Source organism: Herpailurus yagouaroundi, unplaced genomic scaffold (assembly GCF_014898765.1).
Source record: "Herpailurus yagouaroundi ecotype Mexico unplaced genomic scaffold, PumYag 67681, whole genome shotgun sequence".
NCBI lineage: Eukaryota > Metazoa > Chordata > Mammalia > Carnivora > Felidae > Herpailurus > Herpailurus yagouaroundi.
Window position 1 is genome coordinate 1554902 of NW_024420481.1, and position 144179 is coordinate 1699080.

Below are 144179 nucleotides of genomic sequence, written 5' to 3' on the forward strand. Positions count from 1 at the left end.
TTTCTTTTACTTCCATTTTGGTGGTGTTTTTTCAATTAGACACCTTAAGAACATTTTATTTATTAATTTTTTAAACTTTTATTTAAGTAATCTCTACACGTGGGGCTTGAACTCACGACCCCGAGATTGAGTTCATTAGTCGCATGGCCTTCCAACTGAGCAGCCAAGCACCCCAGGAACATTTTAAAATAACCAGAATGAAAAGTGTCTCTTAAGGGGCTCCTGGGTGACTTATTCTGTTAAGCATCTGCCTGCGGCCCAGGTCATGATCTCGCAGTCCGTGGGTTCGAGCCCTGCATCGGGCTCTGTGCTGGCAGCTCAGAGCCTAGAGCCTGCTTCAGATTCTGTGTCTCCCTCACTCTCTGCCCCTCCCCCACTCACACTCTCTCAAAAATAAATAAAATCATTAAAAATTTTTTAAATAAATAAATAAATAAATAAAGTAACCATAATGAAAATCACTCACTTGCTACCTGTGGGGTTTTCAGGTGGGGCCGGGGGCTGAAACCTTCCTTTGTGCAATTTGTTTTGGGGCCTGCCGCCCCTGGTTTCCCAGCCATGTGCTCAGCCTAGAAGGCACCCATTGGATAAGGAAGCGGGAAAGAGATCTTCTGTCACTGGTTCAACACTGTGTTTTAAGCTTCCCCACAAGGAAATCATTTGCCTGAAATGAAGGCAAGAGACCCTGGATGGAATTATCTTGCTCTCATCATTGGTTCCCATGTTTGGGAGAAACTTTAATTTTCCGGATCTCGTGGAACAGGCTCCTGATTGACTTAGAAGACGTCTCACTGAATGCTTCTGAAGTGAAAGAACAAGAGGCTAGAATATCGCTTTTTATTTATTTTTTTATTTTTAAAAAAAAATTTTTTTTAACGTTTATTTATTTTTAAGACAGAGAGAGACAGAGCATGAACGGGGGAGGGACAGAGAGAGAGAGAGGGAGACACAGAATCTGAAGCAGGCTCCAGGCTCTGAGCTGTCAGCACAGAGCCCGATGCAGGGCTCGAACTCACGGACCGCGAGATCATGACCTGAGCCGAAGTCGGACGCTTAACCGATCAAACCACCCAGGCGCCCCTAGAATATCACTTTTTAGACTCTACTCTTTCTTCGCCCTTTAGAGTTATTTCCCCTCCAGCCCCACAGCTACTGCCTTGGCCTCAAGGCTGGGCTAGGATGAGGCCAGTGAGGTGCTTGCATCTGCTAGAAAATTTAAGGGGATGCCAAACTCACATTTTTTTAAGATTTATTTTTTAAGTAATCTCTACACCCAACATGGCGCTCGAACCTACAACCCCAAAATGCAGAGTCGCATGCTCCATTGACTGAGCCAGCCAGGCGCCCCAAACCCTCACGTTTTAATGCAGTATTTTAAATATCCAAACTAATGCAAAACAATCTAGAGTAAACAAAATATCAATAAATTTAAGGACAGATTCTGACAGTGCTGTTCCAAGCCAAGTGGGAGCCTCAGGCAAAAGAAAAAAAAAATGTGTGTCCCCTATATACATGGTTTTATGTTTTTAAATATGTTTTTCCCCAGAAGTAGATTTTGAAAAGATCATTGATGTGTTTGTTTTAAATCCAGAAGGTTAAATTAAAGTTAATTCAGGGACACCTGGCTGGCTTACTCAGTAGAGCATGTGCCTCTTGATCTCGGCGTCGCACGTTAGAGCCTCATGTTGGGCACAGAGATTACTTCAAAAGAATAAATAATAGATCAATAGATAAATAAAGTAAAATCCAAAAAAGTAAAACTATAATAAATCCTGTTTGGGGTACAAATAAAATATTAAAGCCTAAAATAATGTTGTGAGCTTGGATTTACCTACCTCTAAATTTTTCAGTGTTTTTTTTTTGTTTTGTTTTGTTTTCCAACTACTTTAGTTTCCATTTAGTGAGATGATTTTTCTGTTTCCCTTGTCTTGACAAATTCATCCCAGCAAAGCAGCAAGCATTTATTCATTACTGTCTGTCCAGCGCTGGGCTGGATCATGGGGCTGATAGAAGTACAAATAAGGTGGATGGGCAGATCATGACCTGAGTCAAGATCAAGAGTAGGAAGCTTAACCCACTGAGCCACCCAGGCATCCCCTCCCTGAGCACTTATTTTTCCTCATTTTGCTGACTCGTCAGAAGTGGGTGTGCTGGATATTCTCTGCATGCCCCTTCAAATCCATTCTCCCCCCTTCTGTCTCCTGCTCTGTTACCGGGACGCAGATCTTAATGGACTGCTCGGTGGGTTCCTATGCCCCTGGCTTCTGGTTGGATTGGGCCCATTGGAGGCATTAGGAGGAGACTAGAAATCAGGAGGGTGGGTCGGTGTATTTTCTTACCTGGCTTCCTCCTTGTTTCATGGCTGCAGGCTGACCGCATCCCTCTCCCCACGGCCAGCCACAGCTTCCTTTGGGCACCGCTGACTCGTTCCCCCAGCCTGGGGTGGTGAGGACACCCGGCTAATGCTAGCACTGGGGTGCTTCCTCGTCCTTTGTTTGTTTCCCTAGCTCTGCTCATACGTTCGAAAATAGCCCGTTCTCCGTATTTACCTGTTTTGAAGGTGCCGTCTCTTTTCTGCCGGCACTTGGCACATAGTAAGTGCTCATTAAACATTCACCCGTATACTACACCGCCTAGATGAACGCTTTGATGGTGTGATGTCTCCTGCTGGAAGTCTCCATCCTTTGCAAAGATTTGCCTCAGGGCCCCGCGCTAGCCTCTGTGTCAGCAAAACAGAACAAAGGATTCTCAATTTGAAGTCAGCAGCTGTGCCAGGGTAAATGTCAGGATTGGCTTCCCTGACAGCTTGGCTCTCTGATGCCAGCCAGATAATTCTTCCAGGCAATTTCGCCTGCCATTGTTCCCTTGGACTTGGTCCATCACTTTGTCACCTGTTTCAGAGGCTTCAATGAGCAGTGTATCAACATTCATTACAAGTGGCCGTGTTTCCGTTTCCGTTTTTGTTTCTGTCTTTGGATTAGTGCAGGTCAACCCCTCACTGAACTCACAGTCTATAAAATAAAGACCTTGGCTGAGGCCCTCTCCCTCCCTCGCATTCACTGAACCTGTGATTGTGGCAACACTGGGATCTCAAGTGTGGCACCGTGGGGCACTTCATTGGGGACCTCCCTGGACAGACTTGTATGCTGCGTTGATCAGTCAGAGGAGAGGAGAGGAGTTTTATTTTGAAGAACAGTGTTGCATAAAGCCATAATACATAGCCTTGGCAGAGACGTTACATTGGTCCCTCTGATTGATCTTGTAAGTTTACGAAGCTACGAACACTGCTCGGAGATGATGCACGTCAATTCCTGCGGTGATTTTATAGTTACATATGAGGCATTGTGCTGAACACCTGCTGCACATCGATGCTGAGCGGCCCCTTGTTTATGACCGGTGTGTCTGTTTTAGTCGCTTCTTGTTAAAGCAGAGCACGGCACCCTCGGCATATTAGGAAACGTGGGAAGAATATGACGGTACAGGTGATCCAAGCCACACACGAGGGGAAGGGTATGCAAATTTGACACGAACTAACGTACATCTCTCTGAAATTCTCCAAAATGCTTAGAGAACCTGGCGAGTCCTGCCCCTGGAGAAACCGCACAAACCTTACTTACTGCTACACCAACTTACACAAACAGGCTAGAGTTCCATGTGGTGCTGTCACTAATGTGGAATTAGGGGAGGCTACAGCTACAAGCCAGGCTAGGGAACTGCATTTCCTCTCCTTCCCCCCTTCTGACTAAGGCGCAAAGGTGGGGAGAACAGTAGCAAAAACAGTTGAGCAAGTGCTGCGTGGCTTCCACGCAAGCAAGGCCACATGACTGACCGAGGTGTCTGCGGAGAGGCCAGACGCGTGGCGATGGTGTGAGTAGCGACCCCGTAGCCTCCTAGCCCCTGCCCCTGCCCCAGCCCGGGGAGGGAGTCTGGGTAGGCTGCCTTCCCATCGTTGCTGCTTGTGCTGCAGCATCTGACCCTCCAGGTTGCTCCGGAGTCCTGGATCTCTGGTAGGGCCTCCGTTTCCCTCTCCAGAGAAAAAGTCAAGGCCTTGGGATTGGGCCTGACGCTTCGGTAACAATTACAATTCCTCCTTGGGTCTATTTGAAAAAATTGGTATTTGCCACACGCGATTGGAAGGACGGGCATATGAAAAGTAAACAGTATCCCCTCATTCTAGGGGAGGGAGTCGTGTTCAAACAGAATGCACACAGCTTGAAAGCGTCCAGCTAATCTACAGGATCGTTAACATTCCGCTCGAGGCCATCGCTGTGTCAGTATTTCAGTGTTTCTAGGCAAGTTCCTCTGTTTGCCGTGTCACTGTGTCATCCTTCTACTGTTTGCTCCCTTTCTGGAGTTGATTGACTTGGATTTCAATCTGTGGCTCACTACTGCACAGGTTTGGAACCACAGCATTATTGGTTGTTTTTTTTTTTTTTTTTTTTACCCCTTTCATTATTTTTATTGTGAGCTTAAACAGCTCTACGAAAAGACAAATAAAAAGACTCAGAACCTAAGGCACATTCAATTCTATTTGTGTCACTCCAGGCTCACTTATGATCGTGGCTGATGCACAGACTGGGTTCCTGCAGCGCCGTAATCAATGTGTATACACTGTTTCACTTGACGTTATTGTGCATACATATCTCCGTACATCAACAGAGTCCACAGGCTTGTCATCTTTAATGACCGTAGAGAATTCCACCACGGAACCTCAGCACTTTAGAAGGCATCGGATTTGCATCTTTTTCTATTTGTGGGTGGCACTTCAGAACGTGCTAGCTGTAAAGAGAGCTTTGCTTAACTCTGGCCACAAATCAATAACAAGACACAATATGAATTAAGTCACACTGGAAATAAAACTCAGCAAGTTGAATTTAATTAGTATATATTGTTACAGGGTAGCCCAGTCTCTCCTGGGTTAGGCACTGATGTTTCCAGGTTCCAGTTATTATTTACTCAGCCGAGTATAGAAGATGTGATTTGAAACAAATCTGAGCTCTTTTGAACTGTGGTTCTAAGTGAGCTTGACGTTCATTTATCTTTGAAACGCCCACATTCTTCTGGGTGCCTCTGCTTCGATCCTTTTCATTTATACCACAGGGAACTGGATCTATGTCATATTCCTCTCCAAGCATTCATGTCATTCTAATTTCCTGGCCCTTGTGGCCTGACCAAGCTTCACTGACCTCAAGTGCCGTGAGACGGATGTGTTACAAGCTGGCAAACTACCACAGCGTTTTATTTATTCATGCTGCCGCTGGTTAGTCTAAAGCTTATCGGGCATATTCTGCTACTGGCATCACGGTACTCTTTAAGAGGGAGCGCTTTTCATTTTTGATATCTATTTGTTTTGTGTCCCTTGCCAGTTGGAATGGGTACTGGGTTCATTTCCCTCCCAGTAAGGTGTAGGTAGATACTCTCTTGCTGAAGGTAGACTAGTCCCCTGGATATGATCACTTAAGGCTATTCAGTGCCTTTTGACTTATCTACCTGTTTCAGCCAAATTCAACCTTGGGATAGTACACTTCATATCTGTCACGGATTCCAGTGCGGCACGAACATCTCTACCATCTTGAAATAGCCAGGGGAAAGACTATCATTTGCATGGCAGGTCAAGTGAATGGGAGAAGCCACTGATGGGTTTGTTCAAAAGAAACTGCTCAGTGGCCAGGGACTACACGATGTCCACAGTGATTGAGCATTTCACTTCGGAGCAGTGGAAGTCACTGAGCCCCCTGTGCTGAGGGTGGCTCCAAAGATGCTCGGTCCCACGGTCATCCAAAGCAACTTTTTTTTTTTTTAAGTAAGCTCTGTGCCTAATGTGGGGCTTGAACTCATGACTCCAAGATCAAGAGTCACATTCTCCACCGACTGAGCCACCCAGGCACCCTGAAGCAACTTTTTTTTTTTAAACACTTAGTACCTACAGGGATCCAGGAGACCTGATGAGTAGGGTCTGGTGTCCAGTTCCAGGGTGAAAGTCCCAACAGACTGTTAGCAGGACAGATAATTTTATGTACAGGCTTCACCAAGTTTTCCAGGTTTGTACGTGATGGCCTTTTTTTTTTTTTAAGATTTTATTTTTAAGTAACCTCTATACTCAACATGGGGCTCAAACTCACAACCCCAAGATCAAGAGTCCCAGGTTCTACCTACTGAGCCAGCCAGGCGCCCCATGATGGCCTTTTATAACAACTGGTTCACACTTACAAGTTCCCTAGCTAAAGTTAGAAATGCATTCTATGGGCAGACTACAGAATTAAGTGAAGTAGCTTAATGTGAAAACCAAGCCATGACTTTGGCCTCCTTTTAAACTATGGTCTAAGCAGCTGAACTTACCAGTTACTGCTTATAAGCCATCCCTGATACTGGAGAAACAATCCATGCACGCTTCTGACTGATAACAGGATGTAATAAACTAATACAGCGGGTGGCCCAGGAACTTGGTCTTTGCAAGTCTGAAGAGGCAGTAACGAATGTGGTATATAGTCCTTTGCATTTTTAGGAAGCTCAGTTTAGCATGCATAAGAACCTTGCACTAACAAGGTTTCACCTTTTATTTGCTTACTGATTCATGAGTTCATTTATTCAATGATTCATTCATTCATTCATTCATTTACCAAATATTTATTAAGCACCTCATGTGTGCCAAGCATTGCACTAGACCTAGAGGCTACAGAGATAAATAAGGCAGTTTCTTTGTTGTTTTTTTAAGGAATTCATTGATAATTTTTTTTAATTTAAGGTTATTTATTTATTTATTGAGAGAGAGAGAGAGAGAGAGAGAGAGAGAGATTGAGAGAGGGCATGAGCAGAGTAGGGGCAGAGAGATAGAGGGAGAGAGAGAATCCCAAGCAGGCTCTGCACTGTCAGCCCAGAGCCCAATGCGGGGTTTGAACCCACGAACCGTGATATCATGACCTGAGCCAAAATCAAGAGTCAAATGCTCAACTGAGCCACTCAGGTGCCCCAATAAGGCAGTTTCCATTCTGGAGAGTTACACATGTAAATCACTACTACTACTACTGATTACATTAGAATTGTATTATTATTATTATTGTTTTTATTGGATTACAGTGTGATGAATGCTAAACCAAGGCATATACACGTACTATAGGATCACAGATAAAATAACTGATCTTGGAACAGTAGGTGGTAAGGAAGGATGCCACAGATTCGGTGTTGAAGATTGTATAGGAGTTCACTAAACAAAGAATGGCAAGGATTCATTGGGTTACTGAGATCAGATCATTTTTCATGTCAGTGCAACCAGAGAGGAAAATTGTTCTTATACAAAGAAAATAGGTTTGTATTTTTCCTGACTTCATTTGTATCCATGTTCATTTACTCCTTCATTCATTCAATATATTTAATTTTTTTCCAGTTTTATTGAGATATAATTGACTATAACATGGTATTAGTTTAAGGTGTACAACATAATAATTTGATACATGTATATATGTATATATTTGATATATTGGATATATTGCAAAATGATTACCACAATAAGTATAGTTACCATCCATCACCTTATATAGTTAACAATTTTTCCCTTATGACAAGAACTTTTAAGATCTACTCTCTTAGCAACTTTCAAATATATAATACGGTTTTGTTAACTACAGTCATCATGTTGTATGTTACATCTCTAGAACTTATTTATTTTATAATTGGAAGTCTGTACCTATTGACCATCTACATCTAATTCTTCCACTCCCCACCCCCGGCCTTTGGCAATCAATCTGATCTTTGTTTCTACAAGTTTTTTTTTTTTTTTCAGATTTCACATTTAAGTGAAATCATACAGTATTTGTCTTTCTCTGACTTATTTTACTTAGCATAATGCCCTCAAGTCTATGTTATCACAAATGGAAGAATTCCTTCATTTCCATGGCTGAATAGTATTCCATTGTGTGTGTGTGTGTGTGTGTGTGTGTGTGTATACATGCATGCTACATTTTCTTTATCCATTCATCCAGTGATGCTCACTTAGGTTGTTTCCACGTCTTGGCTATTGTGAATGGTACTGCAATGAACGTGGGGCACTCATTCAATATTTATTGAGTAGGTAGTATGTGCTATGCCCTATTCTAGGCACTGAGGATACAATTCTAACAAACCGGACAAAAATTCCTGCCCTCCTAGGTCTTACCTTTTATTAGGTAAGGAGACAGCCAATGGAGAAATGAGCAAAAAATTATATATGAAGAAGAACATAAATAATAATACTTATTATTAAGTATTAAGTTCTCTGGAGAAAATGTAGGAAAGGGATATGGGGGTGGGGCACTCATGCCTGAATAAGGTGGTAAGGGAAGGCCTTGCTGAGAAGGTAACATTTGAGGAAAGGGGCAAGTCATGAGGCTACGAGGGAAGAATGTTCCAGGTAGGCCAGTCAGTGTGACTGGAGCAGACTGGGAGGGGTGGTAACAGGAAATGAGAGCAGAGAGGTAACAGGAGGTCAGGGCGCGTAGAACCTTGTAAAATCTGGTAACATATCTGGCTTTTACGCTGAGACAAGAAGCCATTGGAAGCAATAAAATTATGGATGCTGGTTGTAAATCTGGCTCTCAGATTTTTAGGAAACTCCTGCAATAAAACAAGGATTAATATTTTCCAATGTAAACAATAAAGTGTATTTCCTTTTTTTTTTTGCAATGAGTTAAAAACTTACTTTAAAAAACTCTAAATGAAGTTAAAAAATAAAGAAGTTTTCTTTAAATTCATGATTTTAAAATATTTCAAGCTGTAATTCAGTGTTTCTCTTGATTATGTCTCCTGATTCTAATGCTCTGTCTGCCTCCTTCACCCCACATTTAGAAAATACCAAGATTACAGATGGGCTGATAGAGTGGGAGACATGACATGGAAACATTCCTCCAAGGAAAGGGCACAGAGGACACAAGTGGAATGACTTCAGAGGGAATGGGTGCTTGGGGCCTTTGATGGAGAAAACGTTTGCAGAAGAATCCTTGAAGCCCCTTCTGAACTTCTGGAAAAATACCCATGACGAAACTTTGAAATACATAGGTCAATGAGTCGGACAGTGACAAGATCCTATCCTTGAAGACTGTTACTGTTCAACAGTGAGTACCACTATCATGGATTCCCGCATGCTTTTTCTTTAAACGAACAAACAAACAAAATAAAATGCAGTTCAAACATTCACATTTGACCCTCTCTAAAGACACTAGAGAATTTCCAGAACAGGCAGCTCCCTTCTGGGTATTTCTCCAAGCGGCCACTGAGTGGCAGTCCAGGGAAAATTATTATAAAGTGCAACACATACATATTTATTAAATGGAAATGAACATGATACTGAGGGTGGAAATGTTTTCCGCCCCTGGACTTTTCAGCTCTCTGAGTCCTGCCGTGGACCCACTGGAGACAAAAGCAGGGTCATTTGTCGGTGGCCTGCCATTAGTGAAGGCCGCACATCTTTCATGGCTCCTCTGGTGACGGTGTGAGGGTATTGTAAGCAGGTATGTGTTTACGTATATACGTGTAGGTCATGAACATTAATCTGCCAGTGCTGTTCAAATGGCACCTAGAGAGTTTCTCGTTTAGCTGCAGAATGTGCTCTTTCAATAGAACTAAACCCATTTGGGAACGCAGCCCTATTCAGCAATTTGCTAGGGTGGTAGTGGGGGAGAGAAGAAAGAAACAGTGCTGCCAGCATTAATAGTTAAGAGGAAAATAGCAGGGGCTGGGAGATGGCGGGGAAGGGGCCAAAATGGAAGTTATTGAAATGTCCTGTTGCTTACTTCTAGAAGTCAAAGCTACTTCTTGTTCCATTAGCTGGTCCCTGGGAGCCTATTAAAAGTTCTATGTCTTAGTGTTTTATCTCTGAATGTCACTTAAATGCAAGCATTACCAGAGGTTCGATCCTTGGCTCTTTGCATTTCTTCTACAATCTTTCTCTGGGAGCTCTTGCTCACTGTTATAAGGAAGACTCATTTCCAGCCCTAGTCGACCACTAGAAGATATCTCAACCAAATGCCCCACAAACACTTCAACTACTACCAGCTCTGTTACAGGTGGATTTGTGTCCTCCCCAAATTCATATGTTGAAGTCCTAAGTCCCAGTATCCCATAATGTGCCTATATTTGGAGATAGGGTCTTTACAGAGGTAATTGGGTAACTTGAGGTCATTAGGGTGGGCCCTAATCCAAGGCCCTAGTCCTTATAGGAAAAAGAGATTAGGACATGCACAGAGGAAAAACCATGAGAAGACATAGAGAGAAGGTGGCCATTGACAGGCCAAGGAGAGAGGCCTCAGAAGAAACCAACTCTGGTGACATCTCTATCTCAGACTTCCAGTTTCCAGAACTGTGAGGAAATTAGTTTTTGTTGTTTAAACTCCCCAGTCTGTGGTACTTTATTATGTACCCCCAGAAAACAAATACAAGCCCCAAACACAACTCAATTTCCCTATTTCTTAGTTGATGACACTGCTATTTTTACTTGGCCCAGAAGAGTCATCTTAGTATCCTCCCTCTTTTTTTCCTCTCCCTCCAAATCCCTTGCTATCCCCATATAATGGAGCCCAAAGCTCTATTTATTCAGTCACTGAAATGTCTCCTGAATCCATCTTCTCTGTTCAGATCTCCCTTCTATTGTCTTAATTCAACCCACATCATCTTCTATGTGAATTGTGCAGTGGCCTCTTAAAGTATATTTTGGCTTCTCATCTCTCCCCTCCTCCATATACCCTTCACTCGATCATCATTTGGCACTTTAGATGGGAGAAACAATAGCACGATTGTCTACTGATGGCAATAATGCAGTGGAGAAGGAGAGATGATGAGTCAGGTAGTAGAATTTCTGGCGTACTGACATGGTATAGGGGAAATGGGAAGGGATCTAGTATACCAGTATGCTGGCACACAGGAGCAGGCTTCCATAAGAACACAGACCGCTCATCTACAGTAACAGAAGAGAAAGTAGGAACCACGGTACAGGTATAGGCAATGTTGCAGATTTGGTGGTGGTAGCGTAGAAGTTCTCTTCTGACTGCTGTTATTTTCTCAGTGGAGGGGGAAGTGTGATCGTCAATCACCTGGCAGTGAAAACAGTAAGGATGAATAGTAGGTTTGAGAACAGAGAAGTTATGAAATCATCATTGAGGTATGTGGGAGAGAACTGCCCTGGGGAAAGATAGCCCGATGCTAGGCAGCACTGGGGTTTTGTGGTCTTGGAGGTAAAGTGGGAGCAGTCAGCAGAAGTTGGTGCTTTTCTCTAGCTATAAAGGGCCACACAGATGCAGGGCCAGTGCTGTTGGAAAGTTATATTGGATCAGGTTGGGGTTCTGCCAGGTGAGAATAAAAGAGGAAAACGGAGGCAAGAAAGTTGAAGATGTATAGAAGAGCATGACTATAATGATGGACTGCAGAATTGAATGCCAGGAAGGAAGTAAAATTTGAGGGGCTGAGGATCAGTGAAAAGATGGTAAGATCATCAGACTTAAGCGCACTGTGTAGTTGATGGAGTTAGGGTTCTAACACAAGGGAGCTGGCTGGTTAGGAGGTGGTTTCCAGAGTGGGAGGCTTGAAAGTGAGTTTGGGGTGGGGGCAGTAATGGCAGTGAGATTATGGGGTGAGAGGCCAAGGCAGCATGGAGACAAGATCATTGATGGAGAGGAGTTCAAGGAGCAAGAGGCCAGAGTGTAGGATGGATCATCTCTGTGTATATTAAAACCACTAAGAATGATGGGTAGCATAGAGTTTTAGAGAGGCTGTGATCCCAGAGCTAAAACTTAAATCAGAAATTTCTAGTTTGGGCCCTTTGGAAAAGATGAGACTCAACCAATACGAAGCAAAACCATCTATAATTTCTGACAAGGTTGCTTTCGATATCTGTTACGTCCCTCATCTTCACATCACCTCTTGACTAAAGCTGAGACCTATTGGCTTTATTGCTCTGATACACAAAGCCGTGGCTAACGTGTCTCTAATTCTCAAAGCAACTACCTTCATCAGAACAGGGTTTTTTTTTTCTTCTAAAATTTCCCAAAGCATCAATCTAACTTACTAAAATCATTTAAATATTTTCAAATGTAATGTGCCTTGCGCATTCACAGACCAAACATCCAAGATCTCTATCTTAAAGGGAAATCCAAGATGTCCCCACCACGTAAAATAAATGCCCTGAAAAGGAAGACAACTGCTAGCGTCGGCAATGAAAGTGAGCAAGAATGAAGGGAATCTAAGAAGGCAATGATTCTTTTGCAGAACACAGTTGGTGAGGGAAATTGCATATCACAGTGATATTTTCGAATTTCAAGGACCTCCTGTACTGTTGTACAGAAGAAAGACAAGTCTGCATCTTCTTTCTCAAATACTTCCACTTTGGAATAGACAAAACATGCCCTCATGGGTATACCACCCCACCAACACCCCTACACACTGTACATTTTGCAAATAAAGTAAAATAACAAGCATTTGCCCCGTGTGAGAAACATTAAAACCACAACCAGTTGGCTCTTTCCCTATGTGCAATAGTAGGTTTCCTTCTTATGAGATTAGGATAAAACCAGTGATCTTGGTGTCTCATCAAGCTTGTTAAAATAGGATTCTACCTGTAAAGGCAAATCTCACAAAGGCCAGAGAAAGATTTACATCAAGTGGACGAGGACTTTAATTATCAGCTGTGCACGTTTTCAGCTCCTAAAGCCTTCTATGAAACCCCAGGTTGCTTGCCCCAGGTAACTACTCTATTATTGAAGTGAGTTGGAGGGGACTCCTCTGGGAGAAATTATAATTGGAAGTGTCATTTATCCTAAACTTCTATCCTAAAAGACAAGATCCTGGGCACAAAGCCAAGAACCCCATATATTTAGAATATTTTTAAAACCCTTGAACAAGGAAGCATGCTTCAGTGCAAGTTTAATGTTCAGGGTTCTCTGGAGACAACATTTTAAAAAGGAGGGCAAATAATAGACACTTAAGTTGATTTTAATGACATCTTTGTGGAAGTCCCGAAGGTCCTTTCCAGCCCTGAGATCCTGTGATTCTAAGTCTTATGAAACAATTTTAAAGGACTCAATGAAGGGACAACTACAAATGACCCACCTTGGGGGGATTTTTAATGATCAGTTGATCTGCATTGCACAAAGTGCAAGACCACATCTTGAGCTGCGTTGGTATCCGCCACAGGGTCTATGAGGAACTTAGACCAATAGAATTGTATCCATGAAATTTCCTTGTTGACAGATTAATTAAGAATAATGAAGTTGGAGAGGGTATTGCATTATTTTTTGTGAGAGGTCATAATGATGAATTATAGAGTCATAGATCTTCAGAGCTTGATGAGACCACTGAGATCATGTAATTCATGTAATTCAGTGCTTTCAATTTTTACAGCCATGGAAACTTTTCTTGAAACAGAATGTTAGTTTGTTTGCAGTAGGGATGGGGAACCTGGAGACCTACACCACTACAAAACACAGTTAAAAAAATACTGATCGAGTCCAACACCCTCATTCAAGAGATTAGGTCACCAAGGCTATGGAGGGAAAGATAGTGGACAAGCATAGTAAATCAGTGCTGCAGTCCTTGACTCTCCTTTGACTCGTGGTTTTTCCTGGGTTATATCATAAATACTTTCATTCTTAAAAAAAAAAATTTATTTCCTTTTTTAAAAGTTTTTGATTTTTTGAGAGAGAGTGCATGAGCAGGGAGGGGCAGAGAGAGAGGGAGACAGAGGATGTGAAGGAGGCTCCACGCTGACAGCAGAGAGCTCCATGTGAGGCTCGAACACACGAACCACGAGATCATGACCTGAGCCGAATTTGGACACTTAATTGACTGAGTGACCCAGGTGCCCCAATACTTTGGTTCTTAATAATCAGGTCCTATACCTGTGGTTATTTGATCATCATACTCCTAACTGAACTGAAATATTTCCATTCAACTCAATTCAACTCAACTTTGTTTCATTTCGCAAAGAGAAAAAATAAATCTGAATTTCATGGAATATCTGGCCTGGGATTTAGATTTATTTTTGTAGGTTAAGTAGGCTCCATGCCCAATGTGGGACTCAGACTCACAACCCTGAGATCAAGAGTTGCATACTCTACTGACTGAGTCCGCCAGGCGCCCCTGGAATTCATAATTAAAAAAAAAAATGTTTATTTATTTTTGAGAGAGAAAGTACAAGGAGGGGAGGGGCAGAGAGAGTGGAGGGACAGAGGATCCAGAGTGGGTTCTGCACTGACAGCAGCAAGCCCAATGCGGGGCTCAAACTCACAAACAAGATCATGACCTGAGCCGAAGTCAGACACTCAACTGACTGAGCCACCCAGGCACCTTTGGAATTCAGATTTTTAAGGCCCTCTCCAAACCATGTGAAATCTAAATCCAATACTGAAGGATGATGTCAGGAAGCAGTATTAATAGGTTCAGCATTCCTTTTTCTGAAGTTCATAATTACTGAAATTAAAGGAAGAGAGGTTTCAATGTGTACGTAATTAAAAGCAATTAGGACAAAAAAGACTGAGGTTTGTGAGGGCAAGGATATTGCCTATTAGATCACTACCATACTCTCAGTACTTAGTATAATGCCTGACAGATAGTGTGATGGTTAATTGTATGTGTCAACTTGACTGGGCTAAGGGGTGCCCACATAACTGGTAGAATGATATTTTTGGATGTGTCTGTGAGGCTACCGCTGGAAGAGATTAGTATTTAAGTCAGTAGACTAAGTAAAGATTACCCTCACCAGTGTGGGTGGGCGTCATCCAATCCACTGAGGGCATGAATAGAATAAAAAGGCTGAGGAAAGGTGAATTCACTCTCTTTATTTGAGCAGAAACATCCATCTTCTCCTGCCCTCAAGCATCAACACTCCTGATTCTCAGGCTTTTGAACTCAGGCTGAGACTTAGACCATTGGTCCCCCAATTCTCAAGCCTTTGGACTTGGACTAAACTACACCAATGGTTTTCCTGGTTCTCCACATGCAGACACCAGATCAGGGCACTTCTCAGCCTCTATAACCACATGAGTCAATTCCTATAATAAGTATCTATCTATCTATCTATCTATCTATCTATCTTCTATTGGTTTCTGTTTCTCTGAAGAACCCTGAATTAATACAAATAGTAAGTGGTCAATGGATATTTATTGAATGAGTGATGACAAATGGTCCTTACCTTGATGAATTCTGAAAAAGGCAGGGACCATTTGTTCTCCAAGATTATATAAACACTGGTTGTGTGCCTGGCCCTTTGTTAAGTGCTGGCTTGATTAGAAGAGGTAGAGCTCCAGATGCAAAAAACATGATTATGATCTTCAAGGAACTTACCATAGGAATTGAAATAAATTTTACAAACCACTAGCATGCACCCAAGAAACAAGTACACACTGTGTAGTATAGAATTTGGCCTTGAGCGACTTCAGCAAAATGATGGAATGGGAAGCTCCAAGGTCTTGTTCCCTGTGGAAACCCCAAAACCAAAAAATCTGGCTAGATAATCTTATAGTAGCTGTGGGAAACAGTCAAAGGTCTACAGCAACCAAGTAAATGCCCAATCAAGAAAAATCTACATTCAAAGCAGTAGGAAAACTTCTGGCAGTCCCCTCCCTGGTGCAGCATGGTTTTGTGGGGGAGAAAATGGCATCCCCGTTCCCAATTCCTTCCCCAGAACCCGAAGGAGCAGAGCAGACTTTGTTTGCAACATTCAAACCTGTCTGGGGGATACCTGATGGACTAGTCTCTGCTTCACTCAACTCAGATCTCAGGTGAGGAGAAGCAGTGGGTGGGGCTTAGGAAAGCTGCAGGGAGACTAAGACCCTTTGACAAGATATTATGGGTGCAGACATACAATAGACCAGCTAAGGATCCAGAAAGAACCTGGGGTGAGACTATTTAAGAAATTAACACATTTAAAAAAGCAGCACTAGGGGCGTCAGTTGAGTGTCTGACTTCAGCTCAGGTCATGATCTTACAGTTCATGAGTTCAAGACCCACATAGGGCTTGCTGCTGTCAGCACAGAGCTTGCTTTGGATCCTCTATCCACCCCCCCACCCCTCCCCTGCTCCTTTCTCACCCCCCCTTCTCTCAAAAAGAAATAAAACATTAAAAAAGCATCTGTATATACAGAATAAAAAAAAAAAACGGACACAAGCCCACATAAGATGCATGCTTAGAAAAGATCTGAGAAGGGACGCCTGGGTAGCTCAGTCAGTTAAGTGTCTGACTTTGGCTCAGGTCATGATCTCATGGTTTGTGGGTTTGAGCCCTGCATCAGGCTCTGAGCTGACAGCTCAGAGCCTGGAGCCTGCTTTGGATTCCGTGTCCCCCACTCTGCTGCTTCCCCACCTGTGCTCTGTCTCTGTCTCTCTGTTTCTCTGTCAAAAATAATAAACACAGGAAAAAAAAAAAACTAAAAAAAAAGAAGAAAAGAAAAGACCTGAGAAGACCTTAAGCTTTCTCCTTGAGCTGATCCCAAGGCTCAGGGCACACCCAGCTAAATAGCAAAAGACTTCAGCACAGAGCCAATGTGCAAAGACTGGGAGGTGGCTGTTTCCCCAAATGCCCAATTAAAAAAAAATCATAAAGGATACAACAAACAAACAAACAAACAAACAAGAAAATGCCATCCATTCAAGGGAAGAAAATAAAGTGGCAGAAACTGGCACTGAAAAAACAGTCCTCAGACTTAATAGAAAGAAGTCAAATCAACTGACTTAAACATGGTCAAAGGGCTAGAAGAAAATATGGACAAAAAACTAAAGTAAATCAGGAAAATGATATATGAACAACAGAATAGCAACAAAGAGAAATTATTAAAAAGAGCCAAACAAATTCTGGAGCTGAAAATGAATGCATAGTTCAACATAATAAAATCCATATATGAAAAACACACAGCTAACATCATAGTCGATGGTCAAAGACTGAAAGCTTTTCCTCAAAGATCAGGAACAAGACAAGAATATTCCCTTTTGCCACTTCTTTCAATGTAGTATCAGAAGTTCTAACTGGTAGAATTAGACAAGAAAAATAAATAAAAGGCATCTAAATTGTAAAGGAACCTGGAAGTGGAACCAGTGGAACCTGGTTACAGATGACATGATCTTATATGTAGACCTTAAAGATACCACAAAATCTCTTAGAACCAATAAATGAATTCAGCAAAGCTGCAGGATACAGAAAAACAGTTGCATTTATATACAATGAACAATCTGAAAAGGAAATTAAGAAAACAATTCCATTTACAATAGCATTGAAAAGAATAAAATAGGAATAAATGTAACCAAAGAGGAAAAACACTTCTACACTGAAAACTAAAAAATATTACTGAAAAAATTATAGAAGACACAAGTAAATGGGAAGACATCCTATTCACGGGTTGGAAGGCTTAATGCTTTCAAAAGGTTCATACAACCTAAAATAATGTACAGATTCAATACAGTCTCTGTCAAAATCCCAACAACATATTTTGCAGGAACAGAAAAAAATCCATCCTAAAATTCATATGGAATCTCAAAGAACCCTGAGTAGCCAAAAAAAAAAAAATCTTAAAAAAAAAAAAAATCTTGAAAAAAAAAAAAGAAGGAATTTGGAGGACTCACTTTCTAAATTGAAAACTTACTATACAACTATGGTAATGAAAATGGTGTGGTGCTGGCATAACGACAAGCATATAGATCAATGGAATTGAATAGACAGCCCAGGGCAGTTGGCTGGCTCAGTTGGTAGACCATGCGACTATTGATCTTGAGTCATGAGTTTGAGCCCCACATCGGTGGTGTAGAGATTACTAAAACAAACAACACCCAGGAATAAGCCCTTTGGATAAGCCATTGGATATATGATCAAATTTTGTTTGACAACAATGCCAAGACCTTTCAATGGGTAAGATTGTGTTTTCAACAAATAGTGCTAAAAAACCCTGAAAACTGACACACAAATGAATGAAGTTGGACCCCTACCTTACACCATACACAAAAATTAACTCAAAATGGAGCACAGACCTATACTTAAGAGCTATTAGTTCTTGTCTGCAAATGCGTTCAGGCCTCTCAAGAGTATTGCCCCTTCCCCTAGAATGGCTTAAGCAGAGTCTGCAAGACCATGTGACATGGTGGGCATATAATATAGGCCAGCAACTCACAAATGCCAAATCAAAGAGTTAAATATCTGGCTGTACCAGCATCACCTGAAGAACTTTCAAAACCTATAGACATAGAAGCTTCAGTACAAGAGAATCTGATTCAGGTTTGGGGTAGAAATTAGCAGCCTGGGCTTGAAAGTTCTTCAGGTGATTCTGAGGCAAAGCCACATTTGGGAATTACTGGGTGGGGGATTTGAGCATCATATAGGGGTTGGACTGTAGTCTAACAACCCAAAGTGTGTTCTATACAGCAACAGCATTGGTGTCACCTGGAAGCTTTTAAGTAACCCAGAATCTCAGGCCTTATTCTCATCTGCTGAAACAGAATCTGAATTTTAAAAAGATTACCAGATGATTCGATGCACGTTAAAGTTCAAGAAGCAGTGCATGACATGATCTTTGAGTTCTCTTCTGACGCTGAGAAACTAAGATCCCATGATCTCTTGTTGATGCGTCTGGTAACTGTGTTACTCAGAGATAATTAACTAGAAACTGTCGATGTTGCTGGAAAAAGGTTTCCTAAGGCTATGGTTCAACTTTCAGACATAGGTACCAAATGAAGACTTTTCAGGGAAATGAGGAGAACCCTGCTCCCTCTAAGGAATGCTAGGCTTGCTATAACTGACCATTTAAGACTTAGAGCTCTACTCCAGGGATGGGGACAATCGCAACCACCTACAACAGAGGTTCTCAAACTTGACCTTGCATCAAAATCACCTGGAGGGCCTCTTAGACTACAGATGGCTGGGCCCCACTTGCAGTTTCCAATTTAGTATGTCTTGGAAAGGGTCCCCAAATTTGCATTTCTAACACTTTTTCCAGTTAATGCTCGTACTGCTGGTCTGGGGACCACACTTCCAGAACCACCTGCCCCGGGTAAAAATCTTCTAGAGAACTTTGGTTGGGTAACCTCCTGAGGGTTGAGAAAGGTCTGGCTGCAATTGAACTCTCTTGCCAGGAAATTTGCTGATGTTTCAGCCATAGTATTTAGCCTGGCCTTGCTTTACTACAATGGGCTAGGCAGGCCAGCTTGTTAGTGGTTGTGTTCCAGGGATGTGAAAGGCTTGTTGCGTTGGCCTGGGATTTGCTGAGGTCTGTTCAACAAATGGGACCTGCTCTGGCTTTCTGTTGTGGTTTTTAAGTATACAGTGTGCACAAAGGGAGTTATCAAATTGAATCCACTGATGATCACAGGTGAACGTGCCCTCTATTACATATTACCTTGCTGAAAGCCACATGGTCAAATGCCCCTCTTTTTTTAAGTCTGTAGTTTTGGATTTCCCTGGTTTTCTCTTACTATAGTTGTCTGAATTCTGAGAAATAAACTTATCTTTGGGAGGAAAAGATAACTCTTTTTGCAGAAACAAGCCCATCTCTGAGAGCATCTCTCTATAATGAGATTTTAAAGTTTTGAATTGTCTTGAGCACGTCCCCTTCCCAACGTGTTACTGAAGTGAGTCTTTTATCTGAGTTCTTTTCTGCCTTACTGCACTAGAAGCTTATGGTGATGCCACTCTGCTCCAGTTCATTCTAATCAAGCCCTTCAGTGTGAAACTGGGCGAACAACTTTGCCAGGTAGTCTTTGAAAGGGCCAGGTTTATAAATGATTGGTGTGTGTTCTTACAGACAAACTTGATCATCCTGTGAGTCTAAAAGCACAGAGTGTTTTGAAGTTTGGAGAAGGGTAAGTGAAGGTTTACTCTAGTAAGGATTCTGTTTTCATTAAAGGGTTTAGTGATTATCTTTTGCTGCGTAACTAAGTGACAAAACATTTTAGCTCAAAATTCCCTGGATTGGCCATTTGGGCAGAACTCAGTGCTTCACCTGGTCTTGGCTGGATTTTGTCTTTAGAACTGTGCTCACCTATGGGGTCAGCTGCAGGCTGCTTGCTTTAAGATGGCTTACCTCTGTTGGAATGTCATTTCTGTTCTATGGTCTCTCGTCCTCCAGCAATTTCATCTGGAATGGTCACATGGCAACTGGGTAGGTTCCAAGAGAAAGAGAAGGTGTGCAGTATCCCTTGAGGCCTGGGCTCTGAACTGACACACTCTCATTTCTGCCATATTCTATTGGCCAAAGCAAGGCACAAGTGCAGCCTAGATTCAAGGGGTAGAAAAACAGATTCTACCTCTTGGTGGGATGAGCTAAAGTCACATCGCAAAGGGTCTTGGCAGAGGGAGAAAAGAAAGATTGTGGCCATCTTTGCAACCAACTGCAAAGAGTCACCCCCAGGCCTGAGAGCATGCTGGTCTCTTTTTCTGGAACTCTCCTTTCTTCACCCTTCCCATGTTTGGGCCTTCTCATCTTTCAGTTATCAGCTTAATTATCATCTTTTCTGAGAGGTTTTCCTACCAGCCTGTCCTGTTATTCTCTATTTAAAATTCCTGCTTTTCTTCTTTCAAGTACTTATCTCACTTTGTAATTGTATTATTGGGGTTTATCAATTTCTCTCAATTGCATCAATAGAACAACAATTTTATAAGGTCAGGGAATAAGTTTGTCTTTTTTACCATTGTATGAATAGTATTTAGCCTTGTGCCTGACACACAGTAGGCCCTCCGTGACTATATGTCTAATGAATGAATTGAATGAAAGAAGGAAGTGATATAATCTATCTAATTGAGGAAGATAATTCAGCATTTCAGAAGAGGGTAGAAGGACTGGTTGGGCATCATGACAAACTGAGCATAGAAAGGAATCAAAGAAGATCAATAAAAAGGTCCTAGTGGGCACTCACCACCTGGATGATGTCCTTAAAGGGGTCCTGATAAGGTGCTCTCTCCCCAAGATGGTCTGTCATACCTGAGGTTAAAGCATCTTGGGGCTTAGAAAAGATATTGAAACCTAAGATGACTTATTTCCACACAAGAATCAGGGCCTGTGGTCTGCCAAGGGATCATTTTTCTTTTTAAAATTTTTTAAATTTTTTAAATTTAAAACCAAGTTAGTTAACATATAGTGTAATAATGATTTCAGGAATAAAATTTAGTGATTCATCATTTACATATAACACCCAGTGCTCATCCCAACAAGTGCCCTCCTTAATGCCCATTGCCCATTTTCCCCGCTCCCTCACCCCCCCACTCCCTTCAACCCTCAGTTTGTTCTTTGTATTTAAGAGTCTTATGGTTTGTCTCCCTCTCTGTTTTATCCTATTTTTGCTTCCCTTCCCTATGTTCATCTGTTTTGTATCTTAGATTCCATATATGAGTGAAATCACATGATATTTGTCTTTCTCTGACTGACTTATTTTGCTTAGCATAATACACTCTAGTTCCATCCATGTTGTTGCAAATGGCCAGATTTCATTGTTTTTTATCTCTGAGTAATATTCCATTTTATATGTATATAAATATATATATAAATATATATATGTACATCTATATATAAATATATAGATGTACATATATATACATATGTATATATAAATATATATGTACATATATATAATATATACATATATATAAATATAAATACATATATAAATATATGTATATATATACCTTCTTTATTCATTCATCAGTAGATGGACATTTGGGCTCTTTCCATACTTTGGCTATCGTTGATAGTGCTACTATAAACATTGGGGTGCATGTGCCCCTTCGAATCAGCACTCCAGTATTAAGGGATCATTTTTCTAACTCATGATTGTGTTAAAATAAGAGAACTAGACATACAATAGAAATAGAAATTTTTTATATGTTTAACACATCATTATCACCAGAGGAATAAAATGATGAGAAATGAGAACTTTGAGGGGAAAGGGAGCATATATAGTTGCTATGCTTCAAGGCCACCTGGAACCTGGAATTTCAGCTCAGAGTATCAGTCCTTTAAGTCTTGAGGCTTTTGGCATTCAAGCCACTGCAAATTACAATTTTCTTGAGGACCAGTCCTGTTTTCAGTCCTACTTTGCTAGACACTCGGGGAATGGTTGTTACCTAAGCTGAGTTTCCATTTCAGGGATTTTGACAATATTTTCACTGATGTTTGGTTATCACAATTGGGTCAATGCTACTAGCATATATCAGGGTATAGGCCAGAGGCACTGCCAGACATCCTACAATGCATAGGACAGCACCCACAACAAGAATTAGCCAGCCTCTTCACTGCAGCATTATTTACAATAGCCAAGACATGGAAATAACCTAAATGACCACTGACATATAGACAAAGAAGACATGGTATATATATGCAATGGAATATTACTCAGCCATAAGAAAGAAGGAAATCTTGCCATTTGTAGAAACATGGATCAACCTTGAGGGCATTATGCTAAGTGAAATAAGTCAAACAGAGAAAGACAAATGCTATGTGATCTTATTTATATGTGGAATCTAAAAAAAAAAAATAATAATCATAGACCCAGAGATCAGATTTGCGATTGCCAGAGGTGGGTATGGGGAGTCATAAGGGGGTGGGGGAACTTGAGTGAAAGTGGTCAAAAGGTACAGACTTTGAGGTATAAGATTAATAAGTTAGGGGTGGTTGGCTGGCTCGGTTGGTGGATTGTGTGACTCTTGATCTCAGGTTTGTGGGTTTGGGTCTCATGTTGGGTGTAGACATTACTTAAAAATAAAATCTTTACATAATAAGATTAATAAGTTCTTGGGGATGCAATGTATGGCATGTTGGCTAATACCATATTGTATTAATAATACTATATTGTATGTTTAAAAGTTGCTAAGAGAGTAGATCATAAAAGTTCTCATCACAAGGAAAAAATTGCAACTGTGTGAAACAATGGATTTTTTTTAAGTTTATTTATTTTGAGAGAGAGAGAGACAGCATGAGAGCAAGTGGGGGAGGGGCAGAGAAAGAGGGAGAGAGAATCCCAAGCAGGCTCCCAGAGCCCAGTGTAGGGCTTGGCACAGGTCTCAATGCAAGGCTTGATCCCACAACCGGAGACGGCAACCTGAGCCAATATCAAGAGTCGGACGCCTAATTGACTGAGCCACCCAGGTGCCCCAAGATGATGGATATTAACCAAACTTACTGTGGTGGTTATTTCATAATATGTATTAGATCAAGTCATTGTGTTGCCCACCTTAAACTTATACAATATTGTATGTTAATAAAACTGGAAAAACCTTCTGTACAGCAAAGGAAACAATCAACAAAACTAAAAGGCAACCTACTGAATTGGAGAAGATATTTGCAGATGATATTTGCAGATGACATATCTGATAAAAGGTTAGTATCAAAAATATATAAAGAAGTGATACAACTCAATACCAAAAAAACAAATAACTCAAATAAAAAATGGGCAGAAGACACGAACAGACATTTTTCCAAAGAAGACATTCAGATGGCCAACAGGCACAAGAAAAGATGCTCAATATCACTCATCATCAGGGAAATGCAAATCAAAACTACAAAATAGTATGGAATTTCTCAAAAAATTAAAAGTATATGATCTAGCAATCACACTATTGGGTGTTGACCCCCAAAATACAAAAACACTAATTCAAAGGGTGACATGCACCCCTATGTTTATTGTAAACATTATTTACAATAGCCAAATTGTGGAAGCAGCCCAAGTGTCCATCGATCGATAAACGGATAAAGAAGGTGTGGTATAGGGTTGCCTGGCTGGCTCAGTCAGTAGAGCATGCAACTCTTAATCACGGGGTCATGAGTTCAAGTCCCATTTGGGTATAGAGCTTACTTAAAATTTTTTTTAATTTAAAGAGAAGAAGTAAGATATATATAATGGCATACTATTCAGTCATAAAAAATAATGAAATCTTGGGGCGCCTGGGTGGCGCAGTCGGTTAAGCGTCCGACTTCAGTCAGGTCACGATCTCGCGGTCCATGAGTTCGAGCCCCGCGTCGGGCTCTGGGCTGATGGCTCACAGCCTGGAGCCTGTTTCCGATTCTGTGTCTCCCTCTCTCTCTGCCCCTCCCCCGTTCATGCTCTGTCTCTCTCTGTCCCAAAAATAAATAAAAACGTTGAAAAAAAATAAAAAAAAAATAATGAAATCTTAACATTTGCAATGACATGGATGGAGCTAGAAAGTATTATGCTAAGCAAATTAAGTCAGAGAAAGACAAATACCAATATGGTTTCACTCATACGTGGAATTTAAGAAACAAAGCAAATGAGCATGGGGAAAAAACAGAGAGAGGCAAACCAAGAAACAGACTTTTAACTCTAGGGAAAACACTGATGGTTACCAGAGGGGAGGTGAGTCGGGAGATGGATGAAATAGCTGATGAGGATTAAGGAGTGCACTTGTTGTGGTGAGCACTGGGTGAAGCATGGAGGGGTTGAATGACTATATTGTACACCTGAAACTAATACTGTATGTTAACTATATACTGTAATTAAAATAAAAAACTTAATAAAATATTATAAAATAAATAAAAATAAAAATATACGTATAACAAAAAAAACCCTAGAAAACAAAACAACAACAAAATAATCAGCCACCCCCAGATGTCAATGGCGCCAACGTTGAGAAACCCCTGCTGTCAAGGAAAAGGCCTGGAGTGAGGTGCATTAGTGGGTGCGAAGAAGGGTATCTGATACTTGTTGCCACATAGATGAACCTTGAAGACATCCTGCTAAATGAAATAAACCAGTCTCAAAAGGTCAAAAACTGTAAGACTCCACTTATATGAGATACCTAGAGTAGTCAAATCCATAGAGACAGAAATTATATGGAATTATAGTTGCCAAAAGTTGGGGGCATGGGAAATGAGTTATTGTTTGTTGAACACAGAGTTCCAGTTTGGAAGGATAAAAAAAAATGTTCTTGAGAAGGAAGGTGGTGATAGTTGCAATGTGAATATGCTCAACGCCACTGAATTGTATACTTAAAAGTGTTTTTAAAAACTGTATCTGAATAGACATTTCTCCAAGGAAGATATACAAGTGACCAACATGGGGCGCCTGGGTGGCTCAGTCGGTTAAGCGTCCGACTTTGGCTCAGGTCATGACCTCAAGGTTCCTGGGTTCGAGCCCCACGTCGGGCTCTGTGCTGACAGCTTAGAACCTGGAGGCTGCTTCAGATTCTGCGTCTCCCTCTCTCTCTGCCCCTCCCCTGTCTCTCTGTCTCTTAAAAATAAATAACAAACACAAAAAAACCGACTATACAAATGACCAACAAATCACATGAAAAGACAGTCAACATGATTAATCATTATGGAAATGCAAATCCAAGCCACAAGGAGATACCACTTCACACCCAGCAGGATGGTTAACATCAGAAACAGACAAAAACAAATGTCGACATGGATGTGGAGAAAGTAGAACCCTTCTACTTTGCTCCTGGGATTGTATAATTCTGCAGCCCCTTTAGAAAGTAGTCTGGCAGCTCCTCAAAAATGAAACATGTAGCTACCATATGACCTGGCAGCCCCTGCCCTCAGTATATGCACAAGAGAACTGCAAACATAAACACACAGCTTGTACACAAAGGTTTTACAACAGCATTACACCTAATAGCCAAAAGGAAAAAAAAAAAAATAGAAGCTATCTAAATGCCCATCAGCTGATAAATGGATCATCAAAATGTGGTACATGTACACTGTGGATTATTATTTGGCCATAAAAAGGAAGAGTACTGATCCATCTACAATATGGATGAACCTTGAAAACATTATGTTAAGTAAAAGAAGCCAGTCAGAAAAGACTGCATATTATATGATTCCGTTTATATGTAATTTCCAGCGCAGGCAAATATTAGAGTTACAAGAGTTACAATAGTTACAAAGTAACCTAGTGCTTGCCAGTTCCTGGGTGGAAAGTGAGATGGGGAATGACTGCTTATAGGTAAAAGGCTTGTTTTGAGGGTGACGGAAATGTCTTAAAATTAAATAGTGATGATTGTTTCACAATTTGGCAATATGCTAAAAAACACAGTAGACTTTAAATGGGTGAATTCTATGGCATGTCCACTAGGTCTCAATAAAGCTGTTATAAATCAGTGACAGGCAATATTGTTAAAAAAAAAAAAAACTAGAAAAAAAGTACAATTCAGTATCCAGAGTTAATAACGTTACATTCCCACTTTCTGTGGGAAGCAATGTCACATAGACTGCAGCACTGTTACAGAAAGTTCACCGCTGAGAGTTTGGGTCCAAACTCTAGCATAGGTTATGGAATGGGGAAAACAAAAGTGGACAGATTTACCTCGAAATTTTTTTAAAGTTCAGGTAACAGCGACAAAAAGTTCAATGTCAGAAGTGCAAGTGAACAGCTGATTTGCACAATCTTATTTCAAAGAGCCAATGATTGTGCGTGTGTACATGTAATAGATATGTGTAAAGGATATGTATACACTTTGCATCTAGTTGCAGTAAGCATAGTAAAACAAAATGTAATTGCCAGCACAGATGAAAGGAAATCATCTTTTGCCCAAATACCCATAGAAAGCACGTCTTCCAAATACAAAATCACGTGTGTGTCAGCTTATCCCAGTGTGGGCTGGACCAGGTTTCAAGATGGCCAGAATAAGATGTAAATGAAGGTCAGCCTTGCAAGGTCGGATCCTATATTCAGTTAGCATTTTGATATTTTGTTCACGATGTTCTTTTGCGTGAATATTGTTATTTCAGCAATATTGCATCCAAAGAGCACTTATCTTGACTCCTGGGGTTTTGTCGTCCCCTCGAATTATGTGCCCGAGGGGCGTGCCTCACTCACCCCAGTCTCATCTCCACTCTGTTTCAATCTTTTGTGTTACCAAGCTTTGGCCTCCTCTGGCTCGATGCCAGCATATCTTTAGCTTTGGTTCCGCTCCTTTTATCTTCTAGAGAAGTTACCCAACAAGGGAAAGTGGTGACAGGAGCTCTGTTGTTCTGCTGCCCTGGGCCACATGAGGAGGACGGGGGCCAGTGGTAAGATGGTGTCTGTGTCCAGAGCTCATGGATGCGGCAGGTTGTGCCATAATCGTGAATCGTGGAGATGGGTCTAAGACCAGTCGAGTCGTTTTTGGTTTCCTACCATTCAAGTAACCGTGAACTGTCTGCCTCAGAGAGCCAGAGGTCTTCCTAGAGATCGTCTCCAGCCCCTCATTTGACAGTCAAGGAAACCAAAGTCCAGAACGGAGTGGGCACTTAGTTTATAACACCGAGTGGGAACAACCACCTGGGTCTCACCTATACTGCGCTGCCTCTGCTCTGTTGAACAGCTTTCCAAAACCTTTCAGGCACCTTCTAATAAAAACGAGAAAGGGGGAGAAACAATCGCTGAAGTTATATTTGAGTGTTTAAGCAGCAGTAGCTCAAGTTGGCTGAAGTTGGATGAAGTAGCCAACATCTGCTAGTCTCAGAATGAACCAGGCTAGGGCCTTCTCCTGACTCCGGCTGGTATCAGCTGTGCATCCTCGGAAGACTTTATTTGACCTCTGAGCTTCTGTTTGTGCATTAAAAATTCTGGTTTAACGTTTATTCATTTTTGAGAGACACAGACAGAGCGCCAGCAGGGTAGGGGCAGAGGGAGAGAGGGAGACACAGAATCCGAAGCGGCCTCCGGGCTCCGAGCCGTCAGCACAGGGCCCGACACGGGGCTCGAACTCACGAACCGCGAGATCATGACCTGAACCGAAGTTGGACGCTCAACCGACTGAGCCACTCAGGCGCCCCTCTGCATTTTTTAATGAGGTAATAACAGGACTTACCTCATGGAGTAGTTGCGAGGATGGAATACGTTAGCACACACATTGTGCCACACGCGAGACAAAGCCATGATGATGTAGCTACAGCCCTCTGCCGGCCAGGGGGGCTATTTGGAGGACCTGGGCGGTGGCAGGGCACCCAGTAGTCTACGAAGGCAACTTCTCGATCCCCCTCAAAGCTCCCTGGCACGTCGAAACTGCCGACCCCAGGCTCTTCCTTCTCAAAGATGCCCACCTTGTTCATGGCCGGCACCACCACTGTAATTACAGCCCTTCACGGCCTGTTTTTGTAGAAAGAATCAAAACGTTTCTCTGTCAGATTTCTCTCTCACTGTCCCTTTCCTCGTGTCCTTACCCAAACGCCCCCCATATCCCACTGCCACCCCACCCCACAAATATATACTTCTCTGTGTCCTAGACACTCTCAGTGCCAGGCTTCTCCCTGTGGAAAGAATTAGGGAAGTGATTTTCACTCTTGAACCTTACATTTCACCCTTCTCCCTTTACCTCCAATAGTAAGGCTTCAGACATTGACAATCAGTTTCCCTCTCTGTCTCTTTCTCTCTCTCTCTTTTCTCCTTCTATGTGTGTCTTATTCTTTCATGAAAGAAACAGGAGTAGCAGAAGCCAACTATTTGAAATGCCCAAACCTGCCCTTCCTTCCTTCCCTTTTTTTTTTTTTTTTTTTACGTTTATTTATTTTGAGGGGGGTGACCGGCAGAGAGAGAGGGAGAGACAGAGAATCCCAGGCAGGCTCCACACTATCAGCAAAGAGCCCGATGCGGGGCTCAAACCCATGAACCGTGAGATCCTGACCTGAGCCGAAATCAAGAGGCAGACGCTTGACTGACCGAGCCACCCAGGTGCCACGTAAACCTGCCCTTTGTAAGTATCCTCACATAAAGGAAAAACCAAAACACTATATGGAGAAACACCCTTTTAAAGAACTTTTAAGATTCCCTGGGTGGGAATTCTCAAAGCAAGATTTCTAGACAGGAAAATCCCACAGCCATAGTAGAGAATTACCAGGTGGAAAAGGAGAGAAAACCAGAGTGGCCTTTGTCACCGCTGTCTGGGGTTATTGGAAACAAACAGCAAAGCTGCTGGAAACAATTAGTGACATCTATACTCATGAAACAAATAACTTGATAATATGGAGCACGCTTGCCCTTCAAATTTTTCATAGCACTCATTATTTCAATTTAGCAGGAGATAATGTCACTTGGTTCCCAGGAGGCCTTAATGAGATTCATTGTACCTAAGTAATACCTGTGCTGGGGAAGGAATAGAAACAGAATAGAAGCAAAATGCTAATTTTCCTGCTATCATTTATTCATAGAAACCAGGTAAGGGTAATGACTGTGACAGATGTCAAAGAAAAGAGGGACAATGGGGCATTGCACATCTGTCCCCAGACAGGACCAGCATCCCTTTCCCCGGCTTCCAAGGGTCTTTGGAGAATTGGATGGTTTTCTTCTCAAAAACTCTCCAAATTGGAGGCTGTTTCTCTCTACTCCTGTCTGTCTGTCTTCCCCTGCCACTGTCCCCTCCTTCCTTTTCTCCCTCCTTCTCTTCCCCTCCGGCCGACATTGTTGCCTGGGCCTGGATTTCCAGTGTGTATTTACCTTGCAGGCAGCCAGGCGATACTATCCACACCTACTTACTCTCCTTACCTTTGGGAGAGGGGAGTGAGTTGTGGCGGGAGAAGTGTTCAGACAAGTTTTCTTTGCGGTTTATCGCTACTGCCCATGTGGCTCCAGTAGCCTGCTGGAAACAATGAGTCCTCAGGCTGTGACACCCTGCAAAACAGCAGAGGGCTGGCTTCAGAGAGCCATTCGCCGTTCTCTGTGGGCTTTGGAAACGTGCAGAGAAAATACCAACACACAAGGCCAAATCCATGCCTGGGAATATTAAAGGGTCTGAAGTAGCAGCAGCTGCAGCAGAAGCAGCAGCAACATAGCTAGAGTACAAATTCTGTCTGGAATTCGTCTCTGCCATCAACAGGAGAGAAATACTGTAAACTACTTTTCTGGCTGGCAAGGAGTTTAGAAATGTATATTAGAATATACCAGGGGCGCCTGGGTGGCTCAGTCAGTTGGCCGTCCTGACTTTGGCTCAGGTCATGATCTCGTGGTTTGTGAGGACGAGCCCCGCATCGGGCTCTGTGCTGACAGCTCAGAGCCTGGAGCCTGCTTCAGATTCTGTGTCTCCCTCTGTCTCTCTCTGCCCCTCCCCCCCGCCCCCGCACTCTCTCTGTCTCTCATAAACATTAAAAGAATATGCCAGTGGTTTTAAAAGCAGATTTTGGGGGCGCCTGGGTGGCGCAGTCGGTTAAGCGTCCGACTTCAGCCAGGTCACGATCTCGCGGTCCGTGAGTTCGAGCCCCGCGTCGGGCTCTGGGCTGATGGCTCAGAGCCTGGAGCCTGTTTCTGATTCTGTGTCTCCCTCTCTCTCTGCCCCTCCCCCGTTCATGCTCTGTCTCTCTCTGTCCCAAAAATAAAAATAAAAACGTTGAAAAAAAAATTTTAAAAGCAGATTTTGATTTCTTCTTGTTCTCCGTAGAATATGGAACAATGCCAAAATGAGAACTTTTGTCCCCAGAAGCCCCCTTTAATGGGCTTTTATTAAAACGTCTTGTTTTATGTGGTTTCTTTAATTCCCAGGGTCTGTGCTTACGGAAAACGGATCAAAAGCACTAACGGTTGTGTAAATACCAGGTGAACTCCTCCTTGGGATTTTGTGTGTCCTTGGTTTGCTGACTGAGTGCTCCCTTGCTTAGCAATTGTTAACAAAGAAACTTTTTGGAGAACCCCGGCAAGCTCACTGTGACTACATTTATCCCTGACCACCTGCACACTTTCTTCCAGTGCTTGTTTTCATCTCATAGAGCTACACGGTGACTGTCATGGGCACATCAAATGGTATAGCCACCATTAAAAACAACGTGAAGACTCCTTAAAAACATTAAAAATAGAATTTCCGTATGATCCAGCAATCCCATTTCTGAGTATATATCGAATAGAATCGAAAGCAGGGTCTCAGAGACATTTGCACACCCATGTTCATTGTAGCACTATTCACAAGAGCCAAGAGGTGAAGCAACAACCCAAGTGTATTATTCAGCTTTTAAAAAAGGGAAATCCAGGGTGCCTGGGTGGCTCAGTCGGTTGAGTGTCCGACTTTGGCTCAGGACATGATCTCACAGGTTTGAGACCCGCCTCAGGCTCTGGTGCTGACAGCTCAGAGCCTGCAGCCTGCTTTGGATTCCGTGTCTCCCTGTCTCGCTCTCTGCCCCTCCTTATTTGTGCTCTCTGTTTCTCTCAAAGATAAATAAAGAAACGTTAAAAAAAGAGAAAAATCCTATTACGTGGGATAATGCTGCATGATTCCTTTTACAGGAGGTATCTAAAGTAGTCAAACTCATAGAGAATGGTGGTTTCCAGAGACCGAGGGGAAGGGGAAACAGGGAGGTGTTAAATGGGTATTGAGTTTCAGTTGGAAGATGAAAAATTCCGGAGATCTGTTGCGCAACAGTGTGAATATACTTAACATTACTCAGCTGAATACTTGAAATGGTTAAGATGGTAAATTCTATGCCATATGGTTTTTACTACAATTAAATTTTACAAAGTGCTAAAAATAAATAAAAACAAAGCTGTACTCTAAAGCCTATGTTTTTGTATGAGCCTTAGGGTTAGTTTTGTTTTAAAGACTCCTCCAGTGTGCTCTCATTGTGTTGGTAGGAATGTCAGGAGATGGGCTTCTTCCAATGTGCTAATTGTATTGATGGGGGTAGCTCCTTAAAGTATATGCACTCTGTCCAGCTCTGTGTCTGGGTCAGGAGTGGCCTGGCAGACAGCTCCCCCGCCTGCCTTCTGAAGACCTGGCTTTCAGAAAATTCAGGAAAGTGGGGCACCTGGGTGGCTCAGTCGGTTAAGCGTCCGACTTCGGCTCAGGTCACGATCTCGCGGTCTGTGAGTTCGAGCCCCGTGTTGGGCTCTGTGCTGACAGCTCAGAGCCCGGGGCCTGTTTCAGATTCTGTCTCCCTCTCTCTCTGCCCCTCCCCCGTTCATGCTCTGTCTCTCTCTGTCTCTCTCTGTCTCAAAAATAAATAAACGTTAAAAAAAATTTTTTTAAAAAGAAAGAAAATTCAGGAAAAAGGCGTGCATGGAAATTCCCCCAAATATGGCCAAAGTGTTCTGATTTCCAACAGTGGCATATGACACCACGAATAGCCTTTCCCCCTTCTCTCCTCGTGTGCACCTAAAGCGTCTCTCCACACCGTTCTCTTCTCCTTAATGTGTTTTGCTCTGGAGGAGGGAATGGAGGTTTCTTCTATTTCTGCTTTTCAATTATTTGCCTGAAAGAGGCGTAGGTCCACATCTAGGGGAAAATGTGGTAAATAATGTTGAATACGAGTCGAGTCTTTGTGTTTTTTCTCATCATGATATTGGTTCTTTTAAGTTTATTTATTTTTGAGGGAGACAGGGAGTGTGAGCAAGGGAGGGGCAGAGAGAGAGGGAGAATCTCAAACAGGCTCCACGCTGTCATGGGGTTTCGAGTCATGAAACTGTGAGATCATGACCTGAGCGAAAATCAAGAGTCTGAAGCTCAACTGACTGAGCCACCCAGGCTTTAAAATGATTTAAAATACTACTCTTTTCCTCCAGTGGATCTTGAACCCCAACCTGGGAATCCAGCAATCACTTCTGTCTCTCCTTTTCTTCAATTTACCCCCTTTTGCCTTTAATTTTTTTCCCCATTTTACTTATTTACTTTTGAGAGAGATAGAGCACGAGCAGGCAAGGGGCAGACAGAGAGGAAGAGAGAGAGAATCCCAAGCAAGCTCCGCACTTGCAGCACAGAGCCCGACACAGGGCTTGAACCCACGAACCGTGAGATCATGGCCTGAGCCGAAACCAAGAGTCAGACGCTTAACCGACTGAGCCCCCAGGTGCCCCTGATGCCTTTTTAAAAATTTGTTTTTCCCTTTCCTTTTTTGCTCCCCATATGATTTTTTCCTCCATTTTTGTGGTGTCGTTTTTGTTGTCGTTTGGTTTGTCTCATTTCATTCTCTTTCCTTTTTGTCTTGATTCTCTCTCCTTTTCCCTCCTTTCTCCTTCTGTCATTTCCATGGCCCTCTTGTTGCCCCCTCCAGTTCTCTTCTCTCCTTCCCCTTTTCCCCTCTGTTCCTGCCTTCTCCCACTGTACCCACTGGAGGGAGATGGGTTGCCCAGGTGTTGTGCTTCCTTCTTAGTGGCAGCAGGTACCCCCCCACCAAAAACTGTCCTTTACTTTGGAGGGGATACTCTGGCATGCCACAAACCACTGGGCATATAAAAAATTAATTGAAGTGGCATGTTCTCTGAATCTTCCTTGTGTTTTTCTCTTGCCCTCTGGATTCCCCTGTGTTTTACCAGGGCCTCTAATGTGCTTGCTACTTCTTGCTTATCTGGTCCAATTAACATGATGTCATCACTAGAGCAGACTGGTGTGATGTTCTGAGGGATGTTCAGATCTCTTTGGACTATAATGAGACCGAGGGCTGGAAAGTTAATAGAGCCTGGGGGCAAGATCATAAACACATTTTATTGTCTTGTTAGTTCCATGTGAAAGGGAACTGTCTCTGGTAATCTTTCCTGATAGGATGGAAAAGAGCTCCCTTTCCAGATCTCAGAGCCCACATATCATGAACCTGAGGCTGTGTCAACTTACTCTACAAAAGATACCATATCTGGCACAGCGGCTACAATTAAGACTACCACTTGGTTGAGTTTGCAGCCTCCTGGCACTCTTTAGGGTCTGCCTGGGTTTTGTAGTGTTGAGTCTGGTGAATTACATGGGGACATGATGGCAACAACTACCCCTACATCATTTGGGTGTCTAAGGGTGGCAGTGATCTCTGCCATTCACCCAGAGAATTGTAATTTACCATGCTTCTGGCGGGGAGGGGGCACTTCAGTAATGCATGTTGTCTTACAAGACAGAGCCCTTTTTATTGTCTGTAAGCCAGGGTTGGGGGGCATGAGCTTTTCACAGGGAGAAGTGGGGGTACTTCTGCAGGCCTAGAAGGGTCAGAGGACTCTGGAGAGTCAAGATGTTTTGAGTGCATCAACTCACATTCACCAGCCCAAGTCTTAGGGTCCCTTCCTAATCAGGATCCCAACATCTCCATACCAGACCTCCTGGGGATGAAGATTCAACCTTCCCTGGAGATCTGCTAGTCTTATCATTTAAGTCTTGGAACACTTAGCTGCTTTTTGCACTGGAAGGAGCAAAACACAAAGTCTTCGGCCCCTTAATGTGAGTTAATTTAGTTACAGCATTCCTCTCCCTAGTAGCGTGATTCTGAAGAACGTGGAAACGCTGAATTTAAGATCGATGGAAGTGGATACTCAAAGTAGAGGTGAAGATAAAGAAAGAGGAGGCAATAGAGAAGATGGTGGACAGAAAGTACACGAGAAAAGCTTGGCAAACTTGGCAACTTTTTGTTCTGTTGTGGTGTTAGACTCTATCAGCGCTGTGTGCTAATGAGCTGGGCTGTCACAAAGCTCTAGCCTTGATGGGTGAAGAAACACCAATCTGCAGCCCTGTCAGGGGCCCTGTGGGAGATGAGGTTTTGTTTACTGAGCAATCTGGTGGCAAGGAGATTCATACCCTCTGTACTAGGATTCTTGGCCTGAAAACCTGAGTGAGTTGTAAGTACAGCACGTTGTCCCTGACTCGAATGCCATCATAATGAGTCATTTACCTTGGGTTACGTTTGTTTGTATTTTCGTAAATGAATAATCACCCTACAACTCTGAAGAGAGCAATGTGAGTACTCTTGTGGACAAATGAGTGTCTTCATATGCTTTCTTGAAATTGCACATCAGAAGGAAAATAGCCAAGATGATAAGGTTCTCACTGGATTACAGAGAGGGCTGGGAGACCACCATGTGTTTTAATACCAAATGATCGAGTGGCCCTACTGCCTGTCCCCTGATGGGGGGTATGTACAGGTAGCAGAAAGGATATGTTTGTGCCTTGGTTAGTTGTCACCATTCCAATCAAGAACATAACATACCTACTTAGCCATTTATGATGCCCATCCTACCAGCTCAACGGTTTCTCAGCCTTCCCCTGGACCACTAGAATAGTCTCCGAATTGTTTTTCCTGTCATTGCTCTCATACCCTTTGAATCTTTTCTCACAGTAGCCCCAGATAAATGTTGCTATAGCACAAACTTGCTGACATCACTCCCATCCCTAAATCCCGATTGTCTACAGGATAAAGTTCCTTGATCTGTCTTACCAGGACGTCCGTGTTTTGACCTCTACCCACAGCTCACATTTGTATTGAGCACGTACTATGTGCTAGTAGCATACTAACTGCTTTATGAGCAGCATTTTGTTTTAACTTCATAACAAGCCTAAGAAGTGAATATGAGTATCACTGCTGTTTTGCAGATGATGAAACTAAGCCATAGAATCCTTAATCTCCTTGCCCGATGTCACAACACTAGGAAGTAACAGAGTTGAAATTTGAACCCAGATCTCCCCAATCCCAAAGCCTATTGTCATGACCCCCCCATATCTATCCTTCTTGTCTCCAGCTTCATTTCAGACTGTGTCCACCCTCATCTCACCAACTGCCTTGTTCTTGCCCATACCCTATGCTTCATTTCTTTATTCACATTGTCATATGAGATTTTTGTCTTCCCACTTGACTGTGACATTTTTGCAATCAGAAACCATTGTTTTATTCATCTTTAAATCTGTACTGGTTATCTATTGCCACATAACAGCATTAGCACAAACACAGCAGCTTAAAGGAACACACACACGTTACCTCACACTTTCTGTGAGCCAGGAGTCTGGCCACAGCTTAGCTTGGTCCTCTGCTAAACGTCTCACAAGACTGTAATCATGTTGTTAGCTGGGACTTCTGTTTTTTTACCTGAGGTTTTACTGAGAAAGGATTTACCTCTAAGCTCATGTGGTTGTTGACAGGATTCAGTTCCTTGTAGGCTGCCAGACTGAAGGCCTCAGTTTGTTGTTGGTTGTCAGCCAGAGGTGACCCTCGGCTCCTTCTCCATAGGGCAGCTAACAACACCACAGCTTTCTTCTTCAAAACCAGCAAGGGAGAGCACCTCTTTTAAAAACATGGGCATTATGGGGCGCCTGGGTGGCTTGGTTGGTTAAGCATCCGACTTCGGCTCAGGTCATGATCTCGCAGTCTGTGAGTTCGAGCCCCGCGTCGGGCTCTGTGCTGACAGCTCAGAGCCTGGAGCCTGTTTCCGATTCTGTGTCTCCCTCTCTCTCTGCCCCTCCCCTGTTCATGCTCTGTCTCTCTCTGTCTCAAAAATAAATAAACGTTAAAAAAATAATAAAAAAAATTAAAAAACAAAAACATGGGCATTAATAGCTCATATAATGTAATCCTGGGTACGTAATCACACACATTGTGTCACCTTTGCTGTATTCTATTGGTTAGAAGTAGTCACAGGTCCTGGCAACACTTGAGAGGAGGAGATCACACAATGGTGTGAACACCAGGAAGGGGGGTAATAAGGAGCACAATATCTCACCGTCTAGATTTCGGGCTACCATATTGCACAACTTCCCCGAGTTGTACACTAGGAAAACACTTTACTAATTGCTCGGTTTATTATTTGCTGGCTGAAGGGACAAATAAATGAGAGCTAGACCAGTTTAGTAACAAAATCAATTGAGGTAGAGCATTATAGAAAGAGTTTTAACACGGGAATCCAGAGTTTCATTTGCCTGGGTCTCAGTTTCTCTATCTGTCAAATGAGGGCATGAGCCAGCTGATCTCTTTACAGGTCTGAAATTCTAGATCATCCTATTTTTTCCACCTTCATCATCCCAAATTTCTTCATGACATAGTAATAGCGAATGCCTGCATAGTATTTACTTGTGCCAGATATGGTTCTAAATGATTTATACGTTTTAGATTCTCACAACAACATTATGGGGTGGGTCCTGTTATTTTCTCCATTATATGGATGAGGCAGCTGTTAACCTTAGAAATAAAAAGTACAGTTATTTCACCAGCAAAAATGGGTGTGTTTGGGAATAGCAGAGAATTGCAATTTGGGACAAGCAAGTTATTGCAAAAGCACAGGTAAGACTGGAGAACAAAGTACAGAGGAAGGCTTCTTTATAGAGGAAAGGTGGGAGGTGGGAGGGCTGTTGTAAGCAAGAAGTCCATTCGAGTAAACTGGAAGCTGGAAGTATAAATTGGCTTTTCATCAGCTGAGTTGTGATCATCTCTCATTGGCTGGACTGTTGCCAGGGAAGGAGGAAAATCTTTCTTCTAGCTGTGGTAGCAAAGCAGTAGCTAAGTGGTAAGACTTGCGGGGTACCTCTCTTCCTGTTGGGTCTGCAATTGATGACAAGTGGTAGGGTGTGAGAGTACCCCCTTCTGGTCTCCAGACTTTATTTTAATGTTTATTTTTGACAGAGAGAGAGAGAGAGACAGAGACAGAGACAGAAAGAGAGAGAGAGAGAGAGCACGCGAGTGAGTGAGCAAGGGAGGGACAGAGAGAGAGGGAGACACAGAATCCGAAGCAGGCTCCAGGCTCTGAGCTGTCAGCACTGAGCCCGACGCGGGGCTTGAACTCACAAACCGTGAGATCATGACCTGAGCCGAGGTCAGACGCTTAACTGACTGCGCCGCCCAGGCGCCCCTCCAGACTCCATTTTTAAATGGGGTTTCCTTCTGTCAATTTTCACACAGTACTGTGTTTCTAAAAGACACAGGCAGATGAGGGAGTGAGGAAGAGGAAGCATTTTCAAGGCATGGCAGGTCGTATTTAGAATTTCCTTTTCTCTCAAGGTTCCCATTTGAGGTTTAAGCAATAAAGGAGGGAAAGGGAGAGACCAGACAATAATTGCAGCTCTTTCTCAAACCCGCCATCTCCCCAGAGCATGAAAGGCACATTGGCAGAACCAAAGCTCCGCATAGCCAGCAAGGAGCATTGGGAGAGAGAATACTGAAAAGTTGTAACAGGGAATTAGAAGACTCAACGTGGAATCCCTCCTCCCTCCCTGCCCCAGGCAGTGACAGGCAGGCACCCGTCTCCCTGAGGTCCTTTCTTTATCCGCCTTGGCTGAACAATGCCCCTTCCATGTTTGGAATTCCCAAGTAGAAAGACAAGTAGGTAGGGGTCATGCTGGTGTGGATGGTGGGAGGGAGTTGGGTGAAAAAGGCAGTGGAGCTGAACATAGCCAAGAGTGACAGTTTCTTATTCATTAAATTATCAACTCCCTGACAGAACAGACCGAGTCGAAGTAAATCCTTATTAGGCCTGAGCTGGACTGGCTTAGTCCTGCCACTTTGCTCTATAAGTCATTCCTTTATTTCTCTACCAGGTATAATCCTATATCAAAGAGCAAGGTATATTCTGATTTTTTGTTGCTTTCCTGTGAAGTGGTGGTTTCTGGTGCAGGGAAAGATACAGGGCTAAATCACGCATTGTGATCTCTCAACCCCTTTCCATCTAAATTAAATGGAAAGTCAGAATCATGGCAAGCTGCCTACTTTGTTCCACACTTGGAGACTACATTTTAGCTTTTATGGAACAGAGTCAACAATTTAATGGGGAGAAATAAAAATTTATGTCCTTAATGATCACCTTGGAGAGAATGAAAACTCTGTCAACCTCCTTGACCCAGCCTGCAGACACAAAAAGGGACGTGTAGGCTGACGGTGCTTTCAGACCACACTCTGGGGTGTGGTGTGGGGGAGCAGAAAGTGGGCTCTGGGGCCCCATTTCCACTGAGTTAGCGATGGCGCCTGGGCACATTTTTCCTGGGAGTCCATGTAACTTGGTGCAGTGTCTACAAGCATGCCGTCTGCATTTTCTTTTCGCATCAAAATAACGTGCAAAGGTTTAAAATAAAGTGCAATGGGGCGCCTGGGTGGCGCAGTGGGTTAACTGTCCGACTTCAGCCAGGTCACGATCTCGCGGTCCATGAGTTCGAGCCCCGCGTCAGGCTTTGGGCTGATGGCTCAGAGCCTGGAGCCTGTTTCCGATTCTGTGTCTCCCTCTTTCTCTGCCCCTCCCCCGTTCGTGCTCTGTCTCTCTCTGTCCCAAAAATAAATACAAGTTGAAAAAAAAAATTAAAAAAAAAGTGCAATGGAAAGTCCTTCTTTTCAGATGAATCATTAGAAGATTTTAATGATAGACAATTCAGAAATTCCAACCTAGCAGGGTGGTTAAGTAACATAACGTTTAGGAATGTAGACTGCCAAGCTAGACTACCTGGGTTCAAGTCTGGATGCTCACATTCACTGGCTGTGTGACCATGGGCAAGTTACTCAACCTCTCTGTGCCTCAGTTTTCTCATCTGTACTGCAAAGGCAATTGTAATGTCTATACCCATGGGATTGTTATGAGGATTGAGTGAGTTAATATTTGTAAAGTGTTTAGAATAGTACCTGCATAGTAAGCATTATGTAAGTATAAAATGAATAAACTAATAATTTTCTATTCACTGCCTGCTAGGTCTTATGATGTAGATTTTTCTCTTTTGTTTTACTTGACTACACTGAAACGTAAGCATCGTTATTCTTCATTTATTGATATGGAAATTGAGCCTCAGACAGGTTACGGGACTTCACACAGGTCGTATGTTTCAGACCAAGGTTCAAAATCAAATGTGCCTCCTTGAAAAGTGAAGGCTCCTATCACACACGGATAACTTTCACTTTGTAGCTCCATGAGGTTTTGCTGCCCACCTTCTTGAAAGATGTGGACCTTGAATGAACTTCTGATACCAGCTTTTCTAGCTCCTCTGGAGCAGTGGCCGCAGGGGCCTCTGGCTGCCACATAGCTAAGTATGGGTTTTCTCTGGTTTTGTTACTTCTCATTTTAGGAGCACGCTTCTGGAAAGCTCTGAGTTCTCAGAGTAGGCACACATGAATGAATTGACTGTATCTTCTTTCATTCCCTAAAAGAATTTGGATAGTTGTGTCTGGCCTGACTTCTCAGAGAAACCACGCTGTCCTCCTCAATCAGGTTACATTTCATTACCAGCTCATTATAGCTTTTCTGAATTTTGCCCGTCGGCTTTGCGTTCCGCAACCTATATAATCCCAGCTGCTATTCCTCCCTTTCCTTGTAGACCTCTGAATCCATACTTCCCTTCCATATCTTAGCAACTAAGACCCCTACTCTAGGCCTCACACTTCAGGGAACCCTTTCCCTGACCACCCTCAGGTGCCATCTCTCCTAATGGGATAAGGGTTCTGCGGGGCCACTCTTTGCACAGCAAGAGTATAGTGGACATAGGGATTTTGGAGTCGGACATACCTGAACTTTAAGCCCCTGTCCACTGACTGAATAGCTGTGATCACTGGGCACGTTCACCTAATCTTTCTGGACCTATATTTCTCCAACTGAGGAATGAAGACAATAAGACAGACCTCAGGGTGTTGTGAAAATTAAAGAAGCTAATGAATGGAAAATATTCAGAATGGTACCTGATACTGAGACACTTCAGAAAACTTGAACTCCTTTTTGCATAATAACCTTCCAGAATCACAGACTATGCATTGTGACAAACATCACTCCAATTTCTCTCTTGATTTCCTTAAAATCCTCAGATGGCTATTGCCTGGTCCCGTTCCCCTTGATTGAACTACACTGGCATAGTTTATAAATTAAGATCAGAACATCCTGTGTATTTAGCACAGTCTAGTCTGGTACATCTATGTGATCTGATTCAAAATCCAATATGTGAGGAAAATGAGAAGGAAAGCAGCAAAGGGGGGAAAATGATACATTTCTTGACTGTGGTAGAATATGTTTCCAAAGCTGGCTGTAACATCATTTCCCATCCCACGTGCCCATTTGCACTGTGGTCTTACCATTCCTCCTCTTTTTTTTTTTTTTAAGTTTATTTATTTTTGAGAGAGACACACACACAGACAGATAGGGAGAGAGGGAGAGAGAGAGAGAGAGAGAGAGACAGAATGTGAGCAGGGGAGGGGCAGAGAGAGAGAGGAAGACACAGAATCCAAAGCAGTCTCCAGGCTTCGAAGTGTCAGCAAGCAGCCCAAGGCAGGACTTGAACCCATGAACTGTGAGATCATGACCTGAGCTGAAGTTGGACGCTTAAGTGACTGAGCCACCCAGGTGCCCCACCGTTCCTCCTCTTAACAGACAAATTTGGACAAGCCCCGTGACCTGTTTTGACCAACAGAATGTGGCAAGAGTAACAACTGAAACTTAAGAGATCTTTAGCTTCTGCCTTCTTTTAGCTTCTGGATTCTTCTTGTTGGAACCCAGCCATCATATTGTGAGATAGCCCAAGAAGGCTCACAGGGAGGCTTGCACAGAGGAACATCAAGGTCCCCAACCGACAGCTTCAGCTGAGCTCTTAGCTGGGATCCAGCACCGATTGCCAGCTTTGTGAATAAGTCCATTTTGGACCTTCCAGCCATCCCAGAGACCCAGCAAACACCCCCCAGGAAGTAGCAGAACCATCCAAACCATCCACATAAGAAATAATAAATTGATGTTGTTTTAAGCCATGAAATTTGTTGTTTGTTATACAGCAATAAGTAACTGAGGCTAGAACATTTTGTAATGATGGTGTATACTATTTACCTGAAAACATCTTTCAGTGATTAAAAACACAGGGAGAAGGAAACATATCATATTACCTTGTAACAGATTTGAGAAGAGAGCCTCCTACAAAAATTAATGGCACTTCTGTATTAGGAGTGCATAGACCTGTTCTTCACATCTATAGAAATGATTTTTTTTTTTTTACTATTTTACTGTAATGTTTTAAACAGATATGCATAGTGGTCAGTGTGAAGGACATATATCTGGTTCCTATTTGTGTTTCAAATTGTCAACCATCAAGAAAAAAGCCTGTTGCTGATATGAAGTGGCAATGATTGAGTTCCCATGTGACATTCATCTAGAGGCACAGAGACCTGCTGGGGGACAAGGTATGTTTTTTGCAATGACTTTGGATGCCGTGATTTATTTTCTTTATTTTTGCATCACAATGTTATTTCCTGTTTATGTATCGCCTTCAACTGGTGCCAGGCATTGCCTGCTAATGCCAGACAGGTTCTTCTTCTCTCAGGGCTCAACTACTTTTTTAGTGCGAAAACCCTGAAACTTTAATATACTGCAGTAAGACCAAATATGTCTTGCTTCCACCATTATGGAGCCATTAATGGCTCCACCATTATGGGAGTCCTCAGTCCAAGGTCTTATTGTCTTGAATCTACAATTGTGCAAATGCAAGCCAGTATCTTGAACAATTAAGGTAAAGATGTTCCACAGTATGGTGAAGCTGAGATCATCATTTGGCACTGAACTCCGTGATGACCTAGGTAAGGGGGCTTCTCCTTAGCTATAGCATCTAGCCACCTAAACCTTTAATTCTGCATCCAGCAACTAAGATGCACAAAAGGAAATGGAAATAGTATGTTGTAGATCTACCCTAAATAAGAACCTTCTCTTGGAAAACACAATCCTAATCATGCCTTATTGTTCAGTTCATTATATTTGTATCGGGAAGGTACCTGATCAGAGGTAGCCAGAGTTTTCAATTGCTGTTAACAAATTCTGAATAAGAGTAAATTTGTTTCAAGGCAAAGGAGCAAATGCTCACTTGATTCAATGTTGCAAATAAATAGAGTATTATACTGGAAAGTAAAGGATTCACAGTGAAAAGGCATTTAAATACTGACCGTGCTTGGTACAAGCCCTAGGCTGGACTGTTTCTTCACTTTGGCTTGTCTCTCTGGGCTACTTCTTTCTCTCTAAAGGACATTTTCCCCAAATGACAGTTCTCAAAGTGTAGATAAAGCAGGTCTGTGATGCAGGCCGTTGCATCCCAATTTCATTTAAACTACAATCCATTATTTTCTTCCTACACTTATTCAAGAACTCATTGTTCATTATTTTTCCACCACTGTGTGATTAGAACAATTTGTATGTGTCTCTTGTACATTGGCCAGATAATGAAATAATCATTTGTGCATCTACGCGGTATTTTATACTTATTGTTCAGTCTAATTCACTCTATAAAGCCATTTTATCATTCTCTAACAAGTATGGGAATCTCTGAGGCATCTGGTCAATGGGGACAGTTCATTTATTCATTCAACAAATACTTATTGGGTAGCTATTATGTGCTAGGCACCCTCTTCTTAGCACTGGAAAAACAGACCAGTATCCTTGTCTTCATGGAACTCACATGCTAAAGAGGAGAGGCAGGCAATAAACAAATAAAGAAGTAAAGTACATGGTGTGTAGGAGGGTAAAATGTGCTATATAAAGATAAATGAAAAAGGAGGAAAGGCGTATGGCCAGAGATGTGTGTAAGTTTCAACAGGGTTGTTGAGGAATGCCTAATAATAAGATGGCATTTGAACAAAGACCTGAAGGATGTGAGGGAGCCAATAAGCTTTGTGGCTACCCGGAAAGGAGCTCTCCTGGGAGGGAGAATAACAAATGTAAAGGCCCTCAGGCAGGAATATGCTTGGGTGTGTCTGTAATGGAGTGAGAGAGGGGAAGAATAGGAGGCAAGTTACAAAGATAATGGGTAAGGGTGCAGGCCTTTGTTTTTTAGATGAGTGAGGGAAAACCTTTAGATGATGAAAGCCTAGGGGTGATAGAATCTGACAATTTAGCTGTTTGCCTGTTGAGAATTGACTACAAGGTGGTAAAATCAGTAGCAGGGAGACTAATAAAGAAGTGACTGCAATAATCTAGGGACCAGTTGATGGTGTTTTGGACCAAGGTGGTGGCAGTGGGTGAGGTGAGAAGGGATGGCATTCTGCATGTATTTTGTACATAGGAACCACACGGTTTGCCAACAAATTGGGTGGAGGGCGTGAGAGAAAGAGCATTCGGGGATGACTCCAAAGTTTTGGTCTGAGCAACTGTAAGTATTGGGTGTACTAAGATGGGCAGACTGGTGAAGGAGTCAGTTTTGGTAAAAAGAGGAGGAGGTTCTTTTGGGACATATCAAGTATGAGGCACCTATCAGACTTTCAAGAAGAGATGTCTAGTAGGCGGTTGGGTATCTCTGACGCAGAGAGATCTGGCCTGGGGAGATCTACTATGGAGTCGTCATTGCACAGATGGCTTTTAAACTATGAAAACAGATGAGATCACTACAGGGGTAAAAGGTGGATGGAAAGACACAAGGTCTGAGCCCTGTGCCCTCCAAGCAAGAGAATTGGGAGCCAGCAAGGAGTCCTAAAAAGTATAGCTAGTTGCAGCTGTTTGGATGTTAACACTTATGAATGGACAAAAGTATTTATGACTAGAATCTCTTGGTACATCTAACTGATGCTCTAGCAAAGACCCTCTAACATAAGGGAAATGAAAGAAAGGAAGCGACTGATTCTTTGTATTGAATGCTTCAACTCAAAGGAAGCTTAGAAATGATCTAGTTCAACTCTTTAAATGTGTACATGGGGAAAATGAGGTCAAAGTCATAGGGCTGACAGGTGCACAGCTGGAACGCAAACCAAAGGCTCATGGCATCCTTGCACACACTCTTCAGTACATAGCTAGTCCTCTCCCCCCGCCCCCCAGAGCGAATGGGTGGGAATGTTCAAATAGATGCAAACTTGGGGGAAGCAACATATAAAAATTTCCTCTCAGTGTCAAGAGCTGAGGTAAATAAAAGAATGGTGACATCAGAGAGGAAGATTACCTGTTGGTGCTTCCGTTTCCTCTTTATAACAGAGGATTATAAAAGAGATTTCTAGTCAATTAATTAAAAAGACAAAAGTTTTGCTTTCCAGATACCACATATCAGTATGTAAAGGCCGGCTTAGTTCTTACTTAAAAAAAGGTCAGAGTCTGAATCTCAATGCTCTAGTCAGCTATGATTTCCCTCAGAAGCTTTGTAATCACTAATTCATTGAGATCTTATGATGTTAAGACGTTTCAAGGTCACAAGATGAGATGTCAGTGTCTGCTGAGAAATTGCCCACGAATGACAATCTCAATTTATACTTGTTCTTTTTTGAATTTAATTTTTGTTTTCTTTTTTCCTTCCTTCTTTCTTTTTGTTTGGTGTGAAAAATAAGATATGGATTTCATCCCTTTATTCAGCCAAATGGCTAGCCTGTCATCCCAAGAAATCTGTTTAATCAACCAGCTTCCTTCCTCACATTTCAAACTATCTAACAGTACATTTTGTTCAATGTACATTTGGGCCTACTTGGAGAATTTTTATCATGTTCCATTAATTTGTTAGTATATTCTTGGTAAGTAACACATAGTTTTTATTGCTATATTCTTTTTTTCCCAGAACTAATCACATTTAATAAGATGAATGTAAGATAAATATAGCTGTTGAGAATGCTCAAGTATTTCAGCATGCAAAACCTAAGATAATTTCTTCCGTACCTCATCTTTTAAAAAATGGGTACTAAACACAGTAGTTCTCATTATATGTGGTAGTTACATTCTCCAAGGTCACCATAAACACTGAATTGGTGAATACTGGAATCCTTGCTTCTTTTTTTTTTTTTTCTGCCCTCTTGAATTTCGCACTTTGCTTATTTGCACAGCTATTTGTAATGTCTTTTTTAAAATTTAGGGGCGCCTGGGTGGTTCAGTCGGTTGGGCGTCCGACTTTGGCTCAGGTCATGATCTCACAGTTCGTGAGTTCGAGCCCCACGTCGGGCTCTGTGCTGACAGCTCAGAGCCTGGAGCCTGCTTCAGAGTCTGTGTCTCCCTCTCTCTCTGCTCCTCTTCTGCACTCTCTCTCTCTCTCAAAAGTAAATAAACATTAAAAAATATTTAAAAAATAATAAATCAAATTTCAAGTTAGCATACAGTGTAGTATTGCTACATTCTTCTGATGCCTTTTAGTATCCAAAGGTGCTAGGATACTCTCATTTCTTTTTTCAAAATTGTTCTGGCAGTTTCCTCATGCTTATTTTCCAGGTAAATTTTGGAATAATATATTCAGGTTCCAAAGTGAAATATTATGTTAATATTTGTTGAGATTACATTGAATATTCTGATTAATATAATTGATTTTGTAAAACCATTTATATCTTCTCATAAAAAATGAAGTATGCCTTTTCACTTATTAGAATCCTCTTTTATGAATATCGGTAGAGTTTTACAATTTTGTTTCATTCATAAGGTCTTGTTCATATCTTGTTATTTCTAGGAAATTAATTTTTATTATTACTTTTACAAATGAGATATGTTTTTCCATTTAACTTATATTAATCACTACGTGGCAATAAGAAAGAATGAAATATGGCCTTTTGTAGCAACGTGGATGGAACTGGAGAGTGTGATGCTAAGTGAAATAAGTCATACAGAGAAAGACAGATAGCATATGGTTTCACTCTTATGTAGATCCTGAGAAACTTAACAGGATCCCATGGGGGAGGGGAAGGAAAAAAAAAAAAAGAGGTTAGAGTGGGAGAGAGCCAAAGCATAAGAGACTGTTGAGAACTGAGAACAAACTAAGGGTTGATGGGGGGTGGGAGGGAGGAGAGGGTGGGTGATGGGTATTGAGGAGGGCACCTTTTGGGATGAGCACTGGGTGTTGTATGGAAACCAATGTGACAATAAATTTCATATTAAAAACAAATAAATAAAATAAATAAATAAACATATTAATGTAGTATGAGTGTTATTGAATGTTTATTAACAATTCTAACCAATTACTTTATAAATTATCTTCTAACTTAAGTCACTTCTCTGAGATTTAATGGTATATAGCTATTTTCTGTGTTGATAATAAGTTTTCTTCTTTTCTCTTTTATATATCTTATTTTCTTCTCTCCTCTAAATGCTCATACTTCCAGAACAACATGAAACAATAGTCAACACACTGTTTGCCTTGTTCTTGATTTCAGTGGAAATCTATTGTTTCAAAATTAGAAATGTTCTGTTTGACAGGGGGTTAAGAAAGTATCCACCTCTTGGCTCACCTGGGTGGCTCAGTCGGTTAAGCTTCTGTCTTCGGCTCAGGTCATGATCTCGCGGTTCGTGGGAGCCCTGTGTGGGGCTCTGTGCTGACAGCTCCGAGCCTGGAGCCTGCTTTGGATTCTGTGTCTCCCTCTCTCTCTGCCTCTCCCCCACTTTCTCTGTCTCTCTCTCACTCTCTGTCTCTCTTAAAAAATAAACATTAAAAAAAGAAAGTATTAATCTCTTTCATATTTTAAATATTTATGTTTTATTTTCAAAGAAATCAGTATAGATAAACTTATTCATTCACCTATTTATTGAAATAACCACATGCTGAGTCTTTATTCTTTTGATTTATTAAGATATCAAACATTAATATAATATAAATTAACATAATATAATACAAACTAGCCAGTACAATGCAAATATTAATATAATATAAATATTAATTTAATATTGAATATTGAATAGTGTTTTACTTCCTAGGGAAAATTCCACTTGGTTACATTATGTCAATGTATTAATTCATGTGAAGACAGATTCTATTTGCTAAAGATTTAGGGTTTTTAAATCAATATTCAGAGATCGGCTCTATCTTCAGTTTTCTATTTCGTCCTTATTGTTTGGTTTGGGGAACAATATTGTCTTTTTCCAGTCACCTTCCCCACCTTCACTCAACACACACAAACACACATACACTTTTTTTTGAGTAGCTACTTAGTGGATAGTCTAACTACCCCCCCCCCCCCCGGCCAAACAACTACCTTTCCCTTTTTATCACTATAAAAATATTTGCTTCATCAACAAACAAATAGGAAAATTTATTTTTGCCCACTTGAGAAGCTCTGTGATGGATTGCTGGGGATCTTCACGTATGAGAAATGGTGTTCTTTTTTTTCCTCTTTATTGTTGACCCCCTTCACCCACTTCTCCCATGCCCCACCCAATGTACACTTGTTGTTTTGACAGTTGTTGAGGGAGATGGTTCAGGCCTTCTGCCTCCCAAGAAAATGGAACTTCTCTTGACAAGTCCAAGCTGGCGTCTTCTGGAACACACAGTGAAGTAAGCGGGGTGGAGCTCCCCCTGCCCACCTCCTCCTCCAGAGTAGCACGTGGTTTTAAATTGGGAAGAGAGCTTCGATGTTCAGAAATAGAAACAGCATAGATGGGTCCCAGTGTTCAGGTCTAGAAATGAACTGAGCTAAGAAAGGCAAACATATGTGGCCTGGGGGTTCCATATGATTTTTGCTTTCTTTCCACATAGTGCTGACCTAGCCATGAGTAGTCCTGAACAATTCTGAAACAGACATTTTGAAGTCACCGAATTTTCTCTTTTGGAGATATCAGATGGAGCTGGCCATGGCCTCTTTAGCCCTATCTCCCAGAGAAAGGGATGCGTTAGCCCGAATTCCCTGGGGAGTTATTGCTGTGAACTCCTTGTCAGAACTAGATCAGAGCTGAGTCTCTGCTGACCAGTGGTCATCTGTCAACTGTAACAGACACTGGAATAGGCCAGGTGAGGGCAGCAAAGGGCTGATCACGGACCATGATTTGTGCCCAGTGTCAAATAATTAACCTAGAAGGCTGATGCAGAGAAGTGCATGCTTGATCAAGTGAATTTATTAGGAAGGCCAAGGTTGCAAGGATTAGATGAGAGTGAGAGGGAACAGAGGGTGTTCCAGAGAAAAAGAAATTCGGGGGTACACGCTGGTAGAAGGAAACTATAAGTGCATGGGAACCAAATTAAGACCAGGAAACGAGGGAAGGAACTTTCTGGCACCTGTTTTGAGCCAGATGCTTTATATGTAATTATAACTATCATTTAGTTAAGAATGGATACAGGGGCACCTGGGTGGCTCAGTCAGTTAAGCTTCGGACTTCGGCTCAGGTCATGATCTCACCGTTTGTGAATTCAAGCCCTGTGTTGGGCTCTGTGCTGACAGCTCAGAGCCTGGAGCCTGCTTCAGATTCTGTGTCTCCCTCTCTTTGTTCCTTCCCCACTCGTGCTCTGTCTCTGTCTCTCAAAAATAAATAAACATTAAAAAATTTTGTAAAAAGAATGGATACAATTTTCAACTAGTCACTATGTGTTAGGTACTATGTTAGGTTGTTAAGTGTTTATATGCATGTATATGAATATATGTACACATATACATACACACATGTTATATATGTAAATATATTTTTATATATATAGTATTGAAGCCGTGATATCAATACCTGGATAAGAGTAGATAGAGAAGAGTCGCAAGGCTTGAGCCCTGGACAATACATTGTTTAGAAGTGAGAGAGAGAATGAGCAAGAAGCCCAAAAAAGCAATAGCCACTTGCTGAAGTGTTAAAAAAAATTATATATATATATATATAAAATGATATAATCTATATTATATTACATATAATATATAATGCTTCATTATATGTAATGTAATTTATAATTTAGCATTATACATAACATTTAATTTAACAGCTGAGGAAACTGAAATTCAGAGGCCATTTGCCCATGTTCATGGTATATAGTTCAGCTGACCCACCAACTCATAACTTACTGATACAAAACAACGCTCTTTCTCCAATATTATACTGTCTCTTATGATGGATATAATGAACAGACGCAACAAAATGCAGTGAGGTGAGTATTAATAAATTTGCATTTACAAATGAAGAAACCAGAAGACCTCATCGGTAATATAGAAGTAATGATATCCAAATCATTGGGCTTTTGTGTAGATTAAGTTATTTTATTTGATAGACACTTATTGTGTTCTTTTTGTGTGTGTGTGTCCCAGGGACTGTACAGATTAGAGGTATAGACACAGTTAAAAAGGACACTTACATTCTTTTTAAAATCACTGAAGACACAGACTGCTCTGAATGTGTCTCTTCCCTTCTGCCTTCAAAGAGTTAATCAACCCAAAGACACTAAGCTGGTTAGCAATAGGCTATGGCTCAAAACCCTGTCGAGATAGTACAAGAGGACATAGGTCAAGGCCACTAGGTTGACAGCAAAAATTAATGAATGTTCAGAAAGCACAGAATTGGTGAAGCATGGCCACTGAGATACCTGCTTCTGGGTTGAGCCAGAACTTGCAGATCAACTCTTACCTGCCTTCTATTAAAAGACAAGAACAAATAGGGATCTCTCATCTTGAGATCACTAAGCTTATTCTCAGGAAAATAATGGAAAGTGTGTGTGTGTGTGTGTGTGTGTGTGTGTGTGTGTGTGTGTGTATTATATTTATTCACTTATTAGGGCAAACTTCACAAAACATAAAATTTACCAATTCAGCTCTGCCATTTTACATTCCCACCAGCAATGTATAAGGTTTCTAATTTCTCCACAACCTCATTGAACACTAGTTTCCATGTCTTTTTAAATTTTTTAAAAATTTTTATTTAAATCCAAGTTACTTAACATAAAGTATAATGATGGTTTCAGGAGTAGAATTCAGTGACTCATCACTTACATACAATACCCAGTGCTCATCCCAACAAGTGCCCTCCTCAGTGCCCATCACCCATTTAGCCCATCCCCCTCACCCATCTCCCCTCCAGCAATCCTCAGTTTGTTCTCTGTTATTTAAGAGTTTCTTTTGGTTTGCCTCCCTCTCTGTTTTTATCTTAGTTTTGCTTTCCTTCCCCTATGTTCATCTGTTTTGTTTCTTAAATTCCATATATGAGTGAAATCATATGATACTTATCTTTCTCTGACTGAATTATTTCACTTAGCATAATAGACTCTAGTTCCATCCACATTGTTGCAAATGGCAAGATTTCATTCTTTTTGAATACCAAGTAATATTCCATTATATATATTATATAATATATCATAACATAATATATGTTATGTTATGTATATTAATATGTTATATATAATATATACACCTTTTTGATTCTAGGCATCTTAGTGAGTACGAAATGGTACCTCATTGTGGTTTTGATTTACATCCTCCTAATGACTAATGGTGTTGAGCATCTGTTTATGTGCTTTTTGGCCATTTGTATATATCCTTTGAGGAAATGTCTCCCTTGCGCATTTTTATTTGGTTATTTCTCTTTTTATCATTGAGTTGCAAGAGTTGTTCATATATTCTGGATCAATTTGTTTATCAAAAATATGATATGCAATGTCATGTTATATGATTTGCAAATGCTTTCTCCCACTCTCTGGGATATCTTTCCATTTTCTTGATAGTGTCTTTTGAAACAGAAAAGTTTTTAATTTTGATAAAGTCCAGTTTATCTGGTTCGTAGGCTTGTGCTTCAGGTTTCGTAACTCAGAAACCATTGTTAATCCAAGGTCATAAAGATTTACACCTATGTTTTCTTCTAAGAATTTTATCATTTTAGCTCTTACTTTCAGGTCATTGATCTATATTGATTTAATTTTTGTATATGATGTGAAATAAGAGTACAAATTTATTACTTTGAATGTGGGTATGCAGTTATTCCAGTATCATTTGTTGAAGAGACTACTCTTTCATCCTTGAATGGTCTTGGCTCTTTTACCAAAAATCAATTGACCATGGTTATACGGATTTATTTATGTACTCTCCATTCCATTCCATTACTCTATATGTCTATATTTATGTCAGTACCACATAGTCTAGGTTACTGTAGATTTTCATTAAGTTTTGAAATCAGGAAGTGTCAGTCCTCTAACTTTGTTGTTCTTTTTGAAGAATATATTGACTGTTTTGGGTACCTTGCATTTGCAAAGATATTTTGGAATCAGCTTGTCAATTTGTGAGGGAAAAAATAGCTTGGGAATTTGATAATAACTGGGAATTTGATAGTGATTGCATTGAATCTGTAGATCAATTTGGGGATTAAAAATATTAAGTTTTCCAATCCATGAACATGGAATGTGTTTCCGTTTATTTAGACCATCTTTAATTTCCTTCAAAAATATATTACAGGGGCACCTGGCTGGCTCAGTCAGTAGAGCATATGACTTTTGACCTTAAGGTCATGAGTTTGAGCCTCATGTTGGGTATAGAGATTACTTCAAAAATGTACTACAGTTTTCACTATACAAGTATCTCACTTTTTGTTAAATTTGTTCCTAGGTATTTTATTCTTTTTTTAAATTTATTAATGTTTATTTTTGAGAGAGACAGACAGACAGACAGAGTGAGGATGGGGCAGAGAGAGAGAGAGAGAGAGAGAGAGAGAGAGAGAGGGAGACACAGAATCCGAAGCAGGTTCCAGGCTCTCAGCTGTCAGCGCAGAGCCCAATGCGGGGCTTGAACTCATGAACCAAAAGATCATGACCGGAGCCGAAGTCAGACACTTAACTGACTGAGTCACCCAGGCGCCCCAGTATTTTATTCTTTTTAAATGCTACTTTCAATGGAATTTTCGTCTTTCATTTTTAGATTATTTTTTGCTAGCTTATAGAAATGCAGTTGATTTTTGTATCCTACAGACTTTTAAATTCATTTCTTGTAATAATTTTTTTCTTTTTCCTTTTTATTTTTAGAAGAACTCCTTATATTTTATCTTTTTAAACATGTTTATTTGGGGTGCCTGGGTGGCGCAGTCGGTTAAGCGTCCGACTTCAGCCAGGTCACGATCTCGCGGTCCGTGAGTTCGAGCCCCGCGTCAGGCTCTGGGCCGATGGCTCGGAGCCTGGAGCCTGTTTCCGATTCTGTGTCTCCCTCTCTCTCTGCCCCTCCCCTGTTCATGCTCTGTCTCTCTCTGTCCCAAAAATAAATAAATAAACGTTGAAAAAAAAAATTTTAAACATGTTTATTTATGAGAGACAAAGAGAGAGCGAGGGAGGGGCGGGGGAGGAGGGCAGAAGCTCTGAAGCGGGCTCAGTGCTGACAGCAGAAAGCCTATTGCAGGGCTTGAACTCACACACCGTGAGATCATGACCTAAGCCGAAGCTGGACGGTTAAGCAACTGAGCCCCCCAGGCGCCCCTAGTCAGGTCATTTTAAAATCTGTTTTGCCCATATTTGCCTTTTTATTGCAATGTTTAATCCACTTACAAATAACTTAATTATTTGTGAGTTAGGATATATATTTTTCATTTTGTATTTACTTTCTATATGCCTTTCCGCCTTTTTGTTCTTCTATTCCTCCATTGTGTTTTCTTTTGTATGTATGAAATAGATATCTTCTAGTATACATCATTTGAATCTTTTTCACTTCTTTTACCACATATTTTTTTTAGGTACTTTCTTAGTGGTTGCCCTGGAGATTACAATTAACCTCTTAGCTTATAACAATATAGTTCTGATTAATACCAACTAAATTTCAGTAACATACAATGGGGAGTGATTGCTTAATAGGTACCGAGTTTTTGTATGTGATGATAAAAAAAAAAGTTTGGAACTCAATAGTGGTGATGGTTGCACAACATTATGAATGTACTTAATGCCACTGAATTGTATGCTTTTAAATGGCTAAAGTGTTAAATTTAAGTTATGCTTCCTCCACTACAACAAAGAAGAACAAAAAACGGAGGAGAAGTTAAGACATTCCCAGATAAACAAAAACAAAGAATTTGTTGCTAGCAAACCTGCTCTACAAGAAATACAAAGGCAGTTCTTTGTGCTAAAATTAAAAGATATCAGGCAATAACTTGAATTCACATGAGAAATAAAAGCATCAGTGAAGAGATCAAAGAAAGTATACATGTATTCTTTTTGTTAGTAGCTTTATTTTTTTTCCTATCTGATTTAGAAGCATAAACCAATAATTAAGAGTATGTGCTAATGACTACAATGTAGATGAAGTTCAAAAACAGTAAGCTAAGTCAAAGGAGCCAGACATAAAAGGTCACATGTTGTGTGATCTCATTTATACAAAATGTCTAGAACAGGCAAATCCATGCACACAGAAAGCAGATTGGTGGTTGCCAGGGGCTGGGGGGAGGGGAATGGGGAGCCACTGCTTAACAGGTACTGGCTTTCCTTGGGGCTGATGAAGATGTTTTGGAACTACACAGAAATGGGGGTTGCGCAACATTGTGAGCGTACTAAATGCCACTGAACTGTTCACTTTAAAATGTCAATTTTATGTTATGTGAATCCCACTTCAATAACAACAAAAAAGCAGCTCCCCTACTGATACGGATTCTGGCAATTTAGGAACCACACTTTGGCCAACCACTTTTCATCACATAATTTGGGCCTCCAAGGGATGAGGATTTCACTTTTTCTAGGTTTTCTTCACTTGGAGGCCTCTGAAGACTCAGGTAGAAAGAACCAAAATTGCAAAGCATACCATCCCCTTCATACCCCCTAACCACAGGCGTGCACTTGCCTGGTTTCCTTGTCTCACTCGCTCCACCTTGCCAGTGTCCTCTCTTGGTAGTATTTTCCTGTTCAGCCTGAAATATGGTTACCATGTAGGTTGATTTCCTAGTTTTGACCAATCCCAGTAGCTGTTGCCTATTACTTTCTTCATCAAGTTTACTTTCAACTTGTAGTTTTCATTTAAACTGCTCTGTGCAATCAGGAGACAGCTACGGGTTGCTTTATTGCTTACCTTGAACTCTCCAGAATTTCTACAACCACAACACAAGTGCAGACTTCCAAGTACAAGCCTTGGGGCTGGCCCAGTGCTGACTGATTCCAGAGCCCCCAAAATTCCCCTGCACCCTGGCTCTGCAGTTTTCCCATATTCCCCACCCCACAAGAGCAGAAGAGAGCCTATTGCCTGTGGGAGTAGGATCAGGAAGGCTTCATGCAGGAGGCTGCATCTGAGCTGGCCCTGAGGGGTGGGCATTGGGGGGAAAGGACATTCCAGGAAGAGGCAACCGCACAAAAGGTGTGATTAGTCTCGTACAAGAGGCCTAAACTATGGACATTGGCGCTAGAGGGCTAGGAATTCAAAGTCTAGTCTGGCTATTTCCTAGTTCTTTTCACGATCCCATTCCTCAGGCCTCTCTCGCTCCTACACGCATCCTCCCTGTTCTGTGAATGCTCTCCTAACCACCCATGCACAGTTACAGAGTTGCCTATTCTGTGTATCTGCTGTTCAATGACTCGACAACTCCCCACTTAATACCCCTGATGCGTATCTGCATTTGTGAGCTGGGCAGCTGTTTGGGCTCACTTTTTTTTTTTTTAATTTTTTTTTTCAACGTTTATTTTATTTTTGGGACAGAGAGAGACAGAGCATGAACGGGGGAGGGGCAGAGAGAGAGGGAGACACAGAATCGGAAACAGGCTCCAGGCTCTGAGCCATCAGCCCAGAGCCTGACGCAGGGCTCGAACTCACGGACCGCGAGATCGTGACCTGGCTGAAGTCGGACGCTTAACCGACTGCGCCACCCAGGCGCCCCTGGGCTCACTTTTTACTCCACATAGATCCCTGGTATCACCCCTATGTCTCTTTCCCAATTTTAGTAAACAGTGATATCCAAGTGAGCACTCCCAAATATACTTGCTGTAGCGGTTGAATTCCCTGCCACGGCCAATCAAGTATCTGGTTCGAGTTCGATCCCAAGACCAAAGATGATGGAGAGAACTTTCCAGAAGGAAGCAGTGACACGAAAATCTGGAAAAAAAAATGGTTGAGGCATTGTTTGAATTCACACTGGGACCAATCAGGGAGTCTGGTTTGAATCTGAAGTGGCTACTTCATTCCGTACTTGGAATTCTCGCAACCCTGACTCAAACACATACAAAGCCAAGCGAGAATCCTTCCCACCAATAAGGAGCTGACATCTGGAACATAGAGGTTTTCCACAGAACGAGAAGAGTGAGTGGATAGCACCCCGTCAGTCATTCCCACACTAACCAATCAGGACCTTTGGGGGCGGAGCCATAGGCTGGCTATAAACGGGGCCCAACGGGTTGTTACGGTGCCCATTTTGCCTCGGGTCGTGTGGTGCGTCTGGCGTTGGTCCTTCTCCTCAGGGGCGAGGGAACGTGGCGACTGGTCCCACACAGAATCGGAAGAACGTAAGATTGATTTAATTGTGAATTGTCACGCTAGTGGCCTATTTGTAGTACACCTTTTATAGGTGGGGGTATGAAATGTGGTACTATGTTTTGCTAATTAAGAATTTATTTTAATACTCTAGCGGGCTTTAATGCCTGTGACACGGTGGGTCCCGTAGGTGAATTTGGGCACAGTATTGCGCCCTGTGATGTTTTTACCCGTTTAAATACTGGTCTTGGTCCCCTCTTCTATGTGGCGTCAAGGTTCTCTATGGTGTTTGAAACTTAAAAATGAGGAGATGGCGCTGCCGCCTGAGCGGGCGCGGGACAGCTTCGTACGTCGCTGCCTGGGAGCTGGTTTTGCCTCCTGTTTTGCATTTTGGGGTACTTATTGCCTGTGTGAATTTGTTTGGTTCGTGGCCCTAGTCCCTTTGTCTCGGTTGTTTTCCGCCTGACGAGAAATGTCACACGCTGAGGGATCGTGCGTGGGATTAGGGCAGTTGGGGGGGCGGCGGCTTCCTTCCAGGGTCATTTGGCGGGGGGGTGTTCCCCCCCTTAAATATCGTTCGTGTGGTGAAATTTCGGAATCGCTCGTGTCGTACGCTAACTTAATTTAAAAAGAAACAGAAAGTCCCGCGGTGTCGTCGACTTGAACATGAGCAAATTGACGACCCGATTCACCTCAGGACTTGTGCTTTGACGGCCTTAATGGCCTTAAACGCCAAGAGCTTTCAGGAACCTTAACGCCGGTTTGCATTTTGCTATGGTGATACTGAACCGAGAGCGGGCCTGGCCCTTCTCCCGTACCTCGCTTTCCAAGTTTGGTCTTGTTTGCGCCGGCTGTTTTCCAAACGCTGTGGGTGCTCGTGAGCCTCCGGTCAGCCCATACTGGGTGTCCTTCCACGTTTAATTTTGGAGAACAGTTGCTCGTTCAGCCTCGTTGCGTTCTGTTAAATTTCGGTATCGGGGGCTCCGCAGGTCTCTTATGGGAAGCGGGGGAATTAAGGGTCAGATCGAGTGCCTTTTAGTTGGTAATATACTTGCGGATTTGGTATAGATTTATTTGGTTTGGATCCGGGTTTTGTTCTCACTTCATGAATTCTTAAAAAAAAAAAATATATATATATAAATATGCATAAATATATATAAAATATATATTAAATATATATAAAATAAAAAAATATATTAAATATATAATAAAAATATATAAATATATATATTTATATATATTTATATATATATATATTTTGAGGTGCTCCGAATTTACAAGTGCAGAATTTAACCCTCTGGCTCAGTCCTGTAAGTTTCACGACAGTGAATGCAGTGGAGGGTCTTGTCCGGGCGGTCATTTAACACAGTTTGGCACTTGGTTTTACAGAGAAATTGTAGGTCTAGTATCATTTTATTACATTAAAAGCAGCTCTTGGTCTTTTTCGTAAGCTTTGTGTAAAAGAGTTGAGTGTTATCTTTAATTCGCAAATAGGGTAAAGAGTTTTCTAAGGGAAGGAAGGTATTGTGGTATTTTCGGTGTGAAAATGCACACCACTTTCACAATCTGCGTGGCCGAGAGTGTATTTTAGGACAACGGATGCCCCAGAGTGCCGGTCACTGGCCACCACGAAATGCTGTTTGCGATTTTGTTTTCTGTAAAAATTGGATGTTTAATAGCACGTTATTGAATTCATTTCTGCTAGTCTTTTGCATGCATTTCCCTTGACAAATGTGAGATATTTCAGTGTATAAATTTGGAAAGGAACGTCGAGACTGCTGTGTTTCTGGAAGTGAACAGCCATTGGAAATCATGTTGCGTAGTTCTGAATCTTACTTTACAGTACAATTGTGTATTTAACATAATGGGAATGTACAATTTTACCCCTAGCTCCTCTTTCCCGAGTGTTTTTCCACAGAAAAGCCAGATTTCTATGGTCTCCAGTTACGAACAAACAACATTGTTTGGTAGCAAGTTAGCACCGAAACTGGCGGGAATACAAGGCTCCGCCTCCTGCTGGCGCGTGCTGGCCACGCCTCTAGCCCACGCGTGCCTAACTCTGCAGTAAGCTGGGTTAAACCTTTAAATGGCAAGTGCAGGCTTTTGAAATGGACAGAGATGGCTTATTTATATCCATGCTTCTATTTTGTGAAATGTAATGTGTATTAACTAAATCAAAGGAAAACTCTGGTCTCTCTCAAAGATCTGAGAACCCTAACCGCCAAGAGGAACCTGATTCTTGCCTGAGGTAAAGTGGTGCTGGTTGAATTTGTCTGGTTCATCCTTAATTTTGACTTGAATTGTGCATATTGTTTACTATGTAAATGACTTATTGATACCTTTATTGGTGGAATGTTGTTATTCTCCAAATATTATCTTCCTGGACTATATTGAGAAACCAGGAAGATCGATTGTTGGTAGGATTGAAGGCTGCCTCTGCTTTTGTTGCTATGAGGAACCAAGGTTTGGGGAATGGGGACATTAACTAGCTTCACAAATACTACTGTTTGAAGCAGAGCCCTAACCCTTGAACAATTTCCAACTGTGGGATTTAGGTCCAGGTGTGGAGTTTGAAGGCATTTTATTGTATCCACCTTTCTCAAGAGAATCCCAGAGGGAGAGGGGACATTTTCTAAAGACCACATCCACAAAAGCCAATATTAGTAACTGTCAGATTTCTTCCATTGTTACTTGCTGTGCTCAGTGTCAGACGGTAACACTGCTGCTTAATGGTTGAAATTATTCGTGAAATTACTCTAAATGATACTAGCTTAATTCTGATGTCCATGATTTTCTAAGTTACTGCATCACCAACTACTGACACTAATACACCATGAAGTGCTGTTGTGTAACCTGGTGAACAGCCCTGCCAAGGGTTTTATTACCCAAGGTATTGAATAGAATAAACGGATTCATTTGAGACCCACCCCTAAAGGAATTAAGGGATGCTGTCTGTCAGTCTAACATTTCATAATGCCCCCGTGATGTTTGATTAAAGCAGAGTAACTGGATCATTTTGAAGGGACAGTCGAAAATCTGAAGCAGTAGTCTTATCCTGTAACCACAGGATGAGTGTAGGTGCTGTTTTACATTGTCTTTCATTCTTTATGATTGCGTATCCTAACCTCACCAACCGTTTTCAGAAGTTCCTCTGGATAAGTGAAAGAGTATAGGTGTCCCAGCCACCCACCCGAGTTTCCAAGTTAAGTAACTCTCTGCCCACAGGCAGATCTCCTTGCAGATTCATCACCTCCTTCAGGACCTGTGATAGAAAAGTCCAGTATTGATCAGTCTGTGGGCCTGTAATGTGAAGAAAGTGGAAATAGAACCCATAGTCAGAACCAGCCAGATGAATAAGTGCATCTCTGTGTAGCATGAGCTGAGGGGTATTGGGCAGAGAGTGGCCCCCCTCTGCTGTCCTCGTGTCATCATTAAAGATGGTGTTGAAATGTTATCCCCAGGTCTTTAAAAGGTAGGCATGGTGGCAGGGTCACTCCTGGGCACTGCCGCCTAACTCCACGGTAGAGACCACGACCCTTTATTAGGCAGGACCATCTTTTCTCCCACACATATTTGTGTTCTTCTCTACACTGTGGTTGCTACTGTTAGAGTTTGGCATAATTAGACTGTTGTGATTTTAAAGAAACTTCACTTTGACTTTTTAACACCAGAGTTTTAATCTTTCTTTTTATTCTTTTTTCAGATCCAATAACACACCAGAACGAAGGAACGAACTAGATTGTAGAAAACAAACTTCGGAAGTCAAAGCCAAGTGGGGTGCTTAGCTTTGTTTCAACAGGTATGAGAACATGGATCTGAATATAATTTTAAAGCCAACCTCTGTCTATGAGAAAGAGGGAAAGATGAGACCTATGGACCAAGTCGGGGGCAGGGAATGGTAGTCAGCCAGCCAACCCTCCCTGTGAGGTTTATTTGGTACGGATCCTGAAGGCATAGGCCAGCAATTAAAGTAATAGAGGTCAATTCTCGTCTAAATCTTTACTTTTCGATACACTGTTGGCCATTTTATTGGTTTGCAGACGTTGATGGAACCACATGCCCCACATGGCGTGTTTCATACACAGTAAGCCTGTTGTCTCTGAGTCTGAGAGACACTCTGCTCATTGTCACTCTGAGGCAATAGTCTGTCAGCTCAGCTGACTCCTAACATATTATTTCAACACGTTGTGTCACTGTTAAAAATTTTTCAATGAATTCAGGTACTGGAAGCTGTGGACGGACGAGGTTTGAGATTTGCATACTAAGGCTCCCTGACCCCTGTCTTTCCTGTCACATTACACAAAGATGTGCAGTGGGATGAATGGACTTGGGTGAACTGATCATGACAAAAAGTGCTAATGTTGATTGGGTTACATTTAATGCTCCTGTATAATCCTCTGTTTTGTTCCTGTCCAGGTCACAGTTTCTATCAATATAGTGGCCAAACCACAAGGCTTGATTGGTAAGTGTTCCCCTTATTTGGTGCTGTTTCCCCAAGATTGTTACCCACTGCGCTTCTTCAAAACATGTAGAGGTTCTGTGTCTGAACTTGATTTCACTTTTGCTAACTGTCAATTTTCTGGCAAGGTATGCAGTAAGTGGGTCAGGATTTTTTTTCTGGTGAGTGATGAGATTTCATATTCATTTGGGGTTGAAACTTCCAGAACGCGGGAACACCAAACCTCAGAGTGGGGACATCTTCTGACCACAGTTTACACTTTAAGAGGTGTTGCTCACTTTGGCATATGTTTTGGAATGTGACCTTCCCCTGCAGTCCTTTGGCATATGTTTTGGAATGTGACCTTCCCCTGCAGTCCTGGAACAGTAAGTCTTAGGAATGGTACTTATTCCTACCATCTGTAGAGTAAATGCCTGCATTATGCAGCTCTGAGGCTTGGTGCTTTCTAGCTTGCCTATTGGGGTCAGTCAGACCTCAGTTCAAACCTGCCTCCATCAGTAACTATTCTTAGTCCTAGCTAACTCTTTGAGCCTCAGTTTCCTTATCTGCAAAACAGCAGTCATACTTTGCCATCAGGGATGTTGTGAGAATTAAGTGTGACACTTTTTGTAATGCACCAACCACACAGGAGGTACTCAATGAATTAGTCCCCCATTTCCTAAATGTATATATCTGAACAGGACATTGTACTGCTTGGGGTTGCCCCCTTTCTGCCCCCTTCCTTTAATTATCGTCTTTGCTTTCTCAGCCACAGTGCATTCTTCATAGGTTACACTGGCTTGTCTCTGGAAATTATACCTCTGTGATCTCGCTTTGAAGCAAGAGGTGGCCCAGGGACCTGAGATTTTCCTTGTGCTGAGCCGGGTTCTTTTCTGGCCAATTTGAACACCTTACACCGAGGCTGACCTGGCTCAGCACCCGGAATGACATCCTAGAATTTGTCAAGCTGTGCAGGCTGGAGGGTACCTGTTAACTGAAAGTCCTAGAAAGTTCTCTTCTCATTCCTCCCCCATAACAAGTGTCTCCTGGGCTGCGATTAGTTCATTTAAGATTAGGTGAAAATCTTGACAGTGTGAAGGATGGGACAAAATGCTCAATATAAATATGCACTATCCTAAGATGATCTCAAAGAGACTGTTAACTTTTAGTCTCAAAAGATATCTCTGGTTCCGCTACTTTTATATTAGCACAAGTTATATTTTGGTAAGATTATGGAACCTAGAGTTCACCCATTCAAGATAAAAATCCACATTTCTGGGGCACCTGGGTGGCTCAGTCAGTTAAGCATCCAAATTTGGCTCAGATCACAATCTTATGGCCCGTGAGTTCGAGCCCCACTTTGGGCTCGCTGCTATCAGCTCAGAGCACACTTTGGATCCTCTGTCCCTATCACCCCTCTCCCACTCATGCTCTCTTTCTCAAATATGAATAAACATTTTTTTAATCCACATTTCTTTTTGATTGGAAACTAAAGTGTCTAGCTGTTGCATAGCTCGTTGACATTTCAAAGCCTTTTGATTTATCCCTGTAATTGATGAAATTTCTTTAAAGCCCTGGGCCCTGGGGTCATTATTATTTCCCACTAAGTGAAAAACTAAGGCCTGAAGTATTTAGAAAAAGCTTTACCCAAAACCACTTAGTGGCGCAGCACCAACCAAGTTCCCTCACTAAGCAACATGATGGTGACCTTAGCTTACATGGTTGTCCAAAAAAGGTATGAAACTTTATTATAACTCTGCCACCTCATCCCCATTCCATACACATTTGTACCCACTGCAGATTTCAGTCATCTTGAGTCTTTTCATTGGGGGCGGGGAGGTGTGGAGAAGGCCTAAATGAATGGTTTAGTGGGTAATTTCACTAAGCTTTGGCATTTAAAAAGTGGTTACAAGGCAGAGAAATCCAAAAAGGTTAATGTCCATTTGGATGGATTATCCCCAGAATTCAGGAACCTAGGAGAAGTGAAAGGGACTCTATTCAAAACTTAAGGTGGAGCCTGGCTTCTTGAATCCTAACAAGTTCAGTCTTTTGCCCTTCTACTCATCTGGGGCCTACTTGTGAATGGTTGCTAATTATTTTGAATTTTAATGGGCTATAAATTCTTGGTTTGATTTTTCTGCCTCAAACTCATGCTTAGGTTAAACGTGTTTTCATACTTATATGTATATTGGAGACAGACTGGAAATTTAATGGCAAGTCTATGTGGATTATGGGTCTTTTATGTAGGAAAAATCAATTTTCTTAGCACTTGATGAAAAAGCACCATGTACACAAAGGTTAATATACTCACATTTTATTTCCTTTAAAAATAACTTCAAATTGTAATTATAATGCAGAGAATGTCTAAAGACTACAAAAAGTGGTATGCTAGTAAATGTTTAACAACTGGCTCTCTAAAAGAAGAGAAAGCACTCTGATATATAGCACTTTCCAGTTTTGGAGGTGAAAAATATCCCATCATGGCCAATTTTAAGCTACAAATATGACATCACAGAATGCAGATTTAGGAAGAACTGTACACTCTCCACTCCTATGAGGCAGATCTTACACAGAACTGAAAGAATTTAAAAATCACTGATGATCCAATTACGTAGAGTTACAAGCACTGCCAACATTTTGGTGTTTGTGCCAACCAGTCTTTCTGTGAAAATACCCATACTAGTTATGATGGAGAGTCTTGTCATTGGATTTTGGTAAGAAATCTGTGTTTTCTCATTCAGATATTTGACTCCCATTTTGTTTCCAAATATCATGTACACACTTAGGAAGCGTGTGTACATGATTCAGTGAATTTTTTTTATTCTAGTTTTTGTTAAGCCTAATGTTCCACAAAGCATTGTACAGTGTGACATTTAAAAAGTTGTATGATTGCTGCAGGTGTATTGCTCCTCTACTTCAATAACAGCATATGTAGGGATGGTGAGAAGACCATGATCCTCATAGGGAGAGTTGTAGTTCATTTGCATGGCTTGATGCGGACTGATTATAGGTCCGGCCCATGGGACTATAAACACAAGTGAGCAAGAGGCTTTCTCTGTGTTGTTGATATTTACATTCTCAGTGGCTAGAATTGGTTCTAGGAACAAACTGCCTCCTAGTTAAGGACCTTAGGTCTTAGGGGAAGTGTCAAGAGGGACAGGAGGCATTGCTACATGTCTATGTGTAGGTACACAATTTAAGCAATCCTGTCCAAGGTCCAGAAGGAGCTGATGAGGTTACCACACTGTAGCTGGACCAAGCAGAATCTCCAGGTCAGTCTGGTAGAATACAGTAAAAGGACTCTGGATAATCATGGGTGCCTCGGGAGAGCCTCGTGACCGCTAGATCCCCAAAGAGCAGACCTGTGAGCTTCTGCCAGAGTCCAGAGTAGAGGTTCTGCCCTTCTTGCTCGCATCTTTGTTTAGCTGATGATGCAGTGATTAATGTCTGGGGAAGGACGTCACTAGAGGCAGGAGAGGCCAGCTGGAAGTGTGGTGGGAAGAGAACGAAGAAAAAAAAGGATTGTCCATGGTGTATAAAGAGGCATGTGCAGCCTGCTGCTCAGAGAGTAATTTCTCTAAATTTGATCTCAACAGATCTAGTTTCACGGTTTCCACCTGGGCTGATAAGGTGCTTATATCTCTGTCCGGATCCTTGTGGAAGTGAGAATATATAGGAGTCACAGAAGAGGAGCATTTTTAATAATATATTGTTTTGATTCACAAAACAAACAAAATGGCTGCAGGCGAAGATTTTCACAGCTGGCATTAAGTGTTAATTAGAACCAGTTAGAAGCCTTGGCTGTGAGAGGGCTTGTTTAATTTAAATATCTATGCAGCGAACTGGTTATCAGTGAAAGGCATGGCTGGCACCCAGCCATCAGGAAACCCCCACACCTATCTGTTTCCTTGGACTTTTGACCAAAACAAAGTCACCCTCCCCCCTCCCCCCCCCCACTGAGTACTTCAACCAGTGAAAATTTTCATTCTTTTATTAAGCAAAAACACTCTCCAGTTGCCTATTGTCAGCCTTTCTAATTTTTGGCTATTCTATAAATATGCCCTCCACTTGCACATGTAGTTAGGTTGAAATGTCAAGGGACCACAGGGGGATGTTTATGAAATTCCATAAAAAAATGTTTTCACAAAACTGAGGTTTATTGGTATTCCAGAGGAGCTAGTAATGACTTCTTTTCCATTTGAGTCTGCTCCTTGCCTTCTCCCCTTCACCTTGAACTTTTGCTTGAGTCTAGGAATCAATTTTGCCTAATTTCCAAATGCTGCTTGTCAGTGTTTTGCCTGGATTCGTTATATATATATACCCAGAGTGGAAGGTAACTTGGTGCATCTTAATAACATAAAGACTACCCTTCTCCTGAAAAGCATCTCTTCTCTTCCTGCTATTTTGTTCTGTCATTTCTTGGCAGAATTGAGAGATGATATTTCATTAAAATGAGGGGTTCTCTTAACAGTACATTGACTCTTCTATCTCGTTTCATGATAAACTCTACTCCTCACATGCAGGAATTTGCAGGAATTCATATTTTTCATGGTGTTCTCATGAATCAGAAAGGACTGTTCCTTGGTCACTGTCCAACTGTGGGGCCGACATGCATTCCTTACAGTGTCTCTGTGCAGGGTTCCTCCAAGTAGAGTTTAGCTAGCTACTCACTAAGTGCACAGACCAGTCAGGAAATAGAAGTTTGTGTTTTGTTTTTATTTCTATCAAACTTATACAAATATGACATCTTGTAGGATAAAATAACTCCATGAGGTTTACTCACAAAATCAGTAGTTCCCCCAACCTACCACCATTCCATTTCCTGTTCACCGTGTTTATCTCAAAGCAGCACCATGTGATCGTGCAATGGTAGAAATAACTGGTGCTAACAACTGCTCAGAAAAACATAAGAGCTCTAAAAAAAAATTGAAGATGGGGTGCAGGGGTCACTTTGTGGATGTCTTTGTGCTTGTCTATCTAAAGGGAGGAGAATTACAGAGGATAAATCCTCAGAAGGGGGACCAGGAGAGGGGATTAACAAATAGGAAATGGTCTCTCACATTCCAGGAGCCTACAGCATGGGCATCTGGGAGGGCTAGGAACAACAGCACCGGATAGAGCTGCTCCCGAGGATGAGGACAAAGCAGCAAGTTAGAAGGACAAGGGCTTTTGGTGTGAAAGGTATCACGGGAATTGTGTGTTCAGGGGAGTGTCTACTGCTCCCTTCCCCCCCCCCCCCCGCCATGCTTTAATATCTCCTCACTGGACAAGCAGCCAAAGGGATATCACAGAACTGGGAGTTACATTACCATGGCCCAAGATGTAGCCAGCAAGTATGGAAGGAGATAGACACGTACCCTGAGGGAAAACCACCATGGTCTGCAAACACCACTTATCCCTATAGGTTTCCATTTCAGAATATGGACATTCAAAAGAAATGCATAGCACTGTTGTCATCTGATGTTTTAAAAAACTTCCATGTGTCTTCCCACCTTTTGCCTTGTGGCTTGCTTCAATTGATAATGAGTAATACCCGAAGATGATTTTTATTGGGCAAAGATATTTGTAAAAGACACTTTAAATTTTAGTATCCTTGAAGGTGCTGAGTTTGAGAGGCATCAGTTGCTTTACATGCTTCATTTAAATACATAGTGCATCTATGGTCCCTTTTTTAAATATGTGGGCAATTAGCTGGTGGCTCCATGCTCTTAATATTATCCCCTTTCTTGGTCTGTTATTAAAGTGACAGAAAGACTGATTGCCCTTGATACATGAGGTAAGGATGGTAAGTAGTGTTCATCATCTTTTTATCATCTAGAGTCTGAGATTGATTCCTTTTAGTCCTGAAAATCTATTGTATTCACCAAAATGCTGACTGATATTTGGGCTCCGCTGTAGGTATTCTAAATACTAATTTCTTGGTGGTAGTTTCTCAACCTGGAAAAATGATAGCTGAAAGTCTTAGGTATATAAATATACTTCAGGAGTGCACTGAAGGCTGGAAGAAAACCGGCCACACGAGGCAGTGTGGAAAGGAGTGAGGGGAAAGTGTGTGAGCTGGGAAGTACTCAACAATTCACAATCAGCCCATTTCTCAGGAGACCATTACCTAAGAACCTTTCAATTTTCAGAATTAGTTTATATATTTGATTCATTTCTTTCCAAGCACCTTAAGCTCATTGGAAAATGAGTAGTTTGGAATTGGATTGTCTACTCAAATCTGCAGTAATGTGGGAAGAGTATCTAAGAATTACAGAGATTTAAGGGTCCTCAAGACAGTGCTCCAAATATGTGTAAAGAAGAAGCAGATACCAACGCACATTTTGAGTACAGGAGAGAGTACTGCCCTTTGGCAAAGCTGAGAAATTGGTGAAATTTATTTACCATTTTCCCTGTGAATTCTGTACTTCTAAGTTGCTGTAGGCTTCATGGTCTCTGCCTCTTGGGGATTTTTCTTGGGCCTGTGAAAAATGGCTCTGGGATGAAAAATGGCTCTGGGGATAGGTGGCCTCTCAACTTCTCATTTGTTTAGAGAGTTGGGTTATCTGGGACAGGCTTTTGCACATGAGCCACTTTTTGAGGGTGAGGTTGCTCCAATGTGTTTTCCTTCAGCTTTTCTATATTGCATATCTTTCCTGCTGTACTTTAAAGTGCAGTTGTGGTTGCTGCCTGCAGCAGTTCATTCCTCACTTGGGGTCCCGCGTTGTGATTTTCAGGAGGGTTCGGCTAAATTTCTAAGTTTTAACTCCTTACATTGGTCCATTTCTTTTTCTTTCTTATTTTGGGCAATTCTGTGTGCTGGGTTTCAGTGCCTCTTTTTTTTCCCTCCGACTCTCCTTGTTTTTTGGCTCAGACCTTTGTTTTCTTAACACATTCTCACTGTAATGACACTTCTGAAACTGATGTGTTTTGTGTCTGTCAAAAAGCATCCATTCTTCAACTAAACCCTGTCTCTTTTCCATGAACGCCATCAGGCTATCTGAAATCCACTCCAAAGTTTGGTTTTCTCAGTCCTTGTCTTGCTTGGCTATACTCTATCATGTTTCATCTTTGGTGTGCCTTTCCTAATTCCATAAATTTCTCTGCCATGTGCCTTTAGGGAAACTTGCAGTTCCTATATGCCAACTCACTTACAGTAACTGTCACTGGAAAATCATGCAGTAAGTCTGTTAGTATTTTATATTGATATTGCTGGATTTTTCTTCTAATCCATCCAGATTTTTTTTGTCTTGATCTTTAAGAGATAGTTTCCTAATTGCTATTATTACACACTTTGTGCTGCTTAATCATTTTCTGTCTCTTGGGTCCACTCTGACTACTGAGTTCTTGTCTTTCATCAGTTCTCAGGTTCTTGGATCCTGGTCACTCATGTGATCTTTTACAACTTAAACATCTTTCCTAATATAGAATACACTCTTGAAGAGAATGTAGACCTGGATGTATGTCCTTTTCTCATTTTGTTTGTCCTTCCTGGTCTTCAAGATCTAATATTCCCCTGTCTGCACAAGCTGACTTCTAAGATCTCGTACTTAATACTAAGATCTCTTACATTGAACTTACTCTGGTGTTTTAATTCTACTGCTCATGTTCTTTGATTTGTCAGATTAGTTAACTTCTATGAACTTAAATTTCCCTAAGTAAGTATAAGATGCAGATGATAAGATTTGCCCCAGCTTCTTAAAGGGGTTGTTAATGAGGGCAGAAGTTAAAAGCATTCTTGAAAGTTGGGTCCCCAGAAATACCACCAAGATAACTTGTTGCTAAGGCAAAGCTGAGTCTGTCCTTACTCTGGTAAGGAAGGGCGCTACCTTGGTAGAGCCTTAGTAGCATGTCAAGGGGGAAAGGCAAAATGGGGATAATTGTGAAGTTTGGGAATCTGAATGAAGGTGGCTGTTTGAGTATGAAAACTTGGTTAGGATTGGTTAAGTATCATGATATAATAGTGTAGGATTGGTGGGCCCAACAAGGGGAAGCTTTTGAGACAAGGGCTTTGGTTTTAATCCTATCTGCTTGAAAACCTGTTTGCTGTTCATCTGAATTTTTTTCTGGGAGCTTCTGGAATAAGCAACAGAGTTATTTGCTATGTTTTTCTTCATGAGCGAGAGTTACCTGGAATAGTAAAGTCATGTTGATGAATACAGAATAGTGAAACGATGTTTGATAAGACAGAGTAAAAAAAATCATGTTAATGTAGGCAGTTCAATGTGAGGGGGTAGATGCTTTTAGTTCTCAGTATACAAAAGCACTTTTTAAATGATAAGTACTACATAAATGATGGTGGTAGTATTGATAAAGTGAGTTTAACTTGCTTTTGATTCTTATACTTTTTAACCTAAATGCAATATTTTTTCTTTTTAAACTTGTAGGAAAGGGAATCTTTATTCAAAATACTAAGCTTCTGAAATGCCATTTAGTTCTACTTCCATGCCTGTCCCCAGCCTCATTTGAAAAAGTCAAGTGTGTAACCACTATATGATTTTCATCTACTCTTCTAGAAAACAACCAATTATGAATGATAATGAAGGGCAAATTTAGGAGGTTTTAATTCAGGTTAATCCTTCAAAACTAGATAAAATTATTGAAGGCAGATATACGCCAGCATGCTGGGTGAAACAAAAACTCTCCTGGCAAACTCAAGGCAGCCTTCTGCCTTCTTTATCTGAAAGCGAAATCTATCGTGGTAGGTCTTTTCTTTCTAGCTTCCATTATGGCCTTAACACTGGCTCACGAGTTAACTCCAGTTACATGGTATACATAATCTGTTTTTTAAAAACTCATTGGCCATAAACTGGAGAATAGGTTGCTTTACACATATACTGATATAGCTACAATATCATAAAAAGATTATGTTAACATTGGACCAAAAGGTAAAATTTGGAGGGCTCCTGGGTGGCTCAGTTGGTTAAGTGTTTGACTTTGGTTCAGGTCATGATCTTACGGTTCATGAGTTTGAGCCCTGCATCTGCCTCTCTGCACAGAGCCTGCTTCAGATCCTCTGTCTCCCTCTCTCTCTGCCCCTCCCCAGTTCACACACATGCTCCCCCGCCCTCTCTCTCAAAAATAGATAAACATTTAAAAAAAGTTAGAATTTGGTTCTCCCAAGATAGTTACTACAGAGTTTATTATCTTTAGGCTACATAAACATCAAATCAGTATTATTGGATTAATCTTTTAATTGTGTGATTTCTTACTAATAGTTCTGACAGGGACAGGTCTGACATTGTAGAAAATAAATGGACATAGAAGAAAGAGCTTTGTCCTTTGGCATATATTATAGTTTCTTAGTAACCTAGAGCTTGTATATTAGTTTATTAACTTTGACAAGTTCTTGAGTGTTTGGAGTGGAGGGGGAAATGGCTACAGGAAGCTGTTCCCAGTGTTTAGTATTGATTATTGTTCCAAATGGATGCCTGTCTATAGTAAATCTCTGTCTCTATCAATCTATCTATCTGGAGAGGGATGGATAAGAAATTATTTCAAACTCTAGTGGCTTAAAACAAAATGTTATTTAAAGTTTCTGTGGGTGAGCAGTATAGGTAAGGTTTATCTGGATGGATCTGGGTCAGGGTCTTTCACAAAGCTGTTATCAAGTTGTTGGCTAGAACTGTTTTGTCTCCAAGGCTCAACTGGAGGAAGATCCGTTTTCAGGATTACTCATGTTGTTGTTGGCTGGCTTCAGATCCTCAAAAACTTCTGGCTGGAGATGTCAATTTCTTGCCACTTGGGTCTATCCATAGGGCAGCTCACAAAATGGCAGCTGGTTTTCCTCAGAGTGAGTGACAGCCAAAGAACATGCCAAAGATGGAAGCCACGGTCTTTTGGTAACCCAGTGTCAGAAGTGGCATCCCATTACTTCTGCTGTGTCCTCCTTGCTAAAAGCTAGTCACTAAGTGACCACTCTCAAGTGGAGGGGATTACACAAGGTTGTGAATACCAGGCAGTGAGGATCCTTGAGGGCCATCTTTGAAACTGCTTACTACGAAGCCTGACTTAGTCCTGCAGTTACTTCAAAAACCCAGCAGTCATGAATACTGTCTTCATTATGAAACCTTGTGAACTTGAGGAGGTAGCCTTTGTATGAGACTGTCACCATTGTGTAAGAAGGAAATGAGTAGAATTATAAATTCACCCTATTTTCCTGCTAGAAGGACTACAAGTGTCCTCTTGTTTAATGCTCTCTTGTATATAGAGCACCAAAACACTGATTTTTGGAGGTTGTATGAACCAAATAAACTGCATTTAATAATATAGTAACACAAATAGTGTTAATTTGGTTCCTCAATGCATGGAAATTTTTGGCATTGGAAAAATTTTAAGCTAGTTTACTACTTTATTGTATATAAAAGGATAGAACTCAGGAACAGCCAGGTGGAAGCAATGCATAGGCCAAGGGTATATGGAAGGGTTAAAGAGTTTCCATGTTCTCTGAGTGCCCCACTCTCCTTGAATCTCCACCTAGAAGTTACTAATTAGGGCTTCTGATAGCCTATGTTAATCCACTGAGTTGATAAATTCCTGCCTTTCTGCCTTTCTGCCTTTCTGTGTGGCTGTATTTATGTTCTTGCACATGTTTATCTGAAACTCTCAGACCTGAGCAATGTAAATAGTCCTTGACTTAGTCTACCTTGGTTCTGATTTCACAGATAATTCAATAGATTAACACAACTCAAAAGAAAGGAATAATGTAAGTAAAGGTACTCAAATAGTCTTGATTGCCTATTATGATTTTTAAAAAAATTCCCTTCCACTATGGGATTTTCTCATTTTTCTCTCTCCTGTAGGTGTGAGGTGGTGGATAGAACAACTGTGCTTGAAAGGTAGCAACTGTTCATTGCAGGGCTGTTTTGTGCTGGTGAACTGTGACAACCTTTTGATATAATTTCTTTTCTGATTCCTACCCTTTCCCATGACTCTGGGCCTCTTTTTTTGTTTCATACACAAGACAAATGCTTTATTGTCTCATGGTTTTTGCTCTTGCTATTTCGTCTGAGTGGAATGCTGGTCTTAGCCATCCTGGTCTGCTGATCCCTGAGTCTCTCTAGTATCACTGCAGTGTGTAATTTGACCATTGGACTACCAGTGTGGACTATTATGAAATAGGAGAACTGGAAGGGTCCTCAGAGGCTTCATAGTAATTTTCCTATTTCATTTGGGAGATAAAAACAGTGAAGAAAATAGATTTGCTGAAGATTCAAAGAATACATCACATAGTTGAAATAAACTCAGGACCAAGCTAGACATTGAAGGGGATATAAAAACTCATGGCAATAGAAATGATCCTTTGCCTAGTTAGAGAGGCAAAACTAAATTAAATTCACTTAATCCATGTCGTAATTGAGGGGAAAGAAACATTGCACTTTAGATAGAGAAGTGTTAGAAAATATTTTTTTAAAACTTTTTTTGTTTGTTTGTTTTATTTTGAGAGAGAGAGGAGAGAGAGAATCCCAAGCAGGTTCCACACCATCAGCATGGAGCCTGACATGGAGCTTGAACCCATGAACCATGAGATCATGACCTGAGCTGAAGTCAAGAGTCAGACACTCAACCAACTGAGCCACCCAGGCACCCCGAGAAGTCTTAGAAAATCTTAATGGTGGGATGCAACTTGTTTTAGCTTTTCAATGATAGAACAAAAGTAAGAATCCACAGAGGAGGGGGAAAGAGTACTCAAAAGAAGAGAAGAAATGTGTGAAGTAAGGGGATAAAAGTAGGAGGGCACAGGTAGACCTTTGATCTTTAAAGCTGAATTGCTAATTGAAATCTGCTTCTGCCACCAGACTTACCTTTTCCCAGCGTTGGTGTTACTTGGCCCTGAGTACACAGGCTTTATTGGATTATTACATCTGTGACACTACAGCTGTTAGTCACACTCAGCTATAGGACCTGACAATATAATGATGTTCTGTTTTTATTTCTGTTCTGATAGTGTCCCAGAAGTACTGAAATTATGACCAGAAAATTAATTTCTTTGCATTTGGACAAGTAAAAGAAGAGGGAATAGTTCTGTATTCAGCCTATAAATCTCCAGAGTTGTTTAGAAACAACTCTTTGTGTTAAGAGTTCGGGCTGAATTTTGCATTAAACTTTGCACTCTTCCCCGGAGGAATTGGTCAGAAAGATGCCTGATCAGAGCATTTTAATGTTGCTCAAGTCTATAAAACAGATGCTTGTGCGTATATGCACACATAGTTGTAACATTGATTATTTTGCAAGGTCAGAAATGGAAAGGCTGTGGAACCCCTGGCCATCTTGGTCAGTGGAGCATGCAATCTTGATCTCAGGGTTGTGAGTTTGAGCCCTGCATTGGGTGTAGAGATTACTTTAAAAAATCTTCAAGAAAAAAGAAATGGAAAGGGTGTTCTATGCCACATATTAGTTACTTTCTTGAGTACGAAATCAGCTACTTTAAACAAGCTTCTTTCTCAAAGGAGATTTTCTCAGAGAAGTGTGTGTGTGTGTGTGTGTGTGTGTGTGTGTGTGTGCATGATCAATCCCTCAACAGAATGTTCAATCAACTTTTCCAGTGCACTCTAGAAATGAAAAAGGTACAGGGTGCCTAAAAGTTAAGGAGGTGTATTCATGTAAAGAAGAGGCATTGCATCCAATACTGGAAAGTGAACACACAGGACCATTTATGTTCTTATTCATATTGAACTCCTCCTAAGATCAGTTAGGGATCTTAGGGTCTACTCAATACTCTTCCCTAATGTTTAGTCCTTATTCTCACACTGTCAGAGACAGGTGGGCCCGTGGAGCTTACTCTCTACCGTATAAGTGAAGAAATGGCAACTTAGCCAGACAGTGACAACACAGATTGTAACTGAACTGACACTGCAGTCCTATCCCATGTTTTGTGTTATTTCCTTTTTCCTGTGTGCCTTATCTCTCTGAAGACCTCAAAACTCATGTTTCCAAGGAGTTTATAGTTAAAGGCAGTAGATTATCCTCTTTTCCACATGAAGGGATGGAATCGTAGTGAACTTAAATGATTTATCTGCAGTCACAAGAACAGAGAGAGGACAAGAATCTGTGTCACTATGCTGTGGCCACACCCTTGTTTGATAACTGCATCCGTATTTAGGAAGAAATGTCATGTAATTAGGTGGTTAGTTTTTTATTGTTTAGACCAACTGGTATGTAGTGCATGTGACATTCAGCCAGTAGGAAGGCTTTGCCATCCTTCCAGAATCCAAAGTTTTATAGCGATTCCTTATATGCCTGTGTCTACAGTTAGATTAGGCTTAGGTTTGAGGTATTAAGGATGGAAAGGGCATAGTGATGTAGTGTATATAGTTGAATCCCATAGGAATTTAGCCTTCCAGGAGTTCCTTAGCATGTAATAAGCATCCTTTATAATTTACATGCTTCTAATTCCTTCATAAGCATGTAATTAGAAGGTAGAAAGTAGTAAATGCTATGATTGAGGTCTGGATCTGGATCTAATGCTTTAAATCAGCACTCAAAATTGTTACTAGAAGGCATAGACACAAGGGAGTATCTTTCTTAGGCACATGTATTCTGTGAAGTTGGGGAAATCACTGGGCAAGATAGGAAATAAATAAATAGAACCATTAGATGCCCTGGGAGAAAAGTGTATTATTTATTTTTTTTTTTGGTTCCCACAAAACAAGATGGGACGGCCATCATTCCTTCCTTCATTAACTTGCAAACAAGTATTGAATTCTATTATATTAATAAACTGGGGACATTTAATAATTCACTATTTAGAGTATGTATTCAAATGAGCAATGATAGTGAAGTACAACGCCAGTGTTAACTCTGTGGCTGGACTACCAGTTTGCTATTTAGAAACCGTTTCCCATCTCAGCTTTCCCACTAAAACCTACAATTAGTTTGAATGTTGTTGTACACTGATTACCATACTGCTTACAGTAAAATACCACCCTCCCTTAACTGCACTTTCTTTGACAGTCTTTGCATTTGAATTACTCAGCCTGGTTTCAAAAGAAACTTATGCAAATCAACAATATAAGTGCTCGTAGTACATTTTTCAGAAAACTATATTCTGAATCATTTCATAAGATGGTGTGAAAATAGTCGCGACCAAGTTCGCTGTTTGTCATTCGGACTGATTTTCTAGTTCAAGCCAATCTGTGTTCACAGGCTGTCAAGAATGGTGTGAAACGGTCTTCTGAAGAGGGTGGGAGGTTAGCCCAGATGACCTATAAGGTCGCTCCCAGCTTATGAGTATATTATTCGGTGAAAGGCTAAATTGGTGGTAGATTGGATAGAAGCCGTCTGCAAATGACACTTAAAGGGTCTTGGATTTTTCTTAGAGCCAGTAAGGACCAAAATTCTTCTTGCCAAAGAGGAAAGCTTACATTCCTGTTTATGGTAGTCATTATTCATTTGTCACACAATTTGAAATAATAGAGTATTATGTTCAACTTCATGATGCTATTGCTTTAAATTGTAATAAGTTTTTCTTCATGTGCCATTTACACAATGCACTGTCATACCTAACCCTTGTGATATGGAAGGACAGAAGTAGACAAGGACTTCACAGAGGTTCTATATATGTGAAAGTATGTGTTTGTAATGGCTGTGTATGGGGGTACAATTTGCCACCCCAAAATGTGTCTCTTTGGCATGTGGGTTATTTTAGGCTGATTATTTTTAAGAAACAGAAGGCTCAAGAAGAACCTTTGCCTTTCCCCTTAACTGCATAAAAGAATTTAGTTAAAGGACCTGCTCCAGGAAGAGAGCTATCACCCTAGATAACTACAGTATAATATGAACTAGCCGTGTAGACAGAGGAGAACTTAGCAAAGTCTGTTAACATTCCTCTCTGAGTCCCATGGTTTTGGGATGGCCCAGAAAACATTTGTTTACCATTTACTCTTTTTCATCTTCTTGTGAATTATCCTTCCCTTCAAGACCCCTGTGCTCTTTTTTTTAATCTTTTTAAATGTTTATTTATTCTTGAGAGAGACAGAGACAGAGTGTGAGCAGGGGAGGGGCAGAGAGAGCGGGAGACACAGAATCCAAAGCAGGATCCAGGCTCTGAGCTGTCAGCACAGAGCCAGATGTGAGGCTCTAACCCACAAACTGTGAGATCATGACCTGAGATGAAGTCGGATGCCCAACCGACTGAGCCACCCAGGCACCCCTCCTGTGCTCTTTTTCTTAGCTCTGGATGGCATATAAGCCTCAGTTTCCTGACTGCCTACCTATGGGCTTCATATTCTTATGGAGACCTGTAGGTGTATAATTAAATATGATTTTTTCCTCTTAATCTGTTTCATGTCAATTAATTCTTAGATCAGCCAAAAGAATCTTAAAAGGTACCGAGAAATGTTTCCTCCTCTTTAGCTGCATGGCAAGTTAAAGGAGCTGTGATAGTGTGCTTGTTTGTGGAGAATGCTAATCCCCATCCAGTGTCTGAGAACCTGTGTGCATGCACATAGACAGCAGGGTGACCACGTGGTAGCCCATACCATCTGTAAGGCCAAGAATTCCATTTTTAGGAATGCCTTTTATTTCTTCAAAATAGTGGTTCTTAATTTTTTTGGTCACTGATCAGTTTGATAACCTGTTGATATCTTATACCATCTCTTCAAAGAAATAGGCTTTTGCACATGTCCACAGACTTTTATAATTTTTTTAGGGGTTCAAGGACTACCTCAGGAGTCCAACATATTACCCAGACTAAGAATTTCTGTTATTTTTATCTAAGCAATTATTTCCTTATTTGATTATAAGATATCCGGTTGCCTACCATGTACTCTGGGCCTTGCTGGATGCAAGAACGTATCTGGTATCAATTCCCTCCTGACCAGCCACGTGACCTTTGGACCATCCCTTTATCTCCCCAAGTCCAAGTTTTTTATTAAATAAAACTAGAACGTTCTAAGGGGTGATTCCTGAAGCCCCTTGTAGTGCCTTATTTACTCAGCCTTGCTCTACGCACATAAGGCAATGTGCAGTCCAGGCATCCAACAAAGTAAGCCAGTGACCAGAACCAGGCAAAAGCAAAAAACAAAGGTAACAAAGGCTCCTGTTAGGCCGTTTGAAGTCCAGACAGTTAGGTAAGGAAATTGTCTCACTTATATGAGGGACAACAGCACCATCTGTGTCTGCATATGTGGCGTTTGATATTTGAATAAATAATTCTCATGTCATTAATCTTTTTCGGCAACTGCATGGTTGTTTTATTGTTGGGTTGCTTTTAAACTTTTTTTTAAATTGAATCCTTTTCAGCTAAGTATTTAATGGGCAAGGTTACTGCTTTGGACTTGGAGGAGGTTGGGGAGATGATACCTCATGTGAGGAAGCAATGAGTGGTTTCACACAAACCTTTTCAAGTAAATTATACTTAAAATGTTTGTTATTACAGACCGTACTGAAAAACCTTTCAAAAGCTCTTAGTAAACTTGTCTCTAGGCTGCTTGTGTCTGTATTTATTCAGCCTTCAAATATTCATTTGAAGCCTTCAAATATTCATGTTGGGATGGGTGTTTGTTTTAGTTTTTATCCAATATGATTTAATTTTACATTCAAGGTTTGTATAACTGAGGCTTCAAGCATGTATCAGGATGTCCAAATAGGTTCATTAATTCTGGGAGATTTTTTCCAAACAAGTCGGAATTCATCAACATGGAAAAATGACATAGTCAACTTATTAAATTGAAAATATCTTTATACTCACCCTGGAGCTTCAGTTTGTCAGCCAATAATCATCAAATGACACCCAAACACTCATAATTTTCTGAGAAGAGAAAATTAGCTGGTTTTAATATGTCTGGAAGATAAATCAGACTATCCACATTGTACCATTCATAAGAGAAATTTATATAACTCACATTAAACACATAAAATCAAGTGGAAAATTAGAGTAATTAAATGTTATAAGGGGAAGAATTTTATTAGAAGAGCAACAGACACTCTTGACACACTGAGTGCTGCCAACCCCATGTCCTAAAGACCTTTGAGAAAGGCCAGCAGGTGTGATGAGTAAGATTCCTGGAGTCCTTAGGCATAAAGAGGGACAGCCCACGGTGTCCAGGTTCATAACAAGTAGGTGGCTAGGCATAGCACACTGGAGAAGAGGACAGCTACCAGAAAAGTTGACCTTACTCCTTTTTATTTGAATTAAAAACAGTTTGGGGAGTAAAATATAGAAATGCTTTCAGACATAGGGATGGGTTTGTGATGTAGATCTAGAGCCTTCAGTCCCATGTTTCTCTACCTGCCCTCCCTGTTTTTAGTTGTTTTTAGTCTGTTTTTAGTTGTTCTATTTCCCTATCTACATACACTATACTTAATAGCCATTATTTAGAATTCAATCTTAGGAAATTGTCTACTGTCTTCTGTTCTAATAGCTCAGTTGTCCTACCCTCATCTTCTTTCTTGTCTTGTTCCCTGGAATTTACAAGACTATTCATTTCTCTACTAGTTACCTCTGCAACTTTGGCCACTGTACTTCAGTGTCCATCTTTTGTTGCTTCAGGACTCCATAGTTGACTGGGACATTTATTTTGCACTTCTGTCCCTCCTTTCATTCCCCTCCCTTTTACATTCTGCATTTTGTCAGACATACTTTTGTTTTCCATTGTCAAGGTTGTTGAAAGCACTCTTTTGTATAATAACTTTATTTTGTTGGAGTAAATTATTAAGTAAGCTCCCAAGAAAGGTATGCATAAGGCAGAGTTTCTGAACTGTTAATTACTTGAAAATCTTTTGATTGATACTTGGTATACAATTCTAGGCTCAAAAGCATGGGCCCAGAATTGGTTATTTTCCATTTCTTCCACCTGTTTGGATCTTCCATTAGGTTGATATTGGGTCTTCTGGACCAATCTTCTGTGGCATTTATATTTCTTTTTATATCTGTCTCTTTGACTTTTTGCTGTATGTTCTGGGAATGCATTCTCAATATTGTGAAAATCATGATTCATTGGACACCCTTTGTGAGGCCACAGTAGACCTTGTACTGCTCATTCCCTTGGTCTTTTCTGGGTCCTGTTCTTACTTATGTATGTATGTATATATGTACGTATGTACGTATGTATGTATTTTTAGTTAAGTAGGCTCCATACCCAATGCGGGGCTTGAACTCATGACCTTGACATCAAGAACCGCATACTCTACTGACTGAGCCAGCCAGGTACCCCTTATGTCCTTTTCTTGATGGACCCTGTTAAGCTTCTTACTTATAATGGTGACTGCAACTCTGGTGATAGTAGACATAGATGTCATTATTTTTAATCTTCAGAAGTGTTCTCTAATAAGTAAAAAAAAAAACAATCTTCCTTTCCTTCCTGTCATCCCCCTTAATTTCTCATGGAAATTTACACTCTCCTTCCTTTGGAATGTCATTATGCAACATAAGTCATCAATTAAAAACTTCCCTATTTAACAAAACATCAAGAAGGTTGCCTTTCACAATGCCATACCTTTTACTTTTGAATCTGGGTAAACAAAAATAGTATAAGGTCATGCATTAAATGAGCCATTTAAAAACTTCTCAAGTAACAAGTGAAGGAAGGAGGGAGGTTACTTGTGTAGGAGTCTCCATCTCCAGAAAAATGTAAATTTAAAAATCTATAGTAAGTACTACATTCACATGAGTTGCTAATTCATTCTTAATTGTCAGAATACCCTCAAAATACCGCCTTGATATTCCAAATAGTTTTGCTTTAATATATATGTCAACAAGTCACTTAATTTAAGCTCTGAACTTAACTTTACTCCTTGAAATATATAGCATTACTTATGTCACAGAAATTCTTGATGATAATTTTCCTACAATAATATGTTTTGTGCTAAGTGGAAACTTTCCAAATGATGGGCTCATCCAGCCTCCCACTTGCTGCAAGATTGTTGGCCCACTTAGCCCTACCAGTTCCTACTGCTTGGTAATTAACCAAATTTTTCCGCTTTCAAGCAGAGGGTCCATATTGTCAGTGGGTACAGGCAGTTCGTAAATGAAGAAAGGTTTATCTTTTTTCTTTTTTTAACCCTTAAAGTATCTTGAGATGCCAAAGCAAGACTGTAAGATTAAAGGTGAGGCTTTTGATCTTAGAATTTGGAGCTAGAGGGCACTGTTTCTTTGAAGAAGTGTTTCCGTTATTTCTTTTCCATTCATTGTTCGTTTAAACTGCTTTTATTAGGGCAAAAGTTTCACATGCCATTCCTCACTTCACAACCTGTGAAAGCATACACAGATTGTAATTTTGGAAGTGACGAATGGGGTTGTGTCTTTCATACTTACAAGTGACTGAAGGAAATAAGACCCTCAACACACATTACTTGTTCATTCTGTCTCATTGGAGCATTCATGAAAGACTCTCAAAGAATGTGCCTCTGTATATCTGGATTTAAGAAGCAGAGAAGGCATTCCAGAACAATATCTTAAGAACTGAACAACCGTCAACTCCAATTAGTTCACAGATTCATTCTATAGTTTCCTTTTAACACATGTCAAAGTTAATAAGAGAGCAAACTTTTTGTTGTACTTCATATTTAGAAAACCTCCATAATTCTGTATTTTTACTGTTTTGAAGCTGGATGTTAAACCATCCTAGCAATGGTAAGATAAACTTTCTTGTATATGGTTGGACATGGTTTGTCTTTAAGATTACCCCAGTAAATTTATTAGTGTGTTTTCCATGAATTGATGCAACTTTACAAAAAATCACTAATTTTTACTCTAACCACAAGGGCAGTGTGATAAGCAGTCAAAGCAACTATAAGAAGATTCTTATAATCCATGAAGAAAAAAGTAAATTATTAGATCGTTAGCATTAGGAAAACAACATTTAGGTACAATCTTCATGTTATAGTGAATAATTTTTTTTTTAATTTTTGACTGATTTTAAGGCAAGACCAATATCTGGACTCCTGTCATATTTTTGTGCTTTTATGCTAATCTGCTGAACAGATTGCATTTCAACACAAAGCAGAACAATAGAATATTAGGCATTATTAGGGCTTCTGTGGGTCATACTGTCTCTTGCCACAGCAGCAGAGTGATTCAAGCTCTTAGAGAAATGCTTGCATAAAACCTCAAACCTCTCATGCACTAAATCTCCATTTCACTGCAAGATTGAATTCCATTTTGATTGATACCCCTTTCTGTCATTACGACAGTCAACATCTCGGAACTGGGAAATGCTGGGTCACAAGGAAGGAATTGGCCATGGCCTGTTGTCATTCTTGTGTGTTCTTACACTAATCAGCTCAACAGGATGCATTTTCACAGAGCAGAATGGTGGAGTTTTAGGAATTATTAGGACTTGTGTACTTCTAAAGGCCTCTTTCTTGTATCTCCTGTCTTGTATCATCATTCTTTACTTTTTCACGATCTCTTGGAGATTGTCATCAGTGCTTATAAAGAAGAGGAGGAGTGGGGGTCAAGCAAGCAAATGTGCCATGTGCTTCTGTTGAGAGAAGTCCTTAGCTAGGTCCTGGACTCTTTTGTGGAGCAATCTTGGCTCTTGCGGCTTGATGGCACTCAAACGAGTGGCAGTTCCAGGTCCTTGCTTTAATGGGAGAGAAGTTACAGGAACTAACTTAGTGGACTGTTTCTGTACTGCAACCTTCCTGGTTGCAGAACGTCCAAATCTGTTTGCATGCTTGAAATGTAATTTTGTTTCATTGTCACCTTTGTCCCCAGATCTTGGTTCTGTGAATAGTGGCACCCAAAACATTAACAATTGGTATTTGTTGAGTACTTACTATGGTCCAGCCAAAGTGTACATAGCATTAAATTCAGACAGCTCTCTGGGAGAAGAGCAGTGATTCTCACTGCATAAATGTGAGATAAAGATAGTGAGTCTTAAAGCAGTTTAGTTCTTGATTACCAGTGGAGCTTGGATTAAAGCCAGAGCACTTTGGATTCTGGAGCAGATGCTCTTTTTTAATTTTTTTTATTTTTTCTTTGAATTCTAGTTAGTTAACATACAGTGTCACATTAGTTTCAGGTGTACAATTTAGTGATTCAACACTTACATACTAGAGCAGATGCCCTTAACTCCTAGATGTGTTATGGTATCTCCTGCCACAGTGCAATGCTTGAGAGAGACTCAACTTGTAGAAGTCTGAGGAGTTTCTGAAGTTTTTAGTCTCATATTGCTAGTTGGCCTACCCCACAAGGAATATTAAAAGAAAGTCTTCAGGGAGAATGAAAATGATTTAAGTAGAAAATCAGATCTACGTTAAAAGGGAAGAGTATTGGAGCAGGAATAAATGAAGATAAAATCTTTTAACTTAAATATTATTAATTAATAAGTAACTGTTCTGATAATAGTAATTGAATAATGGGTGATTACAGAATTTGGATAAATGAGCTATTGACAGCAATACTGTAAAGGATGAGAGTTTGGAATTAGGAATATCTGTTATAAAGTGTCAGCACTACCCGTGAAGAAGTATGGTGTCATTAGAAGATGAAATTAGATTTTTTAAATGTTTATTTTATTTTTGAGAAAGAGAAACAAAGCGCGAACAGGGGAGAAACAAGGGGAGGAAGACACAGAATCCAAAGCAGGATCCAGGCTCTGAACTGACAGCTCAGAGCCTGACACAAGGCTCGAACTCAAAAAGCACGAGATCATGACCTGAGCCGAAGTCAGACGCTTAACCAACTGAGCCACCCGGGTGCCCTGAAGATGAAATTAGATTGTGAATATATATTGTAAACTCTGGGGGAATCAGTAAATTTGCTTTTAAATTATTGTTGATATGCTAAAAGAAGAGATTAAATGGAATTGTATAAAATGCTCAGTTAAAATCAGAGAAGGCACAAAGAGAGGGGAAGGAAAAAATAAGAGCAGGGGATAAAAATCATTACTAACATAGTAGATTTTAATCCACTTATATCAGTAACTGCTTTAAGTGTAAATGGTGTAAATACATCAATTAAAAAGCAGATCTTTGGAATGGATGGAAAAGTAAGACCCAACTATATGTTGTCTATGAAAAACCCACTTTAAATATAAATATTCAGGTAGTTCCTAAGTAAAGGGATGGAGAAAGATGCTATTACTAAATAAAAACAAGCTGGAGTAGCTGTGTTATTTTCAGACAAAGTAGACTTAAGAACAAGGAAAATTACCAGGGATAAAAGGGAATCTTATATAATGATAAAAAGGAGTCAGTTCTCCAAGAAGACATAACAATCCTTAACGTGCTTGCACCTAACAACAGTTTGTCAAAATATGTAAGGCAAAGCTGATAGAACTTCAGGGAGAAATAGACAAATCCACTATTAGAGTTGGCAGCTTCAATGCCCGTCTTCCATTAATTGATAGATCAAGCAGGCAGAAAATCAGTAAAGGAATAGTTGACCTGAAAAATACCATCAGTCAATTTGATCTAATTGACATTTATAGATTAAACAACAGCAGAGTACATATTCTTAAACTCACATAGAACATTCGCCAACATAGTTCATGTTCTGGACCATGAAAAACACTACCTAAACAAATTTAAAAGAATAGAAATCATAAAGTATGTGCTTGGACCACAGTAAGATTAAACTAAAAATCAGTAACAGAAAAATAGCTAGAAAAGCCCCAAATATTTCAAAATGAATCAACATGTTTCTAAATAACACATAGATCAAAGAAGTCTCAGAAGAAATTTAAAAAAATATCTGGAGCTAAACAAAAAAGGAAATACAGTTTATCAAAATTTGTGGGGATGCAGCAAAAGCAGTGCTTGAAGGAAAATTTAGAGCATTCGATGCATATATTAGAAAGATTTAAAGGCAATTAATTCAAGCTTAACCTTAGGAAACTAGAAAAAGAACAATTTGAGCCTCAAGCAAACATAAGAAAAGAAATAAACAGTAAAAATTAGAGGAGAAATAAGCGAAATTAAAAACAGGAAAATAATAGAAAAGATCAAGGAAACTCTTTGAAAAGAACAATAAAATTGATAAATCTCTAGCCAGGGTAATGAAAGTAAAAAAAGAGAAGACACAGGGGCGTCTGGCTGGCTCAGTCAGTGGAACAGGCGACTCTTGATCTTGGGCTTATGAGTTCAAGTCCCACGTTGGGCTTAGAGCTTACTTTTATAAAAGAGAGAGAAAACACAAATCACTGATTTCTGAAATGAAAGAAGAGTATCACTACTGATCCAATGACATTAAATCTGAAACTTTCTAAAATAAAGTCTTTTCAAAATACAATTTAAAAATGAATAACGATTGGGAGTTTGCTGAAGGCTGTGGGTTCCTGTGCAGTTGATCAACTTACAAAAGTCCTGGGAGTTTAGGAGTCAGTTTCCAGTCTGCTGTGGCTGCAGTGGATAGTAGGACAAAGATGCCAGAGTGTGGCTTAGCCAAGCTTGTGGCTGCATTTGGGGGCCACATTTAATTGTCACTTACTCTTCTCAGGAACACTGTTGATTTAATATGGGTGTTCACCTCAATTGAGGCAAAATTTTTTCAAGGTTGAGACTGAATTGCTTTTTATTTTCTCTTAAGGCAATATAATAATGATTATTTATTATTAATAATAATAAATATTATTTATTAGTATTATTATTAGTGGTCAGTAAAAGGCAACAAGATTGAATATAACGATGACAGTCATATTAGCAGCTAATAATAACAGTGCATATCTACTGTTTTTAAGCTGCCTAAGCCAGGGTCCTGTCAGCACATCCCAAGTGCAAAAAAGAAAATCACTTATGAATGGCTTTTTACATTTACCTTACGAATGGTTCACCTGAGGCAAACCTTATGATTATATGCAATTTCAAATGCTGCCGTTCCTGTCCCAAATCTCTGCCTCTGAGTCACTGGGTTGCTAGTCTAGCTCCTAACAAAGAGAAATTCCTTAATTGGCTCTTCTAGGAACCTCTAACTCTTGTTTTCGGAAAATAAATTCATAGGGGTCAGAAAGTAGTAAAGGGGAGGGATGTGAAGAGGTTCAGGCAGGAGGGGGGAAAAGGCCCAAATCAGCTGTCACCACACCTTCCCTATTGGCAGCAAGGGATTGTGACAGAGAAGAGGTAGAAAATAGGAGTGCTCAGATATTTGGGAAGGAGAGCTCATGTGTCCACATTTTGATGGCCCCTCAATGCTATTGCCAAGATTCATTCTAGGTACAATGTTTTCAAAGATTGCTATCAAATGCTGCTAAGTACTTACTCATTACTGTTGTGAATGGACAATGTCTTTGATAGATATCTGCAGGATGCTGATTATACCTCCCTTTTGCTTAATTAGATGCTGTAGATTATTCCCATGTGGAGAGAACAGGTCTCCTTGGAAAAAAACAATCATACTTACAGACCCAAAGAGCGTTATCTCTGGTGTGGACTGAATTGTGTCTCCCCCAAATCCATGTTGAAGCCCTAACCCCCAATATGACCATTTGGAGATAGAGCTTTTTAGGAGGTAACTAAGTTTAAATGAAGTCATAAGGGTAATAATCAGATAGAATTGATGGCCTTTTAAGAAGAGGGAGGCAGAGAGAGAGCTTTTTCCATGTGCATATACCAAGGAAAGGCCATATGAGAACATGGCGGGAAGGCAACCATCTGTAAGCCAGGAAGATTGCTCTCTGTAGAAGCCAAGCTCTGCTTCTAGAACTGTGAGGAAAGAAATTTTGGCTTTTTAATGTATCCAGTTGATGGTATTTGTTATGGCAGCTCTGGCTGACTAAGACATCCTCTATCCTTCTCCTGATGGAGGATCAGTGGGGCAATAGCCAGAGTATTGCCTACATGTAAAGCACGGATAAAGAAATCTCTGTGTGGAAGTTTGCTGTTTACAGTTGTTTAAAAGGCAATTTGGCTTGTGTCTTTGTGTTTTAATAGCAGAAAGTCATTTCATGTAATAGTTCAATTCCTTGGCCGACTCTCATCTAGGTTTGTTGGGGGGGTTGTGTTCTTTGCCTGTGATTTACATTGCCTGACACCTGATGTAATGACTTCCACTACAAGGGCCATTGCTGTGTCTGCGGAGCTCCAATCTGTCACTGGCAATGTTCTGAGATCTGGGGTACCCCCATTCAATCAAGAAACTAGCGCTGTGTGTAATTAATTACATCCTTTTACCCCAACCTCGCCAACTGCTACACATCACTTCTCTTAAAAACTCAGTGAAAGCAATATTTTTCCTATACCACATGCAAACTTGGCTGTGCAATCAGTCATTGAAACTTTTGGCTTTTTTTTTTTTGTTTTCATTGCAAGTATTCATGAGCATGTCTCTGTCATTCTTTTAAGGAGCTCCCTAACTAGCTACTGTACTTCGGGCGATCTTTGAAACTGGAGTCTCAGCCATCTGTGTATAAGCAGCAGCCATCCTTGTGATTGTCTGCTAGGACTATAACAGATGATTTAGCTGATAAATAACACCTGTAATTTTATTGTCAACATTGCAGTTCAATGACTGTACCTAAGAACCAGTTATTCTGTGGGTTAGATTGGATGGGAGAGTGGTGGACTAGGATTTCAAGGGTAAGGCTATTTAGGTTGTGTCATTAAGCATTATTACACCAAATAATTTATCTAAGTGGATGGTCTTCAATTTTCAAGTCACTCAGATTTTGAATGACTGATAAATTAAGAGAATGAGGTTCATTATTGGCAGTGAGAAGAAAAAAGTGCATCAGAAGCTTGGGAAGGAACAGAATCTGAAAACCAGCTAAGCCCATAATGCATTCCAGTGAATTGTTAAGATGCTATTATTATGTTAAGAAGTTCTCTGCTTTTCTATAAAGGTCTCTGAGAGAATTTTCTGTTGGCCATTAAGACAGAGCTAGGCAAACCAGACAGCAATTGTGACTTGAATGCCTAGTGCTGTAAAACTATTATGTGAATCCATTTCAGTTTAGGTATGGAAGATGATGGTGCCTTGGTGCTGTTTGCATCATTAAAACTCAGGAGGGAAAATGTAAAGTGAGTGGAAAGAGGGAGGTGGGAAAAAAATTAATTGGAGCTGTGTGACCAATGACACTCCCACCCGGTCGCCTCCATCCATAGCTTAAGAATTAAATGCTGTCTAGAGTACTCTGAATGAGTCACTTCTTTTGAATCTCTAGAAGGCTGTTAACCTCTTGCCTGCATGTAGGAAGTGTAACCCCTGGAACAGACTCTAACTCTGTGCACTAGAAAATAGAAATCAAGATAAGGCAGAAGTTCTTGGAGTGTATCTAGGAGAGTTTAGTTACCAAAATAATGAATATCCTTATTACCCCAACTCTCTCCTCCAACCTAACATGACTTGTGCTTTGACCCTTTGTGCTACTTCTCATCCCCAGAGTGCGCCCCCTCATTTCATTTAATGAAAAGACTGGAAAGGAAGACACTGTACTTAGGTAGGTACTTAGGTAGGATCTTTGGACTCTAGACTGGACTCAGACTCTTAAAATCTCTACGACCTGAATGTCCTTCTCTGATCTTGGCTGTGAGGCTGAGGATCTTTTATGTCTCACAGCACCAAAAGTCCTTAAGTCTGTGTACTTACCAACCTCATAGAGGTTCCTGCTGTGTGACCCATTGGCATGAGGAGTTGGGATTTACTTAAATCTAGGAAATAGCATTGACCGGCTTTTGAATTTGCACATTAAAAGATTAATCCCTGCTTACTTTTAGCTTGTCTCAAATATGAATCTGTTTTATATCAGCAGTAGAAAATACTAGCTTTCTACATTTTTTCTATGCATATTTTAAATTTTTTTTTTTCAACGTTTATTTATTTTTGGGACAGAGAAAGACAGAGCATGAACGGGGGAGGGGCAGAGAGAGAGGGAGACACAGAATCGGAAACAGGCTCCAGGCTCTGAGCCATCAACCCAGAGCCTGACGCGGGGCTCTAACTCACGGACCGCGAGATCGTGACCTGGCTGAAGTCGGACGCTTAACCGACTGCGCCACCCAGGCGCCCCACTATGCATATTTTAAAGAAGACGTGAGCTCAGATTATATTCGTGGTTAAATATCCTGTTTTAACATACCCCTGTCCTAGGCTTCATATAATGACTATACATTCTGAACCAAATACTTTCTGAACGTGTCAGAAAGAAAAGCAATTCAAAGTAGCTTTTAAGCAAGAAAGGAAACTTATGGTATGCTCCCAAAAAATCCTGTGGTAGTCCTTAGTTTCACATCTAGTATTCTTTTTCATTCTACCTCTCAGCGTTGCCTTCTCTTGTTCACTGAGTCTTGGCTGTTTCCAGACACAGAAGGGCCTTCTCCATGTGGCAAGAGGAGACAGTTACCAGTGCTTCCCTCTTGTCTACAGTGCAACAACAAAAGCTTAGACTCAGGGGATCCAATTGTCCCCACATGGCTTATGCACGTCACCTTCACGGACCTTGGTGGAGAGAGGCAATGGGTTACCATGAATGACAGAGTCAGCAGTTGTCCATGGCACTCTCTTCCTAGTCTGCTCAGCACTCACACCATCACTGAAATGTGCATGCCAGTCTCCCTCCTTTTCCTGGGAATCTTTGTGGAAACAAACCCCTGGCTGGAATCACAAACACACTGTCTTTCCAGCTGAAAATAACCAAAAGAAAATCAAGTTGATGTTTCCAGTGACATCTGTGGAGGGACTTCTTTCCCCAGTTGTGAAATTCATTTTGTGAAGTCTTTAGCAAGAATAAAAATCAAATTTTATATTTTTTCACCTTTTGTTAGTCACAGACACATTCACTCCCTTTTCTGCATTTTTAAGTCAGCTCTTCGAGTGGTTCTGAAACCCTATAAAAATTTGAACCCTCTATGTTCAGTTGGTCATACATATGGCATCAGATGCCACTTGCGATCTGAATGTCATCTGCATTCCCAGCTAGGTGTGCTTCTTGAGCTGCCTAAATGTATAACCAATTATCTACTTCAGTCTCGCTTGAACTCACTCTCTACCATCATAAAACACTTTTTCACCTTCCGTCTCTGGGACCATAATTTGGACTCACTCAATTCCACATCCTAATGACTTGTAGCACCAAGCTATCCATCCAAAGGGGATATTAACTGCTCTTGCAACATGCTTTATGCTTCGTCACTGCCTTACCCTGGTTGATGCCGATCATTTGTTTCTACGATTTCATCTCTATATTTTTTATCACCCCACCACTGGTCAAAATCCCATGTATTTCATACTAAAAGCAGACACGAATGTGAAATGCTTAAACAGATTATTAGGAAACCATTCACTGGAAGTGACTTTAGTGGCTTAAATAAGTAGGAATTTAATTATTTTAATTATTTTTTATGTAACAAGTATATCTTGAGCTGTCAAAATTTCTACTTAAGGCTTCTTCGAAACTTGAGTATGGAATTAATGATTGAAACTAAATATTAGCACCTGGGTGGCTCAGTTGGTTGAGTGTCCAGCTCTTGATTTTGGCTTAAGTCATGATTTCTCAGTTGGTGGGATCAAACCCCATATAGGACTCTGCACTGACAGCACGGAGCCTGTTTGGGATTCTCTCCCTCTCTATCTGCCCCTCCCCTGTGTGCGCACATGCTCTCTCTCTCTGAAAATAAATAAAAAAGCCAAAACCCAAAAAACTATCAGTCATGTTTTCATGTAACAAAAAGTTTTATTGCATGCAACCACAACTACAGAGTCCCATCACAGCAAGCGTGTTGGTGGTAAATTCACTCCTTGTGTAGCAGCTCCAGATCATTAAGAATCGATGCTTTTAGGGTATTCCATTTTATTCTGCCATCCTGAACTGGTTAGCTTTCCAATTCCTAAAATTACTTTTCTTGGGGGCACCTGGTTGGCTCACTCAGGGTATGTGACTCTTGATCTCAGCGTTGTGAGTTCGAGCCCCACATAGGGCATAGAGCTTACTTAAAAAACTAAATACAAATAAAAATTAAAAAAATAAAATTACTTTTCTTTTCCCAGCCTTTGGACTTAAACCTCATGGTATTCCATAACCAGTAGTCATGGGCTTTCAACTGCAAGTAACAAAACAACTACAGTTACTTAAAATAAATATGATAGTTATTGCAGTGGCTCAATGACATCTTCAAGGAACCATGTTTTTAAGAGATCTTTTCACTATTCAATTCTGGTTATATTTCATCTTCATACTTGTTGTTTACTGGAACTAGTAAGGCTTCTTTATTGCAGTGTTTATCTTCATACTGGTGTCCTATGAGATAGGAAGTCTTCCTTATTCTAGCTGTCATATTTGTATTCAGTTTGTAAAAAGGGAAGGAGTGAATGTTGAGTGGCAAAACTGGTCTTTCCAGCCATTCTCTTTTTTTATCAGGTACGCAAACTCAGTAGACTCTTGCTGCTATCTGTTGACAGCTATGTAAAATGTCCTGACACTCCGGGAGAGGGATTGGAAAGGGAAATGTTGTGGATGAGGGTTGGGTCAGCCAACTTAGCAACATTTGCCATGTGGAAGTAATATATCACAGAATTCCCATAACTGGCAAGGTATTAAGCTATGTTTACAATGACCTGATTTTATAGATCTGTGTCCAGTATGGTAGCTAATTATAGCTATAGCCACTTTAGCTATTAAAATTAAATACAGCGAAAAATCCAAGACCTCACTTTCATTAGCCACATTCAGGTATTTGATAGCTACACGTGGCTGGTGGCTACCATAGTAGACAGCACAGATACAGTACATTTCCATCTCCGCAGAAAGCTCTATTTGCACAGTGCTGTGCTAGGTGAAATAGAGTCAGTGAAGGAACAGGGTTAGTTCCTGGTTTTCAGAGTTGGTCAGAGGTGAAGTAGGGACCAGGTACTTGGGTTTCTAATGTTCAGATTATTATTCTTTTAAGTAGATAGCCTGGTTTTGTATACATTTGTATTTTTTCTTAATATTGCTTCTTGTTTTCAAACAATTATATCTACATTTTGTCATTCTTTTATGCTATAGTGTAAGTGAGACGCTGAAAATGCCAACATGGATATCCTGTGGTGTTTCCCTTTGTAATGCATTTAGCCACTTAACATTACAATATAGCAAGGGCCTAAATGACCTTAAAGAAGTCAGTTGAGAGTAGGTAAGAATTGTAAAAGATTTCATTCTGTTTTACTTTCTGTGGTAGCTACAAGGCATTGCCCCTTTAAGAAACCATATGGTAAAATCGGGAGCTTCTGAGGCTTAAATGAGTGAATGAAGAAGAGCTAGAGGCGCAAAATGTTGCAAATCCTTTACAAAGCTTTTTAGATCCTCAGCCTGGAGACGGGCTGGAGGAGAAAAGTCCAGAAGCCAAGATGCTGTAAGAGTAACAAAGAGGAGACAGGTTGGTATCACCTAGATTCTGTGTAATAGCTACAAAGAGATGGAAACACCTGGTTTCAAGCATGTGTAAATAGTCTTGGGTGATAGAGGGGGACAAAAGAAAAGCCATTAGTTAGAAAAATAGGGAATATTAGAAGTAATTAAGAGTAGCCATACATTTGATTTTTTTTTGGTGGGGGGAGGTCATCATTTACTTGGCTATTCCAGAAATAGTAGATGGAAACTATGCAACTGATAATAAGTATATAAGAGCACATTATCTGCTTTATTGCTTTCTTGATTTCTTAATGTAAATTAAGTTGGTTTGCCTGTACTGCCTCAATAAGCCATCATTAATCGCCTTGTGGCTGTAGCCAGAGTTGAAAGTTGGCATCTGAGAAAAGTACACATCTCTCTCTGGTAACAGACCTTCGTTTCGAACTCCCTTTTTGTAATCAGAAAACCACACGCTGAAAATCAGATACTTGGCAGCAGCCCACTCTGGTGCGTTAGCAAGGAAATACCTGGTGTTCTTGTGTGTTAGCCTCATTTTTTTTTTTTTTTTCATATCGGAGAAATGCAGCTTTTCCCATAACTCATTTCCCTGGTCCCTTCAGTCTCTGTGCATGTTTTTCACACCTTCAGCCAGGAAGTAAGTAACCATCATAAGCATCTCTAGGTTGAGAAGATAGTGGTTCTCCTTCTAGATACGTGCTTTGTTTTTACATACCCAGAAGACATAAGTGAAAATCTCTTGTGTCTTGGAAAAATACCACACAGGTGATCAGTGGTGAATCTGGGTTTAGGTCTTAGTAAGGAGGATGTGTGTTTCAACAGCATATATTACTGATATTTTAAGAACATTAGGGAATTTGTGTTCTTCAGCAAGTTATTTATCTATATAGGTTTATTTTCCTCATTTGGAAATGAGCTTGGACACGTTTTTTTGTGGGACAAATTTTCTGATTCTGTGTGGGAAATATCCCTTCCCCTCAGTGTTTGGAAATTGTTAAAGATGCTACCTCTCAGCACAGATTGAAAAAATACACTGGAAATTGCTGAAAACAACTGTAGTAGAAAACGCCCCATGCAACTCATGGTTTCTTTCAATGAGAAAATTTCAAGTTCTAGAGGAAAGTCTCATGAATGCTGACCTTCGTAAGGAAGCACTGAGCAAATCAATGTATTATTGATTGGTCTGCTGTCACAAATTTATTTTTCTTTCCTTCGTTCGGTCTCGGTACCTTGTGTGGTGAATGACACGTCTAGCAAACACCTGCACAGTTATGCAGCATCTCCTCAGAGAAATAAGCCTAGGTGGTTCCCCAAATTACAGAGGTGTTTTCCTCATTGAGCTGAAGTAAGTATACTCTAAAGAAAAGAAAGCAACTGCTCTACTGAGGTATTAGCCACTGCACTAGGGTAGGTAGACTCTGTCACGTGTGCTCTCATGTATCTAGTCAAATGCATGGAAAAGTAAAACTCTATAAAAGTACAATTATTAAAATAGGGACATAAACACCAATCAGATTCAGACCCCTTTCAGTGACTTCTAAGTCAGCCCCAAAATAAGAGCTCTTTTAACAATTGCCCTATGCCTGCCAAATCCAACCCATTGTTTCACCCCGTGAATTAATTGCTTGATTTAACATTTGTCAAATGGGCATGTTGAATACCTGCCCCCAGATATCACCAGAACAACTTGTCAAGAAAAAACCAGCTGAGTTTATTGCTCACCACTATAATGGAGAATTTCATGTTCACAGAGTTTAATTATGTTTTAGAAGAAGGGAAAGGCTGGGATATTGAGACTTTGAAGTCTGTCCTGATGGGAGTGGGGGACTTGAGGAGGGTTGGGTATAGGTGGGCATGGCAAAACGGATTTGGATGCAAGAGGTTCAGAAAGTCTTAGGGCATAAACTGTCAGTTGATGTTTTCTATTGAAGAGTTGCTGGAATGAACAATGAAGCTATTTGCAACTTATATCTTCCTGCACAAGATTCTTTTAAAATAGTACAGTCTTATTGATGAAAATAGTGGAATAGTAGAATGTAGACAGTAATCTGTGTGGGGTACATGATTTTGGTTCTCAATGCCTACATACTGGGGGAATACACGTCTCCTGCGACACTCCAGGTGCTTATATATTTTAAAGTTCACAGAGATAAGAAGCAAGAATTGAGGGAAGAAGGATACTATTAGGTTGAGAGAATGTTGGACAAATTCATGGAGGGCGGTAACATTTGAGCTAAGCACTGAACATCGGTTATAAGTTCAGAGAGGTCTTTCACGCTAAAGGCTAATGCTGCTTGGCTACTCATGGCTTCTTTTCTTCTGTAAGAGTTCATTCAGAGCATGTATAGGTGTTGGCGAGGATGAGGAGAAAAAGGGACACTCATGCATTGTTGGTGGGAATGCAAACTGGTGCAGCCACTGGAATACAGTATGGAGGTTCCTCAAAAAGTTAAAAACAGAACTCCCCTATGATTCAGCAATTGCACTATTGGGTACTTACCTAAAGAATACAAGAACACTAATTCAAAGGGATACACGCACCCCTAAGTTTATAGCAGAATTATTTACATTATTTACAATAGCCAAATTATGGAAGTAACCCAAGTGTCTATCAGTAATCAATAGATGAATGGATAAAGAAGAGGTGATATATGTATATATAACAGAATACTATTCAGCCATAAAAAAGAATGAAATCTTGTCCTTTGCAGTGATGTGGATAGAGCTACAGAGTCTAATGCTAAGCAAAATAAGTCAGCCAGAGAACGACAAATACCCTATGATTTCACTCATATGTGGAATTTAAGAGACAAAACAAATGAGCAAAGAGAAAAAGAGAGACAAACCAAGAAACAGACTCTTAACTGTAGAGAACAAACTGATGGTTACCAGAGGGGAAGGGGTCAGTGGGATGGGTTCAATAGGTGATGGGGAAGCAGGGAGTGCACTTGATGAGCACCAGCTGATGTACGGAAGTGTTAAATCACTATGTCACACACCCAAAACTAATAAAACACTGTATGTTAAACTGGAATTAAAATAAAAACTGGAAAAAAAAACCAGTTCATCCAGTGGAAGTAAAGACTTTCCCATTTTGCCATAGTTCTGTTGGGGAGAAAATGGAAGCATAGTCATTGGATGAGGTTCGGTACCCTATTTTTGAAGGTCCTGGGCTCTCTGAAGCTAGGTGGCGTGATTCCTTGTCTATGCTTTTTTTATAAATATAGCTCAGAACATGGAGCAAAGCTTCTTAGCTCTCTGCTTTCTTTACTTTGAGGATGGCCTCCATTAGCACCACATATACCTGACTCAAGTATCAGTAGGGAAATGAGGGAAGGGTGATGTGGTTTGTTGAATTCTTAGAGACTGTTCGAGGGTACAAGTCCAGAGCAGCTTCTCATTTTCTTATTTGTGCACTGTGAGTTCCTTTTCCTTCCAAGATGACCAAGCTGATTGCAGAGTCTGTTTTTGTCAGACAGTGGGGTAGGGGCCCCAGAAGCTGGAGCTGTGTGGCTCCAGATGACTGGAAGCACTACTTTTTTTTATTTTGGACAGCTCTCTCTTTATCAGTTTCTCTCTTTCTTTCCCTCTCTTCTCTCTCTCTCTCTCTCTCTCTCTCTCTCTCTCTCTCTCTTTCACACACACACACACACACACACTTTTTTTTTTTTAAGGCAACAAGGAGGAAACAATTCTGGTATACAGAATGAGGAAGAACTTAAGTAGGGGGATGAAGGAGAATCACTTTTTTAGGGGTTAGAGGTATGACTTGGGTTTTGGGAATCCACTCTTAAGGATATATCAGAATAAGTTAAAAAAAATAAGGAATGAATTCAGTCCACTTTGTATTTCTCCTATTGAGGGAACTTATCTTTCAGATAAGACAGATTGTGTTTTGAAGGCATTGTGAGGGATTTTCATTCCAGCACTTAGGCATTTAATGCATTTTCAAGTTCATTTTTCCTGCAGAAGTGGCTGTGTCAAATTCCCTCACAGCTCTTTCTAGGCTTTATTGTGTCACATGTATCCTTAAGTGAGCTGAAGATGCTTAGAATCACTGTCCTCCTTACCTTGGAATGGAAAATGCTGTAGCTCCCCCTTGTGTCGTGTGAGGCCAGAAACATCTCTGATGAAGCCACAGCAGCAGAAGCCTCTTCATTAGTTTTAAAAGTATCTCCTCAAAGCTTTTGGGGGGATGGTAACATTGCTATACAGGAAAGTACCAGGGGATAGAGCTAATCTTTTTGTGATTCTCCCTTATTTCCTACCTTCCTACAGTGTATCCAGGAGCCTCTTTCTTGCAGGGTCACATTTTTCTGACAAACACTTCCTTTGGGATAATTTTCCTCATGAGGTTGTAGTGTTGTTGTATTCCACTTAGTACATCAAATCTTGTACCATTTCCTCTCCAAATAGAGGGAGTGGAACTTGATTCCACTGTTGCCTCATCTTGCCCTGTCATGGGGGCCACTTCATCCTGTGTCATGTGATTTCAGTTTGAGTCAGGCACCGGTTTCTTTGGCCCCCACCACCTCCAGGGGAAACATGCCAAGTTTTCCCAGGTGTCTCACACCCTCATATGTGAGCCTGGACTTTAACATTTTGGTTTCTCAGTAAGAATGCAGCCAAGGGTGTGAGATGCAATCACATGTCTCTGTTGGAAACAACTCCCCAATCTTAGGCCCCACCACAAACTTGATTTGGATGCAAGGATAGGGGGAAATGCCACAGTGCTCCCTATTAATGCATTTCCTTAGTTCAAATCAGCTTTGATGATTATTGAAATTCTTCACATGCATAGCAATTCTTGTATAATGTGGTTCTTGGTACCGATTTTGCACCTTTGCCAATATAGCAAGACAAGAAGAAAAGGTTTCATTTTATAGATTGTTTTTAAACCTTTTTTTAATGTTTATTTTTGAGAGACAGAGAGAGCGAGCGAGTGGGGTAGGGGCAGAGAGCGAGGGAGACCCAGAATCCGAAGCAGGCTCCAGGCTCTGAGCTGTCAGCACAGAGCCCTTATGTGGGGCTTGAACCTGTGAAATGCGAGATCATGACCTGAGCCCAAGTTGGATGCTTACCGACTGAGTCACCCAGGTGCCCCTTATAGATTGTTTTTAAAATTATATAAGTAAAAGGTCCTGATTGTTAAAAAGATTTCCACAGTTTTGCAGTTATATCTACAGGACAAAACTTTAATAGAATTGCTTTATTAAAGTGTGTGTGCATTTTATTTTTATCTTAAATTTTTATTTAAATTCCAGTTAGTTAACATACAGTGTAATGAGTTTCAGCTGTACGATATAGTGATTCACCACTTCCATACATCACCTGGTGCTCATCACAACAAGTGCACTCCTTAATGTGTGTATGCATTTTATTTTTTTATTCTTTTTTTCCCCTTTTTTAAAAAGTAATCTCTGTGTCCAATGTGGGGCTCAGATTCACGACCCTGAGATCAAGAGCCACATACTCCACCAACTGAGCCGACAGGTGCCCCTGTGTGTATGTATTTTAAATGTGATAGATAGATAGATAGATAGATAGATAGTAGTCTTTACCTGTGCAGTATCCTGTCTGCCTTAACCTGCTCTTCATGTCCAGGTCAACTTGCTGTTCAGGTAACAGTTCCATCTAATTTCATTTCACCCCTTCTTGCACAGTCAGTCCTTAGTTTAAAACTTTGGACACTGTTGTCTTGAGGAAAGTTAGAATTTTGGGGGCCCAATCCTTAAAGGACTCCTACTTGTCCAACTTTATAAGTCCCCTTGGCAAAGGAAAGTTTCACTCCACACAGATTGAGAACAAACTCACTGTTCCCTGCTGCCTGTTAACTTTGTGATCAGGTCACAGAAGCAGCAGCACAAGGTAGCACAGGCTAAGTGATGAGTCTTACAAAGAGTGAATGCTTTGTGAATTCTGAGGTAGGAAAAAGTCAGGCCTGGAAATCTTCTGAACGAAGTGAGACTCAGACAGGGTCTTAAAAGGAAGGGTAGAACTGAGACAAAAAGGCAAGACAATTATGAGGGAATTCCAGGCAGAGAGAAAATGCTACAAGCCTCTGAGGTGGCAGAAAACACAAGGACCCTTCGGTAACACTGACTCTTCTTATCTTAATACATTTCCCCTTGTGCTGCCATTTTTTATATATTTGTCTTCCAATGGATCTGAAGTCAAGGATATTTTATTGCTTCATCTTTGGATCTTGGCCATAGTTGACTAGGTATCAACAAATATTTTGGCTAATAAGTGAATAATCAAGTGAATGCAGTACTTTGCAGAAAGGATACAAAATACTAGGAGGGTTGCAGTAGGAGAAAAGGAATTAATTTCCAGAAAGCCTCATTTATCATAATTTCAATGTAACAAGCATGCACTTTCTCATGAGAGACCACACTTTCTTAATGAAATCATATTTAACTTATGGAAAATAATCTGCATTCTGTTTTCCTAATCAACTATGTCTTATTAATAGCACTGACATAATCATTCTAAAAGAATGGAAAACAAACAAAAAAAATATGCTCTGCCAGAGCTGTCTCTCAGAAAAGGTTCAAAGCCTAAATAGTTCATGGGAACAATTTGCTAGTCTGGAGAATTCTTCCCATTTTGGTCAGGGCCTCCTATGGAGAGATTTATGTGCAGTATATGTCAAGAGGCAAAATAATGGCATTTCTCTGCTTTACAATGACTCGGACATTTGCTGAGTGCAGAAATGCACCTTTAAACGAGAGAAAGAAGCAGAGTCTGCCCTAATCCAATCATTTTGAAAAGCCATGCGCACTGAAGCTGGGACCAAACATAACGACAGGATTTAATTGCTAATTCTCTAGAGGCAACACGCCTCTTGATGTGTTGACCTTTAACCCAGACTTGGGAGGGTGAAAAAGAGAGGGGATGGGTGCCCTTCTCCCTACCCCCTCCCCAGTCTGATTGTGCATGCCTCTAACCCTGTCCACATACCCCTAACACGCAGCTCCCCCCACTTACCCATCAGTTACTTCCCACTTTGGGGCCAGGTTAGGAATAAACAGAACAGAAAGGAAGGCAGGAGCAGAATAGAAGAAGGAAGTCTACAAGCAGTTGACAGCTGCTTAGAAGCAGGGGGCAGGATTACAGCTACTGAAGTGAGAGCTGAACTCCTGGCCCCCTAATGCTTTTGCCCCACCCTGCAATATTTCATGATATTAGTCCTTTCTATTTTTCTGTTTTCTGTCTCTATTTATGCTCTCTGGGCCATATTTGTAATTACTCCCTTCTCTACACCTTTGGCTCCCTTACTTCTTTTACGTGGTTATTTATGAATGGCAGAATCGCAAGGAAAGTTAAATATAAGGTTCTTCCTATTACACATCTGCACCATGGCAGTTGGGCTGCTAAATGTAGCTGGAGAAAACCACAAATCTGCTGATCGGTCTCAGTGTAAATTTGTGACCACTAGCCGTAAGTTGGCCCTTTGTGCTGCTTTTGCAAGGGTTCTGGTCCATTCGCTCTCCTGCTCTTTTACAAAACTTGCACACCTTCTTTCTCTTCAAATCTCTTAACTGTTCTCCAACCACACTGGTCTGCTCTCTGTTTCTAACATGCCAAGGACACTCCCACGTGAGGGCCTTTTAACTTACTCTTCCTCCTGCCTGGAGCATCCTGCATCTATCTGTCTGCTTGCTCAATTCCTTCAAGACCCTGCTACATAATGTCATCGTCTTTAGTCAGGCCTTCCCAGGCCACTCTATAGAAGGCAGTAAGCACATCCCTATCACCACTGGCACACCCTGGTCCCCCTAACTCTATGTTTTCTTTACCAGTTACAACCATCTGCTAGAGTATGTATTTCTGGTGTGCACATTTTCTGTCTTCCTGCTAGAGGAAGTCTTTTATGAGAACATGGGTATTTTCCTCCTTTTCATTCTTCCATACCTAGAGCTTAACATAGTGCTTGCTAGTATGCCATACATATTTAAGGATTGAATGGATGGATGAATGCCAGTTGGGTTTTGAGAATCCCCTCTTCCCATTTGCCAAAACCAACATATTCACCTACTCCCCATACAGTGTTTTCTGTATGGTGACCGTAGTTTCCAAGCCCAGATTTGATGCACATCATTCTTGGGAAATCCAATGTGATGATTAAGTATATCCTACTTAGAATCATAGTCTCATAGAATGGAGTCCTCAAAGAAATCTTAGATGATCACTTTCCAGTTAGTTGAATGGGCCCTGATAGTGGAATTGGCTTATCCAAGGTCACTAAAGCTATGTTGAGTTTAAAATAAATGTGAGTTGAAGTTGTTTGGCTTTTTAGAGCTCTTGCTTGGGATTATCAGAGATACCCAGAAATTATTGGAAACCTCCATGGTAATTATCTGGCCCTGTCTTTTCTATTTACTGCATACAGAGACTAGCACACTACCTCATGGGTCCTTCATTTCTTTCCAGTGAGGCTTGCTAGGGTAACTGAGCAGGATTTCTCACCATGTGCTAGGTATGTCTTTGTTCTTTCACTCCACATGTTTTCAGATGTAAGAAGTTGTGAAATGCAGTGCTATTTAAAACTTACCACCTGTGCCAAACCACTGTCTGCACCTTGACCTCCACCTATTCAGTGAAATAAACACATACTTGAGTTTACATAGATGATCACAAGTATAATAAGATGTCAGTGGAAAAGATCTGACAATAGAGATGTAACTTTCTTGCAGTCATGAGCCCAAAGGGCCTTCTAGGGTTTATTCTTCTGCCTCCAGGTTGTAATACCTCCAAATTTTCTCCGTTTGTAATGAATGCCTTGGGAATGAGAAATGCGTATTCATATTTGAAGGGTGCGTTCTCATTGGCTTTCAAGTTTTTCTTGCTCTTGAAATAATGAAAGTATGAATGGTAGGAAATACAAATACATGATATAGAGAATAAATACTCCAAAAGCCTCACAAGTCCTCATAAAGTTATCTTAATACAAAATTATTAACTGGGCTTCTGGGTTCCTTGGACTTGCAGGCATTTTTCCCAAGGGCCAATTTCTTTGAGGCGGGGCTTGGGAAATCTCACTCCAGAAGATCCTCTCTTACAAAACAATGCTCCCACCCTGACTTTGTGTCAAGCTCTAGAAAATGGCAGTGGAAGGATATTTTCCCAGATCCTTTTCCCCATTGGAAGCAAGGCCCTTTTCAACTGTGATGTTTACACAATGATGACATTTACAGTCCATATTGCTTAGGTACAGTGAATACTCACATCCTTTGTGTCCCTGAGAGCACTGGCCACAATACACAGCACTGGGAACACACTCAGTAAATCACAATCTGCAGTGTAGAGCAGATGCTCAGCAAATACTCAGTGACCAAGAAGATCAATGTAAAGTGAATGTGAATTAACAAGGAAGCACACGTTTGTACCAGGAGTTTTTTAACTTTATGGTCAACTTCTTGACACCATAGGTCATGCCTCCAAATCTGACCAGAACAGTGCAGCTTTATGAGTTTTCTATCTGTGCTTTGAGATCAGCTAGTCTGGTGTGTTGTGCTAGTAGGTGACCAAACAAGTTGAATGGACTGAGTTTGTGGATAAAACGAGAATAACACTTCGGCTTCATAACTTTTGAATGCTGTTGGAGTATCAATACTGCTGAAGCCTAGTTTAATCCACATAGAATAGTCACATAGTGCTCTTCAGTAGAGTCTTAGAAAATGGATACATTTTAGTGAAAATCTTCTAAAAATAAGCAATCAAAGAAGCCCTAAAAGCCTTTGACTGACAAGGCAGAATCAAGAAAAGGATTGAAATTAAGATGTGCTAGCCAGGAAAATGAATGGTGGTTAGACTCTTTAGCTGCATGTCAGCAAGATGGCTCCTAATCTTTACTTTCCATGCTCAGGGGGCTCAACGAAGTCTCCTTTAGTCTCCTGGAATGAAACATAAGCACGTTGAACTAGGAAGAAGGAATGATGCAGGGACACATCAGTTTGGAAATACATGTCTCTTAACTGTGCTCTTGAGTTAGAAGGTTGAAATGCCATCAGGGTTTTATATTATTTCAGCTACCCTTAGAACAGACAACAGTTTTTGATAAATACAGATCAGCTGGGATTGCAAAACTTTTGAATGCAGCCTGGAAGTCGTTCTGGGATTGTAGGTTCTCTCAAGTGGTTGAACTAGGAACAATGAAAACTTTGTCTTTCTTTTTCTTTCTTTCTTTCTTTCTTTCTTTCTTTCTTTCTTTCTTTCTTTCTTTCTTTGGAGAGGAGATAGTTTAAACTCTTACTTAGCGTCTACACTAGGATAGTGAACTATAAATAATCCAGACAACTTGAGTCTGCTGCTGTGCTTGAATGTTTTTATGGTCCCATTTCCACTATGATAAATACGATCATTCTCTCACTTGGATGCGTATGCGCTTTTGTGTATGGATAGGTGCAATCTCCACTGAACAGAGGTTGATAGATAAAGAATTGATAAAACAAGAATCTCACTAACTTATGCTCCACCAATTTTGAGTTTTTGATAATTTGGATAGGGACCAAGCAAAAGTTTCCTTTAGTATTATCCATAACGACAGTGTTTACTGAGCAAGTAAATAACATCGATAAGATTCAGGAAGAGTATTTAACTATGTAGGAGAAAACATAGCTTCCCATTAATTTTGGACACATGCTTTCTGATGCAAATATCTGTAGTGCTAAGTGCTAACCTAACCTATTCATTAATTTGGATTGGTCTCCTATAGAGTTATTCAGAAATTTTTAATTTTGAGTGATTAAGTACATCTGATCCTTCCTCACTGGTTTCGAGTTACAGGGACCTAGCTCAAATTATGTGGACCCCGTGGTCAAAGCTAGCTATAGGAACCTCTCTAGCCTACATACAATGGGCAGGAAATTTTTAGACTTAACTTTTGTCAGTGAGCCCAATACTGTAGCGTGTTGATTGTGGTGTTAGTCGAATGCTAGTTACTAATAGAACTTCTTTGGAGTCACTAGTGTGTATTGTGGAGGGCTAAGCATGGAAGAAGCAGGTGGGGGTGGGAGGAAAAGCACACTGATCTCTGATACCTCATAACCTAAGGTCTCGACTTGGCCTAAAGGAAAATATTTGTCAGGAGAATCACTAAACCTTGTATTTTTTTTTTAGCATATTTTATGCTGTGGTCAATACCAGTGGGCATATACTGATTAGGAGGATCCATTCAGTTTTAGAGAGCAGTGTTCATTACCAACAGATGATGTCTTGGTTGTTAGCAGCACTATATCTGAAGTCCATTTTAATGCCATCTTAGAACATTTAGGGTTTGGGGGAATGGTTTCTTCTCTTAGTACTCAAGAATTTGTCCTTGCCTTGAACACAAGCTCATAAGCTTAGTGAATGTTTACATAGGATGTTCGAGACATTTTTGGAAAGCTGGGACATTTGGCTGTATTTTTTGACCGTTTGTAGTTGATACAGGATGACCAGCAGAATTATCCATAGTGGGGCTTTTTTAATTGACATTTTCCTGTCTTATTTTAGAGCACTTGGTGATAGGTTAAGTTTTCAGTTCTACTGTAACTTCTTCCATGGAGGTTGTGGAGATCTTTGTGCACCGTCCTGGTGTTGTTCCTCACAACCCAATGGGAATGTCTCTTTCCTTACATCAGTGATTTGCTGTCCGACTGTCGCCTTTTACTTACCTTCTGCTAGGGTGATGTTACGGACCCTACAGAGTACTGAGCAGAATCTCCAGGGATATTTGGCTTGTTGCAAAGCAGACAGTATGTGCTTAGAAGTGTTAATATGTAGGGGCGCCTGGGTGGCGCAGTCGGTTAAGCGTCCGACTTCAGCCAGGTCACGATCTCGCGGTCCGGGAGTTCGAGCCCCGCGTCGGGCTCTGGGCTGATGGCTCAGAGCCTGGAGCCTGTTTCCGATTCTGTGTCTCCCTCTCTCTCTGCCCCTCCCCTGTTCATGCTCTGTCTCTCTCTGTCCCAAAAATAAATAAACGTCGAAAAAAAAAATTAAAAAAAAAAAAAAAGAAGAAGTGTTAATATGTAAAGAATTGGGGTTATAGATTTATAACTTTGTGAAACTAATTAAAAGGAGCTAAGATGCTTTCATGAGTGATGTGTTTGTAAAACCTCAGAATTTGTTTGGGGAGTTCTTGGACTGAAGTTCAAAATGGATGGCTGTGAAGTTCTCAAGCCAAAAATGACCTGAGTCAGGTAAACTTGGTACACCTAATTTGTTGAAATACCTATCTCATTTGTGGTTTAGTAGGCAAGGCACCTGGGGAGTAGAGAAATGGGATTATTTCAAAAATTAAACCAATTTAGCTTGTGTGAAATGCATGGCAGGCATTTCATGTCAGTTGCAACAGGTGATTAATTGGAGGAGAGTGTGGAAGCAATTCTAGCCAATCAGAAGGACAGTGTTAGACTGTGATTATAAAAATGGTTACTTTTTACAGTCTTAATTTCCATGTAGTCTGGAACACAAACAGATCTCACAATCACTTGTCCAGGTCCTATATTTAACCCTGGATGAAAATGCCTTGTATCTGTCCATGGATGGACAGATAGTCCTAAAGGTGTCCAGATAGTATTTTGTGGAAAAGAGCATATAAGACCGAAAGCCTACTAGAAGTTGTTGCATGTGATTTTTCCATTGCCTGTATTGGCGACCCAGTTATACTGCAAGGTCTCATGACAGTTCTCCTCAGCGCAGCTGACCTAGAGAATCTACTCGTGATTCCACTTTAGACAGGGAATATGAACATAATTGCAGGTATGAGGAAAACAAGACTAATGACCCAGAAGATGGTGTTGTTTAGTGCATAATTCACCCATGTTGAGCATTACCACTTTTTCTCTAGGCCGTATGATGACGCATTAAGAAATAGAAGTAAAAAATGTTAATTGGGACTGAGTAAGAAATTTATGTGTGTTAATAACAGACCCTTAATGCTGACTTGGTTTTACCCTTGGTATAATGGCCAAAAGGGCACCAGACTATTGGTTTCTTAACTTTTTTAGCCTGGGGCATTCTTCACTCTGTATGGATTATACCAACCTTGAAACTTTAGGCATACCTCCAGAATAACAGTGAAACCAACACTGGAGCCAATGGGAAACTTTCCATTCATCATATCCTGTTTCTTGTAAATTGTTTATACTACCTGCATTTGTTTGTTCAATAGTAAAGCATAGTAAACACAGTCTTGAACTTGGTCTCAGTCATTGTTTTAACCACCTTTCAAAATTGTAATGAGTTTTTTATGTTCTTGTTCAGCATGGCTTTGAATTTTCAATTACCCCACACTTACCAGAAGAATCAGGATTGCTTAGAGTATACCAGGTCATCTTGGCTTGTTGGGGCTGGAGACATTTGCTTTAAGCAGTGATAGGTTAGACCCTCCCACATGGGATATAATGTGTGGACTTCACATTATGCCATGTGAAAGAAAGGAGCATAACTGGATTTGGAAAGAGGTAGATTGACTTACATTTAGTGGCCTGTGTATGAAGTCCTCTAGATTTCTGGACATTAAGAGTTATTCATCTATTATTGGTTTGAGGGCCGCCTAGTGCCTCCACTCTCTTATTCACTTATTATGGTTGCCCTGTAGGGTCATTCTATGACAGGAGGATTAGCACATTATATGCATACACTTGAGACACTGTTCATTATGCTCTTTAGCTATTTACTGAAAGTCTTCCAAGTGTTTAATGGTTTCAGTTTAAGCGGGGAAATTAATCAGAATGGAATCTAGTATTGTAGTGTAAAGATTTAGTGTATGGGAGTAGAATTTGAGTTCTATCCAAGCATTTTCTCTGATAGCTTAAATGATTTTTCTTGATTTTTTTTCCAGTAACTGCCTTGCCATGGAAATCAAGATTCTTCCCTCATGGTAACCATGGACAGCTCTTAAAGGGTATTGGTTTTATTACCAAATAGCTGGACATCCAGAACCTGAAGAGGCTCTAGTATAAAACCAACACTAGAAATAAGGCCATCCTTATAGAAAACTAAAGAATCATTGCTTTGGTGTTGTCTTCAGAAGTGAGCTTGCAAAACAAATTGGAACTTCAAGATTGTCAATAATTAAAGATACCTGTATTTTATTTGTAAAGTATGGCTACTCTAATGGCACACGGTTTTGTCCATATATGGAGCAAGAATACGGGGATGTCTAAGCCCAAAGAAGCATACATTGGAAAAGTGGAAAAAAAGAAGAATATTAGACTGCTGGTCTATTTCAGCACTGGAGAATCTACAACTTTTCAACTAACTAATAATATTAAAAGTGTGGTGCTTAGATCCTATGGAAGAAAACAAAATCACCTGCATTTAACTTTCCAAAATAATAGCTTCTTGTTTATTGAAGGATTATCTTCTGCAGATGCTGAAGAGTTGAAGATGTTCTTGGATGGATTCTCTCAAAATAATCAACCATCCATGAAACCTGTTAAGGATGGAGGGATCTTTGCCCGCACAACAACACAGAAGGAAATCAACAAAAGTTCATCTCACGAAATATGTAGTAAGTCAAGTAGTGGATCTTCAGAGACAGGAGAAGGACATGGAACAGCCGATCTTCAGCAGAAGCCTTTGTGTGCATCAAAGTCATCAACACTTACTTGCAATGATTTACCAGAAAATGGACAGGAGAAGAGAAAAAGAATGTTATCATCTGGTTCAGGGATGGGTGGGAAATTCCTGCAAAAGAATAGCTCTGTAAGAGAGAAGAAATCCGAGACAGATCTCTTGACGTATGTAAGCCACAATAGGAAGAAAAAATTGAGGTTAAAAAATAAGAAGAAATTAGCATTTGAACACTTATTCAAGACCGATTCTGCTGGAAACCCTTACCTTCAGGGTGTTAGTGTTCTTCAGGTGCTTTGTGAGAAAATATATTTGGCATTTCTGTTGGAAGCAAAGTATAGTGCAGATAAGCCAGAGTGGGACAGACTCAAGATGACCCTTGACTTGTACCCAGAGAAACTATTGCAAGGCCTCCCCAATTTGGGAAACACCTGTTACATGAACGCAGTTTTACAGTCCTTATTTTCGATTCCGTCTTTTGCTGATGATTTATTCAGTAAGGCTTCCCCATGGGGTAAAATTCCCCTTGATGCTCTTAGCGTATGTTTAGCACAGCTGTTTGTTTTGAAAGATACTTATAACATAAAAATCAAGGAGACGTTACTTGTGAACCTTAAAAAAACCATATCATCAGTTGCAGAGATTTTCTCTGACAACGTACAAAACGATGCTCATGAGTTTTTAGGTCACTGTTTAGATCATATGAAAGAGAACATGGGGAAATTAAACACCATATGGAAGGCTAAAATTGAATCTGAAGAGGAGAATCCAGCTCAACAGATCTTTCCTGAAAGTGCAGCCACTGAAGTGCTCATTTGTCCCGTCATCAATAATTTTGAGTTTGAGTTGCTGCGCTCTATTACTTGTCAAGCCTGTGGTCATGTTGTTCTCAAGACCGAGGTGAATAATTATCTCTCCATCAACCTTCCACAAGGAACGAAATCACTTCCTTTGTCTATTCAGTCTGCTTTTGATCACTTCTTTGGAGCGGAAGAGCTTGAATATAAATGTGGGAAATGTAAGCATAAGAGTTCTGTTGCAGTGCACAAATTTAGTAGGCTACCCAGGGTTCTTATTGTTCATCTGAAACGTTATACCTTTGACGAGTTTTGGTCGCTAAGGAAGGATGACCGGGAAGTCGTTATTTCCACACATTTAGATATATCATCTCATTGCAATGAAACTACCAAGCCACCTCCTCCTGTGAGCAAGAATGTGCTTACTAGGGATTTCCAAATCCTAAAAGTCTTTCACAGCATAAAATTTGGAAACTTCTTTCTATTAACACCTTCAACAAAGCCAACCTTGGCATCCAATGATTCTCTGATTCCACACATTGGACCAGACAAAGAGTCTGAACCACAAAAATGCCAGATTCTTTGTGAAGGATCAAATGGAGAACAGAAAGAAGACCTGGGAAAATGTCCTAAACCGAATATAACTGAGTCTGAATTAGTAAACTTAGGAAATAGAGCAGTCACTGAAAAAGAGCTATTAGCTGCTGGCTTAATGATGGATCTTGAAGCAACGTCCCTTTCTCAGATCCAGAAAGATGAAGGTAAACCCACCAGTGGTCCAGACAGGTGTCTTGCCGAAGTTTATCTTCAAGAAATGTTTGAAAATCTAAAACAAAAGAAATATGAGACAACTAATACGCTTGTAGATTTCAAGAGTGGCACTGAGACTATTGAAGATACTTATAAACGTGAAAAAAACGGAATTCCAAAAGAATGCCAAAAACCGACTAAACAGACCCAGCATGATGAATGGATGAAAATCTATGAACAAGCCCTGCGGCAGGCACTGCTTGGAGCCCTCTTGAAGACACGTACCCGCTGGTATGCAAAGAACCTCAGAAAACCTGCAGAATTACGTCCCCAGGAGGCCAAAGCAAATTCCCTAGGGGCACCGGGTTCCAATAAAAACCCTGGAAACAAAGACTGTTTAAATAAGGAGAAGTCAGAAACTGAAGCCACAAAACCAAAAAGAAGTGGTAAGATGAGTGATCTCAATTCCTATCGGCTCATTGCTGTTGTCAGCCATCTTGGGAAGACCCCAAATTCAGGCCATTATATCAGCGATGCCTATGACTTTGAGAGGCAAGCGTGGTTCACTTACAATGATCTACAGGTATTGAGTATCGAAGAAGATCTCATGCAGGAGGCTAGGCTTTGCACCGGGTACATCTTCTTTTATATGCACAATGATGTTTTTGAAGAGCTGTTGAAAAGGGAAGAGAACTTCCAGTCTCGTAACACAAAGGCAGGGAAGACCGCTCAGAAGTAAGTGGAACAGGCTCCTGGTTGCACACATCTGCTTGACTACCTCATTGGTTACCACTTCCTCTATGAAAGGAAAACTCCACTCTAGCCAAAGATGAAGAGGCAGATGGCATCCAGGGTCAGAATTTATGCAGAAACACTTGGGGAAAATCTCTATTCTAACCCTAATACAGATAGGTCAATCCCACAGTTCAGCGATAAGTATTCCTTTCTATTAGACTAGAATTGTGTTCTCCATATTCTGGTGCAGTGGATTTTAAGTGCAGTCTTTAAATCAGCAGCATCAGGATCGTGGAGAAACTTCTGAGAAATGCAAATTCTTGGGTCCCACCACATAAATGCCAATTCAGCAACTCTGATGGGGGGTGTCAGGGTTGTTGGGGGTAGGGAACAGTAATTTGATGGAAATTCCATCAGATGCTTGAGAAATTTAGAGAACTACTGTTCTCTACCACCACATAACTGCTAGTTCAGCAACTCTGACGGGGAGTGTCAGGGTTGTTGGGGGTAGGTAACAGCAATTTGATGGAGATTCCATCAGATGCTTGAGAAATTTAGAGAACTACAGTAGTGTGTTAGGTATCTTGGTGGATTTTGCTGTTGTATATTTAGTTACATTTCTAAAGGAGTTTGATTACAGTTTTTGTTTCTTATATTCACATATGCCTTTCCTTCAGAAACTTATTAAAAACAAAAAACACACAGAGAAATCACTCTTCTGCCGATCATACTTAGTGATTTGACTTAAAAAAAAAGTTTCTGGAGTCCTGACCAAAAACAAAACGAAACAAAAACACACACAAAAAAACACAAAATAAAAACAAAACAAAACAAAAAAACAATTGCTGAGGTTTTGGCAATAAAAAAAAAATAGTTGCTATGGTCCTGTCAATAAATAGTAAATGAATCTGGTAATTTATGAATCATCTTGGGCATATGCAAATGAGACTATAACACCAGGTCAAGTCTCCAAATTGTTTGCTAGACTCCTTTTGCTCAGTATCAAAAGGGTTATATACTCTCAAGCTTAAGGATGGAGAATTTATTTGCCCTCAAGAAATTGACCCACTTTTCCTATTTGCTAGCCAGCTGTTCTTGGTGTCATTTTAGTCTTCTCCAAGAGGCACTTGATTTGCCTCAAAGGAACATTGATTTGCCAGAACTTTATCTGAAGCCTTGAACAGTCCTCTGCATTCAATATTATAAGACTAATTCCAGATTTCTTTTATTCCTCCATATCTTATAGCAGTGGTGACCTTATTCCTTCAAGGAATAAACACACAATGCACACTTTAGAGTGGACCTATAGGATTTGAAAGTGTTACTTGTCACCGATTTTGTATAATGTTATAAAACTTAAACCTATTTGAGGTGCCTTTGAGGCAGGTACAGTAACACCTTGTACCTTTGTTAGGAACAAATTACTTACACTAAAAGGCTTTCTCACATCACATGAAGGGACTGAATTTTTGGTTCCACCTTTACCAACATGGGTGTCCCTCCTTGTTTCTAGGGGGTGGGCTCGGTATGGCTATATTAATCCAACAGTTTGTTGGTACTTTAAATCCCAGAGGCCTTTAAAGAGGTGAGTTGGAGTGTAGTGGTGTGGGGAAGTTAGAAAATGCCCTTTAAGGGGAAAACCAGATTCGAAAGTTAGGGAATTCTATTGCTCACAGCACAGTGCATCTAGGAGGAGGTCTGAATGAGACTTGGAGATTGCAAGGTAGATGGAGGCAGTTTGTTTATTCAAGTTGTGTAGTACTTCAGCAGCTGTGGTGGTTGAAGGATGAGGCTGGAGTTACCTTTAGAGGAGGGGAGGGACAGTTCGGTCACACAATTCCAGGCTTTTGACCTCTCTAGAATAGTTAAGTGTGAGCTCAGTTACATAGGCATCAAAGCAAGAGTTTTGGTAGGAGTGAGAGAAAAGTTATTTTGTTTTTAAAGGAGAATGAAGATGCCAGTAGCTTTGAGATTTAGAAATGTCTGGTGTGGAGTATAGAATATTATAATCCTGAATATGCTGCTCTTCAGCATGGAGCACTTCCAAAATGCAGGCTAAACTAAAAGGTGAAGAAGATGGTTGGGATATCCAGGATGGGGAGGGTCTGTCCTCCTAGACAGATGGCTTGGGTGGAACCCTTCATTGCCCTGTGAGAAAAAATTTGAGGTGCACAGTGAGCAGCTGCATACCATCTGTGTGTTACACTGTTATTTAAATAAAAGATTAAAATAATTCTTAGGTGACTCAGTGGCTGTTATTTATTAATGGGTTTTAATTAATTCTCTAATTTACACATCAGATTTCTCAGTAATCAATGGATATAAAAACTTTCTTTGACAGAGTATTAGTTTTCTATTGCTCCTGGAACAAATTACCACAAACCTAATGGCGTACAACAACATGACCTTATTATCTTACGGTTCTGGAGGTCAGGAGCCCAAGATGGGTATCACTGGGCTCAAATCAAGATGCTGACAGGGCTACAGTCCTTCTGGATGCTCTGAAGGGACAGTCTGTTTCCTCGTCTTTCCCAACTGCTGGGGGCTTCCCCACATTCTTTGACTCATGGCTTCAGCCAGTGATGTGCCAGCGATGTGAGGCTGAATCCCCATACTGCCATCTCTGACTCTTCCCTCCACTGCCTTCCTCTTCCACTTTTAAGAGTTATGGTGAGGCTAAGCATGACCAGATAATCGAGTACAATCCCCTACCTTAAGGTCAGCTGATTAGCAACCTTAATTTCCACTTGTTTTGTAATAATAGATTGACCGGTTCCAGGAGTTAGGATATGAACATCTTTGTGGGACCTTTACTCTTCCTACTAATAGTAAAGTTAGCGGAAAACTATTTTGTCACAGCAACAAAAGAAGCAGACTGATTTAGGACTCAAACACTTGGGAAATGGTTTTGGTCACTCCACCAGGTAAAGAACCCAAAGCACCTAAGATTTTGGCTGAGGCCGAGGGAAACTTGGTAACTGAGGAACTAACACCTTGAGACCAATTACATAAACAAGGGCTACAGTGGCTTTGCACATTTTCTTTATTATATGTATGTGTCTATTTGTCTATACTCACCATTCCCTTTTTCTTTATCCTGCTTCATCTATTTTATGCCCAAGTTACTGGAGATAAACTTTACAGTTTAGTTTTTAGGTAATAGAATATTTGATGGGTGCCTGGCTTTGAGGAATAATTAATGAAGCCCATGATGGGTACCAATGACTTGGGGGCTCTGAGTCGTCTAATTTGGGAGAACAGTGAAAACATATAGGAGGACTGGTATCTCTGGAAGGTGGAAATACCAGTGTTTTGCTGCTATAAGAGGTCAAACGTATGTAAAGGGGTGCATATGGAAGCTGGGTATCCCAAAGGGATGGGCTGTGCCACTTATCAACATCCTGCCTCTTAGCCCCAAATTTATCCTTCAGCACATGCTCTGCAGTAATGGACAGAATGCCTTTAAGGCATCTTATACTGAAAAAATGTTGAGCTTTTTAGTAGAGGGTGTGAGAGGTACATTGCAAGGGGAAGGGGCTCCCTTGCTGTTGCCAGTTGTTGAGGTGGGTTAGCAATGTGAGCTGTGATTTTGGGTATATCTGATGGTGCGCTAAACCAGCCCCAGAACCAGAATGTGTGGTCCCCTCATGACCTCAAAGCTCCAAACTGATCTGGTGATGACTTTCCCGGTGCCATCTCAACCTGGACACCATGAATTCTAGTGCTCTGGCCTGCACCCATGCCCTGATTCCCTTTGATCTTATGCCCTTCCCAGGTTTGTACTCCATGGCCCTTCTAACGTCCAGCCCTCTTGACAGGAATCCACAAACCCCAGGTGTCCTGCCACACCAGCACCCTTAGTCCTTCTGCATGACTGCACACCTGGCTGTTGGCAGTAGCCCTACTGGTGCCGGAAGGGTTACCACTGGGGACCCCACTCACTCTGCGTGCTCTTGCGTCCAGGAAGTGCCTGAGGCTTGTCTGTGTCCTGACTATTCCACTGTACTCCGGATGATTGCTTTCTGCTTGCCCTGTGACTGTGGACCATGTCTGGCTCAGGCTAACCAGCAAACTTACCTGCCATGCAGTGGGCCGCAATTGCATCAACGAGATCTGAACCCTAGCCCTGGAGATCAGGTCCCTTTCCAAAATCTGCCCTTTCTTGGATACTGTCCCTCAGCCCTAGGATACAATAGCGGTTTTTCTTATATCCTACAGTTAACTCTTATCATAGGTTAATAATTATTTATATTAAACTCTGTTTAAATAACTAGTTTCTATATTTTGATTAGATGCAGACTCCTACAGAGGCTGAGTGGTCAGATACTCTAGCTCTACCATTTCAATAAAATCCAAAGACCTTAATGTGAGATTCTCTGTTTTGATTTTATTTAGTGTTGCTTTTTGGTGCAAAGAAGGCTGAATAGAGAACCATAATACTCTGGTTGCTGGTGCAACTTCTGGGAAGAGGAGGCTAATATATCAAGAAAGCACCTCTTCTTTTAATGCTCCATCCGCTGTGTGCATAACAATAACAACTGATAGATGGTTTTATGGGGGGATTTCAATTCAGACAGATTCACGTGTGTCAATGACAAGGGACCTTGGGCGAGAAGAGCACTCTCTAGTGTCTACATTCACCCTTTATCAACCTGGTTATATTTCTGCCCTCTGCATTGACCCCACTTAGTAAAAATATTTCACAAGAGAATTCTTAGCAAAGTAGGTCTCTGTAGCCTAGCAGAGTGGATTATTTCCCCCACTGAAAGTTTCTGTGTCTGGCAAGCAACAGTGAGACAGTGACCTCCAGGCAACCCTGGTCGCCACTTTGATTCAGTGGCAATGCAAAAGTGGTACAAGGAGACTCACATCTGGCGCCAGGTGCTGGGTGTCACAATGCTGGGCTGCAACAGCACCAGGTCCGTGCAGGACAAGGCCTTCCCTGTCTGCAAGGTGGAGTTCTAGCCCCAGCCCTGACCTGATGCTGACCCCCTCATCCCAGAATCTGCCACTGTCCTGAGATTAACCTGCATCAAGAGTTAACCAGGTACTCTGCTCAAAACAAAAAATCTGGGGGCACCTGGGTGGTTCAGTCAGTTGAGCATCTGACTTTGGCTCAGGTCACGATCTCACGTTTTGTGGGTTTGAGCCTCGCATCAGGCTCGCTGCTGTCAGCGCAGAACCTGCTTCGGATCCTCTGTCTCCCTCTCTCCCTGCTCCTCTCCTGCTCACACTCTCTCTCAAAAAATAAATACAATTTTTAAAAAATCTGAAAGTTTCATACTTCTCTTTTAAAGTTAATGTATTACCAATTCTGAATCTGTATGGAAGGCTGGCCACTTGGAAGCTCAGGCAGGCATCAGTGTTGCAGTCTGGAGTCTGAAATCCATAGGGCATGCTGGCAGACTGGAAACTGCTGTAATCTTGAGGCACAATTTCTTCTTTGGCAAACAGATTTGCTCTTAAAGCCTTCAACTGATTGGATGGGGTCCACCTGCATTATCAAGGGTAAGTTCCTTTACTTAAATTGATCATAAATGCTAGCCATGTCTCCAAAATGCCTTCACAGCACCACCTAGTTTGCTGTTTGATTAAATAACGGGACTACGGCCCACAACTCACACAAGTTGATACATAAAACCAAAAGTTACACGTGTTATGTGAGTCCACAGACTTGGTGTACCTGAGGAAAAGCATGAACAAAAAAGTCAGTTTTGTTAAAGTATACTATATTTTGTGTTATAATCCTAAATCGTTATAAGATAAAAGATCATTAGAAATAAAAATTCAATTGGACAGGCTTAAGAACAAAAAACCACAATTAGATATAAAAATTCAATTGGACAGGCTTAAGAACAAAAAACCACAAGGGGCGCCTGGCTGGCTCAGTCAGTGGAGCCTGTGATTCTTGATCTCGGTGGTTGTAAGTTCTGGCCTCAAATTGAGCATAGAGTTTACTTAAAATAAAAAACCAAAAACCCACTGCCTAAGGAAATTGTTCCTTAAGCCACTTAATAAAACTCTAACTCAGCTGTCTCTTCAGTTTCATCATTGCAAAAAGTATCATTGTTTTAACCGCTTTTGCAGCATAAAACTTGCTGCATAAAATTAAGCAAATTTCCAAGAATAGAGTATTTGCATCTGACAGACACTCCTAATTTCCCCATCTCTAATTCTGCTTCTGTGAGTCACCAACCCCTGGGGTCTCTGGAAGGTGCCTGTGCAGTTCTGTCTGCGATGTTAGCACCTGTAACATTCACAACCAGGGTTCTCAATGGAAATGCATACAGCTTTGCCTTTCCCACACATCACAAAGTTTCCTACCCCAGAAATGCAAAGTAGGTAGGTAGGTAGGTAGGTAGGTAGGTAGGTAGGTAGATGGATAGATAAAGGCAAGTGGCCACTGCTTTTGTGCTATGACTTAAGAAACATAAGGAATGCCAAAAATAAGCCTGTAAGCCAGAATTCAGCAAACTATGGTTTATGGGCTATGGCTTGCGATCTTTTTTTTTTTTTTTTTGTAAATATTATTGGAATACTAACCTATACATTTACATATGAAAGATTCATTTACATATTCTATAACTATAGTAGCCTGGTCTAGTAGCTGTGAAAAGTCCTGGAAAGCCTAAAATATTTACTGTCTTACCTTTTAACGAGAAAGCTTACTCTTCTGTAGGTTATCGTTCTACTAGTGCTTGAAATTCCCCATTAGGAAGACATCATTCGGGGACATTCTTATGGGTAAAGGAAAAAAGCCCTGCATAGAGAAAATACTCCAGGGTTCATAGGGTCAGATGCTTTTCTCTACCAATTTTTAGCCAAGGGCAGAAATGAACACGGTGACAGGAGGAGGGAGAGAGGAAGTCGGGGCATTGAGAGGTGTTGTAGGGCAGGAGATATGAGTAAAGGAGGGTGTGGTTATGAACACAATTTACCCACAGAGGCTATACCTGTGGAGAATAGGGAGCATGTTGGTGGCAGACATGTATAGATACCATGCCCTGTGATACCTGAGAAAGCCACGCCCAAACATGGAAGAATGGCATGAAGAACACTTTACTGAGACTTTGGATAAATACCAAAAGATAGAGAAAATGTTCCGGCTGAAGTGAATTCAACTAACTTCAGCAAGCATTAATCAAGTGCATCTATAGTAGAAGACAAAAGGTGGATGGGGGCTTCCAACCTTGAAATAATAGCATCAACTCTAGCTCCACCCTCTTCCTCAAACACTATATATCCAATCAATCATCTGTCTCTTCATTCATTCCCAGTGCTACCAACCTAGACTAGACTGTAATCAATCAACTCAGTCAACTAATAATCCTTTGAGTCTATGATGTATATAAGGAAATATAACTGATGAAACCATACAGTGCCAAAGGGAGCAACTAGACATGGAAAGGGATAAAATTTCAGAGAAGAGGAATTGCTGTGGTCTGGGTTGATTAGAGAAAGTGTAAAGAACAGACATGGCAACAGAGGTGAGCCTGGAAAGTTGCAAAGAATTCAGACGTGTGGAAAAGGGGACATTTCAAGTGAGGGGATGGGTCTAGCGATGGCATAACATTTGGAATGCTTTATTCTTCTATTACAACACACAGTGGCACTAAAGCAGAATCTAAAACTCCATCCCCTAAAGATGAAGTAGGCCATCAAGAGCAATGACCAAACCCTTACCCAAGCTATGTGATCACTAATGAGCTGGCTGAGCATCGTAGATTTCTCACTTGCATTTAATTAATGTGAAAGGATATACTGATTACTGGTCTCTTGTATCCAGGGAGACTGTTACTTATGCTAAAGAGAACTTAATCATGAATGTCTGGAAGGGGAGCAAGTGACAGCCCACACACACACCTTGCAAAATGGCATCCTAGTGAAACAAATCCAACATGAAGACATAAAGGTGGCATCCAGGTCCATGTTGAGAACACGGTAAGAGATTTTATAGTTCACTCATACCTTTGCGAAATTCTTCAAAAATTAATATAATGTTTTTCATCTCTGGTTTGTTTGTGAATCTGTACCAACTTATCCTCAAACCACAAAATATTCTGCAGGATAAATATGTAAGCTAAGTCTTGGGAAATCTTTCCCTTGCTATATATCTTTTAGAAACTAATTCAAACTAAAAAGCCATTGTTGAATATACATGTAACTCTGTACTTTCCTACCCAGCTAGGACATACTTCCTTCCCTGCCCTGGCATCATCATCTTTATGGCAGGTAACTGATGTGAAGGAAATGAGCACAGATCCACTCTTTCCCCACTGGGAATTCTCTCTTTGTATTACCACATTCCTTACCACATGTCCAATGACCTCTACAGATTGTATCATGGTCTCATTATGTATGTCAACAGGTTCTCGGATGAGGACATGTGCATCGAGGTCATGTGAAATTTTGAAACAACACATTGTGCTCATCTACACTGATTACTCTTTCACAGCAATGCTGAGTTCCGCTCACGGTCTATCCCCACAAGAGCCAACACCATGGACCCGAGAAGCTGGTCATTGAATAAATGATACCGTTCCAGCTGAACAACATTTAGCAGGAGAATGATTAGCAATTGGGCAGTATTGTCCAGGATAGAGGTGACTACAGACATAACAAAACATGCAGGAACAACCCCCTACTGTCACATGTGCACCCATCATCCAACCATCAAGATAAACACCTTCTCGCGTTCCAAAAATGACAATATCGTGTCCCCACCAAAAGACTTATCTTTTTTTTGAATGAGTGAAACTCATCCCAATTCCCAACGGGCATGATACCCTGAGTGTAGCCAGTGGAATAAATGCCCCCCTCAAAGATGTCACATGCTAATTCCCAGAACCTGTGAGCATGTTATAGTACATGGCAAGGTTGCTAAATCATCTGACCTTAAAATGGGACATTATCCCGGATTATCTGAATAGGCCCAATATAATCACAATGATCCTTAAAAGTAGAAAAGGGAGAAAAACTTGGAGAGGTGGTGGGTACCAAGGGCTGGTGGTGGGTGGGGGAAACATTGGTCAAAGTGTGTAAGCTTCCAATTATAAGATGAACAAATTCTGGGGATCTAACATACAGCATGGTGATTACAGCTAATAATGCTGTATTATGTACTGGAAAGTTGCTAAGAGAGGAGATTTAAACTGTTCTCACCACAGAAATGAAATGATAATTATGTGACAGTAGAGGTTAACTAATGCTCCTGTAGTAATCATTTTGTAATATGTACCTGTATCAAATCAACACGTTGCACACCTTAAACTTACACAATGTTATTATGTCAATTATATCTCAGTAAAGCTGGGAGGAAAAGAAAAGAAAGAAATCCCTCCACTCTTCTTTGTTTCAGGAAATGGCTTATCATGAAGAATCTCTCCTCCTGGCACGACCTAGGTAAGACTTGTGCATGATCCCCTTGTTTACCTATGACAAGACCAGACACAGACCTTCCAAGTTCCCATTCATGGTCTCATCGGTTGAACTGAACTGTTTGCTCCCTTTGATCAATCTGAACATCACAGCACCAGCTAACTTTAGACGTGACCAAATTTTAATCCAGCTTCTCCCCATCCCCACAGGTCCCTGAACATTGACTCATTCTCAGCTTGAGCAAGCACCAGAATGCAGAGCAGGCCTTCCTTAACAACCCCTCCCGAAAATCACCTGACCACAGAGAAAGGCATTCGATGATTGTTCATACAATTATATGCCACGTGTACATCCCATTCTCCCACATCCAGTTCTTTCTAGCCTTATTCATTCTTTCCTGTAGAAGAAAACCCCTTTCCACCCGACCTTTGAAACACTTGCAGATCCTATGGTTGGAAGATTCTCTCTATGGCAACAGTCCCTTCCTCCTATTGCAATAATCCCCTCGAATAAAATATCTCCTTACCTAGGTCCAGAATTTTCTTTTTCTGACACAAAGTCTTCTTTGCCTCCAGTGTGTAGCAGTAAACTGATTTCTCCTTGGTAATGGGGATAAATCACCCCAGTTAGTAGACTAACCCTTGTGTTCAGTGGCACCAGAAGACCAAAATGTCCAGGTGGCACTCTCAACCTCCAGTTCAATGGAGACGTGTGTGGCCTCAGGTGAAAGCATTCCTCCCTTGGGAACTAGTATCTCCAAATCAGTGGAGCTCAAAATTCCTGGAATGGAAAGCAAGAGTTCAGGAAGTATGTTATTACATGTAATAGTGAAAGAAGCCCCTCCCACTCTTGCCCACTGTCTGGATTCCTGGACCCATGTATTGTGGGCACGGTGGACATGGCACCACACTGTGGTCTGTGATTTAAAGCATAACTGCATTTTGTGAGATTGAATTCCATCCTAGCAAGGGATTTTTTTCTCTCAATTGGCACTGCGATGAAGTCTTCAGTCAGCCCTTCCATTAGGCCAGCTGCTGGTGGGTAATGGAAGATGTTATAAACCCAGTTATTCTCAGGGATATGAGGCCACTGGTGCAATTCTTTTCTATGAGATGAGTTCCCTGATCAGATGCAAGGCTGTGTGGATTGCCATGATGCTCTAGATAAGACATTCTGTGGGTCCATGGATGGTGGTGCTGGCAGAAGCATTATCAGCAGGAAAGACAAACACAGACCCAGAATATATACCTATTTCAGTGGGGACACATATTTGCTCCCTCTGTGGTGGAAGAGGTCCAATGTAATCAATCCACCAACAGGTGGCTGGCTGGGCCTGCTGAGGAACAGTGCCATATCCGGGGCTCAGAGTTGATCTCCATCGTCAGCAGGTTACACACTCAGCAGTGGCTGTGGCCAGGTCAGCCTTCAGGAGGGGAAGACGATGTTTTGCCCATGCCCAGCCTCCATGCCTGCCACCACGGCAACTTGGTTCATAAGCTCGGTGAGCAAGCCATCAGGTGGCCGGGGAAAGAAGCTGATTGACATCCACAGACTGCATCATTTTGTCCAGCTGACATCTTCACTTTGGGTGCTTATTCAGAGTTGGTTATTCACCTCTTCCCCAAACTTCCTCACAACCACACCGCGCACCCACGGTGCAACTACCAGAAACAGCCAAGAGCCCCTTTTCTCCTATAATGTCTCTCCAGCGCCCTCTACTGGCGAAGCCCAACATTGTGCTCACTGTAAAGGACAAATGTTTAAATGAATTCTGTCCATTACCTCAGAGCATGCATTGACAGATGAATTTGCAGCTATGAGACAATACATTGATACCTGGCATGGATTCCTCACTTCAGTATCATCAGGCCTCTGCTTCTTTGGATTACAATCCTGTGTGACCATTGAGCTATAGTAAATTTTTGAGCTTCAGTTTTGTGACCATGGGAACACAACTCAAGGGAAATACTCTCCACCCCTGCCTGTATCCACCTGGGACATTAAGAGCTTAATAATTGTATGTTTTGAGCAACATATTTTCCAAATACTTGAAAGTAAATAGGTCTCTTCAGATTCCTGCCTGCAATTCTCAATCTCTCCTTTTTCTACCCACAGAATACTTGCTCCACTTAAAAATTTAAAAAATTTTAATGTTTATTTATTTTTTTAAAGAGACAGAGTGTGAGTGGGGGAGGGGCAGAGAGAACGGGAGACACAGAATCTGAAGCAGGCTCCACGCTCCGAGCTGTTAGCACAGAGCCTGACGCAGGGCTCCAACTCATGAACTTAGACATCATGACCTGAGTTAAAGTCAGATGCTTAACCGACTGAGCCACCCAGGTGCCCCTCCACTTAAACATTTTAAAACAACTTATACATTCATTCTATAGTCATGGATGATCCAGAAAGGCAATTTGGATAACTCATCTGCAAACCTAAGGCTTTAAGTTTCTATGGAAGAAAGAAAAACTTCGGGAATTTTTACACTAACCTGCCACTCACATTTGCTTCCAGTCTTTTTGGTGACGAGAAGGTTGACTGATCTGCATTAGGAAAGAATAGCTGGAGGTAGTGAAAGTACCTGATATAACAAATACTTTCTATACCTTAGTTTTTATTGCCGCTACCGGGCCACAGGCATGGTGGGAACAAGCAGCTTCCGAGATGTCTCTGGCCATCAATAGGTCCTCTAGGACGCCATGAATATTCTTGTGCATGACTGGTATCCTTTTATCAGGGTCTACCCAGAGGGCCTAAGGCCCTAGAATTGTTCTCAATTCCCATAAGCCTCTGTATGGTTTTGAGGCAGATCAGTTTCCACTTTGCTTAAACGTGCAAGCCCATTGTTCCACAGCCCCTCTGTATGGAACAGCCTGTTTCATGGGCACCATTACATAACAGGCCATTTTTGATTTGGATAATCCCTCCCATCTTTCACAGCTCACCTTTATGTCTACCTTCACCTTGTGCATTTATTTGCACCCTTCATTTGGAATTATCCCCAAAACTGCCTTTCCTGGTACTGCCTTGTTCTAATTGCCTTTTCCTCTCTTACCTCTCTCTCTCCCTCCTCTTAACCTTCCCTTATAGGATATGGAAACTTTCCTTTTTCTCAGTAGGCTGGTTACCCCTCAAGTGTTGAGATAATAGCCATTGCACAGTGGAGGCGAATTCTTACCTACGAAAGCTCCTGTCCCCTCTCACTGGTGGCATTTGGGGTCTTGTGGTGAAGAGATGGGGTTGGATTCTGAAACCATTCTGGAGTCTGGTAAGTATAAGGCATTTTTCACTTCGTCATACTGGCCACTTAGATACACTCTGATAGCCATAATTATTTTTCCCCATTTGGGATTACATGAATAATTCTCAAGGAGAGCCTGGAGTTTAGCAGAGAGAAATACAAGTAGGAAATGAAAAGTTTGCTAAACAGAGACGCTCCTTTAGCAATAATCATGACCATTTTGAAAATGATTATCTTTTCTACAAGATGTTCATTTTCCTCTTTCAGAAGCTTCTAATTTTCTTTTCCCCTGCTGAAGTGCGGGGGATCTGAGCTGTTATTCAGAAACCTGAAAATGACAAAGTCTGAGGAATATGTATAAGAACCTATAATGTTTTTCATATGCCATCCCTGTGGGTTTTGTTCTTCTCTGTGTTAGGGACATGATTTCCATACCAACACACACACACACACACACACACACACACACACACACACACCCAAGCTACTGTGTTTGTATTAATTACAAACCACCACACTGACCATTCCATTCAGAAGTCGGGGTCCAACCGCCACTAAGAGAAATCTTTTCTGTGTCTGTGACTCTGCCCCCCATTGGTTGGGGATTGTCATGAGGAAAGTTATTACAGATTTTTATTGCCATAAGGGGTAAATTCTGAAGCTGCCTTACCTTGAACAGGCTATTTAATGTCTGTGCCTCAGTTTCCTAATCTGTAAAATACACATAAAAATAATTTCTTTATCCCTAGATGATTGTGGAGATTAAACGAGATAACCTATGTGAAAATACCATGTAGACTCTTGTTAAACCAGTGTTTAACACGGACGTGCCTGCATTTTGTTTAGGGTTCTCATAATGTTTACACATGTAAGGGTCAAGTACAATAACCAAATAGCACAAAACATTTCCTTCCCAAGTTGTTGACTTCCAAAGCTCTTATTCCCTGAAGAAAGCTAGTAGTCAAAATTAATGTTTTCCACTTGGCTTTTCCCATTTCCCTCCTCCTCATCCCCTTTCCCTGAGCCACTCAGCCCCTTTCAATACCATTTCTCTGTGGGCTTATAGACAGTTTCTAAGCAATCTCATTGAGCCTGGCTTCCTGGGAGGTCTAGAAAGGACATATTCATTGGTGGGCTGGAGCAGGTTTGTACCGGTAGGAGGTGTTTATGTGCATCTTCCCAACTCCACAGTTAATGACATCCATTGGTAGCTTCATCTTGGCCATGGTGGGTGTGTGTACTCCTCAGAAATTGGCAAATACTACAAATCAGGTCTTTTCTCTTTGCCTTTGAGAGCACCGGTTGTTAAACATTTCCAGGCACGCATGTCCCTTTTGGGTTCTCCTCTGCTTGGAGAGACATTGATTCTCTTCCTGAACCAGATAAGAGTATATTTGGCTGCATGTAACGAAAAACCCAACTAAACAATAATGTAAACATATCTGTCTCATGCAGATACTGTTGAGGATTTTTCAGTTTGTCTTCCTTAGCATATTGGTCTGATGGGTTTCTCCTTTCAACCCAGGTGCTGCACATTCAGACAATACATTTTTCACATGGCCACCAATAGCTGCAAGATGTCCTGACAAAGGTGTGTTTAGATTTTCAACATCTGTAGTAGAAAAAAGCAAGAGAAGAGTTGGATGGGTTTGGATTTAGGGGGAGAAATCAGCCCCAGATCTGTTCGTGGTTATCTGATTCCTGATATTAGCAAGATTCAGAGTCAGTACAAATAATGAGTTAAAGCATGAAATGGGCAGTGCTTGCTTTTACTTTGTTTCTTCTTGACACAGTGGTGGTCTCAAATTGGTTCCATGGAACATGTGTATCTTTATTTCGTCTAATGCCAGCTTCCATTTGATGGTGTTAGTTGCAAAGGATGATTTTGTTTTACGTTTGTGACTGGGGATGGAAGTCTCTGTAGACATCATCACAGAGCGGCTAGAGGCGCCTGCATTACTCACGTCCAGATGCTTTCATAACACTTTATGGGATCTGTGGCCTGTGGTCTCCTGTCAGGAATCAAATGTGTTTAGATCCTGACATCTGCAGTCCCTGCCAGGTGGTGATGAGTCTGATGAGCCATGCCTCCAGAGAAAAGCAAGTGTGAGAAAGCACTTATTGTTCATGATGGTCAGCATTTAATGTAGCTCTACAAAGCAGATTGCAGTTCATAAACTTATCATGGAAATTTCAAACACTCAGAAGTTGACAAGTAGTACAAAGAAACTTCATGTTCCCATAATCTATATACAATAAATCTCAACCCATGGTCAATCAGGTTTGATTTCTGTCTCTTCCCTCTTCCTAGCACCATGAAATTATTTTAGAGCAAATCCCAGACATTGTAACGTTTCATTTGAGCATATGTGAATATGTAGGGGAGCTTGCTTTTTGAAAAGAAGAAATAGGAACCTTGGTGAATGACTTTCATTGAATATGCAATTTACGGGGAGTAGCTACTTAAGGCAGAGATGCTTTCCTTCTTTGTGGGGGTAGGGTGGGGAGAGGGGCAGAGAGAAGAATGGTGACAGGTTCTTCCTTTAAGATTTTACAGAAGGTTTTGTCCTGCATATCATAGTTATTTGTCATCTCGTCTTGATTATAAATTCCCTAAGGACAAAGAATGCTTATCTTATTCACATTGTATCTTTAGATTTTCAAGAAGGTTTGGTTGTTTTTCAGAAACTCCAGGCTTGTGTCATTTCCTGTTTATTTGGTTTTTCTATCGTGTCAGCCTCATATGCATAGTTTAGTCTCTGTTATCTGTTGTATACCAGTGTTTCAAAATCGTGTTAGTTTCTGGGCTTCAGGATTGCAAAATGAATTGCAAGTATGAGGCCCTTATTTGTAATTCCAACTCTGTTCTGCCTCTTTATTAGACTATCCTAGGCTCGAGTATCTGGTAATGTTGCCTTCTTTATGAAGAAAAAAGAAATCAATACATTGTTAGTGGTGTTTTTCCAGAAGAAATGAATGGATTAAATCAGCTTTTACCTTATTACAAAGTTTAGTTTTGAACAGTAAATGGGGGTCATGAGACCTCAAGAACTGGTGTCTTCTGGAAAAATTTAATGACCTGGTTTCACATGAAATGAGACAGTTCTGACCAAAGTGACTTTTTTCTCTATGACCTAATCCATAACTGGAGGCTCTGCTGATGACGTCTAGCATTTGCCTTCCTTCCAGGCAGCTTGTGATAAAGTAGGCTAATGGTCAAGTAAAATATCTTATTCTATTGAGCGTTAGGATCATACTTCATATTTTGCAAAGTGCTTTTTCATTAGTTATTCCTCACAACCTACCTATGAGATCTCCTGGCTGTCTTATCTCCCATATTGTGGCTGAAATATGACTAACGGATGTTCATAAAGGCTTCACAAAGCTGAAATGAATATAGGTACCTGCTGACATACAAACACTGAGCTTTCAAAATGGTCAGCCTAGCTGGCCCTCGGGGATGGGAGACACAGCACCCCCCTCCCACCCTCCGCCAGGGACTGGGAAATAATTCCATTTCCCTGTGTGTACAGTGCTCTTTGGGACTGCGGCTGTGGGAATTAAGAATGAGGGCAGTGAGGGCGGGAGATTACACTCTAATTGTCACTCAACAGAGGATTCTTATTTCTGCAAACACGTCGTTTACCGGGGGCTTCCGCGCTCAGGCCAGTTCACAGATGCCCATGTACCCTTGATGCTGTTTTGCTTGTACTGCAGTTAGAGTCTATCACGGCTTTTGTGGTTTGGAGTACACCACCCTATTTACAAACCTGGAACCGCGAGCTCACTTTTGCAGCATGCATGCTTGGGAGGGTCACTTGCTGTGGTGCAGCATCCTTTCTCTTTGTCTTAAGCTACTTATGCAGATACTTGATCCCATTCTCCTCCAGAAGAATTTCTAGAATAAAAGTCTTTAGATAAGGTTTGCTTTGGTAACACAGTACGAGAGGAGGGGCCTTTGTTTGCCATGGCTGCTAAGGTGATCATGAAAAGGAAATATAATTTTATTTAGAGCCTCTTTGTGCTTGGTATGGAGTGAGGTGCCTTCTCAACAGACCTAGGTTGCCATGGCTCCAGACTGCTGTAGTACATGGTGTATTCCTTCCATCAGCCCAGCCTTTCCTGCTAATTGGTGCTTACAGAGAAGTACAGCCAAAACCAAACATCGAGTTAAGACAAAGACAGGAAGATAGAAATGTATTGACATCGTATATACATTATGCATATGCAAATATGAATTCTCTGGTGATTCAGTCTGAGTTAAATGTAAGTTAGTGCTATTTAGTTTCAGAAAACAAAAGATTTGCTTCCAGAAGAGGTCATATCTAAAAAGAAAAGCTTTTGAATTGATATTGCTTTCTTTTAAAAATTTTTTAAATGTTTATTATTTATTTTTGTGACACAGAGACAGAGCATGAGTGGGGGAGGAGCAGAGAGAGAGGGATACACAGAATCCGAAGCAGGCTCCGAGCTGTCACCACAGAGCCTGTCACAGGGCGCAAACTCATGGACCACAAGATCATGACTTGGGCCGAAGTCGGATGCTTAAACCGACTGAGCCACCCAGGCACCCCAAACTGATATTGCTTTCTAATGACACCATGGATTACATGAGCCATATGATTTTTTTTTTTTTTGAGAGGCAGAGTTTTACTGAGAAAGAGCACTAGCTTAGACAGGTTTGTTTTGTTATGTGTCAAATAAGGGTGTTGATCTAGACTGACTCAAGTGTGGGGCACCTGGCTGGCTCAAGTCAGCAGAGCATGTGACTCTTGATCTCAGGGTCATAGGTTCAAGCTTCACATTGGGCATGGAGCCTACTTAAAAGGCAATAGACTGATTCTAGTGTTTCTTCAAAGCATTGAGACTTTTTTCTCTATTCCAAAAGGCAATAGGTATTATTAACAGGCCAGCTAGTGACATATATGGTTTATTTCCAGAAAGCAGGCAGAGGATCTTATCTCAGAAGATGGCACTGGAACCTGTTTTCCCAGTAGCTCATTCCCATTTGTGGACCTATTTTCTGCCCCAGACATTTATATGCCGATCTTAGACCAAGTGTCCTAACAACAGTTGTATTCCAGGCTTTTTCGTGTTTTGCAGTGATTCCCTATTTCCCATCTAGCAACCCAACTCTTGTCCAGGTACAAGCTGGGTTCCATGGAACGCTAATTAGCTGCCTGGATTCAAGAGCCGGCTGTCTGTGGTTTTGCAACCAGTTCATGAACGTAGTGGTTTTATTGCCAGCACAGCTTCATTGAAGCAAGTAAAGAAAAGGATGTATATTCACTGAAAATGAAATCACCTGCAGGTGTTTCCTAGTGAGAACTTTTCTAGAAGTATGAAGCATAGTAACTACCTTTCTCAAAGATAATTGATAAAACTAGAAAATCCCAGTGAAGGGAGGGACTTCACAGTGTCTTTTGACCATTAGTAATCGTTGAGGTGAGGATTAGGCAGACATATCTAAGAGAATAGAGAAAATACTAAATAGATACATTTTTATCTGTATTATAACTACAGCTGTACTTACACTTTATAGTTTGATTTCACTCAACTGCGAACTCTTCAAAGTAGAGACAGATGGGTTATCACATGGCACTAAAACAGTATTTTGTACACAATCAATGGCTTCCTAGTTATCCTTCAAAGAAAGCATCTCTCCAGGGCAAGCTGTTCCAGGGTGGGGCATGGGGACTTGGTGTTGTTACCCGCACCGTGGCCTATCTGCTCTGTGTGTGGAGATGACAATAAGCCCATTTACACTGACTAGGCCAGAAATTCACATCGGAAGTCAGGCAGATAGCACATCCATGATAAAAATATGAAGGGACATGTTCAAGATATAGAACTCAGATCATTAAACTCTAGGATTGATAGATAGCCAAGTCAGAACAACAGGAATCTGTGTGAGTTGTGGGTAGGGCAGCGAGTTTTAGAGGCACCTGGCTGGCTCAGGTATGTACAGTAAAATATTTATCGGATTGCTTTGAATTTTAAATAAGGTGAATGGAGTATTGTCTAGGTGTGTTAAAATCGTGCAGTTGGTGGCATTTTTTTTCCAGTATTAAGTACATTTGTTAAGTGCTTACCAGCCTCCTCTCTTCATAGAGAGATGGAAGGCACTGGGGTTGGGAAGAAGCATCCTCCCTCCTAACTGTGGAGGAGAGGAAGAAATTCTGATGCTTTTTCTAAAAAATAAATTGGCCATGTCTCTTTCAATTCAGGGTATTTGGTGTGTACAGTAAAGCACTTAAGGGTAAGAGGATAATTGAGATTTATGGGAAAAGGAGAATGGAGGAGTGGATGATAGGAACATAATAATTCAGGTTTCAACAATATCTGAAGGGTCAGAAAGAGAAGGTGACAACCAGGGACTGGGGTGAGGTTGAAAGATGTTTCCAAAGGCTGTTAGAGCACTTTGATTGCCTTCAACATTAGAAATTGCTTAGCTTCTAAAATGCCAAACTTGCTGGGTTGTGTGGAGAGCAGAGATTGACACTTCCTGGGCCCTAGCTTCTGGCAGCCGTGCTTTGACAGGTACAGTGCAATACATTTCAGGACAGCTGGGAAATGGAAAACCACACTGCAGCTAAGATTCAGGCAAATCTGTATCTCAAGTTACACAAAAATGTTTAAGGAATGTCAAATGAAAACAGGAAGTTGTAGAACAGCTAGCATACTATGATCCCATTTTAATACAAAGCTAGTATTGTAGAAAACAGTCTGGAAAAGAATATAGCAATATAATAGTACAAGTCATTTTTAGGACACTTTCCACTTTCTTTGGTTTGAGATAATGTGACTTTGTATAAGCATCGGGAATCATACTAGCACTCCTTGGAAATCAACTTGGCGATATTGAAGATCTTTAATATTTAAAACTATTGAAAAATTCTAAACTTTGACAACATTTAAAATTCAATGACAACATTGAAAAATTCTAAACTTTGGGGGTGCCTGGGTGGCTCAGTTGGTTTGGTGTCCAACTCTTGGTTTCAGCTCAGGTCATGATCTCACAGGTTCATAGGTTTGAGTCCTGCATCGGGCTCCACACTGACAGTATGGGGCCTGCTTAGGATTCTCTCTCTCTCTCTCTCTCTCTCTCTCTCTGCTCCTTCTCTGCTCTCTCAAAATAAAAACAACTTTAAAAAGAAGAAGAAAAAAGGAAAAATTCTAAACTTTGACAACATTTAAAATATTGAAAATGAGTTACAAAACAGTTCATGTTCTTGTTTTCTTTCTTTTGAACTCAACTGAAGTTTTTGCCATCTAGTCTAATTAAAGAATCATTTTTGGATGTCTGGCTGGCTCAGTCGCTGGAGCATGTGATTCTTGATCTCAGGATTGTAAGTTTGAGCCCCTCACTGAGTGTAGAGATTACTTAAAAACAAAATCTTTAAGATAAAGAATCATTTTGCTGGAGAGAGTATGAAATTCAAAATATAAATTGTTCAAATTTGATACATTTTTTTAACTTGTATGTTTTTGATAGTCTCACTTTATATGTAGAGAAATCTATACTGGTAATTTTGCTTTAAATTGACGGCTTTAATTTTTTAAGTTTTTTATATTCTCTGTACTGAGAGTTTGCAGAGCATGAGGTGTAAAATTCTTGAAATTGGCATACTGTATTTAATCCATGCACAGAATGTAGACACATGCACACAACTTAAAATGAGTTTATTGAAGGAGGATACAAAATTGTCACTTCAATTTTTTGTGGGGTTTTATTTTTTTATTAAAAATTTTTAAATATAATTTATTGCCAAGATAGCTAATATACAGACTATACAGTACGATCTTGGCTTTGGGGTAGACTCCCGTGATTCATCGCTTACATACAACACCAGTGCTCATCCCAACAAGTGCCCTCCTCAATGCCCATTGCCCATTTTCCCCTCCCCTCTCCCCCTCCCCCCATCAACCCTCAATTTGTTCTCTGTATTTAAGAGTCTCTTTTGGTTTGCCTTCCTCCCTCTCTGAAACTGTTTTTTTCTCCTTCCCTTCCCCCATGGTCTTCTGTTAAGTTTCCCAAGTTCCACATATGAGTGAAGACATATGATATCTGTCTTTCTCTGACTGACTTATTTCACTTAGCATAACACCCTCCAGTTTCATCCACGATGTTGCAAATGGCAGGGTTTCATTCTTTCTCATTGCCAAGTAGTATTCCATTGTATACATAAACCACATCTTCATCCATTCATCAGTAGATGGACATTTGGGCTCTTTCCATAATTTGGCTATTGTTGAAAGTGCTGCTATAAACATTGGGGTACATGTGCCCCTATGCATCAGCACTTTTTGTGGGTTTTAAAAAATTCCTTCCTTCTCCTCTCTTCTCTTCTCCTCTCCTTTCTTTCTTGTGAAAAGAAGAGGATATTACACACAGTTCCTAGAATTGATGGTATTGAGGGATATAGAAATTGAATAAACAGTTTCTGGATCTTGGGCTCTTATTCTGGAATTCTATACAATAGGTGCAATTGTTGGTACTTGCAGATATTTCTGGATTGAAGATCTTTTCACATATATCAAGCTGTAAAAAATATATATATAGGACCTAAAGCACATTTAGAATCACTTACCTGGAAGAAGTTTGCAGTTCCTCCAAATATTTTTCATATTTATTATAATTTATAGTTCACTAATATAGTTCACTAAGGCATAATAGAAACAAACAAATGAGTGCATATTAAGCATTTGTCAAAATTCACCCTGGCTTCGGGACCCATGCAACAAAGGCCACCATGACAGGGAGGTCCAGTAGAAGCCATGGGAGCTCTTTTTGCCTCTTAAATGCAAGCACAGGTCTTGCATCCAAAGTGTGTAGTGTGAGGCACCTGGGTGGCACAGTCGGTTAAGCGTCCGACTCTTGATTTCAGCTCAGGTCATGATCTCAGTTTGTGAGCTTGAGCCCCACATTGGGAGTCTGCTTGGGATTCTCTGTGTCCCTCTCTCTCTGCCCCTCCCTCTGCTCTCACATGCATGTGCTGGCTCTCTCTCTCAGAATAAATAAACAAAAACTTAAAAAAAATTAAGTGTGCAGTGTAACTGTTATGGTGTTGGGTGTTGGTCCACTCTTTACTGTGTTGTTCTGTCTTGGAGGAGGCCAGTTCTCTTGTTTGTCAGGCTGCCCATGCTGGAGGGCTATCAGTGGGGGGTGCCTGGATATCTCTACATTCCCAAGCCCGTTTCAGGGTGCTTGTGTCAATTGTTAAAAGGAAAAGATTTCGAGCGGGATCCCCTGTGATTCTGATGTGCAATTTTTTTTTCTATGCACTCTTATCTACTCATGAATTGCTTCAAATTTACCTCAAGCCTTGACTCGGCTGATGGGATAATTTAGGGGTAATTTTATGGGTTACTACTGGTCAGGATGCGTTGTACTTGTGTTTTTATTGGTTTATAACTCATTCAAACATCACTGAAGCCTTTAATAGGTTGTAGGATGACTGATGTGGGGGTCATTTAGTGACTTTTCCTGAATGTGACATATACACATGTATGCGACATATAATGGCAGTTGAAATGATCTTCTCTAGACGCGTCTGGTTTTGGGTTTGCCCCCTGAGTTCATTGTGCTTACTCCAATATCACAGTATAAGAATTAGTGACTGCTACCAGGCAAGTCATCTAATACTGTGGATTTGGGTTGGATTTCTGAACTTCTCTTGCCTCTTCCTTCACATTCATATTCACTTCTTATCAACTTGAAATGTTGGGAAGACCTCAACTGCTTCTCACCAACTTGACCAAAGAACTGCTGTGACCTAACATCCATGAGATTCACCAATTTTCTCAATCCACATCATCAGTCAGATACAACTGGCTTTACAGAATGCTGAAAGGCCTGTTGTAGACGCCACTCTAGTATCAGCTTGGAGACTGCAGGGTGTACAGTCAGGGTGCTGAGCTACAGAATGTAGAATATGGTTATTTATTTATTTATTTATTTATTTATATTTCAGAGAGAGAGAGAAAGAGAGAGCATGTGAGTGGGGGAGAGGTGCATAAGGAGAGAGAGAGAGAGAGAGAGAGAGAGAGAGAGAGAGAGAGAGAATCTTAAGCAGGCTCCATGCTCAGTGCAGAGCCAGATGCAGGGCTCGATCCCATGACTCTGGTATAATGACCTGAACTGAAATCAAGAGGGGATGCCCAACCGACTGAGCCACTGAGGCACCCCTAGAGTATGGTTTTAGCCAGGAACCAGACACCTGTGCTTCTCCTCTAGGGCCCAGAATAGATTGATTTTGGAACCTGGGATTGAAGGTGTAAATTGAACCTCTGGTGATTTCAGATGAGTGCTCCCCTCAAATATTTTTGGATTGTAGAACTCAAGGGGAAGAAAGTTTCTACTAGAGGAAATGGGAAGGCTACTTATAGCTTCTACATAATTGTTTTCCCTTGACCCTCCAGTTGGTATGTAATATTTTGCATTGGTGGTATTTAAGGTTAACCTTTACCCCATAGGGTTTTTTTTAAAGTAATCTGTACACCCAGTGTGGGGCTTGAACTCATGACCCCAAGATCAAGAGTCACATGTTATACTGACTGAGCCAGCCAGGCACCTCTAGTCCATAGGTTTTTGAATCTCGAAGAATCACAGAAGTTCTACAGAAGGCATGAATTTCACCTAGAAGATCTCAACTCAAGGAAGCCTCATAACATCAGTCCTTTGTGTGCGGTGCCATTGGATTTGGCCTTGGCTTGGACACTGGGTTGTTTTCATTGCTTATAATATGTGCACTTGTGCTTACACAAAGCATGTTACATATAGGGAGATGTCAAAATATGTACATACTGTATTTGGATCCTACAGGGTGGAAGACAGTCATCTCAGGCTAACTGGTCTCTCCAGAAGACATCTTTCTCTGAACCCTTCCTTGCCTTCAGTTTTCTGTATCACTGAGTCCCTGGCCACAGCTATTTGGTTTCATATTTGTCACTTACCCACCTTGGTTGGACCAATCCTAGCATTTGTTATTTTAATTTTGGAATTTGAAACTAGACCACAAGCCTGAGTGATAGCCTTCTAAGTCTCATTAGTGATCTTTTATTACAGAGAATACTGTTAGAAGGCCTCCTACTGCATTTTCCTGAGCTACCCTTGTTTCTGTGCTTGTGACACGTGTTTGTTGTTTTTTTTATATTTTATAAAATGTTTATGTTTTTCCAATGATTTTTGTTGTTGTTATAAAGGTCCTGCTTGTAGATTTTTATTATTCACAACGAATACAAGCATGATCAAGGAAACCTGTGCTTCTGCCAAGTACATCGCCTGATGTTCCAGGGCAGAGCTCTGAGTTATATGGACGGAGGCATTGAGGACAGAGATTTTGTGGCAAGGTGTGGGGTCTCCACGCCAGGAATGAAGTTATCTTTTCTGTTAAGGTAAAAAAGTTAGTAGGTAATCTAATACCTCCCTATGAGAAGTGGTCACTTCATGAAGGCCACAAATACGTATTTGGAGATTGTGGCGGTGGGAGGGGCATCTTCTACCCCTGCTAGAGGAATGGCGGAGCCACGTGGCACTGCAGATCAGCTCAGAAGTTGTGGGAACGTGGACTGGAAGCAACCACTGGCACATGGTGAACACCTGGTCAAGCGTGTAGTGAAATGCTGGTCCCTTGAGGCAGAAGTGTTTCTTGTTATACCACACCACCTGGTCTTATAGAGTCTTAGCAAGGACAGAGTCCAGAGAAGCATGCCAGTGAAGACTATTTGTGCGCTGTCTCTTGAAAATATCAATACGTTTCCCACCACTTGTATAAAAGTTCCAATGAACTAAAAGCGCGGGTCCTCTGTAGAGCTTACCGTGATTTAAACATTCGTCAAATAGCCTTATCATTGTCGTCATTAAAATCTCCACTGACGGGAAGGCAGAGCAAGATTGTTGCAGTCTGTTCTGATGGAAGATGTGTCCCGCTGGGCAGGGGGGCACAGGTCTCTCCCTTGGATCTCATAAGGATCTTGGGCTGCAGGTGTCAGCTCTGTTCTTGCCGTTCAGTTGAGAGGGGCCCAAGCTGTAATGTCTCCTGTCCTGCCCGCAGAGCTCCTTAGCATGCAGCGTGCTCCGGGTCTCCCATGGCAGCTGGAACTATATTTATAAACAATCCCCATCATTACCCTTTCTGTCTTAAGGAATGGGTTGTCCACTGGGCTGCGAGCCACCCTTACCCACCTACGCTCACTCTCACCTCAAACAGTACATTGTCCCCATAGTGTGTGTCCCTCTCCCCAGAGAGTCTCAGAAATGACGTTCTGGGTGGCAAGCAGTTTCCAAGGGACTGAGGGGTTGGGTGAGCAGATGCCCAGTGACATTTAGGGGACTGCTTATGAACACCTTCTGAACCAGCTTATAACAAGAGTCTGGCAATGAATCTTTGTCACAGTTCAGATGAAGCTTGCAATGTCCTACTCCACCTACCCCCAGCAGATGGGGGAAGGTGGCCAAGTGTATGGTGTCTTCCTTTGGCCTGACTTGGAATGAGAGAGCTATGTGAGTTAAGGTAACTATGGTTTGGAAAGCCTGGAGCACACTGAGAAAGGAATTGACGCTGCTAGTATTTCTATGCACTGTCAACTTCCACAGATCAGGGAGAGGTTTGTGTCTTCGTTTTCTAGTTGGAACTAGAGAAATCTTTAGGAACAGGAATGACCTCAAGGGGTAGAGAAATAATTGTTCCCATTTATTGAGGACATTTTTTTGGTGCCCGCCACTATGCTCTTCAATACTGATAGTATTTTACTTAACCACTATACCACCTGTTGGTAGAAGATATCATCTCAAGTAATATTCTTTGAGGTTTCGCAGCGACCGTGTGGATTCTGAATTGGGGTTCATGTGTGACTGACCCAGTCCTTGAACGACTAGTTTCTAGTGATTCTAAAAATAAGGTGATGGTTTCAGCAAGTAATGAAGGCCTGAACCTTTCGGCCACTTTAGAACTGAAGACAATGAATGCCAGGGTAGCTGCTCTTTTTCACCATGGAGCTGGGGAACCCCCTTGAGTTCCTCACCTCCCTGCCTTTGACTCTATACTTAGGCCACACTGAGTCAAATGTCCTCCATTTTGAAATTATCTTTTAGTTTCAAAATTCACTTTACCCTAGACCTTGTTCCCAGGTATCTGATTAGAGGAAGTCCCGAACAAAGTAATGGCCTTTGTGTGATTGAGTAGGAGTAAGTACTCCATTTTGGGAGAGGGTGAAGTTGACCCAAAGGACTGAATTTAATTATGGATCATCAGATAGTGGGGAAGGCTGGCAGGAAGATACTGTAGTGCATCCCTGTGTGTGTCTGTGTGTGTCTTTCTCCATGGCCTGTTTGAGCACCCATCCTTATTCCTTAAAAGTGCACTTATACAAAAGAGGAATAGACATTGATAAAACAAAGAAAGAATCAAACAAACACATCTTTGAGTTGAAGTTTAATAGAGGTTGAGCATGCTGACCAAAGTGGAAATTCCCTGGCAGGAGATCTACCAACTACAGAGACACCCAGTGTGAGTTAGATTATTAGCAGGACTGGAAGAACACATTTTCCTCCAGGTCCTCCTGTCCACTGTTGGGGATTTTCCTCATGCTACACATAGGGTCCAGAAGGCCTGCCGACTTTACCCTCACCTTTCTGAGGCCCGGGGAAGTGAGCTAGCCCGAGAGTGAAGCTGAAGATACTGTAAAAACTCCAAACACATCATGTTCCCTACCCTAATGGCCAGAAAGCCCTTGTAGTGACTCCAACAGGTCATATGACAAGCAATTAGCATCTGTCATCTCCTTTCCTGTTCTCAATAATCTGAGGAGCTAGGTGTTATACTATTTCTCAGAGACGTTAAGCTGATTGACTAAGGACACAGAGCTAGTAAATTTCAGGGCCAAGATTGGAGTGCACGTGTATGTAATTATATAGCTTGTGTGCTCTTAACCCACATAGCACCCTAGGTTGTCATGGGATTTATTGGGGTGGGGGAAAGATGGAGGAATTTTTGAACATAATTTTTAAAATCTTGTTAATTAATGGGATTTTTGAAAATAAAAAGGGGTAGAAGAAATCCACTTTATTTTTGCCATCCAAGCCAAATACTTTAAATATTTTGCTATGTTTTCTTGTCCTTCCTTTGCAGAATTACAATTATTTATGTATTTTCATAAACTCTGCTGTGTATGCAATTATTCTGTGTTTTCACTCAATATATCATAGCATTCTGTATGTTATGTATTTATTTTTGTAATCTGACTTTTTCATTTCTTTTAAAAATAGCATTGTATTCTTTCTGATTATAAAAGTTGTTCATTTCTAACTAAAGTGAATTCGAAATTCAGAAAGGCACAAAGAAGATAATAAAGAATGGACTCTAATTTCACCATGCAGAGAGAATGATTTGAATGCTTTTAAAAAATTTTTAAGATATTTTAAAATATTTTGATATATTTCCTTTCAGTCTTACATTTCTTTACATAGGCAAATATTTTTCTTTCAACAAAATTGAGATCATAATATATACACAATATTTTGATCAGGCTTTTTTCACCTACAATATTATAAATAGCTTTGTATATCTTTAAAACACCATTTTTAATGCTCATGTGACACGATGGTATATAAAGAAATGTCACTTATTTAACTCATCTAATTTTGAATGTTTAGTTTCCTTCTAGTTTTTTTTAAATGTTAAAGTGCTATTTCAACAAGTACTTTTTCAAATAAACCTTTTTCCAAGTTTCTGATTATTACCTTAGAATAAGATCCAAGACTGTGGATTACTGGGCCAAAGAGTATGAACTTTGAAAAGACACTTTATGCATATTGCTAAGATGCTTTCAGGATTGGTTGTATCAATTTATTCTCCTATCTGCAGGATATAAAGGTGTTTGTCCATGTTAATGACCACATACACTGAGTAGATATACAATAAATCATGTAAGTATTTCTCTGCTAGTTCCAATCCATTCTTGTTAGAAATAAGGCTACCGTGAGCATCTCCAGAACATGGCGGGGAGGTCCTAGCCCTGGGTTGAATTCTTGTCTCACCTACTAGCTGTGTGTGCACTTCGGCCTAAACTTCTTCATCGGTAAAATGTAGAAATAATGGGTGTCTCAAAACATTGTGACACGAATTGACTAGTTATCAATTTACTCACAACGTCACGTGCCATTACCCTTTGTCTGCATTTTGACTTTTTCCAGTTTCCCCAATTTAACAGAATTATTTGATGCATAATCCATTTTTATTGCATGATCTCTAGGCTTATTTCAGTTCTGAGGACCTATGAACTAAATGGAGAAAGTTCTAGCCATCACAGACAAAATCAACTTACTAATATTTTCGTATTCTGTTTTGGCTGTTAGGGTATGTTTAAGAGGATTTCTTAAAAGACACAAGGCACGTAAAGCAAGTGCACTAATTTGCTGTATCATGTGAGCTAATTTCATTCCCATGTTTCTGGACTTCCAAGTGAGAGGGATGAAAAGTAATCAGTGCAGAAATTTCAACAATAACAAAGATAAGTCATCATTTACTAAAATTGCAATGTCTTTGTCAAAAGTTCATCTATATTACTTATTTTCTTTAGCTACTTTCCCCAAGATTGCTTTAAATAGAATGAATAGAATGCACAGAAAGCATTCTGGACTATGTATGTGCATTTCCCCACTGCACGCCCAGGTAGAACTCAACAGAAGCCCAGGAAGTAGGGAATTGTCTCTTAATAAGATGGTCTTGGGGGGCCCAAGAAGAACCCGACCTGCTTCCACAGCTAGGCTAATCCCTTTTTTAAAAAATGCTTATGTTGAGAGGGAGAGAGAGAGAGAGGGAGAGAGCACTTGTGCATGAGTGAGGGAGTGGCAGAGAAAGAGGGAGAGAGAGAGAATCCCAAGCAGTTTCTGTGCTGTCAGCATGAATCACGACATAGGCCTGGATCTCACAAATTTTGAGAAATCAAGAGTCTGATGGTTAACCAACTAAGCCACCCAGGTGCCCCTAGATTAATCTCTTTTCTTGGCCTCCGGTGACAGGGCACTTCCTAGTGCACTTTTGCCTCTGAACCCAAGAAAGTATGTGGCTAGTTTAACCTAGTGTGTCCCAGACCCTGCTGTGCATCCACATCACCAAGGGTGTGTGTGTGTGTGTGTGTGTGTGTGTGTGCAAAAATACAGATTCCCAGACCCAACCTCCCAGATATTCACAAATGGGGTAGGATCTGCAAATCAGCATAACACCAAGCTTTCTAGGTGATTCTGATGCAACAGATCCACTGGCCAGCACTTGGCAGCCATTGACAAATCACAAATTGTGTAGACGGGGAAAGTGAGGCCAAGAAAGGTTAAACGGACTCACTCAAGGTCGCACAGTTGTGTTTCCAGTGAAGATGAACACAACTTATTCTTCTTGTTTTGTTTGTTTGTTTCTTCCAATTTGATGATAAATGAGGTCACTGCAAAATTCAACCCATGAATGTAAAGGTGCAATCAGGAGGACAGCCTCACGGGAGAGACAAAACTAGAGAAAGTTCTCGGGGAGGAGGAAGAAACAAAGTATTTTCACATTTCACTTTGACACTATCTGGAACAAATTTTCCTAACTAATTTGTCGTATTTGGTTGACTGGCCTCAAGTCCATTTTGGCCAGCTTTCCCTACCCCACTTTACACTTCATAGGTTTTATATACTGCTATGGGGCAGACAACTTTTTGACCATAATTATATGGCATTACTCAATATCAATTGAGTATTTATTAAAATGACACGATGACTAAATGCAATATAGTATCCTGAATTGGATCCTGGAGTAGAACAAAAGACATCCGTGGAAAAACCACGGAAATCTGAACAAAGTCTGTAGTTTAATTCATAACAATTTGCCAATGTTAATTTCTTAGTTTTGACAAACATACCATCGTTATGTAAGACTTTAACATCAGGGGAAACTGGACGACAGCTATATGGGGACTCTCTAACTTCTCTGTAAATTCACAACCATTGCAAAATAAAAAGGTTGTTTAAGAACTAAGGTCAGGTAAGAACAAACCAGAGAGGTCAATGAAGCAAAGAGAAATCGCTAATCAAAGTACTGATTCCTCCCACACTGGGGGGAAAATACTTTAGGGAGATGACTGCTTGATTTGGTGAGAAAGTTACCTCACAGAAAAAGCCTGTTATATCTTGGAAGATAACCTGGCTAGGTTGGGGAGGAGAGGATGCTTTGATTTCAGGAAAATCAAATGGTGGTTTTCTTCTCTGATAGCACATTCCATTTGTGCGATTTTCACCAAGGATAATTGTATTCCATTTAAGTAATCAGCAAAAACTGGAATAACCTCACAATGGGGTCTGTATACACAAGGCTAACGTGGATAAACGACTTGAGCTGAAAGACAACTGTTACTTACATGTTTTCTGTAGCAGCAAATATTTTTTAAAAAGCAATATTTTGCAAAATGTAGTCACCTTCACCGTGTTGCATTGGCTTACCTGGAAGAGGCGCCTGCATTCCATGGTGCAGGAGGTGATGGGGCTCGAAGGTCTGCAAACCTCACGGCCCCTTCCCACCTTCCTGCTATGCTGCCTGAAGCATCCCCACAGTTTATTCCTTCATTCAATCAACATTTACTGAGTATGTTAATAATAACAACTAAAATTTGAGGAGTAAAGATTAGGGGCCAGGCGATTTACACAAATTCTTCTAATTCTCACAATGACCTCATGAGGCAAGGATGAGTTAATATCTTTGATTCTACAGATGGGGAGAGTAAGGCTCAAATGGCTCCAGAAACTTGTCAGAGGTGAGACAGAAAGTTTGTGGCAGAGCTGAAGGTTGAGCCTGGTTCGGTCTGATATTCTAATTTTGGACTGTCGTGGTGAAATGCCTCATGTTACATGAGCCATGCCACCAGGGCAGAGGCCAGATGGTGAAGGGGAATTTTGTCTGTGTGCCAGTGGGAGCGGGGTGGGGGTGTGTAAGAAGGAGCAGCATGGAGGGCTGGAGTCATCGATGGGAGAGTCAGCCCCAGAGAGGAGGTCATCTGCGTCATGGGAAAAGTAGACATCTGGATGGGGAGGATGGGAGAAGTGAGGACAGTCTTGAAGATGCCCACACGTAGGCAGCAAGATATGGAGGAGGGATTGGTTAGAGAGTCAGCAGAGGCCAGCAGAGGTCAGTATCAAGGATCTTAAGTGGGGAGAGAATTTCATGAAGTCTTCAGATGCTTCTCCAGATGTACTGGAGAAGGGAGAAGAGGCAGTGGCATTTACTACTGAGATGGCCGCTTATGTCATTTGAGCGCAGGCCAGTAGCAGGGCTGTGATGGGTGGGATCAGATGCAGACTCAGGAGTAAGGGGTCAGGGTACGGTGAGGAAGGAGTGGGAGCCAGGACAGGGTGCATATCCCATCGGTTTGGTGGGGAATGTAAGGACTGCGGCAGTTAGAGGATTTTTCTTTTTGAGACATAGAGCGAGAGTGAGCGAGTGAGAGAGAGAGAGAGAGAGAGAACATTGCAGAGCCCGATGTGGGGCTCGATCTGATGAACCAAAATCCAGAGTCAGATGCTCAACTGTCTGAGCCACCCAGGCGCCCTGGTTAGAGGATTTTGTGAGGTGGAGAAGCTTTGAGAATTGGGGCATCCACTGGTGAGTGAGAGAGCAGTGCTGTGCAAGAAGGAGGAGGATCACTGAGGCGGCCAGCCCCAGAGCAAGCAGGGCACACGGAGCACAGGAAGCAGCAAGTGGTTACTCCAGTGGGGGCCAAGAGCATTGGGAGAAACGTGTGCCAAAAGGAGCTGTTCCTCCCTGAGAGAACGTTCCTTCTCCTTCCTGTTGAGTTCTCCCTTCTTTCTCCCAGCTTCTGAATAATGCAGGTGGGCTCAGTGGTCACCAAGGTCTTGGCAATGTGGCCGCTTAGTGGCGGGGGCGGCCCTGAGGACCCTGTCCACCTGGGGGCCTGTGTCACTGGGTGAAGTCAAAGACAAACGTCCTCTTGGTCATGATTCGGGGTCCACTTAGGATCCCCAGGTGCGATTTCCCCAAAGGCTTCTGCTCTTAGTCTTTTACCAACACCATGCAAAATTACATTATTCCACTGATCATTAGATTACTTTTCCTAACATCGTAATCACGATTGCATCCCCACGTGTATGTCACTCTTCACTACGGTAATCAGTTTTAATGACACTCGCTTCAGTTTCTTTCATAAATCTTCTTTCATAAATCTTTTCATAAATGTTTATGAGATAATGGAGGAGAAACATCTAATTTTGATCCAAGACAAATGAAAATTGAATACACATGTCTTTCAATGTATTTTTGTTGGCTTGCCATGTCCATTACTTAAAGAGGAAAAAAATATCTCCTTACTTCTCTTTTAGAACTAAGTAAGTCACAAGTACAGTGGATTCTGAATACCAAAGCACTATCTGTAATGTACTGTAAACAAATAATAAATGTAACTACCCCTTAGTAGGTGTTGCGCAAACCTCAGTTGAATAGAAATCACTGGTTGTGAGCAACGTGTGTGATACCCTCCCAATGTGTTAAAGAGGAAAATCTTAACACTACACCCTCTTCACAGAAGCAGGATCAAACTCTGAGCTTGAAGAGAAGAGGATAGCAAATTTCTTTCATCCAAAATCATATATCGAATTCCTACTATGTGCCAAGCGTTGTACAGAGATGAACAAAACACATTGACCCGATGGCATGTTTTAGTTGAGGAAACAGACACGTACATGAGTTTGTTCAGTGGATTGTGCTAAGTGTCAGGATAATGGCAATTACAGGGTGAAATGAAGTATTAGCTGGTGTGTGTGTGTGTGTGTACGTGCATGCACACACACACAAGTGCATGTGTGTGTACAAAGGTGGGATTGGACAGAAGGTCTCACAGAGATTATACGGTGGTGGTGCTTGAGCTAAGTCTGTACTGATAAATTGGAATCTCCAGGGAAAGAAGAGGAAGAAGGAAGTCTTGCCAATCTTTCCCCATTTATAGACTGTTCTCACTGCTCTGGCGTTTATCTTTCTCCAAAATCATATCCAAACTCAATGTGGCATGGGAAGCTCTTTAAAATATGGTCCCAGACCACCTAGAGGATCCTTTGGCTCACATACTTTGCCTCACTGAACATCTCTTAGTATTGCCAGAGCACACTCTTTCATAGTCCCTTTCCTTTGTTCGGATGATTCCCATCACCTGCAATGCTCAGCATCTCCTTTTCTTTTCTTTTTTTAAGTTTATTTTTATTTATTTTGAGAGAGATAGAGAGGGCAAGTGGGGGAGGGGCAGAGAGAGAGAGAGAGAGAGAGAGAGAAAGAATACCATGCAGGCTCCATGCTATCAGCACAGAGCCTGATGTGGGGCACGAACTCACAAACTGTGAGATCATGACCTGAGCTGAAATCAGGAGCTGAATGCTTAACCAACTGAGCCATCCAGGCGCCCCCTCAGCACCCCATTTTGAGCTTGGCAAGGTGACCCAGAGCAAGAGAACATCTTAGCAACCCACAGAGCTGTCCAGAGCTGGCACAGACACACTGGTGAGCTCAGTGAGCATGGACCACTCTGTCTTCTGACTGACCTAATGGGATATGGTTCTGCTACCCAGGTCTATTCTTTTTTTTTTTTTTTTTAATATTTTAATGTTAATTTATTTTTGAGAGAGAGAGAGAGAGAGAGAGAGAGAGAGAGTACACGAGCAGGGGAGGGACAGAGAGAGAGAGGGAGTCAAAGAATCCAAGGCAGGCTCCAGGCTCTGACCTGTCAGCACAGAGCCCAACACGGGGCTCAAATTCATGAACGGCGAGATCATGACCTGAGCCGAAGTCGGACGCTTAACCTCATGATCTGAGCTGAAGTCGGACGCTTAACCGACTGAGCCACCCAGGCGCCCCTACCCAGGTCTTTTCCACAGAGAGGTGGCTTCTACACATGCACTCACTTCCATCCATAGACATTTTGAAGCCCTTTGTCTTCAGCCTTCCAAATCCAACCACTGTGGGGAAACCAAGGTAGAATAACCTGTTCCTCTGTTCTCATCACAGCCAGGCAGATTATAATTTTGTTAAGGTTGCCCCAAACTTAAGCCTGACATTTTGTTTCTCTCTTTTTTGAAATTGCCTTTGGATCTCATTACAAAACAAAAACAAAAATAAAAAACAAACGAACCACAACAACAACAAAAAACAACCCTGCTACTTTTCAACCTTTAACCTCTTCCTTTAAGCCTTTGCTGAATGAATGTGAACCTTTGGACTGAGGCCTCATGCCCTGTCCATTTCTGCTTTAGTTCTAGGCGCCCCAGTACTTCTTCCTCAAGGTTCTTACAGCAGGCCTTCGGCAAAATAAGTTAATTATTATAGAGTTGATATGATAGGCCTAGAGCTAGGAAGCTGGAATAAAACCTTTTGAAGGCATATTATTCTCCTTTGTAATAGGTTTTACTGCTATTAAGAATTAGTACACAATGGCTCCTACAATGGAATGAAATACATAAATGCTAATGTCAACATCAGACATCATTTAGGAGAGATGTAGAGAAGCATTTTCTGTTTTTAAATGTCAAAATAATTTCTCATCCACCAGGTAATAATTTTTCAATTTTTCTCATCCATCAGGTAATAATTTTTCAATTTTCTTCTCACAAATCCAGTACATTGTCATTGCCACTGAAGTCATAATTGATTTCACAGCTATGAAACCATGAGAAGCCAAAGAACCTTCATTATAACGTAGGACTTGAAAATGTGAATAAGATACCACGTCTCCAAGAACCACAAGATCAATGGGTGACTGCAGTAGGCAGAACTGAACTGTGCATTTACTACAGTAGACAGAACTGAACCATGTATTTACTACATAATCTTGGCTTCAGATGAGCACCAGATGGCAATGAAGTGGGTCTTAAGTGACCACCAAGGGCTCAAATGAGTTGCTTAGGAAAAAACATGGTGCTTTCAATTAAACGTCAAAGACAATTACATGGGAAAACAGCAGAGAGCTTCAGAAGTAGGGCAGGAAGATTACATTTCACTAAGCTAACGCTCCATTACCAAACTTCCTGTTTTTTGGAATTTTGACAGAAACGTAGCTGTTCCAGGAAAGCATGACATTCCATATTCATGAAAAGGCACAATAAAATGGCTTTGGAGTAAATGTCACTTTCCAGATAATCTGTGGGTAAGTTAAGGTCATAGACATGTGAAGTAGTAGGATTCTTCTGTTTGTGATGTCTCAGCCAACATCTACAACCCCGTTGGAATTCTTGAACCTTGGCATCATTCTTTCGGCAAAAGTAAAATGAAAATGCCAACAACCAAGTCTTTTAACTGCAGACCTGACAAATCCATTCTTTGCCATTTTCATTGGCTCTGCGTCTCCCCCTCCCCTTGTCTTTTTGGTCACCGATTCTTGGTGAAATGCCTAGCAGCTATGACAAATTCAGGCTACAGTCTTTGGACATCATGTACATAACTGGGGTCCCTTGGTGGTTTGGAAGACCCCAGCTGTTCGCTGTCTGAATTTGGTCCAGAAGTTGGGTCGACCAGAATAATCCCTGTTAATAGCTAGACCTGCAGAAGAAGCTTGGAAAGAAGCTGTACTTATGTGGGGCCCAGAGGTTTGTCCACTATGCTCAGGGAAACCAAGAAGTAGTTCTGACCATGACCAGCCCAGGGCTAGTCAAGGTAAACTTAAGAAGGAGGGCGTAAGTTTGTCTTTGTGGTTCATCTGCCCATCCTTTAGGGACCCCCATCTTTTCTTTTCTGTGTCCTCGGCCCAGATACCATGGAAAGCACCTGAAATTATTGAACCGTATTTCCCAAACTCTTTCAGGGAACAATAGATCAATGAGATATTAACAGGTGTTGAGGCACCTGGCTGGCTCAGTCGGAAGAGTATGCAACTCTTGATCTTGGGGTTGTGAGTTTGAGTCCCACGTTGGGTGTAGAGATGGCTTAAAAAGTAAATAAATTCCTTAATAAGCATTTTGTGAACCACACACTCCCTGCCATGTAAGTTGGGGAACACTTCATAACGGGCTATATCTTCCTATGAGATTTGTGTGGTGCCAATCAACACTAAAGATTTTAAGAAGTCTTGCAATTGCAAGTACTTATTTGTTTTATTTAATTCGCTTTTAGTACATTTATTTCACCATGGCACACGTCCTTCTATGTTATAGCTCATAACTTATTGTGAAATTACTGTTCTGTGGAGTCAGCTATAGATTAGGAGAAACTCCCCAAAGGACACGCAAGCATTTTGATGCCACTTGGAAATTTTGTGGGGATTGGCACCTTCTAGCAGAATTGTGATTTCATTTAATTCATATGTACAGACATGTAACCTTCTTTCTTCCTCTATGACCGATCTCAATTCTTGTGAGCCATCCATTTCCGTGGACGGAGGAAGGGAATCGCCCTTTTAAGGTGATTCACTGTCTTCTGGTTGAAAATGAAACCACTTTGGGGTAATTAATTACTCATTTGCTTCTGCATTTCAACTCAGTTCATTCAAAGTTCAGTATCAGGGCTGCTCTCAAGAATTTCTCCTCTCCCTCCTCCTTCTTTTCTCCCTTCTATCTTCTTCCTCTACTTCTTCCTTCTCTCCTCTTCCCCCTCTTCTTTCCCCTTCCTACTTCACTTCCTCTTCCTCTCCCTCTTATTCAGGACTGTGCTGTTTTGCAGGAAGCAACTGCCCTGGACAGGTAGTGCTGCCCATACCGCATGGCAGATCAGAGTGTGTCGTTGGAAACCCGCCATATTCTTTGGAAGCATGTGGGAGAATCATGTCAATTAAAAACTTCCTTTTTTTCTGGGGAAAGTATATGTTAGAGCTAAAGTATCAGAGTGGGTGACTGGGCACTCTTTTATTCTAGGTAGCTGTAATAAGTAAATAAAAGTCTTTTACAAATGTGGGAAGTAGAGCAAACCCCAGCACATTGAATATTTCATGGATATCACCCATAATGCCATGGCATTGTAGGGAAGTTGAGAAACACATCATTTTTAATTATTTTTCATTTTATTGTAGGATGCTTTGATCCAACTTATTTATAAAGCTGGCGAAAAGCCCGTATATCTAAGATGACAGCAGTTTGAACAATAGGGAAGCTAGGTGATTTTTTTGTATGAATACAAGTTAAATTAACCCACAGGAATCTGTGATTTATATGATGCAGTGTCTGACTTCCTTATTCTGTAAAATGCCTGCTATTTGTGATCACATCTGTTTATGTTCTGTGGGGTTGTTCAAAAAAGTAAGGTAACAGGGGTGCCTGGGTGACTCAGTCAGTTAAATGTCCAACTCTTGATTTTGCCTCAGGCCATGATCCCAAGGTCCACGGGACTGAGCCCCATGTCAGTCTCCACGATGAGTGTGGAGCCTGCTTAAGATTCTCTCTGTCTTGGGGCGCCTGGGTGGCTCAGTCGGTTGCTTGGGTGTCCAGCTTCGGTTCGGGTCATGATCTCGCGGTTTGTGGGTTCAAGCCCTGTGCCGGGCTCTAAGCTGATGGCGCGGAGC

At 41.1% G+C, this 144179-nt stretch overlaps 1 protein-coding gene across 1 annotated transcript; it reads left to right on the forward strand.

Annotated features, from left to right (window-relative positions):
* The first annotated feature begins 55485 nt into the window (after positions 1-55485).
* USP26 (ubiquitin specific peptidase 26) lies at positions 55486-109285 on the forward strand. Its single transcript, XM_040468097.1, has 4 exons — positions 55486-55585; positions 59257-59352; positions 59970-60015; positions 104026-109285. The coding sequence occupies exon 4, from the start codon at positions 104289-104291 to the stop codon at positions 107043-107045; it is 2757 nt and encodes a 918-aa protein (XP_040324031.1). The 5' UTR covers positions 55486-55585; positions 59257-59352; positions 59970-60015; positions 104026-104288; the 3' UTR covers positions 107046-109285.
* The last annotated feature ends 34894 nt before the right edge of the window (positions 109286-144179 follow it).

Bases quoted from the DNA above. Each gene is read 5' to 3' on its own strand.
- USP26 (XM_040468097.1), top strand. From the start codon at position 104,289: ATGGCTACTCTAATGGCACACGGTTTTGTCCATATATGGAGCAAGAAT.